Raw genomic sequence first — 144,179 nt, 5'->3', positions numbered from 1 at the left:
CGACCGAAAGATTTTGCGTGGTGTTCGATGCCAAGTCCTTTATTCACACAACGTGAATTGTACTGCAGTACCTTGAGGGTCATTATCATTATCGGTGATTCCTCTCGCGCCTGTTAACAGCTTACATCATTGGCTGGTAATCAGGGGATGTCTTTCCATGTTCGACTCCAAAACATCTCTCACATGGATCGACTTGTACTTAGAGTGAAGATCGAACGAGATTGAAGACCCCAGGTATAGTTTCATCCATCCGGGCTGCGATATATATTCATGGAAATAAAGACATCAAATGTACATCATTGCTGCACAAATAATCATCCAATCAAAGGGATGATGGCTCTATCAGGATCATCAGTCTACACTCAGACGATTGTCTGTCCTATGTACATGAAAATGAATTTATAAAACTGAGCATGTGAATGCGCGCCTCAGCTAGATCATGAAAATATTATGAAGATAATGTATTTTATTGTATCTTATTATAGGTCTCCTTCCATCTTGAAATAACTTCGGATCCTCATGATAAAGCATTTCACCCGACATCAAAAAGATTAACGACCTCATGCTTTAGGGGGCAACTGTTATAGACATTTTTGGGCACTGTAACCCCAAGCATAAAATGTCCATAAACCAAGGGCTCATAAGTCCCTAAAATTGTTGTTCTAACCCCTAAAGGAACAAGGTCAACTGATTACAGCTTCTCCCAGAAGTTCTCCATAAAAAATTGCTCAGAACTGGTCAAAACAGGATCATTTCACCTGCTCCATAGGCAAAGTGTGTTGCATCTCACCTAAGTACACTCTGTGGGTGCGTTGAATTTCAAAAAGCCCTTCTATGGGGTGCGATGGGATAGAAGTGATAAATGGCAATGTCAATCTGCGAGGTGGAGAGGCATGGAATCATCCAGAAACTTCTCCTGTGACACTTGCCTCTCTTAATTCAACCAAGGATGAGTAAGAGATCATCAATCTCCAAGTGGAAGCAAGAACTATTAGAGGGAAGACACTAATCAAATCACAAGCTGACTCATCTCCCTTATAGATATCTATATATGGATCCCTCATCCTAGAGATCCAGAGGCGGGAATTTTTCATCTTGTAAGGAATTGTTGTTGGTTTCTTGAGGCAACACCATAGTGTTGGGTGATCTAAGCTTTGCATGAGGTGAAGAAGGGCTTACTTGCTGAGAGGATGATGCTGGGTCAGAACAACTAGTTGTAACTCCCTTGGCTCTTTCTTTATTATCAATAAAAGCTATTCAAGTTTTCCTCCATACTCTTGTGTCATTTATGTTTCATGCATTTGTATGGTCAATTTACATCTGATCCTAGATTGTTTATGATTATAGATCCATGTTCTTGTATAGTGTTACGCTACTTTGATTCTACAGGTACTATGTGAAGCTGGGCGTACAAGGAAACAAGTAGCAAAGGACTATCAGAAGAGAGAAGAATCGAACTAGGAACCAAGCGCAAGACAAAGGTTGGTCTCCTTTATTCTTCTCTAATCTATATTTCATAAAGGAAAAATGAAAGTAGATTTACTTTGTTTTTTTCTAAGGTAGCTACCACACCTTAGTGGGATTAGCAGTTCTGCATAGACACTTTTCCCTGTAATAACCACCCGCAGGATCAGCAGGATTGACAGAGGATGAAATGACTTGACTTGAGGACGAGTCAAGAAATTGTGGTCAGGACCTATTGGGGCCTTCATTTAAATTTTGAAAAGGTTTTGATCAATTTTGGTTGACCAATGGATGATAAGTTAATGGGTGGCAGCAACGGTTGGTTGGTAGAACAAGCAGTTGCGCAATATTTGCGGCAAAGGTGGCAACGAAAGGCAAAGGCAGCCGAGGGGGTAGGAAGGTGCAGAAGTAGCCAAGGGGAAGAACTAGTAGCCCAAGTGACAGAGAAGGATATAAAATGAGAAGACCAGGAAAGGAACGGGATTAGATTTGGCAAGGTTGAGAGGAAGAGAAAGGATCCCTGTTGTGGTAGATGGAGGGAAGGTTGCAGGATCTAGGAAGTCATGGCCTGTGAAGCTAAACAAAACCCAAGGAATTGAGCCAGTTATTTCATGTAGTTGTTTGCGGTGGAAGCTGAGTGATATTGTAACGTTTGATTGTTATGATTAATATAAAGACATGCTAAGATCAGTTGTCACTTGTTATGTATCTGGGCCCTGTGTATGATGAATCTTTAAAAAAAAAATTGTCTTATCAATTGCATGTAATCAGTAGTCCGTATGATATCATGAGTATGTTGTTACCTCTGTGCTATATAAAATGTGTCCATATATGTGATTGAATGCAATTTGGCTAAGACTTTCATGGCTCCATTCTAAACCCTTCTCCCTTTTGGTCGTAGCACACCTCAGGTGAGACTCCTTACCCTTTGGGGTAAGTTCAAAATGTCAGCATTGTCCTAGACTACAGAAAACCATTGTTGGCTTGTGCCCAAACCCAGGGTCTTTCCCCTAATGACTCTCATGAGCCAACACCTATGTTGCCCCTACTATGCTTCTATTCTTCCTTTCAGCCTCCCCATTTTGCTATGGTATATGAGGTGTTGCTAACTCTCGTTGAATTCCTTCTACCACACATAATTTTTTAAATTCATTCGACACATACTCTCCATTGTTATCACTCCTGAGAGCTTTAACCTTCCTGCCAGTATCTTTCTCGACAATACTTTGCAAAATTATCATATTTCTTATACATAAATAAGATCCACCATTTATGAGAAAAATCATCAATAAATATAACATAATACATGTCCCTGGTCATGGATGTTGTCAAGAATGGTCGACACACATCTGAATGGACTTGATCTAGGATCACCTGTGCTCGATTGTCTTTGTGTTAGGTCCCTATAATACTAGTGTATTCCTTTATTATTATTGTCATTGAAGCCCTTTATTGTTATTTTTGTGCCCATGTTGTCCCCATATTGTTATTATTGTGCCCCATAGAAGCCCACTATTGTTATTGTTGTGCCCTTACATTATTATTGTTATGTCGACTTTGACTATATCGTGACCCCTTAGACTCCTATATATAGAAAGGAGGTCTTGTTAGTTGTATCATCCAAGAATTTTTCATTTGTGTAATGTAAAGGAGGTTTCCCCCTCGAAGGGGCTTATTTTTAAGTCTCTGTTCTATCTTCTCTTCTATTTTGTGAGCCGGTTTCATAACAATTGGTATCAAAGCTTTGGAATCTAGTGTTTCATTGCTTCAAACAGGTCATTGTGGAATGTTTTCTATAACATTTTTTCTACGATGTTTCGGAAGCTAAAATTGAAACCCACTTGAGCCAAAATCTTGATGAACCTCAAGTATGAATTTCAGATCTTTTATCGTTATATGGTCGGAGATATGATCTAAGTTATGGTTTTTTCAAGATCCTAAATTATATCTCAAATAGGTGACCTGAGGAAAACTGTCATACATTTCTCTCTAAGCATCAGATTGAAATTTCATAAAAATTCAAAGAAATAGGACTTACTGTAGTATTTTGTGTATCAGTTTCAAGTCTGAAGGTCAAAACCGTGACATGTGGAACTTCATACAAATTCGCTCTACTGAACTAGTCTATAATCAGGTCATCATGGGAGATTTGGAATAACTCTTTCTTGGAGAATCCAATATTGATTAGACTTGAGGAGTTGGAGCAAGGTCTTAGAGGTCTACCATAGGAAGAAATTTCAGACCTTGGAGATCTGAAATTATAGAGATACAATAGATTCAATATCGAACTCCTACAAAGCCTAAAAAGGTGTGTAGTCTTTTTAAAAATTTTCATAAGTTTGGTTTGAAAAGTTAGTTTGAATTAATTCAAAGGAAATAGTGAATCATATTTATTATTAAATGATGCCCCAAAGAAAGAAAATGGAAACACATAGTAAGAAACCTGAAACCTCTATCATGACTCATGAAGAAGAGGAAGAAATGCAACATGATATATCAAAATTATGAGACCAAGTGCACCAAATTTCACTCTCACAAAAAGTAACAGAAGCTAAAATGGATGGTTTAAAGAAAGGTGTGGAAGCTAAGATGGATGGTTTAAATAATGGCGTGGCAGCTAAGATGAATGGCATTGAAGCTAAGATGGATGGTTTAAAAGTAAACATTGAAGATTTGAAGAATGACATGGAAGGTTTGAAAGGAGGTTTGGAAAAGTTGCTACAAGAAATGCTTCCTAATGACGAAAAGGTAGTAGAGGAAATTCATGATGAGAACAAAATAAATGTTAGTCATGATTTCATAGATTCTAATGTTGGATTGAAGACCCACCATTTTATAAAGATCGATATGAGGAATTTTGATGGCAAGGATCCCGTAACATGGATACTATAGATGGAGCAATATTTCAATCTCCATAATGTGAAAAACACACAAAAGGTACACATTGCGACTTTATATTTGGAACCCAATCAATTTGGGTATCAATGGCCTTGCTCTCATAAACAAATTGTCAATTGGGAAATTTTTATTGAAGAAATGATAGCACATTATGAGGACACAAAATGAAACACCTTTTTTAGCCAATTGATAAATCTCAAACAAAAAGGTTCAATGGTGGAGCACATTGAGGACTTCCAAAAATTTAATATAAGGGTAAAAGATATTCCAGAGGAGCATAGGATTGATGTGTTCATAGGGACATTAAAGGATAACATCTAACATGAGGTTTGCCTTTGGGAACCTAATTCATTGGAGAAGGCATTCAGGTTGGAAAGAAACATTGAAAGAAAAATTATGGCAACAATGAAGCCTATCAATCACAAATATAAATATGGAAGTGATGTTGCCCCTAGCCTTCCACAACCTACAAGGTTGACACCACAATAATTGGAAGAAAAAAGAGCAAAAGGGCTTTGTTACAGTTGTGATAACAAATACACTAAACGTCATAAGTGTGCTGAGAAGAAATTATTTTACATAGATTGTGAAGAGGAAGAAGAAAAGGAACAAGAAACATCAAAAGAAGAGGATACACACCAAGAACAAAGCCTAGAGAAAAAATAAATGAATTCGACCATATCCTATAATGCATTGGCAGGAATAACCACTCCTAAAACTATCAAGATAGAAGGACATATCAAGAATAAAAAGGTAAGAATGTTGATTGATTCGGGTAGTACCCATAATTTTATTCATTTTAAGATAGCGAAGGAATTGAATTGGTTCCTATATCCAGAACTAGAGTGTCAAGTGATGTTTACAAATGGAAGAACCATAAATTTCTCTAGAAAGTACCATAATATCAAGCTATTCATGTGAGAATATGTGTTGAATAGTCCAATGCTTTATATTCCAATGGGTGGTGTTGATGTTGTACTAGGAGTCCAATGGCTACAATCTTTGGGTACGATAGCTTTTAATTTTCAAGAACGTTTCTTGAAATTTTTTTAAGAAGGAAACAAAGTTGAATTAAGGGGTATCACAGGGAAACTGGGAAATATAATCATCTCTAACGGCATGACAAAGATTCTACAAAAAAATAACAACGTGGCATAATTTCACAATTATGTTCGCTATAGGTCCCCATGTCAAAATCATCTATTTCTCCAAATCTCCAAAAAGTCTTGGATAATCATTCCAAGGTATTTGAAACTCCCAAAGGCCTCCCACCTATTCGTGATCATGATCATGCTATTAATTTGATTCCACGAAGTGTTCTTCCAAACATCATGCCTTGCAAATATCCCTATGCCCAAAAGAGTGAAATTGAATGTATGGTTGCAGAAATGCTAGACGCTGGTATAATTCAACCTAGTCAAAGTTATTTCTATACTCTAGTAGTATTGGTGCACAAGAAGGGTGGATCATCGGACATGTGTCCAGATTATAGGGAGCTCAAAAAGGTCACTATTAAATATACATTTCCCATTCCTATCATTGATGAATTATTGGATGAATTCCATGGATCAATTTACTTCACCAAGTTGGATCTTTTTTCAAGATTATCAAATCAGAATGCAGACTGAAGACATTCTAAAAACAACATTTAGAACTCATGAGGGTCATTATGAATTTTTGGTCATGCCTTTTGGCCTTACCAATGCACCTTCTACATTTCAAGGTTTGATGAATTCCATTTTCAAACCCTTAGAAAATTTGTGTTACTATTTTTTGATGATATAATAATCTATAGCAAGTCTTGGAAGGATCATGTTCAACATGTTGACAGGGTGATCAAACTATTGAAGGAGAAACAATTATATGCAAAAAGATCCAAATGTTTCTTTGGAGTACAAGAGGTGGAATATCTGGGTCAATTGTATCTCATAAAGGTGTTAAGGTAGACCCTAAAAAAATTAAATCCCTTAAGGAATGGAAAATCCCCACATCCATAAAGCATCTATGATGATTTCTCAGGTTGACAAGGTATTATCATAAGTTGGTTAAGAATTATGTGAAAATAGTAGTACCTCTAACAAAATTATTGAAGAAAGATGCATTTTCATGGACTCCAGAAGAAATGAAGGCCTTTTAATATATTAAAGAGGTAATTTTCAAGCACCGTCTTAGCTATGTCGGACTTCAAAAAAACCTTTATTGTGGAATGTGATGCCTCAGGAAATGGAATTGGTGTTGTTTTAATGCAAGAAGAAAGACCCATTTCTTTCAAAAGTCATCCAATCAAAGGAAAGTATTTACACAAAGCTATTTATGAGAAGGAAATGTTGGCAATACTACATGCACTTAATAAATGGTGACCTTACCTAATGGGAAGATACTTCAAGGTAAAAACATGATCTAGCTTTAAACAGGAATGCAAAAAATTACAGAGATAACCGTAAAAGTAGAGATGCAGTAGAAATAACACTTCATTTCATTAGTGTAAAATACTAAAATATGCTTACACATAGAAATGGAAATAAACCAGCTAGGGCAATGGTAGCTTATCTCTAAGAAGAGATGTGGCAGCTACATGCCTCTGAACTGCCTTACGATGAGGCTCAAGGCCCTTTTATTATTGAGAAATAAGAGAAAACCCTAAACAACCAAAACCGTAACCCGAGGAGATGTAACGCCAAGAGTTTATGGGCCCTGTTGGGGTGAGTTGGATAGTCAACTTCCCAGGGTCATGACTTGGTCATATTATCTCTATTTGATGTGCATGGTAACCCATTGGAAAGATCTCTCCAAGGATTACAATGGAAAAGACAATTTTAGATAATAAAAAATCATTGGTAGTAGATTTCCAAAAAAACATCGTTTAGGGCCTCAAAACGACCCCGGAAGTTTACGACCCAAAAAACTGATAAAATTAGTAAACTATGCTACAATTAAGGAAACTGAAAAACTGAAAGAAGCAATGGTGGGGGTCCAAGTGGAATTGGCAGGTGGCCACCAATATCCACCTGGATCATTCCTCCCACCTTAGGAAGCAATGGTCCCCATTGCATTGAGTTCCTCCATGAGATGAGGAAACTTCTGCTGAACTTGGTCCCTGGTGAGCCACTTGCCCTAGTGAAGGAGTTGGCGTGCTTTGACAACTCGATATAGTTGGACATTTTTTTGGTGAGTATGCTTGATCTGCGTGTCCATGATTCGATCAATTGCATCTTGTTCCATGCAATCTGGATTTAACTATGTGGGTGTGAGTTGTTCTGCAATGTCGGATGTGTCTAGTAATGATGGAAAGTATGGTTGAAGGCAGTCCACATTAAACATTGGGTGCAGGCCAAGGAATGGGGGAATGTTGAGCTCAAATGCATTATCTCTCACAGCCTTGGTAATGGTGTAAGGACCATATCGAAGTGGTCTGATATTCCGATAGGCTTCAGTAAGTCGTTCCTTTTGCAAATGCAACCAGACTTTGTCACCCACCTGAAACTTGTGTGGCCCCCAATGTTGATCATGTCACTACTTTTACTTGGCATTTGATTTCTCCAAAGTGTCATGGACCTACTGGAAAATATGTTGGATGTGCTCAATGAAACTATTTGCCTTATTTGTTTCGTACTAGACATGAGTCGAATCTGCGTGAGTACCTACAAATGGCATGGCCACGTCAATGGGACATAGTGGCTAGAATCCCAAGCTCACCTAAAAAGTGTTGTGGCTAGTCAAGTTGTGGAGAGCCTGGTTGTAGCTGTGCTAAACATAAGGGAGGCTCTCATACCATGTGCGTGGATGTTTTGATTTGTACGTGTGCAGAATGTGTACGATCATCATGTTGACAACCTCTATCTGGCCATCAGTTTGAGGATGGAAGGATGTGGACGTAGTGAGTTTGGTGTCCAGCATCCAGAGACTAGACCAAAATGTACTAAGGAACCTACTGTCCTAATCTGAGATGATAGACTATGGGATCCCAAAGTGTACCCACACTCATTCAAGAAGAGTTTAGCAATGGCTTCTGTTGTGATATTCTTCTTGCAGGCCACCATAATGGCCATCTTCGAGAACTTGTCGACGACCAAAAAAACATAGTCATTTACATGTTTAGTGGAAGGAATGCCTAAAATGTAATCCATGGAGATGGATTCCCAAGGTCGACTAGGGGTAGGAAGTGGAGTATAAAGGCCTTGCTTCTTGATGGTCGATTTGGCAATGGCGCAGGCAGTGCATGATCTGATGTACATCCAAACATCCTATCGAAGATTCAGCCAATAGAAATACTTCTGCAGTACTGCCACTATTTTCTCGACCCTGAAATTCCTAGCAGCCCAACTGTAATGTTCTTCCCAAATCATCTTGGCACGCTCACTTGAAGGAACACAAAGGTGACCCAGGTGGCGTAACAGGGCATCCTGGAGGTGAAAATATGGAACATGTTGACCCTCCAAGAGTGTCTGGTATGTGTGGCTGAATTATGGGTCGCTTTTGTAGAGAAGTGGCCAATCAAAATTCTTGTGCCCACAAGAGTTGAGCACGATGGTTAACGCCATGATTGGTGGTCGACTGAGGCAATCTGCAACATTATTGGTGCTACCCTTTATAATTGATATTCAAATGGAATTGTTGTAGGTATGTGGACCACTTCTGATGGCAACCATTCTGCAATTTCTTTTGGGTCTGTATGAACTGCAGGGGTCAGTGGTCTATGTGGATGACCATTTCCTTCCCCAAAATGTAATGCTTCCACTGTCAACAGGCCTGCACAAGGGAATACATCTCTTTGTCATAAGTGGGATACTTCCAAACTGTGTCTGAAAGTGTCTCACTATGATATGCCACTGGATGCCCATGTTGAATAAGGATTGCCCCAATAGCATAGACAGAGGCATCTATCTTGACCTCAAATGGTTGTTTCAAGTCTGGTAATGTGAGCACTGGTGCTGAGCAGATGCAATATTTCAACTCTATGAATACCTTCTGTTGAGATTCAGACCAAAAGAATTTTTCTTTTTCTTCTCCCTTGGTGACTTGACTCAAGGGCCAAGTGATATGAAAAAAATCCCAACACGAACCTGCGGTAGAAGTTGGCAAGACCTAGAAAACTGTGGAGCTCTATCAGAGTGGTTGGAGATGGAAAATCCCGAATGACTTGGATCTTGGCTAGATCCACATGCACCCCCTATTCATCAATAATGTATCCCAAATACTGAACTTGGGCCATGCCAAAAGTGCATTTCTCCAAATTTTCACATAACTTGAGTTGCTGGAGTGTTTGGAGAACCTGTCGGATGTGGTGTAGGTGCTCTTCCCAACTCTGGCTGAAGATCAAGATGTCATCCAAGTATACCACTACAAATGAGTTGGTGAACAACCGCAAGATGTCATCCATTAGCCTCATGAAGGTTGTAGGAGCATTCGTCAATCCGAAAGGCATAACCAACCATTCAAAATGGCCCTCATTGGCTTTGAAAGTAGTCTTCCACACATCAGAGGGTTCAATTGGTGCTTGGTGATATCCTAACTTCAAATCAATCTTGCTTAAATATTTTGCCCCTTTCAATTGGTCCAGGAGGTCATCAATCCATGGGATCGGGTACCTGTTATGAACAGTGATCTTGTTCAATTCCCGATAGTCAATAAAGAGTCTCCAAGTCCCATCCTTATTTTGTACCAACACGATCAGGCTCCCACAGGGTGATGAACTTGGATGGATGTGACCTTTCTGTAGCAGCTCCTAAATCTTCCTCTTGATTTCATGATTCTCCAGAATGGAGAGCTGTTAGATTGGTCCATTTGGGCAGCGGAACACCTAGGGTCAGATCGATAAAGTTCTTGACCTGATAGTGCAGAATAACCCCTGCAGGGGAGGTGAAGATGTCCTCGTACTCCTCCACGACCTTGTCCATATGTAGTTTTCATAAGGAGGGGCCCTGTCTAGAGGTCGTGGCCATTTTCTTCTTCTTTCCTTGAGGGCATATTATCAAGAAAACAAATTTCCCGATTTTGGAAATGAGCTTATTGCATTGTTTTGCAATAACCAAAGAGATGGCAGTAAGCGGTGATACCTTCGGTATCCTGTACAACTTATTTCCCAAAGTAACAATAACAACATGGGGCATCGATTCATACACAACATGTCACTTCTACAAGTATGGTTGTCCTAATAATTGTTATAGACATTTTTGTGCCTTACAGCATAGAGCATGAAATGTCAATAATCTGAGGGATCCAAAGTCCCTAAGCATGTTGTTCCTACCCCTAGAGGAACAAGGTCAGTAAACCACAGCACTTCAGATCAGTTCTCCACTGAAAAACACTCAAAAACAGGTCAATTTTGGATCAAAGCAGCTGCTCCACTAAGCATCTGCGCTGAATGTCAAAAGCTCTATGGTGTACCTGCGCTGCATAGAAAGTGCAACAAAGGCTACCTGCGCTAGGCGTACTTTGACATGTGGAGGAATCTTTTCTCAATGTGCCAGTGCCCAGGAAGCTTCCAAAATGACACTTGGATTAGAAGATTCGCCTAATGATGAGTAAAGAGGTTCTAAAACTCCAATTGGAAGGTAGAAACTCCGAGTGAAGGACTGAAGAACAACTGGAGTTGAAGAGGACAACAAGTCACACATCAAGCTGACTTATCTTCACTCCAAAACTCTATATAAGGATCTCATCCCATGGGATCTAGAGGGCGGAATTTAGTGCAAAGAAATGCTGTTGGTTTACAGTTGAGAGTATTGGGTGATTGCTTGAGGGAGGTGAAGAGGAGATTTCTTTCCGTCGGGAAGGTGATGCTGGATTGGACCTCTTACGGTTGTATCACCGCCTGAACCTTACTTCCTTATATTAATAAAGCATTTGAGGTTCTTCTATTCGCATGTGTTTCAATGGTGTATTGTCTTACTTGCGTATTTGATTTATGCTAATACTTGAATCGATTATGAATGCATGCTTCTTGTAGTTTCCTTTTCTTGTCTTGTTCGCAGGATCTCGTGTAGCTGGGCCCGTGAGAAGACTTGGAGCTGGGAGCAAGCGGCAAATAGAGGAGATTGGATCGACCATTTGCGCAAGACATCGGTAAGTGGACCTCTTCCTTTCATCTCTTGCATGTCATAAAGAAGTAACTTTAGATAGCTTTGCTTCAGCTGTTGCTAAGGAACTATCACCCTTAGAGTGGGATAGGGTCATTCCGTGTTGGATACTTTTCCCCACAACAGACTGGCAACTCCACTGGGGATCGTGTCTTGTTGGTAGCTTGTGTTTCTTGCTATTCATTTCTTAAACAAAGGGAGTACCGAATCGAACTGCATTCGAATCCTTCGAATGCAAAGTAGAGGGCAGCTACTCTAGCTCAGTGCTGGGCATGTTTATGATTTGAAGAGCTGATCCACAAGGACTCTTTTTAGCTCTTTGTCATAGTGTTCATCTTCCTTTAATCATCCTCTATAGTATACTTGATTGATAGCCTCTGATTTGGCCAAAAGTCATTGATTTTTGAGCAAACTCTGACCCGGAATCTGAGAGAGACGAGAGTTGTCTCTTCAGTGCAACTGCAACAAAGGCTACCTGCGCTGCAACGCAGGTCTCGAAGGGGCTACCTACGCTGCATGTCAGATTGACAGTGCAGTACCTGCGCTGATCCAGTTTTGCCTTGTGCAACTGGGGTTCCCTACTGTCTGTTGCCCAGTTTTCAATATTGTTTTTGCAGCCTGTTGTCAACCTGTATACCCAGCTCAAACCATCTTTCTTTGCCTTCATTTCACCTCAGTTGTATGAAGAAACCGTTATTGTTCTTATTGTATTTCTTGCTTTCATTCACAGTTTCCCGTAGCGAAAGTGAACTAGTCTTGCTGTGACCTCTTGGATCTAGACCTGTGAGAAAGTGTCGTTGTGATTCTAAGAGCTAGTTTATTGCTGTTCATAGCTGCTTGAGCATTTGCTTTCGTTATATGGTTCGAATTTCAGTATTTCTTGTGTTTGAAACGAGTGAATCTTAAGGTGTTCTTTTGATTATTGGACAAAAACTTGGTTGCTTTCGCTTGAAATTGAATTCGAAATCATACAACAGCTTTCTTTTTGTAATACATCAACATTAAGGAAGAAGAAAAGAAATACTTGCATTGTGCATGTGCATTTTGACAGTTTGCATGTCGATTCAGGAAAAGTGCATCAGTGTGTGCTCTATGATCTGTTTGAAAAGATGATGTCTTTCTTTTCCCTCAGTAGTTAAGATTTTCATAAAGTTGAAAGAATTGAAAAAGCTTGCTTATCATTCTTAGACTGCATTTAGGAGTTGTATCATACATCACGTGGTGATCCATAAAGGCAAACTGCTAAACAAGATCAACCTAAAAAGAACTGAATTTATCTAACAACGCTTTGAAACATAACGAAACACAGTAGAGGTCTAGGTAGAGACGTGAACCGGCGTCGTTAAACATAGTGACTGTCGATCTCTACGAAGGTGGGTGATTCCTCCTGAGGGACGATAGCACTAATACGGACTTGTGCCCCCGCGTACCGTCGCGTATATTGGGGGACCCCTATAGGAACAAAGCCTTTATCCATAGGAAGCCGTTTCGGCCGCCCTACTGATCGCGATACAGTGAACACAGCATTCACGAAGATCGACCACTCGTACAGTAAAACGTATTCTGTGGTTTCGCGAAAGGTTTGGCACACCCTCTACCTAGAACTCCAGAGTAGTTTCTTTTGGCCTTTTTCAAACTCTATAACTGAAAAAGTCCATCCGAGCATTTGTCACTTCGGGCTCGTTAATACATCGAAGGAGACTAGAGTCATCTTTAGATTTTTCTCGACTCTTAAAAATTGAAAAAGCAAGTTGTGTCTAAAGCGTCGTCATATAAAATTCATTCTAAACGGAACATAATTACCCCTAATTCCTACGTTGATCTTAAGGTTGAGAACATGGAACACACCAACCAATGGATTCCACATGATGGGAACCCTAGCCCTTTCTCCTCTTGGGGAGAAGTTGGTGCGCCCCACATGGCCACGTTGTCGCTTCCAGGACTGACAATTGGCCTGCCAGTTTGGCTATTCTCAACCACTGTAGTTCAGACCACCACGGTTCCTGAACAGTCGAATCAACAGTTAGATCAGTCTAGAGCTGCCCTCCAACCTTCCACTTCTTTTAAGTCTTCCTTCGATCCTTCCCCTTCGAAAGGTAGAGCCGCCGAAAGCAAAGCTCCCACGGAGAAGAAGGAGACCGATCTTCCCTCTTCGAAAGGTAGAGCCGCCAAAAGCAGAGCTCCCGCGGAGAAGAAGGAGACCAATCTTCCCTCTTCGAAAGGTCAAGCCGCCGAAAGCAGAGCTCCCATAGAGAAGAAGAAGGAAAAGAAGAAGAAAGAAAAGAAGCAGAAGGAGCCTAAGGCGGCTGGGGGCAAGCAAAAGACATCAAACCAAAATCCACACACAGCACAGACCGGGCCTAAGTCGCCATGTGTCATATGTGGAGGAGACCACTTCCACCGTGATTGTCCCAGTATTCCCCGGATACTAAGGGACTGGTCCCCTCGCTTGCACAGTTCGGAGGCGTCAACCTCTGACAGCTAGGTTGAATGCTTACCGTCGACCAACGAAAGTGAAGGTTCTAGACAACAAAGGGGAATGAGATTCCCCTGCGAACTGTGTGAAGGCAATCACACCCTCCACCGTTGTCCCTTTTTAGACGAAGCAAAGAGAGTTTTGGAAGATCAACCGGTTGCACCGTTGCTACTTCCTCCTGGATACCAAAAACTCGCGCCAAGTCCTTCGTTGGTCGAAAATACAGCTGCCCCGCTCATAGGGCCAGCTGAAGTGTCAGTCACTGAAATTGAACCTATTGAATCCAGACCGGACGAAAGTCCAAAGGTCGAAACGGCAGTTGACCCGGTTCTCCCTTCAGAAGTTTCATCTTCAAATACCACAGTCACTGAGGATTCATCTTCAGCTGACACCCCTACCGAAGAGAGTAAGGATGACACCGTCCAGATTCTTTTCATCAACACCGATTCTGATGAACATCATGGCAATGTGCCCACTCCTTTATCGCAGGAAGGAGCATCGTCAGGATCATACCCGGCCATATATTCGGTCCCACCACCAAGCAACCTGGTTGTGTCCTTTGATTGGAACCAACTAGGCAGACCCCGGTTACCAGCCAATATACCATTTAGAATTATAGTCCAAATATACAAAATGGTGATGGATGGGACTATCGTTGATGAAGGGGCATCTGTGAGTATCCTGTCCTCTATTGCTTGGAAAGCACTGGGTTGCCCAGCGCTTTTGCCTGAGATAAGGAATCTCTCGGGCTTTGACAAAGGAACCAGTCGACCATTAGGGATTCTACCTAATGTGCCTATTACCTTGAAAGGGGAGGTTGTCAAGATGAATTTGATGGTCGTCCAAGGACCCTTGGATTATAACCTACTCCTTGGACGAGACTACATATATTGCATGGAAGCAATAGTCTCCTCACTCTTTCGAATAATGTGTTTTCCATACGAAGGAAGAATGGTCAAGCTCGTAGACCAACTTTCATTTCCGGGATCACGCATCGCAAATAGTCACATACCTATCCTGAATGGTCTATTCGATCAAGAAAGGTCTCTGCCTCCGGTTCTTCTTCCTGATGAGTGCGAGTGATTCGGGAAAGTAGGGCCGGAACCCAGGGGGCATGCATCCTGGTCTGCTGGGGTCAGAAAAAACCTTGGGTGTAAAGTAGAATTTCCACGCGAGAATATGACTAGTCTGTACCCCGTCCCCTCCTTCATCTTCGTAAAACAGAAGAGCTAGCAAGAGCTCTCATGCAGAAGAAGTGGCAGTTAGGAATGGGGTTGTTCTAGAACAAGATTCTTTTGTCAAGGTTACTTGTTTGACAAAGGTCATTCAACTTTGTCTAAACAAGTAGGCTCTGCCAAAGAAGGGGATCCGTTTGCGGCAGCAAGTAGTAACCATCTTTGGGTAAAAGGCAAGCCTCACCCATTAAAACAAATGTTTTGATGGATAAGTAGGGGCAGCCTCCAAAGAAAGAGACTCTATTGCTGCAACAAATTGTAACCATCTTTGTGTAACCTAATGATAGACACCGCCGAAGAAAGAGTTTCATTTGCGGCAGCAAATAAAACCATTCTTTGGGTAACCAGAAAGAGGTAGGCCTCACCCGTTAAAAACAAAGGTTTTGACGGATAAGAAGGGGCGACCTTGAAATTAGACTTTATACCTGGGGGCATGCAAACCTCTTGGAATGCAAGCACGGGCGGCTATTTTGGTTTTTTAGTTTTTTAGGTCCTCCCTTTAAACCTGTAGGTCTAACCCGTTAAACTCGTAGGATTAGCCGATACCTAGCTTGCATAAAGAGAGGATATGGAGCAAAGCATAGCGAGATGAAGCTCCTTAAAAAATAGCGAGCAATCTACCAGGAGACCTTCCTACTTTATGACTGGTAAAAATGAGCAGTTTTGGCAAAGTTCATGCTCGTTAAAAAATAAACGCAAAAATAAGCAGTTTTGGCAAAGTTCATGCTCGTTAAAAAAAAAAATAAACGCAAAAACGAGCAGTTTTGGCAAAGTTCATGCTCGTTAAAAAATAAACGCAAGATCCGAGCAGTTTTAACGCGGAATTCATGCTCGTTAAAAAATAAACATAAGCAAGTGAGCAAGCTTCCCCCAGAGTTCAAGCTCATTAAGAAAAATGAACCGGTAAATAACCATTTGAGACCGTAAATTCATCAGCCATAAAAGCCTTGGTCGTGTTTGTGTACCGTCACCTCCACTTTTCATTTGGCCGATCATTCACATCCACTTGATTGTTTACCTATTTTGAGGAACAGCTGCGAAGAGTGATTTCACCTAGCCATCCTTATGACACTGTCGTGATTGGAAAATTCCAACCTGTACCTGGAATCTGCTGCTATCCCTGTTTATCACTCGTTCCTCAAAATACGAGTCTTCTTTGAGCTCTTTTCACTGACTCGTAAAAAATGAAAAGTTTGCCGAGTTTTGGCCTTCCAGCTCGTTAAAAGGACCGGAAGAGCTATCCCTCCTCTAGATTTTAATCTTTTTGGACCTGAGGGATTATTGCACAAAAAGATCGAGCGCTTGTCTAGTTCGGCTCGATAAAGATATCGAACATTCATCCCTTCTGTATTGTTTTATACTTTTTCGGACTTAAGGGATTATATGACGAAAAAGGACCCCTGGAGTCCACTTTATGTACCCTTTTCAGACTCTCTAAAAATGAAAAGGACCGAGTTGTCTTTGTCACTGGGCTTGTTAAAAATATTAGATAGCGACAAACTTGTCTTTAGACGAGAACGAGTTTCCCTATCGTTAAGCTCGTTAAAACATAGAGATGGGCTTGCCCGAAGGGAAGGTTATAGAACAAGCATATGTTATCCTCCTCAAGCTTGACAAAAATAAAGAGGTACTGGTCAGAAATGACTGGGGAAAAATTGGGAAGAACCTCAAAGCTTAATGGTAGCAAGTCGCTCTTGAACATGACACTTTTGCCTCCGTAAATATCGGGTTGGGTTATTATCATTCACCGGTCCCTTCACCATGGTCTCGCCATACCATCCATACATGGGGTAATGCTACCGATCCATCACATCAGTGTCATTATATGTTCAAGAGATGTCATTTAGAAAGTGTCAACCGGGTCCCATCCACTACCATACATCATCTTTCATCCTTCCATGACCGCCACCCTGAATCATATTTCACAGATCGTTTTCACCATCATCACTAGCTCCGTTCCGTGTCACTGATGTGGGATTCATTAAGGCCCTCCTTTGACGGATCACTTCTTGTCGACATCAGCTCATTATCCAAGAAGTTGATCTAGGAACACCCCCTCAGTACTTTGAAGCTTGCATGCCTCAATGGCAAGTTTCTCACATCCGGCGATAGGTATACATTAATGACCTTCGACCAGAAGACTTTGCGTGGTGTTCGACGTCAGATCCTATATTCACGCCACGTGAATTGTGCTGCAGTACCTTGAGGGTCATCATCATTATCGGTGATTCCTCTCGCGCTTGTTAACAGTTTACATTATTGACTGGTAATCAAGCGATGTCTTTCCATGTTCGACTTCAAGAAATTCTCACATGGATCGACTTGTACTAGAGTGAAGATCGGACAAGTTTGAAGACCCCGGATCTAGTTTCATCCATCCGGGCTGCGATATATATTCAGGAGATAAAAACATAGACATGTGCAGTAGATGATCATCCTACTAAAAGGATGATAATTAAAAGCAGAGAATTATCAGTCTATTATCAGACGATCGTCTGTTTATGTACATCAAATGTATTTATAAAGCTGAGCATGGGAAATGCCCGCATCAGCTAGATCATGAAAAGAAAGCATGAACAGATAATGTATCGTATTGTATTTTGTTACAGGTCACCTCCCGACGATTGAATGAACTTCGGATCCTCCTAATAAAGCATTTCACCCGATAAATGACCTCATACTTTAGGGGGCAACTGTTATAGACATTTTTGTGCCTTACAGCATAGAGCATGAAATTTCAATAATCTGAGGGATCTAAAGTCCCTAAACATGTTGTTCCTACCCCTAGAGGAACAAGGTCAGCAAACCACAGCACTTCAGATCAATTCTCCACTAAAAAACACTCAAAAACAGGTCAATTTTGGATCAAAGCAGCTGCTCCACTAAGCATCTGCGCTGAATGTCAAAAGCTCTATGGTGTACCTGCGCTGCATAGCAAGTGAAACAAAGGCTACCTGCGCTGGGCGTACTTTGACATGTGGAGGAATCTTTTCTCAATGTGCCAGTGCCCAGGAAGCTTCCAAAATGACACTTGGATCAGAAGATTCGCCTAATGATGAGTAAAGAGGTTCTAAAACTCCAATTGGAAGGTAGAAACTCCGAGTGAAGGACTGAAGAACAAATGGAGTTGAAGAGGACAACAAGTCACACATCAAGCTGACTTATCTTCACTCCAAAACTCTATATAAGGATCTCATCCCATGGGATCTAGAGGGCGGAATTTAGTGCAAAGAATTGTTGTTGGTTTACAGTTGAGAGTATTGGGTGATTGCTTGAGGGAGGTGAAGAGGAGATTTCTTTCCGTCGGGAAGGTGATGCTGGATTGGACCTCTTACGGTTGTATCACCGCCTGAACCTTACTTCCTTATATTAATAAATCATTTGAGGTTCTTCTATTCGCATGTGTTTCAATGGTGTATTGTCTTACTTGCGTATTTGATTTATGCTAATCCTTGAATCGATTATGAATGCATGCTTCTTGTAGTTTCCTTTTCTTGTCTTGTTCGCAGGATATCGTGTAGTTGGGCCCGTGAGAAGACTTGGAGCTGGGAGCAAGCGGCAAATAGAGGAGATTGGATCGACCATTTGCGCAAGACATCGGTAAGTGGACCTCTTCCTTTCATCTCTTGCATGTCATAAAGAAGTAACTTTAGATAGCTTTGCTTCAGCTGTTGCTAAGGAACTATCACCCTTAGAGTGGGATAGGGTCATTCCGTGTTGGATACTTTTCCCCACAACAATAATACATCACAAACTTCAAGGGGAGCAATGTCACACAATAGCTCATCCATGAAGGGCTTGATGTTGTATGGAAGGTGACACTTCTGGCTCATGTGAAGATATCATCCTTGGTGAAGCTACCCAATGGTGTATGGTTGTGGATGTGCTGTGGTCAGTAAGCCTAGCCACTTCATGACCTCTACCGAAATGAGGTTCTTTCAGCTCCCGCCTTCGACAATGAACTGTAGCGAGGAGCCCTTTACCCACATTTGGGATTGGAAGAGATGCTTCTCCTCCTCTGGATCTTCGGGTTCCTCCTTCTGGATCTTCATGGTGGCAACAGTGGCATTGGGATCCACATTGATAATCTGCTTCCCTTTGTCATTCCCCTTGTCAGGTTCTGACTCAGAGTTAGAACATGCATCTCATTTTGAAACATTTAGCTCAGCCACTAGTGTCTGCTTGGCCTGACACTCACTTGTGTTATGAGTGGAGCTATTATGGAACTCACACCACTTTCCCGTGTCCTTTCTAGACTTCGCGGCATTGTTCTTTGCTTGCATCTTTGGCAGGTTGTCTAGGGCCACCCTGCCTTGGCTTTGTCCTTTGTTTTGTGGTTTGGGGGCACCTTTCCCTTGCTTTGGATTCGCAAATCCAAAGTCTTTCTTCTTCTATTTAAACTTTTGCTCAACCTTGATGGCATATCGGTATGCCGTACCGAGCAAGGAGATGTTCAAGAATTCTATTTCTTCCTAGATTTACTTGTGCAAGCAGACACAGTATTTGAGTACCAAATGCTGCTCTAAATCCTTAATACCCAACATTGTGCAAAGGGTATGGAAAATATTGGTAAACTCCGGCACGTCTTGGTCGCTTCCTTGTTGTAGCATGGTCCACTTTATGTATTGATCCTCATAGCTTCCGACTTGGTAGTACTACTCCTTGATGGCATCCTTGAATGAATTACAAGTGGATGTGGCTGAAAATAGTGAGCCTATACTTCCATCATTCTGCTCGCAGTAGGTTTCCCACCAGTCCTTGACATGGGGGGCTTTTTTTTTAAGAGCGAAAATAATCTTTTCCCGACTGGAAAAATCACGAACAAAAAAATAACCCTCTAGCAGATTTAACCATTTATCGACGGAATCTATGTCTATCTAACCCTCAAATATGGGGATTTCAAAATTAACTTGTACCTTAAATGGTGTGGTGTTTCCAGAGCAGCTATTGGAAGCCGATGCATCACCCCTGGGTAGCCACTGAAGGATCTGAGCAAAGTTGTCCATCATTGTGTCCTTTTGTCGCTCGAGGGCTTCTTCAAAAAATATTTTGATAGGATCTCCTACCCCCTCGTCTTTCTTTTCATCCTCCATGGGAGGCCATCAAGATTTGCAAGGCTGGTCTTGCAAAAGTTCGACCAGTTCAAGCCCTAACTCCTTATATCCCAACCTCGTTGAGGACATGCAAAGAAAAAATAGAGAAAAAAAAGCAGACTGCTCTGATACCACTAATCTGGATTTAAACAGGAATGCAACAAATTACAGAGATAACCATAAACAGAGAGATGCAGTGGAAATAATACTTCATTTCATTAATGTAAAATACTAAAATATGCTTACAAACATAAATGGAAATAAACAAACTAGGGAAATGGTAGCTTATCTCTAAGAAGAGATGTGGCAGCTACATGCCTCTGAACTGCCTTACAATGAGGCTCAAGGGCCTTATTATTATTGAAAAATAGGAGCAAACCCTAAACAACCAAAACCCTAACCCGAAGAGATGTAATGCCAAGAGTTTATAGGCCCCGTAGAGGTGAGTTGGATAGCCAACTTCCCGGGGTCATGTCTTGGTCATATTATCTCTGTTTGAAGTGCATGATAACCCGTTGGAAAGATATCTCCGAGGACTACGATGGAAAATATGATCTTAGATAAAAAAAATTCGTTGGTAGTAGATTTCCAAAAGAACATCGTTTAGGGCCTCAAAATGGCTCCAGAAGTTTAGGACCCAAAAAACTGCCAAAAATAGTAAACTATGCTACAATTAAGGAACCTGAAAAACTGAAAGAAGCAATGGTGGGGGTCCAAGTGGAATTGGCAGTTGGCCACCAATATCCACCTGGATCAGAATAGATCATGGTAGTATTAAATACTTTTTAGAACAAATATTATCTTCAAAAGAGCATCAAAAATGGGTCACAAAGATGTTGGGCTATGACTTTGAAATCATCTACAAAAAAGGGGAGCAAAATGTTTTCGTCGATGCACTCTCAATAAAGGATGAGGATTTGGAAGCATTACTTTACGCCATTTCTATTATCCAACTAGATTGGATAAACTAAGCAAGGGATGAATGGAAGAATGATGAAGTGTGGGCGCTCATTCTAAACTTACAGCAAGACCATAGTACATCTGATACATTTAGATGGAAAATTCATTCGTTATGGTATAAAGATCGCTTATGCCTCTATAAGAATTCCCAACTCAAACAAAATATTCTTATGGAATTGCACGCCTCTCCCTTCGGAGGGCACTTAGGATTTTTAAAAACTTACCAGAGGGTTAAGAAGGAATTTTCTTGCGATAGCCTTAAATCTGATATTCAAAGGTTTGTGGTCGGATGTTTGGTTTTCCAACAAAATAAAGTTGAAAAAATTAAGACCCCAGATCTATTATAACCTTTATCCATTCCAGGTCAACGTTGGGAGGAGATTTTAATGGATTTTATCACAGGTTTATCCAAGTCTGAAGGAAAGAGTGTCATCATGGTGGTAGTTGATAGACATACCAAGTATGCACACTTTTGTGCATTATCTCATCCCTTTAAATCCAGTACGGTTGTTATTTCATTTATGGAAACAATTCAAAAGCTACATGGAAACCAAAAGATTATTGTAAGCGACAAACATCCCATTTTCATTGGAAATTTTTGGACAGAATTATTTTCTTGTATGGGTACTCAGTTAGATCATAGCTCATATTATCATCCTCAATCCGATGGGGAAACTAAGATAGTGAAAAAATGTTTGGAAGGATATCTTCATTTCTTTGTATCTGATAAACAGACACAATGGGTCAAATGGTTTCCTCTAGTTGAATGGTGGTATAACACTTCCTTCCATACTACAACAAAAATGACCCCATTTATGGCACTTTATGGATATCATCCACCGTCCATCACATCATATTTAAGATAAAATTCTAAGGTTCAAGTAGCAGAAGATCACATTGAGCATCAACAACAAGTTTTCTAGCTCTTAAAGGATAACCTCGCTTTGGCATAGAATAGAATAAAACAACAGGGAGATCAACATTGCAGCGAAAGAAGTTTTGATGTAGATGGCTGTGTATTTCTACGGCTACAACAATACAAACAAATGTACCTCAAGCAAGATAAGAATGATAATAAATTATCACCAAAGTATTATCGTCCATACAAGGTGTTGCAAAAGATTGGTACTATGGCATACAAATTGGAGCTTCCTATAGCTTCTCGGGTGCACCCAATTTTCCATGTGTTGAGAGATTAAATTGGTGAATTAATATCCTAATATTTAGATTTCAATCTGGGCTCGTAAGCACGAGTTGTCTTGTGCTTCCTTTATTCAGTTCTCGGTCATAGTTTTAAAGTTTCCTTTATAATGATCAGCTAGGTAATAGACACACCAGTGCTTGCAAAATCAAAATAAATCAAACATCTAGCTAGCACAGGCAGAATCAATAATCAAATTTAATTTAAAGACTTCCAAAATCTCTATGAACTTAACCTATTTGGAACTAGAATTGAAATCTGGACTTACAGGTGACTTGACTCTTTACCACAGATTCTAGGTGATGAGAATGAATACCTAGTTAAATAGGCTACATATAAAACTTAATCAATTGAAACACTCAAGTTCTAATTCTTACAATTGACACTCGAATGAATTGAAGATTCACTACTTGTAATGATAATCCAATTCTAGTTAAATAATCAAACTATACTCAATAAATAATTAACCCTACTAGTTGGTCAACAAACCAAAGATCTTGATGTTAAGCACTAATCTAGATACTATGTTTTACTCTCCACCAAGCTGCACATAAGTTCCTAATTGATCATGACCACAAGCACAAATTCAAAAACTAATTCTATTCAAACATGGCAATCGAAACAACTATGAGAAACTATACTCAAAGCTACCCTACAGTCGCATCAATCTCCAAAATGTAAAAAACCCTATTTGAAACCTTAACAAACCAATACTCTGCTTATGAAATCCAATCAGGCATATAAGCTATGGAAAATATAACCAAGCATTCAAACAAAATAGGGGAATCAAGCAGTCTAAACAAACTAAAGGAAATTGCTTTGAAAACTAACACTAGATCACTCTTTTTCACTCTGAAATCAATCCACATAGTCTACTTAACAACCAAGAAATCCATTTGACAAATTAAACTAACTAAAGCTATAATAAATCATTCAAATCAATCACTCTAAAAGCAATGCTTCTGTTGTATACACATTCATGCAAATAACCTAACATAAAACTAGGCAACTTAAACTAAATCAGGCTCATGCCAATCACATTATTCCAAATAATCAACCTGAAACAAATATTGCCTATGTCTCACACATATGCGGGAACAATCCAGAAGAGAGTCATTCAATTCAATTACTAGAAGAAATAAGAGAAACGATTTTGAAATTGGTTGATAACAATCCAAATTAAACTGAGATTCTATTCAACTCTGATCTCTAAATACGTTATCAAATTTAGGCATTTGAAAGTAGCTTATGCATTGTCAATGGATAAACTAGCTCATCATAAGCATTAGATGACCATGTAATTCAAAAAAATTCATATGCATCTATGACAATCACAGTCCAATACAATTTGTAGTTTCCACAAATAGAGTAGGTCTTTGCCTTGAAGAAAGAGCAATGGTCACACAAGAGGTTTATATTTGGATTGTTGAAGCAAAAGGGTTTAAAAGTATCATATCATCAGCATAATACAACCATTCAAACTAAGAAAAGTCTCCACACAACAGGTAAGCTAGTAATGAATCAAAGATAAATTAAGAGCGATTATATCTATCACATAGGTATACTCCTACACAATATTACAGAGCTGCACCCATATGGGTGGGCTCGGCCACACCTAGGGAGCTGATTAACTTACAGAAACCGAGAGACTTCGATCACAATTAACTTGTCATCCACAGTGAATCATCAAACAATTTAACTCGAACTTAATGCATAACCATTGTAAATGTCTTTGATTAAAAATAATAAGTTAGAAGGATACACAATGACTATTTAGCTTCTGTTCGCTAGCTTCTAAGTATTACAAAGCAGCCTTTTATAGGTGTTAACTAAGTTAAAACAAACTAAACCATGGATAGTAAATCCTAACAACCTAGCTAATTCATTCTTTCAAATCGGATGGCTCGAACAACTTGTTCAATTTAGCTTAACAACCTTCAAGCAATCCCAATCTTGGTGTCTGCTCCATTCATAGAGGATAATGAGGATATTTGTCATGGCTGGATTCGAACACATTCAAACATGGCTAGAGGCAGCTCACCCATCTAGAAGTATATGGCCTCTTATCCCCTGCATTGTTAGGTATTGAACCCAAAATGGCTATTGAGTATGAAAGTGGAGGAACCATGGTTCACTACCTGCATTCTCCTATTGCCACCCTACACATCTACTACAATGTCTACGCTTTGACCATAGTGATTAGTTAGTTCATGGATAGCTACTCATATTCACTTAAATTCACTAATAAATAGCAAAATGTTACCATGAAAGACTTTACCTCATAGTAAGATTAGGGCAGGCAATAATAATGGCAGGTGAGTAGGTTTAGGAGTGCCAAAAAGGTCAAAATAGAGATGGAAAATAGTAGTAGTGGGAACAAAATGGGGGACCAACACCATGTTTCATGCTTAAAGAAGGTTATAGGCGACAAGCTCCTAGTTCAAACAATATTGATAGAACTTGATGAGGAAGGATAAAATCATATTGGAACCTGAAGCAATCACATAAACAAGAACTCGGCAACTATGAAATCGATCAATTTCAGAGTATCTCATCAAGTGGAAGAACTTACCCTATGAAGACTCCATATGGGAGGATGAGAATTCTATACATAAGCATCCATAACTACTCAAGCATTGAGGACAACACTTTTCTGAAGGAGAGGGGCATGTTAGGTCCCTATAATATTAGTGTATTCCCTTATTATTATTGTTATTGTAGCCCCTTATTGTTATTGTTGTGCCCATGCTGTCCCCGGATTGCTATTATTGTGACCCATAGAAACCCACTATTGTTATTGTTATGCCCTTACATTATTATTTTTATGTTGTCTTTGATTGTATTGTGACCCCTTAGACTCCTATATATAGAAAGGAGGTCTTGTCAGTTTTATCATCGAAGAATTGTTCATTTGTGTAATGTAAAGGAGGTTTACCCCTTAAAAAGGCTTATTTTGAAGTCGTTGTTCTATCTTTTATTTTATTTTGTGAGTTGTTTGCATAAAACTTTGTCTTGAAAGGAAGCCTTGGTGTATTTTCCCAAAGTACACCCTTTTCATGTGTCAACTTTCTCTATGTACCTTTGGGAAGACCACTAGAAATTTGCTACATGATTTTCATAGCACCATGATGCAAGTGACCCAACTGCCTATGCCACAACTCACCGATGTCTCAGCTCTACACCCTCTCTTCTTTCATGCTTAAGGAAGCACAATCTTCTTCCTCCACCTTGTAGAGATTATTCACCTGAACCCTTATCCTCTTCACCTATCCCGTGCCTATGTGGCGAAGGAACACATTTCCCTTACTAAATATCACATCATAGCCTCTATCCTCCAACATGGAAACAGATACCAAGTTCTTCTTCAAACCAATAACATACATAACATCTCGCAAAGTGAGAGGAGCACCCGAATCCCTCTCAAAGGTAACTGTGCCAATCCTAGTAGCATTATACCTCTCGTCATCTCTCATCTCGATATGCATCTGGAGATCCTTCTCCTCCAAGTTACTGAAGAGATCTTTGTTACCAGTCATGTGGAAATAAACTCCATTATCCAGGTACCATACACTACCCATCATCGATGACACCATACGTGCAATGAGGGTAAAGTCAAATTTGAATTGTGAGGAAAATGCCTCACCTCCCTCCTCTCCTCCTGAGGGCTTCTTATCAGCCTTCTTGAGAAGACACTTTGTGGAAAAATGTCCCAACTCCTGACAATGAAAGCACTTGACTTTTGACATGTCCTTCTTGCCTCCATGAAAAGAGTTTGATTTAGAATGGGATGACTTCCCCTTCCCTTTATTTGCCTTACCCACTAAGGCACAAATTTCCTCATCATTATTCTTTGATGAGGATCCCTTTGGTATTCCTCTAAATCTCTTCCTGTACTAAATCCTACCAAAGCCATTCCCAACCTGGTAGCTTCTCCCTCCAATTGACAGAGTCCTGATAACTATGCCAACTCTTGGGAAGTCCTAGAAGAGATAGGCTCACCATATTGTCATCGAAAAAAGTGATCCCGACACTTCCAAGCTCATCTCGACAATGGGTGAACTTGGTCAAGTACTTTGGAATAAATTCACCCTTCTCCATTTTGATATTTTTGAGTTTGTCCTTCAGTGCCAATTTCGTATGGTCATTAATATTTTGAAACAGGTATGTCAATTCCTTCCACATTGAGTATGGAGTATCCTTGATATGGAGACTTGAGACAATGTGGTCTCAAACTCTGTTATCACCAAAAGATTGATCATCTAGCCTAGTTTACTAGATGGATCAAAGTACACCATGTAAAGCAATTTTACCATAGTAAAATTTCTTTCACTATGAGAAATTTCTAAATAAATCACCTTTGTTAAGTAATTTATAGTTAAACCCATGAAGAATAATTAAATAAATCGCTATTTATTTTATTTTATTTTATTTTAGGAATAATTAATTAAACCATTGTTCATTTATTATTCCTTTTCATATTTGACCCAATTATGAAAAATAAACAGATAAAGCATTAATTATCTTATTTTTCTCTAAGAATAATTAATTAATCACTAATTAATTATTATTCTTTGTTAAATTTGACTAGATCCCTTAGGAATAGTTAAATAAATCATTATTTGTTTATTATTCCTTGACTAATATCTTGAGATGATAAATAAATCATTTATTTATTTATTATTTCTAAATAAAAGTTTAAATGCTTCTTCCCTCCTAACCAAATATAATAAAATATATCAAGTGGTTATTCCAAGAATAAGGTTAATAATATTTTATTATTGCTCATTATTCAAGGATAACTCAATATTCTTTTATAAATAGAATGGTTTTCCATTCATTATTCACTTTTGATTATTTTCATTGTTGCACTCATTGTTGTAACTCTGATTATTTTCATTGTCGCACACCATATTTTTGTTGGGTTTATGCATTATAGAGGAGAGAGACTCTACACAAGCTAAAGACTTTTAAGGATATCCAAGAACCCATCCCATAGAGGGGGACTAGTAACATTTATTTGTTCCCTTCACAAGTGTTATAATAAAACTATTATTTGTATATCTGGTTTCCATTGGATGATTAGCGTTGTTACTATATCTTTTTTTTGTTAAACTATGATTGTGGCATAGATCAAAATTTTGGCAGGTTTTGTTTCTCTTAGTTGTTGCATATCTACAATGTTTAGCAGTCATTTGTATATTTGATATTGTTTGTCATCCACGATCTTAAGTGGGTTCTTTTCATACATCTTTGAGAAGAAAGCACTACAACAAAATTGGCAACTCCGCTGGGTTTTATACTTCAGATCCAGAAACCTAGGTGACCTTCAGTTTCTAGCTTAGAGTTTCTTCTTTTTTAAATCTCTTAATGTTTCCTAACTTTTTAACCCTATATCTGTTAAATTTCTTACTACTGCAAGCTTTCTAGTCTTTTCCGTAAGTCACAAGAACCAGCCACGACAAAGGTGACAATTTTTTCCAAGATTTACCAACCTGGATCCATGGAGCATAAATCACACTTTTTAGCCCAAAAAGTGTGATCTGGAGGCTAGAGCACACTTATAAGCACAAAAAGTGCGATCCTGTGTGAAAACAGGTCAGTACTTGTGATTTGTAGGTTTTAGGGTTTTTCTCAGATCCATTTCTAGGTTTTGCAGAGAGTTGCCTGTTGGGTTGTTTTACCTCTGTCACATCCTGCTTAGGCCTTGATTTACTCTGATTTACTCGTCGAAGTTGAATTTAGACCCCTTAGGGCTTCTAGTACACTTCCACCTTTATAGGAGGAGTTTAGCTGAATGAGTAGTCTGAGTTTCTACAGTGCTTTCAGCTATATATTCCATATCTATACCCTTCTATTTCAGATCTATAAAGATAGTTTTTCACCATCCATAGTTTCATATTACAACTTATTTGGTCCTTGGCCTTAGGATCCAATCGGTTTCCCTAGGTGTCTCACCCATCTCCCTATCTTTTTGTAGCGATCTTCCTCTCTGGTTTTTTGTTGTTGTTGTACCACCTTCTAGCAACTTAGTGTTATTTGATCCCCGTCACACTGACATTTAGATCTCTTGACCTTTTTAGTGTGTTTTCTTTATATTTATCCACCAACCAAAAAAATGTTTGCATACCCAGTTGGGTGGAGTTTAGTTAATTATTTTTTTGTTCATTTTTCGTTGTTAATTTCAGTTTATTTTCAGCAAGCTTTTTTCTTTTTTTTTTACAAACACAATATGGGCTTAATAAATAAATACACTTGCACACACAAGCACACCTTAAGTGAAGGGCACTTGGTTTACACTACCAAGCCAAGACTTAACATAATAATTTATCTCCCCTCAATGAGACAAAGGCATATTATTGATCTCCCTTCACCATTTACATGTCACGTGTGTCTTACCACCATCGTTCCACCAAGGCATTTGTTGCAGAGACTATTAGGCCTCCACCCCTAGTTTCCACTTGGGCATATTACCCCTCCCCGCCAGGTTCGAGTTCATAGCTCTCCGAGTCCCCATATTTACTCTTCTCCTAGTTCATCCAATTCCTCATCTGATTCTGAGCCTCCTTCACCACATATCGTCACCATGTCTGGACCCATAGCTAGTGCAAGAACTTTACTTGGTGTTGGCTCTTGTTCTATCCTGGTAGTCACATCAAACGGAACAGTCTTAGGAACCATTCCAGCAGCCCCAATGCTCCCTTTTATGGCTGGGTTAAGTCTTATGGATTTTAGTCAATTGATAAATGAACCCATACACCACAATGTTGGTTGGGTTTCTATGCCAACTAAGCTTCCCTTAGACATCCCAAAGTTTGAGGGTAATGCTGGAGAGGATCCTACCAACCATGTCTGATCCTTCCACATGTGATGTTCATCCAACTCCATTATCGATGACTCCATTCGTCATTGGTTATTCTAACACATGCTCACGGAGATGCTACAAAATGGTATTTAGACCAAACCGTTGCATCTCATTCCATTTTCGTGATGCTTGCTAAAGCATTCCTCTCATATTTCCAAATAGCTCTCCAATGTGAAGTTGGTACAGAGCTATTGACCTCATTCTATTATTCCTATGCCACTCACCTTTCCGACCATGTTCAATAGTGGTGTCGAAGGAGGAGCACATGTTGTGCCCCTCCCTTCAATGACTATGTCTATCTAGATTGGTTTCTTAGTTGCCTTTTATCTCCCATTAGAAAGGAGGTCACTCCCATTTTCCTCAGACCAAGGAAGAAGCTCTCGAAACCACTCTGAGATATGACCTAATTTATGTGCAATCTGGTTATGTCTATACCATCATTCTAGACCTCCCTCATCCTGGAAGTGCCAATGCACCAGGGGAATCTCACACTGCCGACGGTATCTTTGGAACCCTTTCACACCCTTCACCATATACTCAGAAAAGTTATGACTATCCGCAGGGGGGCACTAGTTCCTCCAATACTTATGCCCCTCCTACTAACAACATGCTTTCAAGGCCCCAACTTGTCTACCAAACTGTTGCTCCTCCTTATGCACAGCCTAGCGCTCCATCCCCTCAAGCATTAGCATCATAGCCTCCCATGCATCCTCAGCCACCGCCCCTTTAGGTTCAGGTGTTTGCACAGCAGAGTGTGACCAATCCCAAAAATTCAAAGAAAAAGAATAAGGGGAGGGTAACAAGGGTAACCAGTGTAATCAAGGTAATCAACCTAGTGAACCATAGTGGAACTAGCCTAACACCAACGATGAGCAATAGGGCAACCAGCCCATGAAGAACAAGTCTATTCATACAAACAAGAATTGTACATGTTATGGTGCACATGGATATTATACACATGATTTTCCTCTCTTACCCCAGATGCGCCAAATGTGGGAAGCTCAAGCAGCTTCTAGAGGTCAAAAATCACCTTAGAATCTTGTGCATTCTCAACTAGCAGTGCTCACAAATCCTTTCCCTAAATAAGGATTTTTTGTTGCTCAACCTCAGCCAGTTCAGACAATCCACCCCCCTCAACCTTCTGGTCCTAGTGACTACCAAATCCTTATGATGAATTATGATGAGGTTAATCCCTCTGATATCAACCTACAAACTTGGTCACATCAATATAGCAAGCCATCGACTTTGTCCATCATTGAGTCCAAAAACAAAGCATCTTCTAAGCCTCTTAGGACACCAAATGGTCCATTACAGATCCCTCAACCAAAATTTTAGGCCATTCCCAAGATCCCAAAGGGACCATTACATCGTAGCACAACTTCCAACCGAGTTTCCCATACATACAGTATATTAAATTACTTGGCCCAATCACCTACTTCCATGTCCACGCTAGATGTCCTCCAATCATGCCCATCTCAAAAGAAATCTCTACTAACTACCTTGGGCGTATTAGATCCTTCTGACAATTGCTTGATTGTCTTCCCTATTAATACATCAAAACATCCTCCATTGCCTTCATCTGTTGCTTTCCAGATACCAGTTCGATTTCGTAATGCCATCATCTTTTGATGCATTATTGACAAAGGTTCATCCACCTATGTGATGTTTGTTGCCATCTGGAAATAACTTAAATCACCAGAGTTGTCTCACTCCACTATCACTTTGCGTGCTTGGGACAGACATTCCTCCCAACCCCTGGGCATGTACTACAACTATCTAATGACTCTTGCAGACAAGATTGTTCATGTCAACATTGAGTTTATTGATGCCCCTTTGGACTACAACATTCTCTTAGGTCATAGTTACACATATGCCATGTCAACCGTCGTGTCTGTGGTGTTCTGCAATATGTGCTTCCCCCATGAAGGGAAGATCATTACCACCGATCAGTTGACTTACTACGAGCTGGCATCTATGACCTCTCCCGAGTTCGTTATCTCGTCAATATCGAATAAGCATTCCTCACCTCCTCTCACCAGTGTTTCACCTGGAGTCTATAAATATTCCTCATTTTTGGGTGCTCTCCTTGGTCCTCCCCCTCCCATATTAGAGCCTAACTCTATGAGTTTTTGCATGTTACAAGCATCACGAGCTGCTCTCAAGCAATCTGGTACATCCGATCAACAACTAGCTCCTTAGAAGCCTGTTGTTTCCATCCCAGCCGAACCCTCTAGATCCACCCCCCCAAGACCTGCTACATTTGTGGGTGCCTCTCCTATGTTTCCACCAGGAACTGTTCCTCTAGGTCTCAACCACCCAAGGGCTATTCCGCTAATACATTAACCTGTAGGTCAGATGACTTTCTTATTTCCCCCTCCGGGAGTATTTTTTGTCACTGTGATGGTTCGTTGGTCCTTCCTAACATGACTCTAGGGATCCCAGTATGCTACATCAATCCTCCTGCAAACATTCTACCTAGTCAGCTAAGACCTTATCATGCTTTGACCCCGGTTCAACTGGTCCCTACAACCCCTATCACTGCTTCAGTTCCATCACAACCCCAATAGGAACTGACTCCTATTGTGCAAGCATCTAGATATGGGGACAAAGCTAAGAGGAACGAACCTAAGGACAAGGCTCCCCAAGCTCCTCTAGCCCCTAAGGTCCGAAAGCCATCACCTTCCTGCGCTTTGTCTAAGGTTGTTGGGTATGCCACCAATAATTGTCCCAAGCTTCCTCATCTCAAACCTTTGGTTCATGAAACATTCCCTGAGTCAAATATCCCTAAATCCCATGTTAACTTACCAGTTCCCCCCAAAAAAATCAAAACGTTATGCACAAATCACCCATGTTCCTTGGGTGATCATCATGGTCACTATTCCCATTATTTCCCTTGTCTTGATGAATTTCCTGATTGCCTTGAGGCACTTCGTGAATATGAGGCCACTCGTAGTGGAACCCCTACTCCTCTACCCATGGATTCTGGTACCCCTAGTCAACCAAAATAGGGGGACTCTGGTCCCACCATTGTGATCCCTCCCCCCGATGTCAAGATGATGGAAACCACAGGCCATATCCTTTACTTGTCGTCATCCCTGAGTTCCTCATAGTCAAACCTTTTTGAGGTTTCTATACACACTTCTATCTAACCTCTTTCAATAGAATCCCATGTCTCAACATTCATATATCCTCCACCTACCAACTCATCATCTACCATTCAAGACAATGCGTATGTGAACATTATTTCTCAGGTTGATGCACCAGGTAACGTCGCCGCATCATGTAGTCAGTATTCCTCTCATCTACCCATCTTCCATTGTGATGAGGACATCATGGAAGCTATGTCTACCCCTGATTACCCTTGGGATGATATCCACCACCGTGCATACTTCCTGCCACATTAGTCCCATGACCAGTATGTTGCAGAATCAAAAGACTTCATCCATGGTGAATTCGATTGTTTTCGAAATCCCATACCTGCCCCAGATGCTTTTAAAGAATGGAATATGGCCAAAATATCTCCTACTATCAAAATCAACATTTCAGATAAACTAGGGGTTGAAGAAAACATTACCTTAGGAGCATAGTGCACCCCGGAATAAATTGAATTTTACCCCAAGCTCTTCAAATAATTTCATGATGCTTTTTCCTGGTCCTATTCTAAGATGCTCGGACTTGATCCCGCCATTGTTGAACACCATATCGACACATGGCCCGATGCCACTCGTGTCCGTCAGAAGTTGAGACTCATCCACCCTTCTCGATGTAAGGCCATAAAAGTTGAGATTGAAAAGATTAAGTAATTTTATTTCATCTATCCCATTGAGTATACCACAAGGGTATCCAACCCAGTCCCTGTTCTCAAGAAGCAAGGCACCATTCATGTCTGCATGGATTTTTGTGACTTGAAAAAAGCTTGTCGCAAAGACAACATTCCCACACCCTTTATTGACTAGATCATTGATGAGTGTGTGGGGCACAAGGTTCTATCCTTTATGATGGATTCTCTAGGTACAACCAAATCAGTATCCGTCATGTTGATTAGTGAAAGACAATGTTCATTAGTCCGTGGGGAACTTTTTCATATTGGAACATGCCATTCGGTTTAAAAAAAGTTGGTGCCACATTTCAGTGAGCCATGTCACACTGTTTCCATGGCTTGGCACACCTTATCCTTGCTTACCTTGACAATCACACCAATTTCTCTAGGTCTTGGGCGCAATATATTCATGATTTGGCACCATTTTTCTCCGATGTCACAAGTATAACATTCATCTTAATCCGTTGAAATGTGTATTTTTTGTTCATGTCGGCCATCTATTAGGCTTCATTATGTCAAAAGATAGTATCAATCTTTACCCCTTGAAAGTTCTATCCATTCTTGAGCTGCCATCTCCCCATACCTTGTGCTAGCTATAAAGCCTTCAAGGCAAAGCCAATTTCCTTTGGATGTTCATGCCTAACTATGTGACCACTGCGCATGGGTTTCTCAGACTCCTTCACTCAACCATTCCATTTGTTTGGGATGACCATGCTCAATAATCTTTTGATGCCCTGAAGCATGCTCTCACTTCCGCACCCTTGATCAGTCCCCCCGACTTCACCAAGGATTTCATCTTGTACATCTCAGCTTCCACCCATTCAGTCGTTGGGGTCCTTATTCAAGAAGATGATGATCGGAATGAACATGTTATCTACTATGTCAGTAAGAACCTAGTAGGTCCCCCTGTGAACTACTCTCATGAAGAGAAGTTGGTGTTGGCTGTCATGTTCTCCGTCCAAAATCTTTGTCACTATATCCTCACGCGTACCACCAAGGTCGTAACAAACTCCAAGCCCATGATCTTCCTATTGAGTCGATGGATCATCAATGGGAAGTATGCACGTTGGATCGTCATCCTCCAGGAATTTGATCTTGAGTTTGTTATGCCTAAGAGTAAGAAAGGTTTGGCCCTCACCGAACTCATTTCTGAATTACCCACTGGTGCATGTGATCTACTGGTTAACGACGAGCTCCCAGATGAACACTTGTTTGTCATCACTTCAGACGATCCTTGGTACGGAAATATTCTCACATATTTTTGAACCCAAAAGTTTGCCCCCCATATTTCCCGTGATGATCGACAACGGATTTGATACTAGGCCCCTCACTACCTCCTCATCGGTGATGACCTTTATCATCATGGTGTGGATTCTATCATTCGTCGTTATCTCACCCATCCTAAAGTAGAGCAAGTGCTAAATGCCTGTCACATTGGTGCTTGTAGTGTTCACCTCTCTGGTATGGCCACTGCCTACAAATTCATGTGCGTTGGTTACTTTTGGCCTTCTCTCTTCAATGATTGCATTGAGACAGTCAAACACTACCCCAATTTCCAACATTTTTCCCCAAAGGCAAGAGCCCCACCAGCTCCTCTCCACCTTGTCATCATTGTTGGTCCTTTCTATAAATGGTCCATTGACTTTATGGAGTGTCGACCATCATCTGTTAATTACCATAAGTATATTATCATGGCAATCGATTATTTTACCAAATGGGTTGAGTCCATGCCAAAATTCAATAACACAACGGCTACCATGGCCCTTTTATTTTTTTAACCATGTTATCGCTCGATTCGGGGTTCCAAAAAAATTGGTCTTTAACCATGGCCGACATTTTGAAGATGAGGTATGGTGTGAACTATCCTCACTACTAGGCTTCCAGCACTAGTACTCATCATCTTATTACCCCCAAGGTAAAGGACAAGTTGAAGCAGTCAACAAGATTCTCAAAATAATGCTTCAGTGTATGGTGAATAATCACAAGACCACTTGGCACCTTATGCTCTTCCTAGCTTTGTGGGCCTACAAAAATTATGTTAAAACCACCACTAGGTTTACTCCTTTCCACCTTTTTTTTGGTGAGGAGGCAGTCTTGCCAATCGAGTGTGAGATCCCTTCCCTCCACCTAGAAGTCGAAATTCTCCCTGACAGCCAACCATTAGAACAAATACTTGTCATGCTTGAATGCACCTTTGAAGACCATTGTGTTTCTTTGCAAACCATTGAAGTGGCAAAAAAGTGCACCAAATCTTAGTATGACTGAAAATTCAACCATCGTGCCTTCCACAAAGGTGATCTTGTTCTGGTGTATGACCAGGCCCATGATACCCTGGGACATGGGAAGTTCAAATCATTATGGCTAGGACCTTACATCATTCGTAAGGACTTAGGCAAGGGGGCATATCTCCTAGAGGATTTCGAAGGCCAACTCCTTCCTAATCCTCGTAATGCACTCTACCTTAAGAAATTTTACCCATAGCATCTCCCATTGATTTGCATGTATTTATTTATGTCATGCATTTAGGTAGGTTGCATCATTTCTTTTGATGATTTGACACTTCACCAGGAAACCATTTTTCCAAGAAGGGTCACTTCATCACCTCTCAAAATCAAATTTCTTCATAAAGATACACTTGTACTTTGAGTACCACCTCCTCTTAATACTTGTCTTACCATGTGTCAATTTTCATCATGAGTAACCATCATTTACTCATGATTTTATGGTCCCCATCGGGCCTATTCTATGAGGTAGCGTCATCGAGTCACCCTTGCATTCATGGAGTTTGTTTCACGTCTCATTATATCATGTCACAGTATTCCATCCATATTTGCATATCGTTCATCCTGTGTTGCTCATTTTGACCTCCAGTCATACTGTCCCCATCCCTTCCGGAGTTGAATTAGTCGCTTCCAGGTCAACCATACACTTTATACTCTAACAAGGGAAGTCGTCTATTTGTCCCTCAGTCTCACTTTTTCCATTATCCCTGGTGTCCGTCGATCAGTCACATTACTATTTTCCCTCATGCCTTAGTTTAAGATCCTCATTTCCTCATCTATTGCGGGCCCTATTTTGTCGACATCAACTCATTTATTCCAAAAGAATAGCCTAGAGGTCATTGTAAATTGTGTTGGCATTTTGGCACAGGTGTGGCGCTACGGTTCAGGTGTTGTCCTTGATGGCAACTCTCTTTGATGACAGATCTCAGTCTAGACTACAAGAATGAAGAGAAATTTCATATACGCAGGTTCATTAAGCCCAAGTTGCGTATACACGCTGGTACGCTATATACTAAGTCGCGGATACGCAGGCTCGCTATATACTAAGTCGCGTATACATGCAGTTTCATGAACAGAAAAGAGCGTACATATCGAGAAGCTTCCCTTTGGTCCGTGGTAGTTAGTCCTCGGTACTTGAGCCTATGTTTTTGACCAAGGTATCTCGACAAACATGTTCATCTCTAGTTTTGAAGTTGATGGTATTGTGTTACTATGGTTTTGGACCGTGGTATTGTGAAGGGCCTAAGGCTATATAAGGAGAAGAAGATCATTAGGAAAGTGCACTGAAAAAGTCTTGAATATCTGATAAAGAAAGAGATCTAGTATGCAAGTTCTGGGTTGCTTGATCTAAGCTAAGGAGAGATCACACCGGTTGATGGAAGACTAGATCTAAGGATAGATCGGGATCAAATGGTTTGAAATGAACTATCGGTATATGGTTGATTACGCATATTTTTAGATCTGCATACTGACGCAATGTTATGTTCTGAGTATGACTGATGTCTGGTACAGCTGCAAGTTATGAGAAATTATTTTTAGATCTGTACGTAGGTTGTCTTTGGTAAAAGCGTGTGTATACGCGGGTTGGTTTCATTGAAGTAGCATATATCTTTTGAAGCTTAATTTTTGGGTTGCAGTTGGGTCTGACTGTTATTGCAGAAGTTCTGTAGACTGCTCTATGTTCTGGTGACTAGGTGTTGACAGGGTTTTAGTGGTTCAGCGATTCAAAGATTGATGATGCTAGTATGATCTGTTATGAAAATTGATGAATTGTGGTCTTCAGATTGTAATGTTGTGCTTTAGGAATATCCAGTCTGAAAATGTATGAAAAGTGGTTCCTGAAAGAAAGAAGATTGTAGGCCAGCACCTATGTACTAGTATCTTAGCTAGTACAAGAGCAAAGGGGATTGGAGCTCCCTTCCAGGAGAGTCTGGAAAACGAGAGAAGGTTGAGCCTTCTGCAGGCTGTAGCCTGCGTACTGGTATAAGGCTGCACCAGTACAAAAGATTGTAAACTAGAGTTTCTTATTAAAGAAAGATAGAGACGACTTGCAGCAGGTGGTTTTCACCCACATTGGGTTTCCACCTTATATCATGGTGTTCATGTGTGTGGCTTTTGTTTGATGATCTATTCTATTACACTGCACCTGTTTACTTTTAATATGGTTAATAATGTTCTGATGCATTTACTGAAGATAAACTAACTGAATCATAAGATTTCTGGTTATACACTGGTTGCTTTAGACACAGTAGCGTGTACACGCTGGTTCACTTAACTGAAGTAGCGTATATGTTTCTGAGTATTGAAAACGTTTTATTGATCTGATAATACTGATTCACCCCCCCCCCCCCCTCTCAGTATTATTTCCATAAATTGGTATCAGAGCAGTTCCTTCAGAGAAGCTTGATCGCTTGAAGGCAGATCGTTCATCATGAGCAACTACGAGAGAGAAGCATCAATCAGGCCACCGGTTTTTGATGGGACAAACTTCAATTATTGGAAGGTAAGAGTTACTGCCTATCTTCAATCTCTTGGTACAGAAGTTTGGGACATCGTAGAGACAGGCTACACTTTTCCTTCAGCTACTCCTACAGATCCAGCCGAGAAAAAGAAGTATGAAACAAATGCAAAAGCAGTCATTACTCTATTAGGATGTATATCCCAATCGGAATTCATGAAGGTAATGCACTATAAATCCGCAAAAGAAATATGGGACAAAATTGTCACGAGCTATGAAGGAGACGAACAGGTAAAGCGTGCTAAACTTCAAACTCTCAGGATTAAGTATGAGACTCTCAGAATGTATAATGATGAAAGTGTGGCTAACTATTTCCTTAGGGTAGATGAGATTGTTAACTGCATGAAAAACTTGGGTGAAGAAATAAAAGAGGCTATTGTGGTTGAAAAGGTTCTAAGGTCATTGTCCCCCAAATTTGAATCTAAAGTGTCTGCAATAGAAGAAAAAGAAAATCTACGGATTCTTACTATGTCTCAGCTTCACGGAATTCTAACTGCTTATGAAATGAGAAAAGGAGGTCCATCAGACAGAAGAGAAGCTTCTTTCAAGGCTTCAGGAAAAGAAGATTATTATGAAGCAAGTCACGTGCCAGAAGATGAAGAAGAAGAATCAAATTTTGTCAGGAATCTTCAAAGGGGTTCTGGAAGGTTCAGAGGTAAGTTACCTTTTAAATGCTTTGCTTGTGGAAGAGTAGGTCATTATGCTGCCAAATGTCCTCACAAAGATAAGAATGACAAGGGAAAGGAACCTGTTAAATGGAACAAGAAACAGAATGAAAAGAAGAAAAGCTATTACACTCATGAAGATAGTGATGGTCTTTCAAATAGTGACGAAGATGAACAAGGTTATAGATATAAACTTTTAATGGCTTTTGAAGATGATGACTACATGGATGCTATAGATGTAGAAGGCTTTTGTGAAGAAATGAATAATCTCAAAGTTTGCTTAGAAGAGAAAAGTGCTATTATTGATTCTCTACAATGTCAACTGGCAGAAAAGGAAAAACATCTTGAAAAATTGGAATGCGAGATTGTTTGTCTTAGAAAGGAGATTGAGAAAACAAAAGCGATTAATCTTAAATTTGTTAAAGGATCTGAAACCTTGGATGAGATTATCAATGTGCAGCATTCTCCTCTGATCAAGACAGGTCTGGGATATAATGGAGAAACATCTCAAGCTTCTACCTCTAAAAGTTATCTTGATGCAGCAAGGAGGAGCGAGCAAAGACCAAATAAAAGTCATCAGGTGAATCAGGGACAGTTTACCTCAAGAACAAATAAAGACTATCAAGAAATTCGGGGACAAGCTACCTTAAGGACAAACAGAAGCTACAATCAGCCACAGGTAAAATCTTCCCAATTTGCCCCAAGAATGGATGTCAATAGAAGTTACAGTCGGTTGGATGATAGATCTGATTATCGGAGAAATTTCTTTAATGGCCAATGCTTTTCTTGCCATAACTTCGGTCACAAAGCAGCTCAATGTGTTTCCTACAAGACAATCATGACTAGAGAAGCTCAAAAGCAAAGAAGTATGACTGGAACCATGAAAAGGACTTATAACAACTTTTCGGTTCTTGAAAATGAAGTTGAATGCTCTATTTGTAATAACTTTGGTCATGAAGACTCTGAATGCAGGAGCAGGTTCTGGAAGACAACTCATAAGGAACAAACCTCAAATGTCAGAACATGGAGAATAAAGGAACCACAACCAGAAAGATGTGGGATAGCCTTTTATGCAGAAGGTCAAGAAAGTCTATGGTACATTGACAGCGGATGTTCGAAGCATATGACAAGGGACAAAGAAAAACTTGAATCATATACCGCATTAGAAAAGGGAAAGAAAGTTTCCTTTGGAAACGATATCTCTGCAGCCATAAAAGGAAAAGGCGTTGCTCCGTTGAAAGAGAAGGTCAAAGCTGGAAATGTTTTGTATGTTGATGGATTGAAGCATAATCTTCTGAGTGTCAGTCAGATGTGCGATCAAGGAACAGAGGTAATATTTAGATCAAATGGATGTTGTGTTCGTGATCTTGATACAGGTGAAACAGTGATCAAAGGAAGAAGGACTCCAAATAATCTATACATATTTGAAGAAAGACAACAACAATGCTATTTGAGCAAGAATGATGAACACTGGCTATGGCATCGGAGGTTGGGGCATCTAAGATTTCCACAAATAAGGAAAGCATGCAAATATCAGACAGTTCGTGATCTTCCAGATATCAAAATTCCAGACAACACCATATGCAAATCATGTCAGTTTGGAAAGCAAACCAGAACTAATTTTCCTGAGAAGGAAGGATCAGCTAGCATGCCTCTTGAGCTAGTACATACAGATACATGTGGTCCATTCAGAAAAAGAACACCTCGAGGAGAAGAATATTTGATATTATTCATTGACGATTTCTCCAGGTTTGTCTGGTTAGGACTTATGAAGCACAAAGATGAAGCATTCGAAAAATTCAAATCCTTCAAAGCCTTGGCTGAAAATGAATCAGGACACAAAATTAAGTGCCTCAGATCTGACAGAGGTGGGGAGTTTACCTCGAATGAATTTTTCGATTTCTGTGAAGAACATGGGATAAGAAGAGAATTCTCTACAGCTAGAACTCCTCAGAAAAATGGAGTTGTGGAAAGAATGAACAGAACATTCCAACAAATGGCTCGTGCTATGCTTGATGAATCAGGTACTCCCGCAACTTTCTGGGGTGAAGCTGCACATGCTGCGGTTATTATTCTCAACAAAACAAATGTTCGAGTAAACAGCACTCAAACTCCTCATGAGCTCTGGTGTGGTAAGACTCCTTCGGTGAAGCACTTCAAAATCTTTGGGAGCAAATTTTATATTAAGAATACTGATGAGCAACTTGGAAAAATTGAACCAAGAGCAGATGAAGGCATTCTTCTTGGTTATTCTCCACATAGAAAAGCATACAAGTGCTACAATAAAAGACTTGGCAGAATTGTTGACAGCATTGATGTTGTGGTTGATGAGAAGGGATACATTCCTAGGCAAGTTCATCATGAAGACATCGAAGAAGATGAAGGCTACCCTCAAAGATAGAATGATGAAGAAGAACCTCAAGAAGAACTAGAGGAGCAGACAAGAATAGAAGAAAAGACTCCATCCAGATATGTTCAGAAGAATCATCCAGAATCTCAGATTGTGGGGCAGAAAGAAGCAGGAGTACAAACAAGAAGAACAATTGCAGAAGCTTCAAGCTATTTGGCATTACTCTCTTCCACTGAACCACAAAATGTGAAATAGGCATGCAAAGATGAATGTTGGGTCAAAGCAATGGATGAAGAACTTGAGCAGATCGAAAAGAACAACACTTGGGAACTGGTTCCTAGACCAAAAGATAAGAATGTCATAGGGACAAAATGGGTCTTCAAAAATAAATTGAATGAAAATGGAGAAGTAATTAGAAACAAGGCCAGACTTGTTTGTAAAGGGTATGTGTAGCAAGAAGGAATAGATTTTGAAGAGACCTTTGCTCCTGTTGCAAGACTTGAGGCCATCCGAATGTTCCTTGCTCTCTCAAGCTTTCAAAACTTCAAGGTATTTCAAATGGACGTGAAATCAGCCTTTCTGAATGGAGACTTAGAAGAAGAAGTATATATTGAGCAGCCGAATGGTTTCATTCTTGGGAATGATCCAAACCTTGTATGCCGATTGAAAAAGGCTCTCTATGGTCTCAAACAAGCTCCAAGGGCTTGGTACTATCGTTTGGACAAATATCTTCACCAACAAGGTTTTTCAAAAGGATCAGTAGATAGCAATCTCTATATGAAAGTTGAAAATAACAAATTGCTAATACTTGTTGCGTATGTAGATGATATTATCTTTGGTAGCAATGAAGAGGCTATGAGTCAAAACTTTGCCTTGGTTATGCAAAAAGAATTTGAAATGTCATTACTTGGAGAATTGGCATACTTTCTTGGATTGAAAATCCAACAAAGTGAAGGAGGTATTTTCTTGTCTCAAACCAAGTACCTCAAGCAGATCTTGAAGAAGTATGGCATGGAAGATTCAAAGCTAGTATGTACCCCCATGGTTACAGGATGCAGCCTCAGTGCAAATGATGATTCAGCAGCAGTTCATCAACCAACTTATAGATCCATGATTGGGAGTGTTACACTAAAATTTGTCACCATGACTATTTGCAGTTAGTATGGCTCCATCAACTGTCATACTATCCTCCTTGGCAAGCCTCATACCTCTGCTCTCCATGTCAAACTCCAAGAAAGAGAGAAAGTCATTAAAAATCTATATATCTCTGGGTACGCAGTTTCTCTTAGCCTTACCTGCGTGTATGCACTCCAAGTTCACAATACCTGTGTACTTGTACGCTCTGTATGTAAAGCAATGGGTGCGTACTCCTGTAAAGGTCAAAAGGAGCAAGTTTCACTCCAAAAAAGTTACTTGTGGTCATTTCTAGAGCATTCTAGAAGCTTGTTTGACGTGTATGAAGCGCCTCCAGATGGTTCATGTATCCCTACCAAAGAGGAACTTATCCCATCAAGAGGGGAGCTATCCCATCCAAAGAGGGGCTTATCCCATTGATGGTGGACCTGAATAACTTCCTCTAGAGCACTATAAATACAGGCATTGGGCCAAAGGGAGAGAGGTTGAATGCTGAACATTCCTAAGGGTAGATGCTGCTGGAATTAGGACTCCCTTGTAAAGCTTGAGAGGAGAGATTCCCATCCTTTCCTAGCCTTATTTGAGAGTGGGTGAGCTGATCAAAGTAAAGGAAAACTCTTGCTGGACCCTAGGAGGGACTTGCACAACACCAAGGCTCAGGTTGTAATGGTTCCTTTCGTTACCTTTTAATGCAAATGAACTTATTTTTCTCAACAGATTGTTATTCATGGTTTGTTTCATATACTCCTTGGTCTATATGATAGATATGTATTGTTTTATGAGTTTATCAGGTGCTATTTAATCTTTTGGCTTGTTAGTGAATGCAGGTTTCGAAGAGAAGGAGGAGCTCATCCGAATCGGCGAGGCTAGACTACTACAAAGCATTGGACTAAAGGTATGTTAAAGATCCCCTGATTACTTGTATTTGCAATGCATGTTTAGAGAAAGGTAGCTTTATTTGTCTTGTTTGTCACTAGAAATCTTTTGCTTCTAGGGAGGTCAGTTGTGTCCGCACTAACGACTCTTTCCGCATGACAAAATGGCGACTCCGCTGGGGAATCCATTGATGTGAATGTTTTTTCCTTTGTATGAACTTTTGATCTGAGAAAAGTTATTTGTTTTCTGGTTTTTGGCTGTCTGACTGTGTATTTGGGTGGGCTAGCTTAGGGTTAAATTAGATTTTAGTTTTTCTTTGTTTTGCTAGAAGTACGCAGCCTCTGAGTGGAGCACAGTGCGTACCTGTACGCACTGTCGCTTTGTGCACAGAGCGTACCCGCACCTGTGCAAACAGGTCGCCTGCGTACCCTATCAAAACTAAGAAAATTTCAATTTTCTTCTTTTTTGCCTTTTAGATTTTGTTTTTAATTTGTTTTTCTGCCCAGATCCACTAGTTTTCTGCCATAAATCTTCACCTAAGCTTGTTTCGTCAGTGTCGAGGGTTTTAGTGAAATTCATAAGGATTTTGCCTTAGGGTTTGATTTTTAACTGGTCCTGTAGTGACTTTGGCGTTAGAGGTTGTCAAACTTTGGATCTCCTTGGTTTTGTTCAGTCCTCTTAGGAGTCGAGCCTGTCATAGAATTCACCCTTGTGAGAGACCTACCTTTGTGTCTTCTCTTTGTGAATCTCGAAAAAGTTTCTTGTTTGAACTTTGAATTTTATTCTTGAGAAAAGAACAAAAAGATTTCGATTTTTGTTTTTGACTAGTTTTTGGTTCTGCATTAACTAGTCCTTAGTTACATTTTGACTGAGTAAAACATCCAGGAATCATCTTTAGTAAGCTTTTGACTTGTTAGATTTACTTTTAGGTGCTTTTCTTTTAGATTTGCTTTTGAGTGAAATTGAGTTGATTTGATTGCCATAGCTTTTTTAACTTTGATTTTTGTTAAAATAAGTTTTACATGCTTTATTAATTAGGAAAAAATACAAAAATATCTTTTGAAGGAAAGTTTGCTTTGGTAGCATTTGTGTCTTTGAAAGAAAAAGGAATTTTCGTGAAGTGATTAGTGGTCATGTGTCGTATGCCTTGAAAAGATAAAGCGTTTGTTTCTTTGTTTTCATTGCCAAGAAAGTTGTTTTTATATCAAGTTTGCATTCTCCAACTCTCTTAGCTAGGGAATTCATTGAAAAAGGAAAAATTAGTATAAATCATCCTAAGTGCATCTTTTTAGTGGATTTCGGTCGAGTCTACACACCATCAGTTTCATCTCCACTACCTTTTGTCTTAAAGAAAAACCATAAAATTAACGCTTAAAGTAAAATCAACGTAGTAACTTTTATTTACTAGGGCTCTGAAACACCAATATAGATCAGGCTAGTGTCTTGGAGTAGGAGAGTAATTAACTCTCCAAGACAGCAAAACCAAACAAGTAGCTCATCTTGTGGTAGGATAAATCCAATTGTTTCATTTGTACTCTGGGAAAGCTCCTCTTAAAGGAGAAGCACGAGCTCGTGTCCAAACCAATGAGGGGATCAATCCTCCCTCGTTGGGAACGACGCCAGACACGCACATATTACAAATGGTAAACCTCGGATTAACCATTGTCGAGGAACCAGGGGTCACTTGTCAGTAAACCTTGGATTATTGTCAAGGAGCCGGCAAGGGGATTGAGCTTGATACTTTGCCCTTGCGTGCTGTCGGAGTGTAGACTATTCCCCCAGGTGCATTTGTTGCTGTTGGTAACCTTAGTGACCATTATCTTTAGGATTCTACCAAGATGACGGTGGAGGGAAGATCCCACTATACCTGGAGCAGACGTCGGCTAGACTCACTTGGATTTTCCGGGGGGTTCACTTCACTCGAGACGGTTAAAGTGGAGGAACTTGTGCCGGTCTATTCATTAAGAAGGTTGCCGGGGTAACTGTTCTGCCCACCACTTCTGTACTGAATTCGACGATGTTGGGTTTCATCTCCAACTAGTGTTTTCGGTCCGGAAGGCTACTGTTTGTGTATGGTTTGACGCCCTAGATTCTTTAGGCATGTGATTCAAATTTGTTTGGTTCTTTAGAGACTTTAGGTGGTTTGCTTTGAGATTTTACTTTGTTTGCGTGTGCAGTAGTTAAAAGTTTTTAGCTGTGGCTGAATTACCGAGACAGTCCCGTAGACTTCGGGGCAAGTCTCCTGAGATTGTTACCGTGGCCGATTTGTTGAGGAAGTCCCGTAGATTGCGGGGCGAACCTCCTGAAGAGGTCCCGAGTCATTACGAAGGTTTAAAGGTCCTTGTAACTCCTAGTGGCAGTAAAGTAGGTTCACCTAAAGAAGGAGAATCGTCGTTGGTAGTCCATCCAAATTACCAAGGTCTAGAAACAGGTTATAATCATGAAGCAGTTGTAGTTTCTGAGCTTGCTGGTAGTTTTTCATCTACTAGTGATATAGGCGAAGAACCTGAAGTATCTGAACTTGTTACTCCAACTTCTAGTGCACCTGATTCACCTAGGGTAGAAAGAGTCATCACCGAAAATCTTCCTGCTGGTTTGATAGCTATTGAAGAACTTGCTCCAGAGGAAGAATTAGGCGTATCTATCCTTGAAGATCAACCTACTATTGATCTAAGGGAGCGTGAATCTATCATTTACAGTCCTCCTAGAAGTACTACTAGGTACCTTTCATTAACCAATTATTTAGACAACTCAGGGATAAGTTTTTCTCCACCTCGAACTCCTTTTCCACCTGGAGGTATTTATACTCCTGTAAATATGTCTGGTCAGTCGTCCGTGTTCACTCAATCTCCTGAATATTTTTTGTACGGCGGTCCTTCTGTTCCTTCCATGTATCAGTCACTTTCTGGTACTTTTGCGGGAGCATCTCCTCAACCCATTGAACATGGGTTATTAGCTGGAAACATGGTAATAAACCATTGGGTGTAGGAGACATTTACATGATGTCAGGTTCAGTTCCCGGTTCTCAACCTCAAGGTGGTCAATTACCGCCTGGGGGGCAGCCTCAATTAACGCCTGGGGGGCAACCTCAAGGTACACAGATTGTGTCTGGGGGGCAACCTCAAGGACAGTATGTACCCATAGTATAATACATTCCTCAAGGTCAACCCCAGCCTCAATATGTACCCCAAGGTCAACCTCAGTATCAGTATTTACCTCAAGGGTATCAACCTCAAGGTCAAGCTCAACCCCAGTATCAGTATTTACCTCAAGGTTATCAACCTCAAGGTCAATACTTGAGTCAAGGTTATCAACCACCTTAAGGTCAATCATATGTTCAAGGTACGGGAACTGTGCCTTTCAGTTATCAATCCTATCCTCAATCTGGTTATGGATCTCAATATCCTCAACCTGTCATGGGTCAATACCCCGGAATGAACATAGTGTGGGATCCATCGCAAGTTCAACAGGTATTGCAGCCAAGTATACAGTTGTCATCTCAAGCTGGACAACCTTTAGTTGCTGGTCCATCCCAGCAACCGGTCCAGTCTAATGTTCAAACTTTTGTAACTTCGGTAGTTACTCAGCCGCCAATCGCACCTAGTACTCCATCTCAAACAACGGCTGCTGCAACTACCGCAACATCTGCTCCTTCCGCCACACTTGCTTCTGGAGTATCGACAGCTCTGGTTTCTACTGTCTCTGCAACTACTCCTCAGACATCTTTACCCTTGTCTGGATCTACGATTCAAACTACGGTTCAGATGCCTGTAGGACAACCTGGTTTAAGTACGGTTGTCACTAGTCAACCACAATTCGCTTATCAACCGTACCAAGGACAATACCAATACGGACCTGCTGTCCAACAGCTGGTTTACCAGTATCAACCGTATCCTGGGTACACTTATCAACAACCTCAGCAACCCCAGTACGGTCCGGTTAATTCTGGTTTTCCAGGAGGATATAATATCCCGAATGTGATTCCAATTCCAAGTTATCCTGGATATCCTCCTCCTGGGACTGGCCTTGTGACCCAAAGTTTCAGGGATCCTAATCGGCCATTACCGTTTATCGCAACTTTGGATTTACCAGACTTGTCGCGCCTAACGAACGATCCAATACAATATCTTCTGTTCTGGCTGCCAATGCCAAATAAGTTGCCCAGTGATATACCCAAGTTCGAAGGTAAGTCTGGAGAGGATCCGTCCAATCATGTGATGACTTACCACCTCTGGTGTGCTTCAAATTCCATCTCGGATGATTCGATCCGTTTACGTCTTTTCCAGCGTACGCTCATTGGTCTCGCGGCCAAGTGGTACATTGAGTTACCACGGGCCTCTTTTTACAATTTTAGTCAGTTAGCTACCTCGTTCCTAACTCATTTTCAGTTGCCAGTCAGATACGATAACAGCACGGAGCTACTAACTTCACTAAAACAGTCGACGTCCACTTATATTTCCGATCATATCCATAAATGGAGACGTCGACGGCGATTAGTGAAAGTTTTTATCCGGGACCAAATCTTAGCTGAATGGTTTGTTAAATCATTATTACCGAAGATTACTGAAGATGTAGCTAAGGCCGGAGTAGTTACTAAGGAGCAAGTAATTGCTCAAGCACAGTACCTTGACTTAGTTTACACTCAGTCAGGTACGTTACATGAAAAGATCCCAGATCTTCCAAAGTCAAATCAAATCGCTGCTGCTCCTTCGGGATCTCATGCTGCTGATGGCATGATTGGTTCGGTAAATACTAAAAGCAAGAAGAAATCTTCAAAGAATTCTTCACCTATTATAACCTTACCAGATTCCCCGATAGGAGAGTCTTCTCCTGAAATTTCCGCCGATATTCACGTTGTAGAGTCATCTACGGCTAAATCAAAAAACGGTGGGAAAAAGAAGGGTAAGAAGAAGGGTAAAGCAGACAAGACTCCAAAGGAGAAAACAGAAAAGTCGGAAACCAATGACGAAAAGCGCAAACCTCGATATCCTTGTCTTATTTGTGAAGAGGATCATTTTACAAGAGATTGCCCCCATCGGGCCGAAGTTGTGAAAATCGTCAAAGGTTCCTCAACTCCTGTTGTTTTGAAAGATCCATTTCCAAAGCAGGAGAGTAAAATGATAGGTTCTTCCTCGAGTGCCACTAAAGAACCCATATTGATGATGTCTCATGTAAGGATTGCGACTCGATCTCACGATTACGGTAGTAAAAGTCCTGTTGATGGATCGAAAGAAGCAGAATCTTCTCATACAAATCCATCAACCTCAGCTCCCGGTTCCAATCCACTACAGATCGAGAAACCTAACCCTGACTTAGTAATAAAACCGCCCGCCAAGGGTGTACTTCGAAGGTCTGCTTTCAATCCACATGCGAGAGCGGCCCAGAATTACAACATTGTTGAGGATTTAGCTGTTTCACCCTCAGCAATTTTGGCTTTAGAAATGTTGCAATCATGCCCAGCACAACGAAAATTACTTTTGTCGGCTATAGGAGTTGTTGATGTTCAGGACCCGAACCTGATAATCTTTGATCTAGAAAATAGTACACCGCGTCTCCCTCATCAGATGGCTTTCCAGATTCCATTGATAGTCAAAAACAGGCCTATTCATCGGACTGTAATTGATGAGGGAGCTTCCATGTGTATTATGTCGATTCATTGTTGGAGATCGCTTGGTTCTCCTTCGCTGAACCAATCCCCGACAATTCTTAAGGCCTTTGATGGCTGTGGGTTCCATCTGTTTGGAATTTTACAGGATTTGCCTATAGGGGTTGAAGGAAAAACCGTTAGTCTAGATGTGGAGGTGGTTGATGCCCCTCTAGACTACAACTTTCTTTTGGGTCGAAGTTGGTCTTACGCTATGACAGCGGTCGTTTCATCGGTCTTCAAAGTCATAAAGTTTCCACATAATGGCAAGATCGTGACAATAGACCAGCTGGCTTATTTTTCATCCGACCCAGCCTCTTCAGAGAGTATCCAGCATGTCGGTAAAACGACTATCCCTTATAAGGATTTTGGCATAGGATTAGTTAAAGATTCCAGTTTACTGGGAACTTTTCCTTTTCCTCCAATCAACGCAGACCCTTCATTAGCATTCATTCATATGATTACGTCAGACACTATTATTTACGATGATCCTTGGATTGTCCCATCTGAATCTGAGATAGACTCATTCGGTGATGCAATGCCTTTGAGTCCATATGAAATTGCTTATGAGGCCATGCAGTCTTTTTCCAACCCAAGTTCAACCCAAATCGACCAAATGAATGTGGTCCGTGAGGGATTCCTTTTCGCCTCAACCTCGGAGTTAATAACGTTTCCCGAAGTTGTCTCATCTGACGAACAACTTTGTGAAATCCTGTGCGTAGACGATTTACCATGGGAAGATCTCCATCATAGATCTTCATTTTTACCTGAGGATGATCGTTTTGAAAACGATTTCTCATCAATCTTTATAGCTGAATATGTCAAAGATGCTCAGAGTCCAATGAAACATCCTGATTCAGAGCTGAATTTGGGAAATGTTTCTCGCACTATTCCCATTGACATTTCAGTGAAGCCCGGAATTGTTGAACACATTCATATAGGTGCCTCGTGTTCAGATGACGAAGTTCAAACATACAAGGCCCTATTTTAGGAATTCCGCGACGTGTTTGCCTGGTCCTATGAGGAAATGCTAGGAATTGATCCCTCCATTATTGTTCATGAGATCAAGACTTACCCGGACGCTAAACCCGTTCGGCAACGTCTACGTCAGATCCACCCTCGGAAAGCGGCTGCAATTAAATCAGAAGTTGAGAAGCTGTTGAAAGCAAGTTTCATTTATCCGATCCCGTTAACGGATTGGGTATCGAATATTGTTTCGGTTAACAAAAAGCAAGGAACAATAAGAATATGTATCGACTATAGGGATATCAATCGTGCTTGTCCCAAGGACAACTATCCAACACCCTATATCGATCAAATAATTGATGATTGTGCCGGTAGTGAAATATTTTCCTTTATGGATGGTTTTTCCGGTTACAACCAAATCAATATTCTACCTACCGATCAACCAAAAACGGCTTTCATTTGTCCATGGGGGACATTTGCTTATTGCAAATTACCTTTTGGGCTTAAGAATGCTGGAGCCACTTTTCAAAGGGCAATGTCTTATGCGTTTCATGACATCAAGCACATTGTGCAACCGTATCTCGATGATTTGCCCGCTCACTCCTTACGCCGAGCTGATCACCTTGTCCATTTACGAGCAATTTTTATGAGGTGTAGGCATTATCGTATACGGTTGAACCCACACAAATGTGTCTTCTGCATCGAAGTGGGACGATTGCTGGGATTTGTAGTTTCAAAAGCCGGCATTCACGTCGATCCCTCGAAGGTCGAAGCTATCATCAAATTGCCTCCTCCTTCGAGTTTGCGCCAACTCCAAAGTTTGCAAGGGAAAGCAAACTTTTTACGCCGATTCATTCCTAACTACGCCGAGATTACCAAGGGTTTTACCTGGTTGTTGAAACAAAATGCTCAATTTTCTTGGGATGAGATAGCTCAGAAATCTTTTGATGCGCTAAAGCACGCGTTGACCCATGCACCGTTGCTGCATCCTCCCAACTACAACCAGGATTACTTTTTGTACCTCGCCACCGCTCATTGCACCATTGGAATGGTCTTAGTACAGGAAGATGAATTCGAAACGGAGCATGTGATATATTATCTTAGTAGGACGTTAAATCCCACCAAGCTAAAATATTCGCATGTGGAGAAATTGGCCCTGGCAGCTGTTAAGGTTGTCCAGCATTTTCGTCATTACATTCTTCTCCGTAAAACTACAGTCATTTCAGATTGCAACCCTATGATCTATATTTTGACTAAACAATTGCTAGGGGGCAAGTACTCTAAATGGATTGTTATCTTGCAAGAGTTCGACTTGGAATTTGAAAAATCTAAGTCTAAGAAATCTTTAGTTTTTGCGGAATTGATGTGTGACTTCCCGCGTGCTGACACGGAAACTGTGGCAGAGGAACCCATTGCGGACGAATCTCTGTTTCTCATCAGCACTTTAGATCCGTGGTATGGATATATAATTGTCTATCTCCAAACCCAATCCTTTCGGCCCGAAGCTTCAAAGTCAGAATGCCGAAAAATTCGATTCCAGTCCCAACAGTACAAAATTATTGGAGATACTCTTTATCGTCGTGGGGCAGATTTGGTTTTTCGTCGTTGCTTAACTCATGAAGAGGCAGAAAGGGTTATGAATGACTGTCATTCTGGAGCGTGTGGCGGTCATATGTCTGGGTATGCCACAACTCAGAAGGTGTTGCGTGCTGGCTACTTCTGGCCGTCCATGTTTAAAGATTGTATCATTTCGGTCCGAAATGCCACAACTGTCAAGTGTTTGATCGCAAGATGCGCGCACCACCTGCTCCTCTCCACCCTATAATTGCCGTTGGTCCTTTTGCTAAATGGGGTATCGACTTTATTACATGTAACCCTCACTCGGCCGGGGGGCATGCGTATATCATCCTTGCGGTTGATTATTTTACTAAGTGGGCCGAGGCGATGCCTACATTCGAGGCTGATGGCAAAACAGCTACGATTTTCGTATTCAATCATATTATTTCTAGGTTTGGTGTCCCACAAGCGATAATCACTGACCATGGGCGCCATTTTCGAAACATTATGATGACAGAACTTACAAGCAAGCTTGGTTTGCGTCATGATAGTTCTACTCCTTATTATCCCCAAGCAAATGGTTTGGTTGAGTCCATCAACAAAGTTCTAGTTATCATAATCCGATGAATCATTGGTATTCATCGGTCGAATTGGCACAACATGTTATTTTCAGCGCTTTGGGCGTACCGAACCTCAGTGAAAACATCAACAGGGTTCACTCCTTTCCAACTAGTTTATGGTTTGGAAGCAGTGTTGCCTATTGAATGTGAAATCCCATCACTTCAAATGGCTATCAAATTACTTCCAGCTACTTCCAAAGAGGAGAAGTGTTTATTATACTTAGCTAAATTAGATGAGACTCGACGTAACGCTGCATTGGCAATCGAGACTCACGCAAAAAGGATGAAAGCTCAGTATGATCGCAACGTGACCCCTCGTAATTTTTCGGAAGGAGACCTAGTGCTATTATATGATCAAGCTAACGATAAATTGGGTGCTGGTAAATTTGTTCCTATGTGGCATGGGCCCTACATTGTCAAGCGAAAGCTAGCAAAAGGGGCCTATGAGCTGGTAGATTTTGATGGGGACTCTTTGGGTAAGCCCAGAAATGGACTTTACCTAAAGAGGTATTATGCTTAAATGATGGGTATGGAGATTTAGTTAGGTTAGTTTTTCTTTCTAGCTGGTGTGTTTGTTAGTTTAGACAGTGTGCTTAGCTTAGAGAGTGTGTTTTCCGTCGTTATTCTGGCTTATCTTGGTTTTACTCTTGATATTGCAGATGTCGACGCCTCTCCAAACGTACATTGCATTTGCTGATGGTGCTTGTCGTAGTACACGGAATATCTCTTCCGCAGCTTGGGTTATCTATTCGCCCTTTGACGAGTTAGTTTCTATGCATGGGGTGAGCCTCGGTCAAACAACAAACAACATTGCAGAATACAGTGCAGTGATTGAGTTATTATCTGAATCTATTTCGTTTGGGATTCGGAGTTTGATAGTGAGGTTAGATTCTGAACTCGTTGTATTACAGCTTAATAGAGTATATGCCATTAGAAATCCAGTGTTATTAAGGTTATTTTTGAGAGTGCGCCTCTTGGAACGTGAATTTGATTACATTGAATATCAGCATATTCCAAGGTCATTAAATACATTAGCAGATGCAATTGCTTCTCGAATGTTAGACAGACATTTGCGATAATCATAAATGTAAATTTAAAAACATTTCATCATACATGTTTAACAAGATAAGCCGGTAATAATGATATATATATATAGATAGGAGTGTGTCAAAAATATACATCGTCTTCGATCATAGGTTGAAAAACACCTTATGATCGGCAAAAATGATAAGTACAAAAAACCAAAAATGTCATATGTGTCTACAAAAAGTGACTAGCCAATCACTGGTGGTGCTCTCTATACGAGACCACTGCCCGCGCTACCCTACACAGGAACCTCCTGAAAGGTCCTGGGACTGCGACCACATAGCGCTGAAGTCGGATAGGAATATCGTCTATAGTCGTCTCTGGTATGTCCGCCGTGAGACGCTCTAGGTCCTGTTCCAGCTCGGCTAAGGTCTCTGCAGCCGCATCCTGTGGGGCCGGTGCTGGTGCAACTGGTACTCTTCTCTCGAATGGCCGGAGATTGGCCGGACGCTGTGGACCTACATCTGCATTTTGAAAATTGTCACTGTCAGTTTTGAGACGATATAAAAACAAATAAAAAGTAAATAATTTAAAAACTTGTGAAAAATGAAGTACCTCTGTCGTCCCATTGTTCTCCCTGTGGAAGAACCATGTCCGGATCACCGCGAAAATCTACTCCGGCATAAGGAAAATCCTGGATCGCAAAGACCTGGTCCTCCAACCAGTGAAAGTAACCCGCAGGAAATCGAACAACTCCCACTCCCTCATCAGGATGCCGGGCCATCACCGCAACCCATCGCATCAACTTTGGCTCCCGAGGAGGCCCAACTGGAACAGTGAGATGCTGTGGGATCAACATCGGAACCCTCTCTAGGGCAAAGCTCACAACTAGAGGCCCATACCCAAAGGTTTTTAATTGCCCGTTCTTTGCCCTAGTCAGTTGGCCCTTCATATTGGCCAACACAGCGTCACACCAATTGAAAATGGTGCCTCGGTAGCAATCTATCGCCATCCGCATTTGGGACCCGGTGGCAATGTGCAAGGCGGCTGCGCCACAGAGTCTGGTAACTATAAAGGCAATTACCATAAGTTCGGGCAGGGATATGTATTTGATTTCTATCCCTTTCTCCTGGTTTTGATTGTTGCACCACTCTAGCCGGAGGCTAGCAAGGGATTGGCCACCCGGCCTAGTCCCGGACAGAGTCAGTTGCTCGCCCCTATTAGGCAAACCAGTGAGAAAATATATGTCTGAGGGCTCTATCTCGAGCTGGTGCCCTCCGATGTAGAAGCATTGATCCTGGACGTTCCACCTTTCAACCAGCCATTCTAAGAATCGCACCTGGGCCCTCATGCCAGGTATGGCCCAGTATTTGTAGAGACCGCATGCCTTCAAAGCATCAATGGAGGGTTGATGATCTATTGCGGCCAAATCGACATCTTCGTGTTCTCTTTCACGCTAATCAAGCATGGTGGGCAATCTACACACCAGAAAACATTCATTAGAATTCATTAAATCAAAAATTAATGGTTTAGTTTTGAGATTTGGGGTTTTGAAATTGCTTTGCACGGAGTACGCACCCCGTGTTCAGAAACAAAGCGTATGGACACAGCTGTTTTGAAGGTAGGTTGCATACTCCTGCCATTTTCCCATTAACGAAAATGTCGGGGTACGCAGGTCGCCCATGGGGCACCTGCGTACCCCGAAAAGCGGATCCTAAAACCCCAAAGCCCTCAAAAAATCAAAATAGGGCTTAAAATGAAATTCTAAACGGATGAAAACAAAGAGGAGGATGTTGTGAAATACCTGAAAGAGACGGCACTCGATTCCGACGGTCGGATTCTCCGCAAAGTCCATGGGAAGTTTCTTGCCAAAAGCCCTTTTCTCTCCCTCAATAGTAAAATGGTAAAAATGACATGGTAAAAGGTCTTTTTATAGGTTTTTTGGATAAATGAATGCTAAATTTGTTTATTTTTCACGATGGAACGATATTTCTCAATGCATTTTTGCTTACCTTAAATAGGTATGAGTAATGTGTCGTTTTTGTGCAGGACAATAGGACTTTCAAGGAAAATTATCATTTTTCACGAACCAAAACATCAGAGTCATCTTTTAAGCCCTTTTCTGACTCCTAAAACATGAAAATATTGCCGAGCGTTTCTTTTACACTCATTAAAATGGAATTAAAAGACGGTCCCCTTATAGCTCTTTTCTGACCGTAAAAACAGGAAAAGATTGCCGGGTTTTTGTCGTTTCAAACTCGATATGGAAATAAAATGACGTGTCCTTGATCGCTTTTTACTTTTCAGGTCAAGCGGCACTAATCATGAAATTACTCCTTGGTCGCAAGACTAAGCGGTTCTCTCAAGTATTATTTTATACTTTTTCGGGCTTGGGAGACACAACTTTACGAAAAAGTTCAACCTGGAGTCTTCTTAAGTTTTTTTAGACTCTTTAAAAATGAAAAACGCCGAGTTTCTCCTATACTGGACTCGTTAAAATTTCACAGTAAAGGACCTGTTCGATTACAAACAGGAACGGACCACTCCTTCTTAGGGTTCGAATCAAAACTAAGTTGGACTCATCCGAAGGATGAGCTTATAATCAAGCATATGTTATCCTCCTCAAGCTTGTAAATAATAAAGAGGTACTTGCCAGAAATGGTGGGGGAAAAGAGAGAAAAATGAGCCCATTTGTTATCCTTTGTCTCAGAAGAAGCCTTATTACCACTCTTGAACACGACACTTTTCATTCACCTGGGTTGGGAAATCCTTTGCCTCACAGTTGATCAAACACATTGAAAGTCTTTAGCCGGGTATTAACTTTGGGTCAAATGTCACCAAGCCATCTATCGTGTCGTTATGTGTTCAAGAGGTCTCTACAATAAACATTCATCTACAAAATACTCGTCATCCATTTTGACCATCCCTGAGTCAGTCCTTACAGCTACATTTCTTCAACTTGATCTATGATTTCGTGTTGTGGGCTTGCCTGCAACGGGTCGCTTTCTATCGACATCAGCACATTATCTAGAAAGATGACCTAGGAATCGTCAGTACCTTGAAGTCTGCATGCATCAATGGCAGGTTTCTCGCCTTTGACGACAGTTTACATCATTGACTTTTGATCGAAGGATTCCGTGAAATGTTCGACATCAACTCATTCATTCACATCTCATGGATTGTACTGGGTACTTTGAGAACCATTGACATCACTGGTGGTCTCTCTCACGCTTGTTAATAGTTTACATCATTGACTGGTAATCAAGTGGTTTCTACCATGTTCGACATCAACTCATTTATTCGCATGGATAGAATCGTACCTATTCGGGAAGTAGAAATGAAGACCCTGGATCTAGTTTCCACCATCAAGGCTGCAAGGAGTTTTGTATTCATTATACAGTAGACTAATCATAAACAGATGGCTGCATCCATACTGTGTCTACAAAAGTCTATGATTATGACGTACTGTAGAATCATTCCTGTATCAGAGCAGTAGATAGTCTATTAGTTAAAGTTTTCAATCTGAGTATGGGAATGTCTAATGGCAGAGGTTTCAGAACCAATTGAGGTCATCTTCACCTCGAAATTCTCCATGCAAGTGTAAAGGGCCACCAGGGCCAATTGGGGAAAGTACTGTATAAGGTACAAAATTCACTGTTTAGTGTTTGGGAAAGAGCATGTTTGGCTAATTCCTATCTTCTGATTCTGTATTTACAGTCAGATCTGTCCTTTGAGACACCCATATTCTTGTATTAGCCTTTGTAGCAATTTTAATACAAGAGGACAAGACTAGTTGGAGAGGCTTGGTCCAGCAGATGTAGCCCAGGAGGGGGTGAACTGCTTTATCATTTTGACGTCTTTATTTGCTGAAGATGATATGCTAAACAAAACTGATATAAAGTATTAAACAAAAAATAAATATAACTTGCATACACACATAATCACCTGTTCAGCTACAGAAAGTTACTTGTCTCATTCCGCAAGACCTTAAACTTCAAGTATGTGTATGTCAAAGACTTCTAAGTGTTTACTTGGTTATTTCTTTAGGCAGAGCCTGTAGAGGGCCAGGTAGCCTCTGGAACTCATCCTCTTTTTAGAGGTGACATGTCCGGTGAATGCCCCTACAGTCTATCTCTGTATAAGAAATAATAAGTTTATACATTTTTAGAGGTCATTTGGAGTGTCTAGCTCACAGTTGAAATTATTGGAAATGGATACCTTGCACCCTTAAACAAGTACATTCCATTTTCAGATCAATGACTATTTGCAGTTAGTATGGCTCCATCAACTATCATACTATCCTCCTTGGCAAGCTTCATACCTCTGCTCTCCATGTCAAACTCCAAGAAAGAGAGAAAGTCATTAAAAATCTATATATCTCTGGGTACGCAGTTTCTCTTAGCCTTACCTGCGTGTACACACTCCAAGTTCACAATACCTGCGTACTTGTACGCTTTGTATGTAAAGCAATGGGTGCGTACTCCTGTAAAGGTCAAAAGGCGCAAGTTTCACTCCAAAAAAGTTACTTGTGGTCATTTCTAGAGCATTCTAGAAGCTTGTTTGACGTGTATGAAGCGCTTCCAGATGGTTCATGTATCCCTACCAAAGAGGAACTTATCCCATCAAGAGGGGAGCTATCCCATCCAAAGAGGGGCTTATCCCATTGATGGTGGACCTGAATAACTTCCTCTAGAGCACTATAAATACAGGCATTGGGCCAAAGGGAGAGAGGTTGAAAGCTGAACATTCCTAAGGGTAGATGCTGCTGGAATTAGGACTCCCTTGTAAAGCTTGAGAGGAGAGATTCCCATCCTTTCCTAGCCTTATTTGAGAATGGGTGAGCTGATCAAAGTAAAGGAAAACTCTTGCTGGACCCTAGGAGGGACTTGCACAACACCAAGGCTCAGGTTGTAATGGTTCCTTTTGTTACCTTTTAATGCAAATGAACTTATTTTTCTCAACAGATTGTTATTCATGGTTTGTTTCATATACTCCTTGGTCTATATGATAGATATGTATTGTTTTATGAGTTTATCAGGTGCTATTTAATCTTTTGGTTTGTTAGTGAATGCAGGTTTCAAAGAGAAGGAGGAGCTCATCCGGATCGGCGAGGCTGGACTACTACAAAGCGTTGGACTAAAGGTATGTTAAAGATCCCCTGATTACTTGTATTTGCAATGCATGTTTAGAGAAAGGTAGCTTTATTTGTCTTGTTTGTCACTAGAAAGCTTTTGCTTCTAGGGAGGTCGGTTGTGTCCGCACTAAAGACTCTTTCCGCATGACAGGGAGTTTGCTTTATTTGACAGGTACCCGACCAGACATTATGCATGCAGTAGGAATTGTTGGAAGATTTCAAGCCAACCCAAAGGAAACTCATCTTCAGGCAGTCAAAAGAATCTTCAAGTACCTTCAAGGGACTCAAAACTATGGCTTATGGTATCCTAGAGATACAAATCTCACTCTTCATGCTTACACAGATGCAGATTGGGCCGGAAGTGTGGATGACAGGAAAAGCACAAGTGGTGGTGCATTCTTCATGGGTTCCAGATTAGTATCTTGGTTCAGCAAGAAACAAAGTTCGATTGCTTTATCTACAACTGAAGCAGAATATGTGGCTGCGGCATCTTGTTGCACACAACTTCTTTGGATGATGCAGACCTTGCAGGATTTTCAAATCATTTGCACTCCACCTGTCTCTATCTTATGTGATAATACAAGTGCAATCAGCATTTCAAAGAATCCAGTCATGCATTCAAAGACCAAGCACATACCAATCAAGTATCACTTCCTCCGGGAACAAGTGCTTGAACAAAAGGTCAAGTTGGAGTATGTTTCTTCTAAAGAACAAGTTGCTGATATTCTCACAAAACCACTGCCCAGGGAGACTTTTGAATATCTCAGACAAAAGCTGGGAGTAGTTGATGCTTCATCCTGCTGTTGAAGCTTGTCTGTTCTAAAGAAAAGTTGGTGTACGCGTGTTGGATAAGGGATATCTGCGTACATACGCTGATTTATGCAGGTGAAGTCGCGTATATGGAGTTATGAACAGCAAGGGCAGACTCTGGTTGGAGAAGGTCTGAGATGGGTATGCCAGAGTCCTTCAGGCACAGTTTCAGGGGGTGCAGCAGGCACAGTTTCAGGCGGAGCAGCTTAAAGTCTAATAAAGCATTGTTGGCATTTAGATGTTTTTGGTTCTAGTTCACAACTGTTGATTGGTTTCAGGAAAAGGAGCACAGAAGGAAATCTTGGTTACTGATCTAAAATATGATTATCAGATGCTACTGGTGACTTTCATAAGTCTTGGTCTAGATCTTTCGTCTCTATGTCATGTATCTCTTTTGTGATATCTCTTCTATGATGTCAAGGTCATGTAACGGCCTATGTTGGTTTCCCCACTATGCCTGGGATGAATGATGTAATGTAATTGGTTGTTATATGTAGATTTCTGATGTATCCCCTCTTGGTTGGGAGTATGGATGTATGTATTGAGTCTTTTGGTGATAGGAAGGTCCTTTATATAAGTCTTGGTTCTTTTTGAAGAACATATTTTGCAGATCTTGCCTACAGTCAGGGGGAGCATGTTCAGCACAGCAGAGAAGAGATATTAGCATGTTCTCAGGGGGAGCACAGCTCTTTGCCCTTGATGACAAAGGGGGAGAATGACTCTAAGGATCTTGGGGTTGCCATCAAGTCCAAAGGGGGAGATTGTTGGCATTTTGGCACAGGTGTGGCGCTACGGTTCAGGTGTTGTCCTTGATGGCAACTCTCTTTGATGACAGATCTCAGCCCAGACTACAAGAATGAAGAGAAATTTCATATACGCAAGTTCATTAAGCCCAAGTTGCGTATACACGCTGGTACGCTATATACTAAGTCGCGGATACGCAGGCTCGCTATATACTAAGTCGCATATACACGCAGTTTCATGAACAGAAAAGAGCGTACATATCAAGAAGCTTCCCTTTGGTCCGTGGTAGTTAGTCCTCGGTACTTGAGCCTATGTTTTTGACCAAGGTATCTCGACAGACGTGTTGATCTCTAGTTTTGAAGTTGATGGTATTGTGTTACTATGGTTTTGGACCGTGGTATTGTGAAGGGCCTAAGGCTATATAAGGAGAAGAAGATCATTAGGAAAGTGCACTGAAAAATTCTTGAATATCTGATAAAGAAAGAGATATAGTATGCAGGTTCTGGGTTGCTTGATCTAAGCTAAGGAGAGATCACACCGGTTGATGGAAGACTAGATCTAAGGATAGATCGGGATCAAATGGTTTGAAATGAACTATCGGTATATGGTTGATTACGCATATTTTTAGATCTGCATACTGACGCAATGTTATGTTATGAGTATGACTGATGTTTGGTACAGTTGCAAGTTATGAGAAATTATTTTTAGATCTGTACGCATGTTGTCTTTGGTAAAAGCGCGTGTATATGCAGGTTGGTTTCATTGAAGTAGCGTATATCTTTTGAAGCTTAATTTTTGGGTTGCAGTTGGGTCTGACTGTTATTGCAGAAGTTTTGTAGTCTGCTCTGTGTTCTGGTGACTGGGTGTTGACAGGGTTTCAGTGGTTTAGTGATTCAAAGATTGATGAATTGTGGTCTTCAGATTGTAATGTTGTGCTTCAGGAATATCCAGTCTGAAAATGTATGAAAAGTGGTTCCTGAAAGAAAGAAGATTGTAGGCCAGCACCTACGTACTAGTATCTTAGCTAGTACAAGAGCAAAGGGGGTTGGAGCTCCCTTCCAGGAGAGTCTGGAAAACGAGAGAAGGTTGAGCCTTCTGCAGGTTGTAGCCTGCATACTGGTATAAGGCTGCACCAGTACAAAAGATTGTAAACTGAAGTTTCTTATTAAAGAAAGATACAGACGACTTGCAGCAGGTGGTTTTCACCCACATTGGGTTTCCACCTTATATCATGGTGTTCATGTGTGTGGCTTTTGTGTGATGATCTGTTCTGTTATATTGCACCTGTTTACTTTTAATATGGTTAATAATGTTCTGATGCATTTACTGAAGATAAAATAATTGAATCATAAGATTTCTGGTTATACGCTGGTTGCTTTAGACACAGTAGCGTGTACACGCTGGTTCACTTAACTGAAGTAGCGTATATGTTTCTGAGTATTGAAAAAGTTTTATTGATCTGATAATACTGATTCACCCCCCCCCCCTCTCAGTATTATTTCCAACAAATTGGTTCCTTCTTCCATTCTTGTTCAGTGCCTCGAATCGAGCAGAGGGACTCATTATTTCCCTTTGACTTGGTTGTTTCATGTTCATGATTCATAAACTTGATGGTCCAGTGATGCAGCAGATTATACTAGTGATTCCCGGGTGTGTGTGAGATGTTTCAGACCTCATGAGAGCATGGCCCTTCAGGTAGCCACCCACATGCCCGAATGCATTCCTACTATTCTACAGCCTCAGGTGCAATTCCACAAATTCGATGGGTTTGGTTCCTACTGATCGCGGTGTTCATAGCATGCACATCTCCTTCAGATGATCCATTCAGTTTTGCAGAGCCCTTCCATGTTCAATAGGGCTTCTTCGGTTGTTCTACCCTCCCTCCCACCCATTTTTTAGGGAAGGGCCATTATATCTAATGTACTTATATATTGATTGTATTTAGTCCTGGCTCATATTTTTCCAGGTTCATTATGTATATGGGATACATTGTATTATTTTCTAGCTATGTTATGCCAGCATGTCATGTACCATTCAGCATGTACTTCATTGCTCAGTTTTATATTTCTGGACACACTATTATTTTTGTACTAAGTTATCTCAGCAAGTATGGGTATGCCTCCCCTGCCTCATTGAGGTTCAATACCACAACATAAAAGGAGACTTGCATTAGTCTCGCCCCATCTATCATTATTCTCTTTCACTTCAGCTTTATTGGTCTCTCTCTCTCTCTCTCTCTGACTCCCCTATGTTGTCTAGTGATTGTGTCTTTACAACGTACTTCGGTCATACGTTTTGCTCATAACACTCATACATTGGGGGGAAATCTGTTATCACCAAAAAAATTATCATCTAGCCTAATTTACTAGATGGATCGAAGTACACCATGTAAAGCCAATTTTACCATAGTAAAATTTCTTTCATTGTGAGAAATTATTTAATAAACCACTTTGTTAAGTAATTTATAGTTAAACCCAAGAAAAATAATTAAATAAATCACTATTTATTTGATTATCTTCTAGGAATAATTAATTAAACCATTGTTCCATTATTATTCCTTGTCATATTTTACCCTATGAAAAATAAACAGATAAATCATTAATTATCTTATTTTTCTCTAAGAATAATTAATTAATCACTAATTAAATATTATTCTTTGTCAAATTTGACTAAATACCTTAGGAATAGTTAAATAAATCATTATTTTTTTATTATTCCTTAACTAATTTCTTGAGATGAAAAATAAATCATTTACTTATTTATTATTTATAAATAAACATTTAAATACTTTTTCCCTCCTAACCAAATATAATAAAATATTTCAGGTGGTTATTCTAAGAATGGGGTTAATAATATTTTTTTATTGCTCATTATTCGAGGATAACTCAATATTTTGTTATAAAGAGAAGGGTTTTCCATTCATTATTCACTTTTGATTATTTTCATTGTTGCATTTGTTTTTGTAACTCTGATTATTTTCATTGTCGCACACCATATTTTTGTTGGGTTTATGCATTATAGAGGAGGGAGACTCTACACAAGCTGAAGATGTTTGAGGATAGCCAAGAAACCATCCCATAGACGGGGACTGGTAACATTTATGTGTTCCCTTCACAGGTGTTATAATAAAACTATTCTTTGTATATATGGTTTCCATTGGATGATTGGAGTTATCACTATTTATTTTTGTTTTTTAACTATGATTGTGGCATAGATCATAAATTTGGCAGGTTTTGTTTCTATCAGTTGCTACAAATCTATAATGTTTAGCATCCATTTATATTGTTGAGATTGCTTTTCATCCACAATCTTAAGTAGGTTCTTTTCGTACATCTTTGAGAAGAAAACACTACAACAAACTCCCTCTAGGATAATCCTTATCTCTTTTTCCACACACTTTCTCCATTCACCCAGATATTTAGCATCTGATGTTGGAGGATTAGGAATGTCATGATCTATGAATTCCTTGAGGTTATTGTCTTCCAGCACTCCCTCCATCTTATCCTTCCAAGCTATGTAATTTGAGCTTCCCTCCAAGGCATACTCAAGTCGCAACCCATAGAAATACAAATTGTTGCTCTGAGGTATGAACTTGCAAAATCGATTTTCACCTACATAACAAACTCGAAATCTCCTCTTCTATAGTTTCTTGAGCTCCAATACCATGTATATTTTTATATAGATTCAAAAGCTTATGTGATTTTCTAAAACACAAGGCAAGAATCTACTCTACTCTTTTCAGTGGAAACCAAAAATTGATCAATGAAAACAATAAGCAGAACAGGAATAATACCGATTGCACATAACACAATATTTATCTAGGGAAAGAAACTGCTAAAATCTCCAACTATATATATTTCCTTAACCAAAAGAACTGAGAATAAAATACAAAGCTTGTTCATGTTGAACAATTCTTGAACTAGTACAATCTATCTCTCTACTTCCTAGGCTGACTCTGGCCAACACTTAGCTAATTTAATAGTATTCCAAGCCCCTACTTCCTTGCGAAAGTCCTAGAGGAATAAACCCATATTTAATTGGGAAATCCACTCTCCATAACTGTGTAATCCAAACAAAGGTCCTCAAATGATTGTATGCACCATTTGTACAACTCGGAAAATTGTACAACTGATAATACATTGTCCCTGAACTCTAATCTCAATTGGGTCTTCATATAAACTCACATGCATGAATTATTTGTGAGTTAATCTTCAGTTAACCAGTGTGGTACTGGTGATGCACTGGTGCACTACTCCACCACTAGACCTCTACTAGTTCCTCCAATAGTTAGAACTAGTTTAAATCACTATAACTCAATTAGACTGAGTTTTCTAGTTAAAACTGAAAATAACTCAACATAGGCCCCTAAAATTTAGGGATCACTCTACATTATTCTAGATGGACTTCCAACTCAAATTTCCTAAGTCAATTAAGTCAATTTAACTTAATTAACTATTACAAGTTGCTATGAGAATAGAATTACAATTTAAATTCACAATTTAATTCAAGGACAAATTAAATTGGAATTTCTTGTTGCTATTTTTAACATCCTCCTCCTCTTGATCAGACCATGTCCTTCACACTTGCTCCACATCTTCCTTTTCTCTTGCTCTTCACTATTTTTCACACACACAACAAATTCTATTATTCTTCACAATGAACATGTTACTCTCAACTCTCACTTTCTCTTGCTAAAATGGATGATAAAGGAGGAGTTACAAAATGAATTCATGTCTTGAGCCAATAATAGGAGAATTGAATTCCATGAGGTAGGAGTTACTTAAGGAGAAGTGTAATTCATCCCAAGAATAAAGAGAGAGGTACACTTGTCTTGAAGATTTACAATTCGAATTAGGGGGAGAGAGAGATTTACACTTAGACATGAGAGAATATTTTGTGAGAGATACAAATTGAATTGAATGAGGGAGATACAAATGCATTTAATGAGGAGTAAAATTTTTTCCATACACTAAATTAGTGAGAGAGAGTTACATTCTCTTAACTGTGGAGTTACTATTTCATTCCAAGAGAGAGATTCTATTTTCCAAGTAAGAGATTCCCAGCTTAATTTACTTATTCCATGAAAGATTTTTTTTATTATTAATCCATTAAAGGTGAATGATTTTAGACTATTTTATAAATAATAGTATATAATAATAATAACAATACTAGTAAGGATAAAAATATTAATTCTCAACTTCTATAATCATGATTTATTTGATTTTAAAGTGGATTCTATATGTCAAGATTGTCCTTGATCATTTAGGCATGACTTTCTATTTTTGGAAAATCACTTCCAAATTGAGATGTGACTTACTATTTTTGGAAATTCATATTAGAATTGTCAGAAATGAAATTTTATTATACTATGGTTCAAACAAAACTGAAATATATGATTTCTTCTAGGAGAAATTCACCCCTAAACTATCAAATTTTAACATATTCATTAACTTCTTACTTGGGCTCCCATCATGGGATAACGAACCAACTAAGAAAAATACCCTTTAAGAATTAAAATAAAATAGAAAAATATTAATGTGCCTAATCAATGATTTTTCTTGACTGAAGTGCACATTTTTACTAGGGCATAGCAGAGTAGTTCAACAATTAGTGCAACCAACATCAAGGTACATAGAGGGCTTGGTGCTCTTGATTAAATGTCAGTTCCATAAGCTCATACATCACAAAATCCAATACAAACATTACAATCCTATGAATCCTAAAATATTGAAAACTATTAGGTCTGCTAAACTTTGAAAGGGATCTAAAATTCTACTTTCTCCATATGAAATCCAATGAAATTGGAACCTCTCAAAAAATTGAATGGTAATATTAAAAATTTAAGTAAAAGAATGAAAATAAAAGATAAAGGAGAATGTCACTTTTACTTTAAAAATTTAATTTTACCATTACCTACTAGGGTATATATCTCATGAGATAAATCATGGGGTAGATTTTCCCACGTTTACTTTAAGATTTTAATATAACCATTAACTACTAGGGTATGTATCTCATGAGATGAATCATGGGGTGGATTTCCCCTTGATTTCTTGATGTAAAATACTCACAGTGTCCTTACAATTCAATCCCCTAACTCAATTTTTAAAAACTAGGTTTAAAATAGAAAAAGAAATGGTTATATGGTGAAACTAACAAAGACAAAGTGATAATTACCTAAATTATTATGATAAATTAAAATTATCATGATAATTTCAAAATGGAAATTTATCACAATTATTATTGAGGATTATTTAGGTGATATTATCGCAATAAGTGAAACACTATTATAAATTAAAACTCTAGTGTCAACTTCATTATGATTATTGTCCACATGTCCATCCATAAATGGCTATTAAGAATTTTGGATGTGAAATTACTAGGGTTTTAATCTTCCTCTATGCACCCGATAATTCAAAGCATTCAAGTAAACCCTTTGATCAATGTTTGTCAACAATTTTGGGCTTCTATGTGCACAAGTTTTAACTTTTCTCTATAAGTCCAAAATTAAATTCAAAATAAATGCATCTGGGTGGAAATTCAATCCACAACTGACAGTGATTTTAGGCTTATACCTGCAACAGTTTGCTTTTATTTTTTTTATTTTTTTATAGTTATTTTTAAAATACATAACCATCGAATATGTATCATGAATTGGGCATATTTGGAAGCATTTAATATGGATTATAAAAAAAAAAAATCCAAGTTATGAAAAAATTGGATGAAATTATTGGTAGTTGAATTCAAGGAAAACTTTATGTTATTTTTCCTGCAAACCTAGCACCTAGCAATTCATTGACCTAGTAAATTATAGATCTACCTAGTCAAAGCATAGTTAAGGTCATAACTTAACTAATGGAAGCAAAAATAATATTAAACAATCTCAATCACAATGAAACAAACAAATTTTTCCTAATCAACTATTCTTCATTAACTGCATAACCTACTTGGAATCCCGCCATGGGATAATGGACCAACTTAGAAAATTACATATTACAATGATTTGGATCTGATCCAACAAATCAGGCCCTAGATTTGTCCTCAATCCCATTGGGTGAAGCTTAGGAGAGGTGAAATATTTACTTTAGTGATTATGTTTTATTCTCATCCCTTGATCTCAAGTGAGGTGAGATCTAACCTTGGTTGATCTAGATCTCTGAGCTCTCATTTTGAATTTCCTTGGACCCAACACACTTGATTATCGCACACCTCATTTAGATGTTTCTCAATCTTGTGTCGATGTATGGTGTGTGTTCTTCCTCTCCTTAGCCTTACTTTCCCTAACCAAATCTCCAAATTTATCAAAAATCGATGTTTGATCTTGCCTCACTTGATATCAAGGAATGAGATTAAAAAATAATCACTTAAGTAAATATCTTACCTCTAATTTTACTTTATCTCAAATAGCCAACATAATAATTATGTGTTTTCCTAAGTCAAAAATTAGGTCAAGTTACAAAAACAACTTTCTCGTGCTTGAGCAAGTGTCCTAAGGAGATTTGTCAGTGACTTCTACATGTCTAGACACTTAGGCCTGTGTAGAAGTACTTGCCTGATCTACAAACATAAACACTCCCTCTTAGCGGCAGAGATACTTCTACCCCCTGGAACTGAATTCAATCTCGAAACTACATTGTCTACCTTGGATGCTCCCTCTAAACTAGAAGCATTCCTTACCACCTAGTCTGAAAACATCATCAAGTCTTGCTCCCCTTGGTCTAGTTCCTAGAAGCCTCCTACTCTTGAACATCCTATAAAGGCATCTCACACCAAAAGACTTTCTTGAAAAACTTGGAGGAATCTACCAACTAATCCTCCTCACCTAAATGTGAAGGTTGACTCCCTCTGAGTTGTGTAACCTTTGAATCTTACTGCTCCTTATTCTCTATCGTTGTTTTTCTTCTTTCCATCACTCGAATAAGCTATACCTTTAGCCTATATAGGTTTCTTTCTCTAAATTTTATCACATGTCCCTCATCAGATCTAGATCCCCTAGGTCTAATCAATGATTTTCCATCCCAAAACACTATATATAACTCCTTCTCCACCATAGAGACTAAAATCAAACTCCACCCGAGTTTTGGCACTCATAGCACGTCTTGCATGTCTATACTACCCCTTGACTCAAGCTAGAATATCATTATTCCAACCCTCTTCATTGCATGTTTGCAATCAACTCGAAACTCTACATGTAATTCCAAGTCCCACTCGATCAATTTATGAAACAGCTCACTACCCCTTTCATATATCAAGTTGCTCCATTGTCTAGAAACCAAGAACCCATTAGTAATGTGCCTAAGGTAAGGTAGGAAATAAGTGAGAACTTGATTTCAAACTTCCTTACAAACACCTCCTAAGTTTCTATTGTGCAACTCCTGTTGATTGTGTGTCCTTCCCCTTTTCTTCTTCTCTGGACATTGTGAAGTATAGTGCCCCACCTTATGACAGGAAAAGTGTTTGAACTTAGCCAAGTCTTCCTTCTTCTTGGGTTGTGAGGTTGACTGCTCAGCCATGCTACTTGAACATTTACTCCTCGTTTCCTGACTGGAAAGAGAAATATTCTCATGATCCCTAAAAATTGTGGCAAGTGCAAACACCCGTTGGATGTGGAACTAAATTCCACTTCCAACGAGTACCCACTCAGTGTAATTCTAAGTATACATAATTGAAAATACATGAAAAATGTGTGTTTTCATGTATTTTCAGTTTTTTCGATGTGTCTACTCAAAAGTATGCTGAGTGGGTACTCATTAGATGTAGAATTTAATTTTTCATCCAACAAGTTTCTGCACTTGATTGAGTAAACCTATAAGGAGATAAATTGAAAATAATATTAATATATATATATATATATATATATATATATATATATATATATATATATATATATATATATATATATAGTTTCCTTCTTTTCCCTCCAAAATATTTTACCCTAGGGATGACATCATCATCTTGAATCCAATTGGTTCTTTTAAGGTTAATTTTGTTAGTACATTTTTTGTTTCAAGGCCCATTTTTTACTTCAAAAATCCTCTAATTCTCATCTTGGTATTCTTGAGCTTTTTCGTCAATACCATTTTTTTATTTTGATTATCACTCTAATATCCACATCTCATAAACAATTATTTTTCCTTTATATGTGAGGGATCCCATGATCCTTCACCTCATCCATGATGATACATCTATCTTTCACATATTTCAAATTGTGGGTTTCGAGAGGTGTAGCATCTGAAGGAGTTATAACCTAGGTTTTTACAAAATTCCATAGGTCGTTCTCCATGAGAATTAGTGTTATCTTCTCCTACCATGGACTGAAATTGTAAGCACCCTCCAACTTCTCCTCAAACCTCAAATTAGTTTCCATCATTTCCAAAATCAAAAATTTCACTAAAATAAAATTTAAAAAATAAATAAATAAATAAAAATAAATCGTCTCTGAGTTCAAGCTTTCATTATTCACATTGTTTTGAGAAATGTCTTCGGTAAAATCACATTGACACATATTTGGTTGATGAAGAAAATCCACAAAAATATGCTACTACTCCACTAGACAATATGAAAGCTAGTTTCTTTTCATTAGGATGCATATTTTCTTTACTTATTTACAACAGAATAGGAACAGAAATAACACAATCACTAAATATCAAAAACATAGTTTTTCTAAGGAACCCAACTAGGAAAACCCTCTGCTTTATAGAGAATTTTATTGATAGAAATTTAGAGTAATGGATCTCTTACAACATAGTCTTGTTTCAATAAAGAAAACAACTTATTCTCCTTTCTAGTCCTTAACTTGAAACACCTTGCAAGAATGTTTATCATGCTTCTTCATTTCCTTGCCTAGTTAAGCTCTTATTTCTTGGCATTGATTTCTCCTAAATCCTGGTGCACTAGAGGCTCCTATTATTTAGGAATTTCTCCTAAATTCTAGTGCATTCCTCAAGGAATCATCCTCTAAAAATTTTCCCTTCCCACCACAAGCTCCTACACAAACTCGTCTTCTCTATTGCATTGTCTCACAAACTCATGCTATCAAAACAATTGAATAATTATGTGCCCTGGTCCTCATAAGCTTTTCAAATAGGATAAATTTGGAAAGTTATTATTTATGGAAATCAATCTGGTGATTGATTGAGTTAACTAAATCTAAATAACTCATGTAACTCGTCCTGCCCAAATTTAGAACTTGAGACTCACTCGCTTGTCTTTTTCCAAAGATAACTCACACTAGGAGACAACAACTAAGCCTCCCACTCTAGCACATCAATCGAACTGCTTCATGAATTATCCTAACTTATAGGAATTCGTCTTAAATTTTAGGAACTCATCCAAAATTTTAGGAACTCGTGCATGCTAAGGAAAAGTGCTTGTTGTTCTCTTTTAATAAGGCACAAGTCAAAGAAGGGCCTTTCTCGCTACTATTTTCAACAATCGACATGTTTCAAACCAGCCAATGTGGTTCATCATCATAACTAATATGGAGAGGTTGATCTAACACTAAAGTTAAATAATGTAGAGGAAAAAAATCCAATGGTTGAAAAAATTAATGGTAAAATAATGTTATTGAAAAGAAGCAATTAATACAACATTCAATAATCAATTAGAAAATTAATTAGTTTTAATTAAGAAAAATATTAGAAGGAAAATAAAAACAAAGAAAAAGGAGAGAATAAAAATAAATTAAATAAGGAAATGAACAAAAATAAATTAAATAGTAAATAGTAAAAATAAAATAAATAAAAGCAAGGTCGCATAGCTAGTGTTCCTTGTTGCTTAGTTAAATTATTGAAATCAGCTTATGGAAATCGTTGACACTAGCATTCCCATATAATTAGTTAACTAAATGCATTAATTAACTAACTAGTTATATTAATTAAACAAATATTTCAAAGTCTATGTAATTTGAGGTATTTTATAATTTGTAATTTCGCATTTTGGGGGTGGAGAATCCAATCCTACTGAGCCCTTATATTCTGTGTTTAGTTCAAGAAACTTCATTAGATGTAAAGATTCAATAAAGTTTTACCCAATTTTTTAATATCATAATCAAGAAATTTGATTTGTTACTTAAAATTTGAACATATCACTTTTATATTTATTATTCTATATGAATTTTTATTTAATCCAAAAAATTTCACTGCCCCCTCAATAAAACTATGAGATTAATTGAGTGTCTAAATTAACAGTCCTCTGCACAGAGCATAGTCGAGGCTTACTTCACTAGAGAAGTATTTTTATAAATGGAAAGGTCGGCATAGCACCACCCTACTTTAGTGGTGATTTATTTTCATAAATGAGAATGTGAGCATAGTATGAATAGAGTTGGTTTATTTTCATAAATACAAATATCAACATAGTATCAATGTCATGATTTGTCAAAAACAAATAGTCTTAACTTTTAATATATTTTTATTTAAAAAAGAAAAAAATTAATAATAATATATCTCTATCTCCTTACAAAATTAAATTATAATTGTATTTATAAAATATAATTAAAAATAAATAAAATTATATATATATATATATATATATATAATTGTAAAATTGTTAGAATAAATAATAAAAATTAATAATTTGATTCCAAAGTAATGTCTGAGAGTTATAAATAAATCTCTAAAGGAAAAATTCCTCATTATAAATAAACTTCTTATTATATTCTTGTGAAAGCCTTCATACTTTGGAATTTAAACTTGAGTCTGAAGGATGTGAAAGCACTATCATACAAGGTTCCCAACTCACAAAAAAATTGGGACTTCACCTAAAGCTTCCAATTTAGGGATCAAGAATCATATTTAACTAGGTTGTCATATCAACTACCACACAAAGTCCACTTGTTCACTGATGTTGAATCTCTACCACACCCATTGGTGTTGAATATTTGCCATGCCCAACTTTCTACTTCAAAATTTAAAATAAAACAAAATATGATCTTCCCAATTCACAAATTCAAAATTCAAATTTGAATGCTTTTGTATCGATCCTAAGAACATTTACACAATTCGAAATCCAAGCTAGAATTATATTAATGTGCATAGTATAACATTATGTAATTAATCATTGTAGCCCAATTAATGAAATCCATATAACATCAAATACAAACATGTAGATGAAAATGGGGCAATTGCCATGGAAATGTGCTACATGATCTTATGTGGTGCCTCATCTGCCTTTCGATGTAAGTATGTACTTCAAAGTTAATCATGTAGAAGCCCGCTCACCAATTGCTTCCGCATTAAGAATAATACTCACCATGAAGACCAAAATCAATTAAATAATCTCATATTTTATTATTCTTTCATGACGGTTAAAGTGTACATAGAAACAATTATTTATATTACATACAACCTTTAGGTTACAACGTGTGTTTGCTAAATTACATTAATTATAATATATGTGTTAGTTGAATTACAATAATTGTAATATACCATTATTAAAAAAAAATGCTAGAATTTATAATTTCAACGCATCATTGTCCAATCTGTAACATAGAGACAACTCAAACAAAACCCAAATAAGTGTAATATGTATATTAGTACTTGCCTTTTATGAAAAAAATAAGTGATAGTTAAATTAAAGTAACAACATAAAGAACTAAAATTGAATATAGACAAATCTTTTCAACAATAATATAGTTACCGATCAAACCGATTACCTATTTTTTTGAAGTAGCAAAAAAAAACCTGATTTTGAAAAGTGTTTATTCAAAATAACATCTCTTTTTTTAGCATATTTTTGGCACTTTAAATTTTCTTATGAACATTTTTTTGTTAGATGTGAGTGATTTTCATGTTGATTTTGAAAAGTGTTGATGCAGTATGAACCCATTTTTTGACACTTTACATTTTCTAATGTCTTCCTCCATGAGATATTTATTTTTAAGTTTGTTTATGTATTTGTGTTTTTTCAATTTTTCTTTTCAAATTTTTTTGTAATAAATCTTTATTTTTTCACATAGTTAAAAAAATAAAATAAAAATGATCAATATTTTAAAGTTAGGATTTTCTATATGTTATAAATTATTAATTAATATTTCACTGCACATCAAATAATTGTCCCAAAAAACCAAAAAATTTAAACATATGACAAAAAAAAACACATTTTCAATATAAATACAATTAAAAAATATACATTTTGAGACTTTTCGTTAAAAATAATATTTTAAACAAACGATTTTTGTGGGAAAATCTTAACAAAAACACTTTTAAAAAATGTTATTTTTTATGAATTTTATGTCAAATAATAATAGTAATCACTGCTTTTTTGCAAAAAATAATGATTCACATAAAAATCAAAGTGAAAATTAGATAATACAAATATTAAAAATATGAAAACAATAATGAAATACTCATTCTTCTCATAAAATCTCAAAGTCTAAACATTACAAGTAAAACTGATGAATAACTCTCAAAATTGAGCTTTATTTACAAGCATAACTTAAACTTAATCAATAATATCAATTAATCCATGTTTAGCATCTTCTATACCTTTATTAATGTCTTCTTCCACAATTGTTTCTACTTCAATATGGTTAGTGTCCTCTTCTAATGGATCTTTCATGTCTGCAAATCTTCCAAAATGTAATATTCCAATAATTCCACATAATGGTGATTGAGGTTTATTTGCCTTTTTTGCCACACGTGATTCATTGAAATCCCATTTCCTCAAACCAACTTCTTGCATAGCATCTGGAAGAAATTTAAGAGCACTAATTCTTTGTTGAATAAAATTGCATTGCAGTGAGTTTTTTCAATGGCAATGCAATTTCTTCCTTTTTGTAGACAACATGTTAGTTTTGTACCTAATCATCAAGCGCAAAAAAAATAATTAAGTAAATTAGTATAAACACATAAAAAATAAAAAATAAAATATTAAAATTGAATTTTATATAATAAAACTTACCTGAGAATAAATCCAAAACCCAATCTCCTTCATTTGAACATAAATCTATAAGATAGTTAATCAATATTTGTGGTTTTTGATAAATGTTAACTATCTTTCCTTTTTCATATTTATCCTTATATGTTATTTTTTTACGATAGCATTATGAATCGGTGCTTGACTATGACTCTTTCCATCTACTCAATTCAGAAGAATAGGCTTATAGCTATCATCTTTTGTCCAACATTCAACATTGATGAACTCACAATCATTTATAATAGTCTGATCTTCAGAAAAAAAAAAACAAGATTTGACTTTTTCCTATAACATGACATACTAAAAGTTCAATTAAATTGTATATAAATAAAAAAAATTAACATTAATCAAACATACAACTTAATGTCTTACCATGTAAGTTTCATCCTTGAGTTTTCTTTTCCCTTGAAGCTTGTTAATAACATTACAAATTGTGTGTCTAAATGAAATGTCACAAATCTCCAAAGTGGTGATGTTGTGACTTCTTGAAAGCCTGTAACCACTTTACTAAAAGCTTGATAAGTATAAGGTTCACTATCATATCCAATGTCTGGGAAATTGAAACCATGAGGAATATCTATAATAACTAGGGAATATTCCCTTTTAGGTATGAGTTTTGCAATGTCTTCACAATCACCTTGTATTATTTGATATTGGATAATGTCAAGCCCATTCCAAATGAAATGAGTAAGAGTAGGATCAAGTTCAACATTCCTAAGATGTTGCTTTCTCAGCCTTTCCATCTTAATTTTTTCAATAAATCTTTTGAAAGTACTTGGTACTCCATTTGCATCCTTCTTCGACATATTTAATGAAATAAAAAATATATATATGTATAAGTAATAAAATAAAAATAGTTTACATATGAATAAAATGAATCTATAAATCAACATACCTTATTGAATGCAAGATACTTTAAGTGTTGGTATAGAACTTACTTCTTGGTAGTTGTGCACAACATCATCTCAACTCTCTTCATTCAACATTTTAACCATATGTTCTTGTATCTTCATATAAATCTTCTGACTAAATAAATAAAGTAAAAATTGTTAATATAGTGATATGTATAAAAAATACTACCAAGAAAAATATGTTATACTTAAAATAAAATTATAATCCAAGAAAAAGTAAAAATAATTCAACAAACTTACTTTTGAAATTTTGTGCACATTTCATCCATTGATAATTCACCTGACTCCACATAGCGTAGTATTGATTTGACTAGTTTCTCATCCTTCACTCCTTAAATTGTTCTCGAAGGTGTGATATTCATATCATCTAGAAGTTGCTTCATTTCAAGACTTGACTTAATGTTGGTACATATTATGGGCTTACACTTTTTAACCTTCTGATTTTTTATGGAAATATTCTCCCACTAGTCGAAAATCTCATCAATCAATTTTCATATCTCCCCAGTTCCAAATTTCAATTGAAAAATGTTATCCATGCCTCTGAATAAATGTGAAATTTCTTTTGCACCTTTTGAATTGATTTTATCCTCAATTTGATCACATGTTTCCATTAAAAATTCCTTCTGAAAGCTTAGACTTCCTTTTGTCTTATCCTCACCACATTTTTCTACAATTCATTATGAATAAATCTGACCCTTTGAAAGAAATTCATAGACAATATTCATTATTTGCATTATGATCCCATGCCAATAACTTTGCTTCTATTTTTGTTAAACTAGCGTAAATGATGCATCTCACTATTTCAAAAAGAGTGTTATTAGGATATTCCTCAATCAATTGTCTTTTTACCTCTGCTAAATGGTTCCCTCCAATTACATAATATTTATATTCAAAACATCACGTCCTATCAAAATCTTGTTTGTTGATAACTTGATTTGGATCAACAAGAACCACATAATCCACCACATGCACATATAGATTGAACTTGAACAATGTTTTCAGATTATGCATATGTAGGTGATGTCCCTTTCTAATTTGATATTGAGATTGTCCTTTATTTGTCCTACAGAATTGGCCGACATTAAGCTGTAATGTTTGGTCACAATTAATTAATTTATTCTTCCTTAAGTGATCTCGAATGGAATTTTTTTTTGTTTTAATGATACCATCATCTAACTCAACACCTGGTGTTATGATTTCTCTTCTTCCTTTGGAGTTTTCACTTTGTTCTTCACTGTTGCCCATGATTTTTACAAATTCACCAACATTTGATTTCTTCTTCTTACCAGTTAACATATCTTCTTCTTGATAAACAAATTCTTCATCATGAGCTGGAAGAGAGATATTTGTGGCCATTTTTATTTTTAGTGTTTTATTTCTTTTCTCTTTTGCAACAACATTTTTAATCTCCTCCTCACTAATGGTAACATATTTTTCAGCTCTAGCTTCCACATCTTCAAAACAAACATGTTTAGTTTTACTAGATTTACCACCTTAATGATTTGTTGTTGATCCCTTGTATGTACTATTGCAGTGTCACGATTTATTACTCTTTTCCTCCTTCTTCCTATTCTTTCTTCTTTCTTCTTATGTCTCTGTCTGGAAATTTTTTATCACAATCATAAATTTTGGCTCCATATAATAAATACCCTCCAACATGATTGAAAGTCTCTCAGCAAAATCCTGTGGAAAAAAATACAATATGTCAATGATCAATAATTTATAAAAAAATTAATGATCCTTACAATAATGCATAACACATAAATATAAATAAGCATATTTACAATATAATTTGCAATGTTGCTTTTGATTTCTTCACACAATTGTGTATATTCTTCATATGTGTCATATTGGACCTTTGAGAGACGATATCTAAAATTTTCATGTGTATTGGTCAATCTTGCAAGAACATAAACAATGTTTGTATTTGACACCACACATATGTCTCATACTCTACCCATCACCTGATATGATTCACCAAAGTTAATCATACCACAATACAGATAGATATGTACACCATCATCAGTTTCATTGTCTTTAAGATACCATGAAAAACTTATTTTAATTATTTCTCATGCATTATTCCTTGAAATAAGTTTGATTGTACCTGCTTGACTTCCATTATTTTTTTCAGTTCGGGACTATTCAGTGGTATCCATAGTGCATCTAGCTGTTTTAGATGATGCTAATGTTGCTTTTGGTCAAAAAAACATTCACAAAGATCTTCTTTAATGTCATCTTCCTATATATAGATATATATATATATATATATATATATATATATATATATATAAACACATTTTTTTGAATTTAACAACATAATTTTTTTTTAAATCAATATAAATTACAAATTAAAAAACAATGTTTTTTTTTAACTATTATTATCATCATCATTATTATTATTATTATAAAACAAAATAAAATTTAATTTTAAATAATTTTTTTATAATTTTTTAAAAAATAATTCTTTTTTTTAATTTTATATATATATATATAAACTTATTTTTTTAAATAGCGGTCAGAGGTCGGTAGGCGAGCTTGCTCGGGCCTGCCCACTAGCCTCCGGCCCTTGCTGTTTAAAAAAAAAAAACATAAAAACCACTTCTTTTCTAAAAAATAAAAAACGAAAAAAAAATTATAAAATAAAAGAAAAACATTTTTTTTAAAAAAAACATTTTTTTAATTTAATTTAATTTAATTTCTATTTCTATATATATATATATGAATTTAAAATTATATATATATATATATATATATATATATTAAAAATAAAAAATGTTATAAAATTTTTTTTTTTAATTGAAATTTAATATATATACATATACATATATATATATAACACATTGTTTTTGCATGTTTGAGACAAAAAATAAATAAATAAATATAACTGTTTTTTTATGGGAATGGTTTTTTTTGTTTTTTGTTTCGTGGAGGAACAAAGCAATATATATATAACCAAAAAATTCTACAAATTTGAGTTTTTTTCATCTTTTTCGTTATAAAAATATGAAATATAAGGCTTTTTATGTGGCTTTTCCCGTAACATATAATATTGCAAAATAAAACTTAAAAAAAAAAGGTTTGGAGCATAAAAACCATAAAAGAACATATTTTCCCCAAATTCATCTTTAAATGGTCAAAATAGAAGGAAAACTAACATTTCAAATGCGAAAAACTCTCGTTCAATGTGTTATCAATGCCAATGCAGTGCCTCCACAAAATTGCTCCAAACGTTTTAACAAAACCCAGAAGACTTGATGTGATGTGACGAATAGAAAAAATGATTCTGGATTTTAGACATCTGTGGTTCATTTCTGTTGAGTTAAGCTTAGGAGTATCCACAGTAATAACCATTATTCGTCAATGTTTCAAATCCCAATAGGGATCCATCATCAAGACTATTTTGAATGAAGATAATGGAAGAGCTTAATCATAAGATAAATAGTTATAAGATAATTTGTTTTAAGGAAGATGAAGGTCGGCCACTAAGAAATTAAAACCTAAATTTTTTATTATAATAGTAATTATTATAAATATTGTTCTTTCATAATTTATAACAATATTTAAATTTTTTTATTAGGATCCTTTAATATTTTTTATAATTCTCTAATGTTATTATAAACAAATGATTAAATTTTTAATTATTATAAAGAAATATATGTATGTTTTTTAATAATTATAGATTTTTTTATAGTAATATAAATATTATTATTATTATTATTATAAATAATGAGAGTTATTAGTAATAATATTATAACTAATTAGTTTATTAAGAACATTAATATTAATTAATAATATTAAATATTTAATGTTCTTATTTCTAAAAGAAAATAATTAATTAATTAATAGCTATTATAATAATTAAATACTAATCATTATTATATCTTATTTCTAAAATAAATAAATAATTAATTAATTAATAGATATTATAATAATTAAATATTAATTGTTATTATAAATAATTAATAATAATAATAATTATTATTATTATTATTATTATTATTATTATTATTATTAAGAATAATATAATTATTTCTTAATTTTATTTATAATATAAGATTAGATGTTTATTTTACAAGGATAGGAGAGTAGAACAATTACCTGAGTTGTTATACCTGAGACAAATTGGCGGTCTTGATCTGCCTGATTAAAGGTAGCCAACTTCCACTGATCTCAATACCATTGTCTCTGTTGAGATTCTGCGGATGCTTTATAATCTCAAGAGCCTCCCTAATCTTCCACCTATGATACTTCTCTTCCCTTGCAATAATTGAGGTGCTCTCCAAGCAAACATGGTGCTTAGTAAATTTGAGGAATGTTCTGCAAGGGTCGAAGTACGAGACCTTCCATTCTTAAAATCTGCTCCATGTTCTTTTAGTTTTTTAGGCAACAAACGACCTGTTTCACCAATGTAACTCTTGCCACAAGAACAATTAATTTTATAAACTCCCTTGAGTTGATGTCTATCAATATTATCCTTGACAAACCTCATACCTTGTTTAATTGTTCCAGGTGCTGAGAACTGTGTGACTATGTCTTTCCTTCTCAAGATTTTGGCAATCTTATCTATCACCCCTTGAATATATGGTAGGAATACTCTACCACACTGAGGTTGGTCTTGAGCCTGAGGCTCTTGTGATAACACCCTCCTTTCAACTCTCTTTATAGCTTTTTTAATTTCTTTTTCTTTATAGCCTATACCCTTAAATACCGAATATAAATGCTTCTTTTCTTCATCTAGACGCTCAGAGTCAAATATTTGAAGGGCTCTAATAGCAAGAGTGTTAAGAACACCAAACTTTTGGGAAGGGTGATGGTAGGATTCAACGTGGAGGTAGCTTTCTGTGTGAATTGACTTCCTGAATACTTTATTCCCTAAAGAGTTGTCCTCTTTTCCTTATCCAAAAATGGATCCTGGATAAACCTCTAAGTCTAAAAGACTTCATGCAAGCGGTAAAAGGTGCCAAATGGCACAAATCCTTTGTAAATTAAAGGAAAATGAAAATCGCAAGCTGCTCTTGGAAATAGTCTCATTACGTAGATCTCCTCATTCTGAATCCAACACAACTTGAATGGGTGAAAATGGACTCCGGATCAAGGAGTTATTGTAAAATGAAAATTGCCCAATATCCTTAGAAAAGGAGGCAATTTCATTAAATTTTGAACTATATTGAGAATTTTGATTTCAGTATAGGCTCACGGGCCAATCCACAGCTGACACGTGGCAGACTGGGATTGGGCCACGTGGCCTTGTTTGATTGGTCTAAGAGGAAATATCGCATCGCAATTATTTATAAGGGAAGAACCTTGGGCCATCAGCGATTGTGATAAGCAATTGTCGCTTTATTGCATTGCACAAATTCATGGGAGGACTTAACAAAGGCTAGGTCGATGCGACATGTGATTGCAATGACCAAGATTTACTGATCGTTGTCGACGATCCCAAAAGGGAAGGACCCTAGGCCGATGCGACTTGCGACCGCGATCGCCGATATCAGCAGATCGCTATTGGTGATCCCAAAAGGGAAGGACCCCGGGCCATGTGACTTGCGACTATGATCAGAACCGGACCCAAAAGGATTTCGAAATATAAATACATAATATTTTAGATCCTGACCAAATCCATTTACAAAATACAAAGGGGTAGGCCTTAGAGCCATTGCAACTTACGATAGCGACCTACGGGCGGACCCGATAGGAAAATAAAGCACAGTTATGGGAATTTCAAGCCCAGAATTGTGTTTTTATGTGGATTGTCCCTTGTTTTTACAGTGTTCTCTGTGTAAATAGAGAACAATTGTTTCAGAAGAATTTAAAGCACTGATTTCCCTTCCGTGCAAAACAAATGGCCACCATGCCTTAGGACGTTATCAATGACTGTTAAATGCTCCAGAAGCAAGGTGAAGGGATAGCGACTGGGAGCTAGAGAACCCGAGAGCTGAAATGCACAGACAAGCACTAATGGGCTTAAAATGTCGTTCCATAACATAAATAAAGCTAGTTGAGTCGGAGAGCACAATTGATTCATTCGCTTAGAGGTAGAGTGAAGCATTGATAACACAGAGAGTGGTGAATTCTCATCCATGGAGGCAGTATGACGCTTAAGAGGAGTTACGAGAAGCTCATTGAGGCCCATAATGCTCAGTGAATGTGTGGGCAGAGTTGGAGCATTGAGGAACCCATTGGGAGGCTCAGTGTGCCAGAGCGCTTAATAGAGCAAAGCCACCAGAGGTTGGAGGCAGCGCATAAATGCTTCAGTGAAGTATCAGACAACAAAGAGACCGATTGTTCGAGTTGTTGCTGGTGTTGTTTGAGTTGAGTAAACAATTCTAAGGGAGTTGGAGAAGATAGAAGCTCAAAGGAGTCTCTTAGAGCACTGACTAAAAGAATTATTCCAAAGAAGCCTAGAACTATTTGTAGCTAAGGGACAGCCAGGGGTAAGATGGTATTCTGAGCCCATTGGTTCATCTGTAAACCATATGGAGTTGATTCAAGGACTTGTAAAAAGAATTCAGCCATAATCCCAAAGAGTCTAATCGAGTTTATTAGAGCTCAGGGAGATGTAGCCCAAGATATCAGGGTGAACTCCAGATTACATTGTTGTCTTATGTGTTTGCTTCTTTGTTGCATTATTCACTGTTATATGCATTTATGTATATGTTCAAGCACATTTAAATATCAGCATACACAATAGATTTTAAAGCACATAAACAGCCAACAATAAATACAAGCATATACCTATACTTTCAAGCATCTCTTAATTCCGCATTGGTTAATCATTAAAGACTTTGGAATATTCAAGCTTTGGAAGTGGGAGAGGTTCTTGTAAGCTAGACAAGAAGCCTAAGAGCCCCATTTTCATATCAAGCGATATCAGAGCTTAAGATTGATTAACCACACCTTTAGGAATGTTATATCATAATGCTTGATTGACAAAGCAAAGACTGCTTGTTTGAAAGGTGTTTGAATAGCAAGAGGCTGATTGTATGCCTGTTTTACGAATTGACTATTTTCTGAGTTTGCAGAGGTGAAGGGAAAGTTATTGATAGCTCAGTCTAGGAAGGACAAGAAGGAGAAGGGTTGAAGGAACTCTTCTATCCCAAAGGACATCAAATCAATCCAAAGAAAAAGAGGTTTGTTGCAAGAGGTTGCTTAAATAAGCTATTTATTTATCTTGTTGAAGTTTTTTTGTTCATTGGCATAATGACAACTTCTACAAGTGGGTCCTTGAATTCTTCTCTCTTCACAAGACTCTTTGATGAAGACATGAAGCAAGAATTATCCACCATGATGGATATGGTGAGAGAAATGTATGAGGATGGAAGGAAGAGCAGCATACTTAGAAAGCAACTGAATTCCATGAAGGAAGTGGAGAAATTTCTTGCTGACAGACTGCAGGAAAGGGAGAGGCAACTTCATATTGCAAAGATGAACCTAAAAAGGATGCATAAGTTGGAGTCATAGCTATTTGTTGCCAAAGAATCGTTAGTCAAGTATCAGCTTGAAGAAGAGGTAAGCCATTCCAGTTTGTCTTCAAATTCTTCTAAGAATGCTCATATTGGTTCTTTTGAAAATCATACTAAAGGCATAGGTTCCAAGCTAATGTCCAACATGGGCTATGAAGGCAAGGGCTTGGGAAAGCATGCACAAGGTATTATTGAACCAATAATGGTTGAGGAAAGGCCTAAATATTTTGGTCTTGGCTATGGACAGTCTTATGGAGAGAGTTCCAAAGCTGCCATGAAAGCCATTGAAACCATTCGAAGAAGGAGTTTCATTGTAAGTCCTCTATCTCAAGAGTGTGAAGATTGTGTTTAGGAGGAATGCAATGGCTTGAAACATCATTTGCAAGGTGTAGGTGTTCAGAAGCACACCCTTGAACCAGAGAGTTGTGGAAACTCTGACAGCCTTGAAGAGATTGATGGTGTTCCAGAGTCACTTCCTCATTTGCTTCACCTCCTCATGAAGGCAATAAAGGTGAAAAAGAAGGTATAAATCTAGTTCTAACCATATTCCTTTTGATTTTGCAAATCATGGTAAATTTCCAGATAGATATCAAAAAAGAGTTGCTTGTTCATTTTTTGGTTTGGATAACCATCATTTTTCTAGATATTGGAAGAGAATGGCCACATACAGGAACCTTTTGAAGGAAAAGAAGCAAATAGCCAAAGGTCCATTGGACAAGGAAAATCATGTTGTCAAGAGGATGCACATGTGTTTCACTTACTGCCATAAGCAAGGGCATCTTGCTAAAAGGTGTTGGACTCTGAATCCAGCAATGCTTCCACTAAAGCTGAGGGAGAAGGTGGAAAAAGAAGATGACAGAAATGGAAAGGAAGATTTCATGACTAATGTGTCTGAAAATTATTCACGTATTGATGCTGATGTGCAGACAAAGGAAGGACCTTTGAAATGTATTGGTAAGAAATGGTTAGAGTTCTTATCCAATTAAATATTGCATGTCTATTGATGCATCTATTTGCATTTCTTTGTTGATGGAATGCAAGTTGTAGGAATTTCCCAAGAAGGTGAATGGAGAAGAAGCTCACTTTGTTGCTACAACATTATATTTTATTCCAGCATCAAAAGTACAATGTGCTTAAGAAAAAGTTGAAGTATGAAATGCATGCATGAGATGATGTGCATGAACACAGGGATATTGATTTTTTCCTTGTTTTCAGAACATGTGTGTGATTGACTTGAAGGGTTGATTTCTTTAAAGGCATGTTTTGTTGGCTTGTTATCTATTCCATCATTTGTATGCAGATGTAAGACATGGAGGTGTTCACAAGATGTGAAAAAACTGTTTCTTTTGTTGAAGCTGGAGTTTAGTCCATCCAGTTGTTGTCTGTATGCCTATTTTTGTTAACAGTTGTTGTTGGCAGCATGTCAAATAGGTACAAATGAAATTTTTGTGGAGCAGATGTACTTCACATTTTTTTGAGCCACCTTGGGTCAATGATCAAGGCAAAGAAGCTCAAACTACTTTCTATTACCATTTCAGTAGAGGTTCTATAGGAAAGCAAGGAGGAAGACAGTTCTTCTTAGGAAGACCAGCCCATCCAGAGAAGGGAAGAGGTTAGAAACTTTGGTTCAAAGGCACTATGCAAAGGCAAGTGTAGGGAGGCTAAAAGAAGAGGGTGAGTCACTCTCATTTACTTTTTAGATCAGTATATCATTCTTTTGGAGACCAAAAGTTCTTTTAGTGGGAAGGCGTGATCCAAAAATGGATCCTGGATAAATCTCTAAGTCTAAAAGACTTCATGAAAGAGGTAAAAGGTGCCAAATGGCACAAATCCTTTGTAAATCAGAGGAAAATGAAAATCATAAGCTACTCCTGGAAATAGTCTCATTGTGGACATCTCCTCATTCTGAATCCAACGCAACTTGAATGGGTGAAAACGGACTCCGGATGAAGGAGTTATTGTAAAATGAAAATTTCCCAATATCCTTAGAAAAGGAGGCAATTTCATTAAATTTTGAACTATATTGAAAATTTTTATTTTAGAATAGGCTCACGGGCCAATCCATAGCTGACACATGGCAGGTTGGGATTGGGCCACATGGCATTGTTTGATTGGTCTAAGAGGAAATATTGCATCACAATTATTTATAAGGGAAGGACCTTGGGCCATTAGCGATTGCAGCTTTATCGCATCTCACAGATTCATAGGAGGACTTAACAAAGTCCGGGTCGATGTGACATGCGACTTCGATCACTGATATCAGCGGATCACTGTCGGTGATCCCAAAAGGGAAGGACCTCGGGCCGATGTGACTTGCGACTGCGATCGCCGATATCGGTGGATCGTTGTCGGCGATCCCAAAAGGGAAGGACCCCGGGCCATGCGACTTGCGACTGTGATCGGAACCGGACTCGAAAGGGTTCCAAAATATAAATACATAATATTTCAGATCCAAACCAAAGCCATTTCCACAGGTTTTTGTGATATTTGCCATGTTTTAATATATTTACAAAATACAAAGGGGCGGGCCTTAGAGCCATTGCAACTTACGATAGCGACCTACAGGCGGACCCGATAGGAAAATAAAGCATATCTATGGGAATTTCAAGCCCGAAATTGTGTTTTTATGCGAATTGTCCCTTTTTTTTATAGCATTCTCTATCTAAACAAAGAACAACTATTTCAGAAGAATTTAAAGCGTCGACTACCCTTCCATGCAAAACAAATGGCCACCATGCCTTGGGACATTATCAATGACTATTAAACACTCTAGAAGGAAGGTGAAGGGATAGCGACCAGGAGCCAGAGAGCTCGACAGTTGAAATGAACAGACAAGTGTCGATGGGCTTAAAAAGTTGTTCCATAACAAAAACAAAGCTAGCAAAGTTGGAGAGCACAATTGATTCATTCGCTTGGAGGTAGAGCGAAGCACTGATAACACAGAGAGTGGTGAATTCTCATTTGTGGAGGTAGCATGATGCTCAGGAGGAGTTCCGAGAAGCTCATGGAGACCCATAATGCTCAATAAATGTGTGGGCATACTAGGAGTGTTGAGGAACCCATTGGGAGGCTCGGTGTGCTAGAGCGCTTAAGAGAGCGAAGCCACTAGAGGTTGGAGGTAGTGCATAAACACTTCAGTGAAGTATCAGACAGAAAAGAGACTGACTGCTCGAGTTGTTGGTAGTGTTGTTTGAGTTGAAGACAGAAGAAGGATTCCAAAGACAGTAAACAATTCTGAGGGAGTCAGAGAAGCCAAAAGCTCAAAGGAGTCTCAGAGCACTGACTGAAAGAATTAGTCCATAGAAGCCTAGAACTGTTTGCGGCTAAAGGAGAGACATGGTTAAGATGGTATTCTAAGCCCATTGGTTCATTTGTAAAACATATGGAGTTGATTCAAGGACTTGTAAAAATAATTCAGCCATAATCCCAAAGAGTCTAATCGGGTTGATTAGAGCTTAGGGAGACGTAGCCCAAGATATTAGGGTGAACTCCAGATTAAATTGTTGTCTTATGTGTTTTCTTCTTAGCTGCATTATTCATTGTTATATGTATTTATGTATATGTTCAAGAACATTTAAATATCAGCATACACAGCAGATTTTAAAGCACATAAACAACCAACAATAAACACAAGTATATACCTATACTTTCAAGCATTTCTTAATTCCACATTGGTTAATCATTAAAGACTTGGGAATATTCAAGCTTTGGAAGTGGGATAGGTTCTTGTAAGCTAAACAAGAAGCCTAAGAGCCCCATTTTCATATCATTTATGATGATAAGTACATCTAAAAATGGGATTCTCATGTTCTCCTCCAGCTACATAGTAAATTTTATTTCAGGAGAGATAGAGTTAAGGTGCACAAAAAACTTATCAAGCTTTGTCCTACCATGAGTCCATTTTATGTTGGTATCATCGAGGAATTGCTTCCACCAAGCTAGCTTCAAACGGTATGATTCAAAGGATTTATTTTCAAATTATTCCATGTATAAGTTGGCCACAATTGGCGAGAGGGGTGATCCCATTTCCACCCCAGATGCTTGCTCATAATATCCTCCTTGGAAAGTGAAAACAATTGACCACAAACAAATCTCAGCAAGTCTTGCAGTTTCTGGATCAGTAACCTCCTTTATAACCTGAATAGCCTCATCCAGGGGAATCTTGGTGAATAAGGATACCATGTCAAAACTTACCAGGATGTCATCCTGGTCCACCCTCTCATTTTTTATAAGATTCACAAAATCATGGGAGTCCTTGATAAAAGAATCAGTGTTTCCAACAAGAGGCCTTAGGATCTTAGCAACATACTTAGCCAGTTCATAGGTTGGGGAACCAATGGTATTAACTATTGGTCTAAGAGGAACCCCTTCTTTTTGGATCTTGGGAAACCCATAAATTCTTGGGATAGTTTCACAAGAAGGAGTTAATCTTTTCTTTAATTTTTCATCAAGGCTGGAATCTGAAATTGCCTTCTTGACCTCTCTCATGATTTTGGGAATGGGATTAGTTCTAAGCTTCTTATAACTGCCACAACTGAGGTGTTCATTCATTTTACAAATATAGTCTTCTTTATCCAAGATCATGGCTTCCCCTCCCTTATCTGCCTTAAGAACCACAATTTTATCATTATTCCGCAGAGACCTAAATGCAATTTGTTCTTCTCTACTTAAATTACTCTTGGGAGCTTTAGCCTTTCTCATTATGAGGGAAAATTCTTGCCTTAATGCCTCCTTATCTTCCAAAGAGAGGTTATTTATCCCATCCTCTATGCCACAAATGATACTCTCAACAGGGATGCTCCTAGGAGCAACTGCAAACCCTAAACCCTTGTTGAGAACATTAATAACTTCTGAACTTAATTCTTGAGAAGATAAATTAACCACCTTTCTTCTGGGTTTAACTTCTGATGATAAGCTGGAACCTAGGCTTTTGAATCCTAATGAGTTCACAGAATGGGAAATATTGCAGTCCTCACCCAAAGAACTGCTTCCACCGAACTCAAGTTCTTCTTTTTCTTTTTTATGAATCGAACCCTTAGAATTTTTTGAAGCAAATTTCCATCCTTCTAAATTACTGTCGTTACTACCCATTTCTTTGTTTTCTTTATACGTATTGCAGTTTTCTTTGTTTTCTTTATACGTATTATGGTTTTATTCATAAGTTTTATTGCAAACTCTTGGACTGGCACTGTCAATGGCCTTTCCTATGACCTTGTTCCTACCTGGCTCACTGCTATCCATATTGTCACAGTCGAAACCTAGCCTGGGGACGCTATTAGCGTTGTCCATAATTCCATTCCTTTCACCTTCCCCAATCCTACACTCACCTTCTCCAATTGATCAAATTCCTGCCTCCTTTTCTATTTCTATCACAACTGCAAGCGATTCCCTAATCCTCCTAGCAACAGATATGTTGCTGCTAGATACTTGAAATTATCTGAGGTTTTTAACTCCTCAGCGTTGCTAGAAAAAATTTTGCCATCACTGGGGACAAGCTTTTTATTCCATTTAGGATCCAATGCTTCAGAATATAATTTCTTGTTCGAGTTGTTGGGTGAAGATCATTTTAAACAATAGCTTGAAACCTTTGTTGTTAGACAGTTTCCCTTTCCTGCAATTTTACCGAAACCTAGCTCACTGCTGGAGTCGTATCTCATAATTACCTCCGAACTTAGTGCTATTGAGCATTCACCAGACCTCCATAAATCAGAACCTCTTGAATAATCTAATATTGTGTTGTCAAATGGGAGTGGTTTCCTTGATCCATCGCCTTCTTTCTTCCAATTAGAGATATGTGAGTCACCTGATTTTCCATTACTATTATACATTAGCGACCTGTTTAATAAATTGGAGAGCTTCTTACACTGTCTTGTTTGAGTGATTTTTAAGAAATTGGAGGTCTGCAACTCTTCTTGCTATCTTCATTCTAAATTTTTCGAGTAAAATGATCTCACTCCATGTATCCCCTCCGTACAAGGAAATAATTCTGGATTTTAGACATTTGTGGTTCATTTCTGTTGAGTTAAGCTTTGAAGTATCCACAATAATAACCATTATTCATCAACATTTCAAATCTCAATAAGGATCCATCATCAGGGCTATTTTGAATTAAGATAATAGAAGAGATTAATCATAAGATAAATAGTTATAAGATAATTTGTTTTAAGAAAGATGATGGTTGGCCACTAATAAATTAAAACCTAAATTTTTTATTATAATAATTATTATCAATAGTGTTCTTTCATAGTTTATAACAATATTTAAAGATTTTTATTATGATCCTTTAATAATTTTTATAATTATCTAATGTTATTATAAACAAATAATTAAATTTCAATTATTAATAAAAACAAATATATGGATTTTTTTAATAATTATAGATTTTTTATAGTAATATAAATACTATAATTAAAGAAAATATTAACTCCTTGTGAAACTATCCCAAGAATTTATGGGTTGCCCAAGATCCACAAGGAAGTGGTTCCTCTTAGACCAATAGTTAATACCATTGGTTCCCCAACCTATGAACTCGCTAAGTATGTTGCCAAGATCCTAAGGCCTCTTGTTGAAAATAATAATTCTTTTATCAAGGACTACCATGGTTTTTTGAATCTTATCAAAAATGAGAGGGTGGACCAAGATGAAATCCTGGTAAGTTTTGACGTGGTATCCTTATTCAACAAGATTCCCCTAGATGAGGCTATTCAGGTTATAAAGGAGGTTACAGATCCAGAAACTGCAAGGTTTGCGAAGATTTGTTTGCGATCAATTGTTTTCACTTTCCAATGAGGATATTATGAGCAGACTTCTGGGGTGGCAATGGGATCACCCCTGTTACAGTTCTATTTGGGCACAGCACACCCAAAATTTAGTTCAGTACGATTAGGTCCAATCAAACCCTAGTTCCATTGTTACATGCCCTAAACAAGTCAACTCATTGAATGCCTCCATTTCCTATAAATTGATGTGGCATAGAAAAATGAAGTACCGCCAGAAAGATGTGGCATAGTAGAGTATACAGACATGACAGACTCAGAGGAAGCTGAAAATGTGGAATTTTAGTGTTCTAAATCTCATACGCATGTTTCATGAAGACAAGTCACGTATATATGCAAGTTAGACACTACACAGTCATGTATATGATGTTTTGAAGAAAAGTAGCAGTACAAAAGTCTGATATGGTTCAGTCACTGTTTGATGATGGCATGGCACAGGTTCAGGGGGAGCATATACTTCAAATAATGCATTGTTGGCATTATGGTTAAAATTCCTTGGTGATGATGCTTATGATACATCTTGCTATGATACTTGAAGTCACATTAATGGTATTCAGATCAAATTCATGGAAGATTACTTAAGTGACATATTATTGTTGGTTGGCCAAGAGAATGGTATTGCAGGTTACAGGTTCTTGATGTTGCTGAGAGATGCTTATGGTGCAGATCATATATGGTGTATGATAGTTGTTGATGACTATCATGGTCTTGATTAGATTGCTGGTCTTTGATTTGTAACCCCACTACGCATGGGATGGAAGATGTAATGTTTCTTGTTTTTGAGTCATGTATAAACATTTGGTATATCCCCACTTGGTTGGGTGGATGAGTCAAAAATGGTGTATCCCCACTTGGTTGGGAGATTGATGTATGTATGAGTCTTTAGTGATAGGAAGGTAATTGGTGATGTATGTATAGAGTCATGTTATGCTTTTGTAGACATTGCATGTGCTCAGAGGGAGCATGGGTGGATTGGTATATCTTGGCATGTACAAAGGGGCAGCTCAATCAGAGATTTCAGCATATACTCAATGGGAGTATGGACAGTAGAATGTATGTTAAGGGAGAGAATATCTTGGTTCGCCCTTCTCCGTTGATGTGAAAGGGGGAGAGTGATTGGTATTGTTGTTTCCATCAAGTCTGAAGGGGGAGATTGTTGGCATTATGATACAAGTATGACACAAGTGTTGTCCTTGATGGCAACTCACTCAGATGACAGATCATAGTTCAGGCCACATAGAATGAAGAAAGAAAGATATATGCAAGTTCACCTTGACCAACCCGCATATACACGCAGGTTCATTGAACAAAAGAAGCGTGTACGTACACACGCACTTTCACAAAAGGAAAGGCGCGTACATGTTGAAAAACTGAGTTTTGGTCTGTGGTATTTGGTCCATGATATTTTGGTATTGGTCCATGGTATTTGGTCCAAGGTATTGACCCCAGGTATTGGGTCCAAGGTATTGGTCCTAAGTGGTTTTGGACCATGGTATTGAGAGAGGCCTAAACCTATATAAGGAGAAGAAGATCATTAGGCCAAAGTGCAAGTGTGCAAGTGATGAATATCTGATGAAGTGTGAGATCTAGTATGTTGGCTATGGGTTTGTGATTCTTTGCTTGATCTAAACCAAGGATGCACCTATGAGGTTGATGATGGATGATGGATCGGGATCATAAGGCTTGGAATGTATTATCGTTATGTGGTTTGATTCTGGATAGACTAGATCTGAATTATTGACGTATGTTTTATTATATAAATGTTATGATCTGGGTATGACTGATGTCTGGTATAGCTACAAAGTTCTAAGTTAATATTTGTAGATCTATGCGCAGGATAGATTTGGTAAAAGCGTGCATACACCCTGGTTCAGCTCATCATAGTTGCATATATAGTATAAAGTATGATATTTGAAGTTGCAGTTGGAGCTAGTTGTTGTTGCAGAATTTTGTGGTCTGCTCTCTGTTCTGGTGACTATGTTTTCTTGACAGGGTTTCAGTGTTTTAGCATTGGGTGATTCAAAGATTGATGATGCAGGTGTAATTGATGGGTGTATTGAAGTGGTGATTAATTTTGTGCTTCAATGTTGTTGATGGGTCCAGTATGAAAATTGGATGAAATGTGGCCTTCAAATTATGGTGTTGTGCTTCAGGAGTATCCAGTATGAAAATTTATGAAACGTGGTCCCTGGAGGAAGTGAAAAGGTCGTAGCCTTCTGTAAGCTAGTGCCTACGTACTAGTAAAAATATCGACCAGTACAAGAGCCAGGGGGTTGTAGCTCTGTTACAAGGAAAAGTGTCTATATAGAACTGCTCTATCCCACTAAGGTGTGACAGCTGCCTTAGAAACAAATAGAGAAAAGCTACTTTCATTTTTCCTTTATGAATTATAGATAGAGAGGAACAGAAAGACCAACCTCTGTCTTGCGCTAATCTCCTGATTTGATTCCTCTCTTCTTTGATAGTCTTTAGCTACCTGCTCCCTTGCACGCCCAGCTTCACCAAGTACCTGTAAGATCACAGTAGCATAGCACTATACAAAGACATGGATCTATAATCATAAACAATCTAGGATTAGATGTAAATTGACCATACAAATGTAACAAACATCAATGACACAAGAGCATGGAGGAAAACTTGAATAGCTTTTATTGATAAACAAGAAAGAGCCAAGAAGAGTTACAACCAGTAGTTCTGACCCAGCATCAACCTCTCAGCAAGGAAGCCCCTCTTCACCTCAAACAAAGCTTAGATCACCCAACAATCTGATGTTTGTCTCAAGAAACCAATAACAATTCCTTACAATATGCAAAATTCCAGCCTCTGGATCTCTGGGATGAGGGATCCATATATAGATATCTGTAATGGAGATGAGTTAGCTTATGATTTGATTAGTGTATTCCTTCTGATAGTTCTTGCTTCCACTTGGAGATTGATGATCTCTTACTCATCCTTGTCGAATTCAGAGAGGCAAGTGTCACAGGAGAAGATTCTGGAAGCTTCCATTGCCTCTCCACCTCGCGGAATGACACTGCCATTTGTCATTTCTCGCCCATCGCACCCCATAGAAGGGCTTTTTGAAATGCAATGCACCCACACAATGTATTTAGGTGAGATGAAATGCACTTGGCCAGTGGAGCAGCTGAAATGATCCTGTTTTGACCAATTCTGAGCAGTTTTTCATGGAGAACTTCTGGGAGAAGCTGTAATCTGTTGACCTTGTTCCTTTAGGGGTTAGAACAACACTTTTAGGGACTTAGGAGCCCTTGGTTTATGGACATTTCATGCTTGGGGTTGTAGTGCCCAAAAATGTCTATAACAGTTGCCCCCTAAAGCATGAGGTCATTAATCTTTTGATGTCGTGTGAAATGCTTTATTATGAGGATCTGAAGTTCTTTCAAGCTGGGAGGAGACCTGTAATAAGATACAATAAAATACATTATCTTCATAAGATTTTCATGATCTAGCTGAGGCGGGCATTCCCATGCTCAGCTCTATAAATTCATTTTCATGTACATAGGACAAATAATTGTCTGAGTGTAGACTGATGATTCTGATAGAGCCATCATCCTTTTGATTGGATGATTATCTGTGCAGCAATGATGTACATTTGATGTCTTTATTTCCCTAAATATATATTGCAGCCCGGATGGATGAAACTAGATCTGGGGTCTTCAATCTCGTTCGATCTTCACTCGAAGTACAAGTCGATCCATGTGAAAGTTGTTCTGGAGTCGAACATGGAAAGACATCGCCTGATTACCAGCCAATAATGTAAGATGTTAACAGGCGCGAGAGGAATCACCAATAATGATAATGACCCTCAAGGTACTGCAGTACAATTCACGTGGTGTGAATAAAGGACTTGGCGTCGAACACCACGCAAAATCTTTCGGTCGAAGGCCATTTATGTAAACCTGTCGCCAAAAGTGAGAAACTTGCCATTGAGGCATGCAAGTTTCAAAGTACTGAATGGGGTGTTCCTAGATCAACTTCTTGGATAATGAGCTGATGTCGACAAGAAGCAATCCATCACAGGAGGGCCTTAATGAATCCCACATCAATGACATGGAACGGAGCAAATGATTTTAATGGAGGTGAAAACGATCTGGTGATATAAGGTTCAGGGTGGCGGTCATGAAAGAATGGAGTATCAATGTATGGTAGTGGGTGAGACACAGGTGAATTCTCTGAATGACTTCTCTTGAACATATCAGTGACACTGATGTGATGGATTGGTAGCATTAACCCCAAATGTGGATGGTATGATGGGACCATGGTGATGTGACCCGTGAATGAAACAACCCAACCTGACTCGTACGCGGAGTGGAAGTGTCATGTTCAAGAGCAACTTGCTACCAACAAAGTTTCTTCAAGTTTTCTTCCCAATTTTCCCCAGTCATTGCCAACCAGTACCTCTTTATTTTTGTGAAGCTTGAGGAGGATAACATATGCTTGTTCTATAATTTTCCCTTCGGGCAAACCCATCGCTATGTTTTAACGAGCCTAGCGATAGTGAAACTCGTTCTCGTCCATAGACAAGTTTGTCGCTATTAAACATTTAACGAGTTTAACGACAAAGATAATTCGGTCCTTTTCAATTTTAGAGAGTCTGAAAAGGAACGTAAAGGTAACTCCAAAATTCCTTTTTCGTCATCTAATCCCTTAAGTCTGAAAAAGTATAAAATGATACAGAAGGGATGGATTTTCGATACTTTTAACAAGCCGAACAAAACAAGCGCTCGATCTTTTTGTGTAATAATCTCTCAGGTCCAAAAAGATTAAAATTTAAAGGAGAGATAGCACTTTCGGTCCCTTTAACGAGCTGGAGAGGCCAATGGCTCGGAAATCTTTTCATATTTTACGAGTCAATTGAAAAGAGCTTAAAGGAGACTCGTCTTTTGAGGAACAAGTGATAAAATGGGTAGCAACTGATTCCAGGTAAGGTTTGGAATTTTCCAATCACGGCAGTGTTACAAGGATGGCTAGTGAGATCACTCTTCGTAGCTGTTCCTCAAAATGGGTAAACAATCAAATGGAGGTGAATGATCGGCCAATGCAAAAGTGGAGGTGATGGTGCAAACACGACCAAGGCTTTAATGGCTGAAGTACTACATTCACGATGGTTATTTGCCGGGGAATAGTTCATTTTTTAATGAGCTTAAACGTGGGGGGAAACATTTGCTCATGTCTTATGTTTATTTTTTAACGAGCTTGAACTATGTGCTAAAACTGCTCGATGCGGGTTTATTTTTTAACGAGCTTGAACCCTGCAGTAACACTGCTCATGGCGAGTTTATTTTTTAACGAGCTTGAACCCTGCAGTAACACTGCTCGTGGTGGGTTTATTTTTTAACGAGCTTGAACCCTGCAGTAACACTACTCGTGATAAGTTTGAATGCCCCCAGCATAATAACGCAAATCGAGGTGCATGCCCCCCAAGCTTCATTGCATTCAACGAGGTGGTTGGAATGAAGGTTCACCTTTGAGATCTTCGAAACTCTCGATTTGGAAAGGGAGTTGTTTCATTTTTTAATGATTTTGACACAGTAAAAGAACTATCCTCATGACTCCTTGTTTCATTTTTTAACGAGGTCAACACGAGATAAGAACCATCCTCAGAGTCCACCGTATTTACAGTATTTGATAGAAAATCAAAAATTGATGGATGATTAAGGTTGTTGGAATAATCTTCGTGGTAATCCGGAAGATGGGAGCGATGGTGGTAATCTTACCATGGTGTCTCTCCTATCATCATTGATTGAATGATTCCTTTGTCTGTAGAATGTACATGCGACCAAGTATCTGAAGAGGCACCATTTTCCTTAAACCTATCTATCCAAACACTCGATGAGTGTTGATTTGGGTTTCCCCCCGATGCCAAGAAAATTGATTGCTACAATATTTCTAAAATGGCGATGATCCATGCTGACAAAATGTTTAGGAATCTTCTGAATCCATTAGATATAGGGGATTTCATATTGTAGGTTTCCAGTGTGGCCACTTCTGCCAGATTACTCGGAGGTGGTAGGTAGAAAGTACCCATTAAGGCAGGGTCTTTTAGGAAGCCCACTCCAATATTTTGAAGCGAATGATTGCTTCCATGAATCATTGGAATGCTTCCCGTAAATTGTGAACTGTTGGGGAGAAATGTTTGTTGGTCGATGATTATAATTCTTCCTTGGAAGGTAAATGCAATCTTCCTGAAGTAGGTCGACACAACTACGGCCATGGCATATATCCAGGCCTTCCCAGTAGGATGTTGTAATCAAGGTTTCCGTCGATTACCTCAACATCAATTTCTACTGTTTTACCCCCTAGTTCAACTTGCAAGTTACTTAAAATCCCGTATGGAGTGTATGATCATCCATCAAATGCTTTTAATGTCATTGACGATCTCGACAAGGGTGGTGAGCCTAAATTTTTCCAGTAACTCATCGACATAATACATGTAGATGCCCCCTCATCAATAATTGTTCGATGCACAGTTTTGTTGAGGGCTTTCACTTGAATAAGGAAAGCTAGTTGAGCTGGTAACTGAGGGTCATATCCTTTATGATCAAAGGCCACAATATTGGAATCCATTGGGTCAATCCCACCCATTGCTGATAATAAAGCTTGCTTTTGGGAGGGGCAATTTTGCGGTACCTCAAGTGTCGACATAGCGGATGGCGATTGAGCCAGGTCCTCTACTATATTATAATTTTGTGGTACTTTTGCACAAGGATTAAATGTCGATTTGTGTACTACTCCCTTTGGCGGCTTTATCATTGGTTCAGGAATGATGGGTGGTACAACATCGGTCAAAGTTGTTGTCGAGCTACTAGGTTGTTCATTAGCCTTGTTATTCAACAGCTGTGGATTCCCGTAATCTTTATTCCTTGTCAAAGCATCATTTTGCTGCTTTGAGATAGACAACATAAGCACTTGGGATTGGGAAGCATTTTGATTAGCAACCAGTTTGGTTCCCGGGTTTGGAAACGGATCAATCAATACTGCTGAGGTTTTTGAACTCTTAAAGAGTTTCTTAACTTCAGCTTTATGTGGACAATCTCTCGTCCAATGATCCTCATCGCATATATGACACCTCGCATGGGGTTTCCTTTGCCCAGAAGGGTTTGCAGAAGGTTTTTCAGGAGATGACTCGTCCTGCTTCTTTTTTATCCCTTTCTTTTTCTTCTTGCCCCCTGGTTGCTTTAGTTGTTTGCCCTTGTCAGTCGACATGGCATTTACTTCCGAGGCAAGAAGTTCCTCATTTGCATTTTGACTAGAAATCTTACGGGCCTTTTTAGATGTAGCCTTTTTTGATTTCGTGTTTGTAGTACCAATCACGCCATCGCCGGCATGAGAGTCATGGTTCAATTTAGGAGGAGGAGGAAGGGAAAATTCTGGTCTGGGAGCGTCAGGGATTTTATCGTAGAGCATGCCAAACTGAGTATAAATCAAGTCTAAATATTGTGCATGAGCAATAACTTGCTCTTCAGTGACGACTCCTCCCTTTGCCACATCTTTTGTAATGGAAGGTAATAATGACTTAATAAACCATTCAGCTAAAAGTTGATCAGGAATGTACGGTTTTACCATTCTACGACGACGTTGCCACTCATGAATATGATTAGATATGTGAGTGGCCGTTGTCTGTTTGAAATTGGTAAGAAGCTCTGTTCCTATTTCGTACCTTATTGGTAACCGAAAATGGGTTAAAAAGGTTGTGGCTAGGGTACTGAAGTTGCCAAACGAAGCTCTGGGTAACTCGATATACCATTTTGATGCCAGACCAATTAACGTCCTCTGGAAAAGGCGAAGCCTAATTGAATCATCATTTAGGGTGTTTAATGAACACCACAAATGAAATGTCATCACATGATTCGACAGGTCTTCACCCAGATTTCCATTAAATTTAGGAATATCTGATGGAAGTTTATGCAGAACCGCTGGCCACCAAGGGGCATAAGCAATTGGATCATTCGTCAGCTGGTTTAGATCTGGTAATTCTAGAGTTGCTACAAAGGGCAACTGTTGATTCAGGTTAGGCGAAGCATACCCAGGATAAGATGGAATCGCCTGAGTAGTGGGTCTTTTCATACCAGCATAATGTATTTGATGCTGGAAACTTTGACAAGGTTGATGGGCATAACCATCATAATATGGTTGTTGATAACCGCTTTCGAAATGCGGTTGCCCATTACTTACAAAGACTTGTTGCTCAGGTCCTTGATATGATTGTTGGAATGGCGGTTGTTGAGATTGAATCAGCCATGGTTGTTGGACCATTTGTTGTTGCCCAATACTAGATGATTGACCAAGATGAGGAGTTATGGTACTTGTTTGAGCCTGGGTCGCTCCAGATAAGGAGGCACTAACCTGAGGTTGTGATTGAGTCCTTGAGACAAGAGGTTGTTGTATTGCAACCTGATAAACTTGAGGTTGACATACAACAGGTAGCGCTTGTACTTGCGATGCAGTCACCATAGTAGGTATAGTGGTAATATCTGACACAGGGTGCACTGGTTGCATTGAATATACAACCCTTGGTTGTTGTGGCAGTATTGGTACCTAACCACTGGATGTAATTCCAGTTTGACCTGAACTTTGTTGTAAACTCCCATATGGTTGTTCTCTGGGAGGGAACAATGAAAAGGCATACTGCCCTCCATATGGTGGAAATCCAGTACTTAAATGGTAGATTGGCCTTTGAAGACACATTGGATCAATTTGTTGAGTTTCAACATAAGAAATACCAGATGATAATCCAGATGAAGAAATAGGAACTGACCATGTCGTCGAAACAATCCCTGATTGGACTCCGGCTTGTTTTTGATAACTTGTCGAGACAGATGGTATACCATTAAACATCGTTGGAGTAGCAGCAGGAGGCTCTGCCACTGCTGTGTCGGATGACACAGTCCTGGATGTCGATGGTTGTTCAGACATATCTAGTCTATCCAAAATATTTTCTAGCGATTCTACAAGAACTTTACGATGAAGGGAGACTAACTTCTAAGACCAACGAGGGAACAGTGATGTTATTCCGATTAAAATAAATTTTAGACACTTTGACACAACCTATTTTTTCAATTTTTAAGAGTCGAGAAAAAACAAAAGATGACTCTAGTCGCCTTCTATTTTTAATGAGCCTGAAGTGACAAGTGCTCAGATGGACCTTTTCCATTAAGGAGTCTGAAAAGGAATGAAAGGGACTGCTCTGGAAATCTAGTTAGAGGGATTACCAAACCAATCGCAAAACTACAGAATACTTTTTACGGTACGGCAATCAATCTTCCCGAATGTTGTGTTCAGTGCATTGCGATCGATAGGGCGGCAGACACGGCTTCCTATGGATAAAGGATTAAGCCTATTGGGGTCTCCCAAAATATACTCGACGGTACGTGGGAGCACAAGTCCGTACTGGCACTTATCACCTCAAAGTGGAGGAATCACCCAACCATTAGTGAGAACAACAGTTACCAGGATTTACGGCGCCAGAATACGTCTCTAGCCTAGACTTCTAAATGTTGTGCGTTAAGTTCCAAAGCGTTGTTAGATTCATTGAATTTATTTTATAGTTGATCTTGTTTATGAAGTTTTCCTTTCAGGTTCACCGCGAGATGTAGATGTAATTCCTAAAATGCAATCTAAGATGATAAACAAACTTTTTATCCTCTTTGTGCAATGAAAATCCTAGCTACTAAGGAAAGAAAGACAGAATCTTTTCACAAAGAGCAAAGAGCACACTCTAAATGAACTTTCCTAAATCAAACCAATCAGACTGTCTATATGCAAATGCACATGCATGTATTTCTTTTCGAATTTCTTAGTATATGAATGCTAAAAATAAAGTTGATGCACAAATCTGAATTTCTTTTCAAGCGACAAATATCAACAAGTTTCTTTTCGAAATCAAAAATGGAGACGATCACAACACCTTATGATTTTGAAATGAATACTTGTTCTTGACACTAGAAAATTACAAATTCAAACCAAAAACAACAGTAGCAGGATAATCGACCATAAACAGCAATCAAACTCTTTCCTATGATTGAAATCGACACTTGCAACAGTTTCAAATCAAAGGACGACAGTACGATTATGCTACTTTTGCAAAGGAGAACTGAAAATGACTCAACAAACACACAAAAACATCTACAGTTCTTTTATACAAAGGTGGCAGAATAACAGCAAGGAAAAGGGGTTTCAAACAGACATATACTGATCACAGGCAGCAAAATTCAGGAATAGAACTGGAAAGAATGAATCACAGAAACCAAAACTGCACAGAGCCTAGTCTAATCAGCGCACCTGTAACACAGAGAATTTGAAATGCAGCGTACCTTGTCCACTCGGGAAGTGCGCTGAAGTTTAGATTCTCTGAACAGTACTTGCGTTGGGCTAGAAACGAGACTCTGTTTGGGTTCCAGGTCATAGTTTGCAGTTCAGTGCTTGGGTTTTGGCCGAGCAAAAAGCAATCAGTAATGCAACAATCAGGGGTAGATCTAAGAAGGATCTAAGAGCTATCACAAGGGCAATCAGATAGTTTGTGAATCAGTTGTTTAAATCATAAACAGATCCAGTAGATGGATTGAAGTAGCATTTATCTACTTTGCATTTGTTATGGCAAATGCAGTTCGAATGCTACTTGTAAGTTTATGAAACAGACAACAAAGAATGATAAACAAACAAACTAATTAATCCCCAGCGGAGTCGCCATTTTGTTACAGGGAAAAGTGTCTATATAGAACTGCTCTATCCCACTAAGGTGTGACAGTTTCCTTAGAAACAAACAGAGAAAAGCTACTTTCGTTTTTCCTTTATGAATTATAGATAGAGAGGAATAGAAAGACCAACCTCTGTCTTGCGCTAATCTCCTGATTTGATTCCTCTCTTCTTTGATAGTCTTTAGCTACTTTCTCCCTTGCACGCCCAGCTTCACCAAGTACCTGTAAGATCACATTAGCATAGCACTATACAAATACATGGATCTATAATCATAAACAATCTAGGATCAGATGTAAATTGACCATACAAATGTCGCAAACATCAATGACACAAGAGCATGGAGGAAAACTTGAATAGCTTTTATTGATAAACAAGAAAGAGCCAAGAAGAGTTACAACCAGTAGTTCTGACTCAGGATCAACCTCTCAGCAAGGAAGCCCCTCTTCACCTCAAACAAAGTTTAGATCACCCAACAATCTGATGTTTGTCTCAAGAAACCAACAGTAATTCCTTACAATATGCAAAATTCCAGCCTCTGGAATCTCTGGGATGAGGGATCCATATATAGATATCTATAATGGAGATGAGTCAGCTTATGATTTGATTAGTGTCTTCCTTCTTATAGTTCTTGCTTCCACTTGGAGATTGATGATCTCTTACTCATCCTTGGTCGAATTCAGAGAGGCAAGTGTCACAAGAGAAGATTCTGGAAGCTTCCATTGCCTCTCCACCTCGCGGAATGACACTGCCATTTGTCATTTCTCACCCATTGCACCCCATAGAATGGATTTTTGAAATGAAACGCACCCACACAGTGTATTTAGGTGAGATGCAATGCACTTGGCCAGTGGAGCAGTTAAAATGATCCTATTTTGACCAATTCTGAGCAGTTTTTCATGGAGAACTTCTGGGAGAAGCTGTAATCTGTTGACCTTGTTCCTTTAGGGGTTAGAACAACACTTTTAGGGACTTAGGAGCCCTTCATTTATGGACATTTCATGGTTGGGGTTGTAGTGCCCAAAAATTTCTATAACAAGCTCCCTTCCAGTAGCAGCTGGAAAACGAGTGAAGGTTAGAACCTTCAATAGGCCGGCGCCTACGTACTAGTAAAGGGATCGGCTAGTACAAGAGCTAAGGGGTTGTAGCTCCCTTCCAGTAGTAGCTAGAGAATGAGAGAAGGTTGTAGCCTTCTATAAGTGGGTGCCTGCACACTGGTATGAGTTTGCGTCAGTACAAGATTGTAAACAGGATTTTCTAATATTAAAGGAAGACATTAGTAGGTGGTTTTTGTCCCGCATTGGGTTTCCACCTTATATCATGGTGTTCATTTGTATTTCTTATGTGTGATGATCTGTTCTATTTTAATGAACCTATTTACTGTTTATATGGTTAATGAAGTTCTGATGCACTGATTAAAGATCAAATTATAATGGATTAACTGAATCAGAAGTTTACTGGATATACGCTAGTTTCCTTAAACACAGTTGCGTATATATGTGGGTTCCCTTAACTGAAGTAGCATATATCAATTTGAATATGGAAATGAAAAATTACTAATACTAATTAACCCCCACCCCTCCTAGTATTATTTCCAACATTCTTGGCCTGAAGCCTTCCTGAAATGCCTCCCTGGGACACCAGTGAAGCCTTGGTCAAGGTTAAATGCACTGCAAAGCAGGCAGACCCATTGTGGCCTGCACTGTAGTGCGCTTAGGCCCTCTTTGACTTATGCTAGGCGAGATTGAGCAAAATTTCCATAGGGTTTTGGGAATATTCCTTGATTCTAGATGATTCTAGAAGGATCCTATCTCTTATCTTCTCCTATAAGCTCAAAATTGGATAGGCTAAGGATCCATTAACCTCCTATCCTCTCATCCCTTTCTCCATGGAAACTAACTCCAAGTTTGGAAGGCCATTCAATACACTCATTTATGACAAAACCACCTTTGTTTCCTATCAATTGAGCACTCATCATAGTGATCAGGGGACTACAATATAAATATTGTAGATAAATTCTGTTGGTTTGAAATTTGAGTTCATGTCAAGAAATGTTATGCTACTTGATTGGTGTGCTTTTGATGTGGTGAGGGTTGGACTGAAGCTGGAGGAGTGGCATAGGATCGAACTATAATTGGGTGATAATCTTCCTTCTACATTAATAAAGAGTCTATTCCTTTTCTCATAGTATTGTTCATATCTATGATGATTATGTGTTTCAATGTCTTCAATTCCATTATTTTATAGTAGATATATCATGTATGCTTTGATCATTTCTTGTTTTTGTTTCTATTGATACAAGTACCTTTTGAGCAGATTTAGTTAAAGTAGGAGTAATGGGAGAGATTCAAAAGAGATCAAGGAAGCAAAATACTACAAGCAAGTTCCTCCATCTCATCTATCTTCTATAAGAAAAGGTTAAACACTTTCTTTCTGTTGTTTTAGGTGTTGTCACCCACCTAGGGAAAATGTGTTTATTCGTAAATGAAAATTCCATATAACAAATTGGCGACTCCACTGGGGAATGAATGTCATTCTTGGTGGATTACCCTCATCATATTACACCCTAGTAGATTTTTCTTGGTTTTATTGATCTTATTTCAGTCTCTTTGAAGTGTTTTTAGTCAAAAATTGTGCTTGAATGTCTTTGGCACCAGCGCAGTGTTGGTCTTGACACAATGCACTATAGTGCACCCTTGGCTTATAGATAGTGCATTGCAGCGCACTGTATCCCACTCTAGCCTACGTTGATCCCTCTTAGGCTAAAAAACTCACCTTTGGTTTGATTTTTCCAAAGTTGCTTCTGATTTTGTTTGCTGAAATATCAATGTTTTCCATGGTTTTGGAATCAATTTGTATTTCTCCTCCTAGCCCTACTTTCGCCTTGATTGTTTAGTGTTTCTTAAATGATTTCTTAATCATTATCAATTCATTGTCAAAGTTAGCATACAGTCAATTAATCTTTTCTGGAAAGGAAGTGTAGTAAAGTCTTCATTTCTTTCAAAAAGGAATTGTCATAAAGTCTTCATTTCTTGCGAAAAGTATTGATTGATTGTATGTGAATTTAATTTCCTTTGTTCATCTAAACATTAAGGGAAATGAAAAGAAAAACTTGCATTATGCATTTAGAGGTTTTTGTGTGCTTGTAGGAATAATATAGGGAAAGTTTCATTATATGTTCTCTATGCTCTTTGATTAAAGATTATGATTGCTCTATCCCTTGTAGTTAAGGTTTTCATTGTTCAAAATCAAATGAAAAGGATGTTTCTCATCATAGTTACATTCTAGGAATTTCAAAGACATCACACGGTGAACCTGAAAGACAAACTCCTAAAGAAGATCAACTTAAAAGTTATCTCAGTTAACCTAATGGAGCATTGTAACTTAACGCATAACATTTAGAGGTATAAGCTAGATACATATTCTGGCGTCGTTAAACATAGCAGCTGCCACTAATGATCTATGATACATTCTGATTTTTATACCTCATTCCACATACGTAAGTATATCGTAGCTCATCCACGTACTTTCAAGTATATCGGGCAGTGTTATAGTACGAAAAGTATAAAGGAATGATCTCACTGTGCGTTTCGCATTAGACAGCGCTAACACAGATTGGGCCTCCACGTACTTTTGGGTATATTGGGAGGACTACATTAGGTTTCTATCCATCCATAGGTAACTAATTCGATCGCCTTATATACTGTGATACACTGAAAACAACATTCAGGGAGATTGCCTACACGTATGTTATGTCCTTGGTTTACTAAGGCAGTATATTGTAGTTCACAGTTACTTGGTAATCCTTTTGTCTAGATTATCCCTCTTTTGTTTTTTTATGTTATTTTGATTAAAATAAAATTAATTGACCACAGATAACATCCTCCATGTCACTCCTTAGTTGATCTTAGCTTGAGACACATGGAAACAACTCTGGAGTCCACCGATCAAGGAATTCCTTTTGATGGGAACCCTAGTCCTTTTCCTCCTTTCAGAAATATCGGTGCTCCATATATGTCTAATTTATCCCTTTTGGGATTTACCATTTGCTTGCCAATATGCTTGTTTTCAACCTCCTTGGTTCAAAATGTCCTGATTTCTCCTCAATCGAGTACTCCTCCACCTGGACAAAATCAACCTCCAATTGATCCTAAATTTGACCCTTTACCTTCTTCATCAAATGTTTCTTCCTCCCCTTCTTCCTCTTCACCTGGTGAAAGTATTGACACTAGTAACCAGGTGGATAAGAAGAAGAAGAAAATTTGGCAAGGGGGCAACCAAGCAACCATTGCTTCGAATGCAACTTCTAATGAGAAACCATCCGATAAGCCTCACAAACTTCGATATGCTTGCAAACTTTGTATAGGAGAACATATTCTTCGAAATTGTTCTAGTATTCCTTAGATCTTAGAAGAATGGTCTTCTTGTTAACATCATCTTGTGTCATCAACGTCTGGAGATCATGCTAGTGACACACCATCAACTAGTGGTAGTAAAGCTCATGGAAAGAAGGGTAAAGTTAAGTTTCCCTATAGGTTATGCAAATGGAATCACCCCATTCACCTTTGTCCATATCTGGATGAAACCTAAAAAGTGTTGGATAACCGTCCTACTTCTCCGCAGCGACTTCCATATGGTTACAGGAGACTCTCCCTTAATCCTTCACTAGTTGCTGAAGGGACTGACCCAAATCAACCATCAATCAAACCCACTCTCTCTGAATGTGAAGCCCATGAGTCTATACTTGACCAATCACAGGTCGAGGAAATAGCTGACCCGATTTCACCTTCAGTTAATCATACCTTTCCCGTAGAGAGTGAGTATGATACCACTCAGGTTCTTTTTGTTTCTTCATATTCCAATGAGATTGGAGGCAACCCTCCTGTTCCATCAAGATAGGAGGAAAATCCTCCTGTTCTCATAACTCAGGGGGGTAATTCTCTCATTCTTACAGTAACTCCTCCAAGTAGTCTGGTCACTTCCTTTGATTGGAATCGACTGGCAAGATGTCGTCTTCCTTCATATGTGCCTTTCCAAATCATAGTATAAATTTATAATTTGATTGTATCTTGCACTATTATAGACGAAGGTGTGTTATAGCTCCAAATCTCACTCTTATGGTTTGTGATGTTGTACTCATGGCCTAGGGCAACCCCTCCTTCTAGACCTAGTCCTAAAATTTAAAAAACAGTGTTTTATCCCTTATACGCAACATTGCCCTGAGTTAAACGCATGTATACGCGGGTATGTGTATAGCCAACCCGCGTGTATGTATTAAAACACTTAAAAAAATATAACACTCCTTATTTTAGGGCGGAGATCGCAGGTTTTACCTGCTGATCACCTGTTAGTGCCCGTGGCCCAACTGTTCCCAACCAACTCCTAACTAAAAAACTACTTTGGAGATGGTATAAAAAGACCTCAAAGGGAAGGCCTAAGGAAGGAGAGAAGAGAGAGAAAGGTTATGCTGAGATTTTTCCCTTAACCAGGTCTGAAGTCCCTTGTGCCTTCTGCACTTCCCCCATTTTGTACAGGAAACCTTTGTTTCCTTATGTGTTGATGTTCATCCACCATTTATGACATCATGGAGAGAGTCATGGAAGGAGTTTGTTAGAGGCTTGAGGCTGGAACAGATCCGGAAGGAAGCTTTGCTTGGAGCCTGCTGAAGGTGACTCAGGTGAAAATATTCTTTTCTATGTACTTTATTTGTCTATAATAAAAGAAACACATGTCTTGGTTCCCGAAATGAATCTTCTTTATGTTAATGATATTCATGTTTAGAATTCATATATAAAAGGTTGTTTGGATTTCATAACTAACTACCTTTCTTTGTAACATGAAGATGATTTATTTATAAGTTTTTGTCCATATACTACTGTGTTCTTTGAATTGGTTGTTTTGCAGGACAAAAGAGAAGAAGGGAACTCCAAGAAGGGTTTGGACCCTAAAGGCCTTCTCAAACGTAGGACCAAAGGTACGTACCCTTATCATAGAATTTGCTTATAATAGCATAATGGCTGTATGAATGCATGTTTCTTTGAATAGATAACTTTCAGTCTGCTAGGGTTTCAACCCAAAAAGCCCTAGGGGAGTAATTCCCTCTATCAGAATTGGCGACTCCACTGGGGACAACACTCTTGTTGTTCCTAGTTTGGGTGTTTTTCAAGCCAATCAGGGCTCAGCTGCCTTGTCTGCTTGCTGTTACTGTCTGGTCTGTTCTTGAACTTTAAGCTTTGCCAGTTTCTTCAGTTTGTTTTTTATTTTTCTTGAAGCTTTTCATACACGTTGTTTTTCTTAGATACAGAAGCATATATACGCTTGTTTCTTTGAGTGAACCCACGTATACGCAGGTTTCCTCAAACACAGTCACGTATACATGCAATCTGTACTTAAGTACAGTCGCGTATATATTGCAATTTTCAAGATTTATAAATCTTTTAGTCTCTAAAGGTTTGTCTGGTGGTTTGAGTCAGTCTGAAACAGTCATTTTCTAGTATCAGTTATTTGTTTTACAGCGAGCATCTCGTTCTAAATTCTCTCTGATTATAAGGAGTATTGGTCTTGTTTTTTGTTGATTGCAAGCGTCATCGTTTTTTGCTAAAGCACGGAAGATTTCTTGCTACGAATCTTGGCTACTCTGATTCATCGGAGTAGGGAGATTGATCACAATCTTTGTGTTAATCTTGATTTTGGTGAATTTTTGTTTGCTTGACAAGATCGCTTTTTGTGACCATCCACTTCTTTGTTTCATGAAAGTTGTTGTTTGACACTTTCTTGGAATTTGTCTTTTTGATCTTTTTGGTTTTCATTGCCAAGGCTTTCATTGCTGCTTTTGATTGTTAAGAGCGATTTCAAACACATTTATTTTTGTTGGGTTTTCATCCATTGAGTGGTGTTGATTCGCAAAAGTGTTTAATTGCCTATTCTTCAATCACAAGTTTCAGTGTTGTTGAGAGCATTTTTTGAAAATACTTTTTTGTTTGTTGCTTTGAAGAAAATCTTTTGAAAATCTTAGTTTTGCTTTCTTGAACTTGCTTTTCATTTGGTTTCCTTTTAGTGAAGTGAAAGTGCTTTATGTTTGTCTTAGAACTTGTTTTTAGTGTTTAGACGAAATGAATGGTAACATCTCATATTCCATCTAGGCATTGTAAGTGGCAAGATAAAGATTGATAAGCAAGCAACTTTCATTTTTGTTTTCAGAGTAGTTTTAGATCTTGCATCCACATATAGTTGTTGCATTAGGATAGATTTGCATCCCCTTTTTAGGCATATATAGCTTTGTTAGCTTTTGTGAGTGTGAAGTGTGCATTAACAAAAAGAAAAGGAAAATTTGTTTTATTAGAAGTACCTCTGAACCCTATAGAAATTGCTCTTCATCGAAAAACAAAAAAGTGCATGTGCATGTAGTTAAGTTTTTATTAATTTCTTTTGCGTCAAAAAACACCACTAGTTTCACTTCCGTTACCTTGTGACTTAAAGAACAGCCTAATAAAATCAAGCGCTAACTAAAATTCACTAGAACTTTTTGTTTTAGTCAAGTTACACCAACAAGATTAGGATTTTTAGGGCCTTGGATTAGGCGAGTGGAGAGTTAACTCTCCAAGGCCATATAAACGTCAAACGTAGGAGTCTGAATAACGAGAGAAAATCCAATAGCGTTAGGAAGATGAGGAAAGCTCTGAATCTGGGAGTTAAGCACGAGGGTCTATGAAGACAGGGAAGAGAGATACCCCCTCTCCTACTTGTCCAAACTTACCTCACGACTGTTCTGCCTGGCTTCTGCGATGAGTTGGTATCCATAGTTGCTGCTCCTAGGGAACTACACAGGTGGCTGCGGAGGGGAATCCCGTGGCACCTGAGGTTGACGTTGCATCACTCTCGACAGTACTACTAGAGGGCACCTTTGCGAAGCTTGGGGGCTTGCACCAGCACAGGCTGTTGTTAGGAGGTCAGCGTAACTTCCTCTGATACCTTTGTTGATAGGACTGGGCCCTCATCATCCCAGACTATCTTCGAAAGGCCCCTTATTTCACTTTCTCGTATTTTGGTGTCCGGTCTTAATCACCCGGAGCGGAAATACTTGGAAGATTGTTTGACTGGCTGTATCTTTAGGGACTTTATAGTGTGTGCTATGTGCTCTTAGTTGGCCTAGCTTTCAATTTTTTGAGTCTTTAGTTAGATCATAACAAAAAATTCAAAGTGGCTGACCGATCTCCAAGACGGTCTCGAAGACTTCGTGGTCTCTCGCCACCAAGTTTAGAGCCTTCTCCTAGAAGGTGCAGAGGCAATACTACCGGTGGGTTCCGTCCCACGCCGGTTGACGCATCGGGGATTGATCCTCCTCTCGGGGGCATTAGCGGCCAAGCAAGGCCTGGCACTTCTAAACAAGAGAGGGACACTCCAGTCCTTTCTCGAGTTCTCTTTCAAGCAGAGAATAACATAGAGGTAGAAGAACTTTCAGAGTCGTTAGCGGCTCCAAATTCTCCTCTACCATCTAGTCATCCAGACGTACTACAATACGTTCGGACTCCGACGCATAGACCGTCAAGTCCAGGTTACACTATGCGCTTACCATCGATGACCACTACTGGAAGCATGGCTTCTATGAGTGCTACGACTATGCAAACCCCAACATCAGTGCAAGGGGGAGGAACCATTTCCATCTCCTCTTCTTCCTTGTTTGGATCTTTTGCTAGCACATCTTTAGTTGGGTCTACCTCCATTCCGTCCACGAGTGGAAATGCCCAAACCAATGCTTTTGGTACTGGATTCTTCCCATTTGGCACCCACTCACAGGGTATTCCATCGGTTCCGTTTAGCGCCGCTACGTCCATGATGGGCGGATCAGCTTCATTCCAGGGTTTTCCTTTTGGAAGTGGTCATATACCACATTCCAACCCGACGGTAGGATCCATGCATTTTTCTTCTATAGGACAAAGCAGTAATCCTTTCCAAGGTTGGAATAACCCTGGGGTTAGTAGCGCGGGAACTGGGAATCCGTTTATCGGCCAACAAGGGAATAGGCCGTACTCCATCGTTAGCTCGTTTCAAACTATTCCTCCTCTAGCTTCGGCTTGGAATCCGTATCAGGGGTTATCAACTCCTTACAATCCTTTAGGAGGAAACTTTGCTGGTTATGGAGGTTATGCGGCCGGAGTTGGTCAAACTCCAAATTTTGCTAGACCACAAGGCTTGCCTTTTGGTTCAGCCAGTTCTACTAGTTACTTCGGGCAACCTGGTGCCTCTCAAATTCCAGGACAATCTTTTCAGAGCTTTGGAAGTTCTGCCCAGTCTAGGTGGAACCCCCAAGGTCCACCTAGGCTTCCGTTTCTGGCAACGTTGAACTTGCCAGATCTCACTAAGTTAACAAATGACCCAATCAAGTATAATCCAGCCTGGCCTCCGGTCCCAACCAAAGTCCCTTCGGACATTCCAAAATTCGAAGGGAAGAGTGGTGAAGACCCAGGCGACCATGTAACCACATTCCATTTGTGTTGCTCATCTAACTCCCTTATTGATGACTCGATTAGGTTGAGACTCTTTCAGCGCACCTTGACTGGTAATGCAGCCAAATGGCATATAGAGTTGCCAGGGGGCAGCTTTACATCGTTCGCTGACTAGCCAATATCTTCTTAAATCATTTTCAGTTGCCTGTCCGCTATGATGTTGGAACTGAACTTCTGGCCACCTTTTGTCAAGATAAGGCAACCCACATTTCTGACCATATTCAGGAATGGAGACGGAGAAAGAGGCTCATTAAATCCGAAATCCCTCCGGAGTACTGTCTCGAGTGGTTTTTGAAGTCTTTACAACCCGAGATCTCCAAAGATGTCTCCATGTCTGGAGTCTATTCTAAGGAGCAAGCCATTTTTAGGCCCCAGCAATTAGAATTGATCTACTCTCAGTCTGGGATCCTACAAAAGTACTTGCCAGATGCTCCTAGATCTAAGGTTGATGTAGCTAAGTCGAAGCCAGGTCCACACGCAGATGGTATCGTTGGGTCAGTAGACACAACTACCGTGAACTTGTTGAATCAATTGCAGTAGTTGTCCTTGCAAACTGCTTCTAACAACCAAGTCACATCGTCTAATCCCCCCACTTCCCAAAATTCTTCAATAAATGTCGTCCAATCCGATAACCCCAAAGGAAATCAAAATTCCAATGGGAAAAAGAAAGGATGAGGTAAGAAAAAGAACCAGGATGGGAAGCCTGATGCAAATAAATCCGGCAACAACGCTGGTGGTGGTAGAAATGAGTCAAGAAAGAAAGTTAAGTTTCCATGCAAATTGTGCAGTGGAGACCATCTAACTCATCTCTGCCCTAAGATTGAAGATGCTCAGCGCTTGTTAGGATAGCAAGGGACTTCTAGTTCTTAAGCTATGTTAACCAACCCGTTTCCCCAAGGGTAGCAACTTCTTGCTGGCGCGAGTTCAAACCCTGGAACCTCCGGTGGGGGCAACCAGGAAGGGGAAAAATCGTCAAATGTTTTCATGATGGGTTCTAATGTTCATGTGGCTACTCGGTCACGTGATTATGGTGAAGCCGAAACTTCCAAGGACAAGACTGTTCCCGGAAGTATTAACCTTCATATTGAGCGACCCCCTGTCGAGACTATACCACAGATACCGAAAGGTTCTGCTAAACGCGCGACAATTAATCCTAATGCTAGGACCGCCCAGAATTACTCCATTGTGGAGGATCTGGCTCAAAGTCCGTGCGCTATGTCCACTTTAGAGGTTCTCCAGTCGTGTTCGGCTCAGAGAAGTGCTTTACTCTCCGCAATTGGAGCAGTCGATCCAGCTAACTCTTTAGTGCTCACTTTTGACATGTTAAATGTCAAAAAGCAGCTCCCTCATCATATGGCTTTCCAAATAAAGTCTACATACCAAAAAATCAATATTTTTCGTACCGTGATAGATGAAGGAGCTTCCACATGCATTATGTCGATGTCATGCTGGAAGGCTATTGGATCACGCTCAGTTGTTCCTTCACCCACCATCTTGACTGCATTTGATGGTCATTCTCATAAGCCGCATGGGATTATCCCGGCCTTTCCTATATGTGTTGGGGGAAAGGTCGTCAATATTGAATTAGAGGTCGTAGACGCTAACCTAGACTATAATCTCCTATTAGGAAGGAACTGGGTATACGAGATGGATGCCGTTGTTTCGACTCTGTTTCGTGTCATTTGCTTTCCTCATGAGGGGAAATCGTTAAGGTTGATCAATTGGACTATTGTCCAGTCGATCCTCAAGCAAGCTCTGACTCTACTGTCCCTTTACTAGATAACCCTCGCCTGCCAACTGAGAACTTAGGAGTAGGGATGTATTCCTCATTGATGGGTACATTTGATCTTCCCTCTCCTTTCGCTAAAATCAATGCTATTTCATCATCTAAGGAGTCTCCTCGAGAAGAGTTCTTTCGAACTCGTTATTTTTCAGACCCTTGGACCTTGCCTTCACCTACGACCACATTAGTTGAAGGACAAGTAAATGGAATGGCATTCCCTATATCTGCAGCTGAGCTTAGATATCTGTCTATCGTAGACTCTGCAGACAACCATTCTACTCCTTTTTCTGAAGAGGAGTTAGATGGTCATGTGGCCCCGGCTTGGAGCCTTGATTCTACCTCTGCCTTGGGCTGCTTAGATTCGGTTTTACCTTCTGAAGAAGCCATCCTCGAAGTAATGATGGGTATAGATCGACCTTGGGAAGACTTACACCATCGTTCATACTTTCTTCCTCCATTGCAAGAAGTCGAATCTAGATTCTCCGAGCTCCTCACTAGTGATGTTTGTACGGTGTCAAACCCTTTGGCTCCAGCACACAGTCGTGCCGAAGGTAATATGTCTGTAATTTCAAAAATGATACCTATAAACATCTCTAGGGACCCTAGCGTCATTAAGAATATCTTCATCGGAATTGAGTGTTCCCCTGAAGAAATTCAAATCTACACCGACCTGTTCAAGGAATATCGTGATGTATTTGCTTGGTCTTATGAAGAAATTCCTTGCATTGATCCTTCTATAGTTCAACATGAGATCAAGACATATGAAAACGTGAAACCAGTTCATCAGAGGCTTCGGCCGGTTAACCCTAGGAAAGTTGCTGCTATCAAAGCTGAGGTTGAGAAGCTGCTAAAGGCAGGTTTTATATACCCTGTTCCTCTTACTGATTGGGTTTCTAATCCAGTCCCTATGGACAAAAAGCAAGGAACAATCTGAGTATGCATCGATTTTAGGGACCTAAACAAGGCTTGTCCAAAAGATAATTACCCCACGCCATTCATTGATCAGATTATCGATGAGTGTGCGGGTAATGAAATTTTTTCCTTCATGGATGATTTTTCAGGTTATAATCAAATCTCTATCCATCTTGAAGATCAACATAAGACAGCTTTTATATGTCCCTGGGGTACCTTTGCATATAGAAACGTGCCTTTTGGTCTTAAAAATGCTGGAGCCACTTTTCAACAGGCCATGTCATATGCTTTCCACGACATCAAACATGTCATCGAGGCATACTTGGATGATCTCGCTGCTCGTTCTCGAAATAGAACCGATCATCCTAGTCATCTTCGATTGGTTTTTGAACGATGTCGTTTTTATAAAATCCGGTTGAATCCAAACAAGTGCATTTTCACGGTTACATCCGGTCGGTTGTTAGGGTTCATAGTGTCCAATGAAGGGATTCGGGTTGATCCCTTCAAGGTTGAGGCAATAGTTCAGTTGCCTCCCCCGTCCTCAATTCGACAACTTCAAAGTCTTCAAGGGAAGGCTAATTTCTTAAGATGGTTTATAGCAAACTATGCTGAGATCACTAAAGGGTTCATGCGTTTCCTACGAAAAGGAGTTCCATTTGTGTGGGACGACTTTGCGCAGTGGTCATTTGATGCTTTGAAAAAGGCATTAGTCTCTACCCCGCTTTTGAGTCCGCCGGATTATGGTAGAGACTTCCTTTTATATCTCGCGTAGCAGAATCAACCATTGGTATGGTTCTAGTTCAAGAGGACGATGCTCTCACCGAGCACGTGATTTATTATTTGAGTTGAGGCTTAATAGGTCCTGAACTTTGCTATTCTCTGGTTGAGAAGTTGGCCTTGGCAGTTGTCCATGCTGTCCAAAGGCTCCGTCGTTATATCTTGCTACGCAAAACTTTTGTCTTAGCGGCGGTCAATCCATTTCAATTTGTCCTTAGTAGGCGAGTGATTGGGGGCAAATATAATAGATGGATGGTAATTTTGCAAGAATTCGATCTCGAGTTCTTGCCTGCCAAGTCTAAGAAATCCATGGTTTTCGCGGAGCTAATTTCTGAGCTTCCTTGTGGAGAGGATACTGTTTATGAGGAAAGTTTTCCCGACGAACATTTATTCATCATCTCTTCACTCAACCCTTGGTATGGAGATATCATTGTCTATCTCCAGACTTTGAAGTTTTCCTCTACTTTCTCCAAGGATGAACGTCGAAAATTACGTCACCTGGCTAAAAACTATGTTACCATTGGTGACACATTATACTGTCGAGGGGTTAATTCAATCCTTCGGCGCTGTTTAACCTTAGAGGAAGTAGAGTTTGTGCTCAATTATTGCCACAGTGGAGCTTGTGGCTGTCATCTATCAAGGCTTGCTATAGCCCAGCGCATCTTACGTGCCGGCTACTTTTGGCCTTCACTCTTTAAAGACTATGTGGAAGCGGTCAAATGCTGTCACCCGTGTCAAATTTTTACTCAGAAGATGCGCGCGCACCCAGCTCCCCTTTTTCCCGTTGACACCGTCGGTCCCTTTACTAAGTGGGGTATTGATTTTACAACTTGTCATCCACCTTCAGCGGCAAATCACAAGCACATTATCGTGGCTGTAAACTACTTTACGAAGTGGGATGAGGCCATGCCTACTTATAAGAATGATAGTGACACGGCAGCTTTGTTTCTTTTCAATCAGGTTATCTCAAGATTCGGTATCCCAAGAGAGATTGTCACTGACCACAGTAGTCATTTCTAGAATCAACTGATGTCCGAATTGGCTCTTAAATTAGGTTTCCGCCAAGAGCATTCGTCCCCTTATTATCCTCAGGCCAATGGACAGGTCGAGGTAGTCAATAAAACTCTTAAGACGATACTCCAATGGACAATCGATAAAAATCGGTCCAATTGGCACATTATGTTGTATTCGGCTCTTTGGGCATACCGAACCTCCGTCAAAACGACTACTGGTTTTACTCCTTTTCTGTTGGTTTATGGGATGGAATCTATCTTTCCGGTTGAATGTGAAATTCCATCTCTTAAGTTGGCTGTTGAGCTTCTTCCTGAGACTTCGAGTCTCGAAGAGCGCCTAGTTCACTTGGAACATCTCGATGAGCAGCGTCGAGATGCCACCACGATGAATGAGGCCCATAAGAAAAGGGTTAAAATGCAGTATGATAAGTCTGTCCGTCCTCGAGTCTTTTCTGAAGGTGACCTTGTCCTGGTCTATGACCAAGATAAGGACGCCTTGGGGGCAGGCAAATTTAAGCCTATGTGGTACGGTCCTTTCATTATTAAACGAGTTTTAGAAAAAGGATCATATGAGTTAATTGATTTCGAGGGAAACAAGCTGGCGGAGCCCAGAAACAGGCTCTACCTAAAGAAGTACTTTGCTTAGTTTTGACCAGGAAATGGCTTCTTTGTATTTTATGTATATTTGTACATATATCATCGAGAGTTTTCTGATATCAGCACTTTTTGGTCTATTGTGGCAGGTGTTGATGGATGATTTGGTCTATTTTGGGTTCGCCAATGGTGCTAGTCGGCACACTCGGAATCTTGCTTCTGCAACTTGGGTACTCTATTATCCAACTGGTCAATTGATGGCATCAGGAGGCGTGTGCATCAGTCCTGCTTCAAACAATATGGCCAAGTATACTGCTGTTATTAATTTATTATCCGAGGCAATCTCTCATGGGATCGACTCGTTGGTAGTATATCTTGATTCTCAATTGATAGTGTCTCAATTAAATAACATTTATCGGGTACGGGATCCATCTTTATATCGTCAGTATTTAAGGGTGAGGTTGTTGCAAAGATCATTTACTTATATTAATTATTTGCATATTCCAAGATCTCATAATTGGTTAGTTGATTCTATCGCTAATCAAGCATTAGACTAGCATATCAATCATTCATCACAATAAAATCAAGCATCAAAAAGTCAAACTGTATATATATATATATATATATATATCTATATATATCGTAAAACGTCTCGAGTGTACATATGTGTGTCCAAAAAATATACAAAATTGGGACTCAAATGCCCATAATCATGACCGGCATATCTAATGCCTCGGCTCAGGATGAGCGTCTAAGTATGTCACTATAGCATTGGCCACACGCCGAAAAATGCGAACCCAGTCACGTGGCATGCCAACCACATGACGCTGCATATCCTCAGGAAGGTCCTCTATGACGGCCATCGGTACTCGGCAGCTCAGTCTCGCCAAGTGTCGCTGGACGTTGTTCAGAGTCCATTCTATATCAGCAGCCGCCTCTTCGGCTCCTCGGTCGCGCCGTCCATGCCGCGGGAATCCATCTGGTCGTACCAACCCGATGTCTGGAACATGATCATCATATCAGTCATTTGAATCTCATCAAAAATATTTTTCAAAATTCATCATATTTGAAAAATCCAAAAAATCATAAAATCAAAAAATCTTACCAATCTCGCCCCATGCTGCATTCGGTGGTAACGCTAGATCAGGATCTCCTCGGAAATCCAGCCCAACATAGGGGTAGTCATCCACGGCGATGATCTGCTGATCCCACCAGGTGAAGAAGTCATCATCAAAGGCAGTCCTTGGGACCTCCCCACCCCCCATACATCTCATCAAATCAGCCCACCGGCCCATGCGTGGATCGCGTGGGGTGCTGATGGAAACTGCTACCCTGGGGCGGAGTGCGGGAACCTTCTCGAAAAAGAAAGTACACAAGATGCTCCGATATCGAAAGTTTTTAGTCTGACCCCTCCTAATAGAAGTGAGCTGGCTCTTCATGATGGCCAGAAGAGGAGTACACCAGTCGAACACAGTAGTGAGACAGTCAACTACCACGCTCATGTTTTTTCGTGATGCCTGATGTAGAGAGGATGATTCATTCACTCGAGCCATGGTAAACAGGATTATCCTAAGTGATAAACTCACCACACGTGTGATGGAAATCTATCTCCCAACCTTCTTGGGATGTCCCGGGCAGTATATCTGTACATAGTCCTCTATTGAAAGGGAATTTCGTGTCCTGCCCCGGGACTGTACTACCTCTCCCCTTCGGGAAAGGCCCGTGATAAAATAGATATCCTCCACTTCTACCCTGAGCGGCATCTGATCGATCATAAAAGCTTCCTCATCGACATCCCAATAATCAATGAGCATCTCCAGCAAACGCGTGTTCGCTTTCATATTTGGAAATTTGAAAAATTTAAGCAAACTGCATCCCCGGAGTGCATCTAATGCTTCTGGACTATTCATAACTTCATTGTCTACCACTGCATGTTCTCTTTCACGCCACGTGACAGGCATCCTGAGAAAAAATCGAGTTTAAACCGTTAGTTTTTGTTTAAAATGATTCGCGGCGTATACGCAGGTCCCTGTGCACACAGTCGCGTATAGGGCCCGCGTGTACGCAGGTTCAATATTACCAACCCACGTATACGTCGCGAGCAAATTTTTGACAAAAGTTCAACGGTGAAACATCAATCAAAAATCTTAAAACCAATCACAATCAATTGCAAGTTAAGTATAAGGGTTACTTGGAGGTATTCAACGAATTTGAACGGTTGAATCTGGCTGTGGGAAGTTTGCTCCTTTTGCTCCAAATCTTTTGCTCTCAAACTCAAATGGTAAAAATGGTGAGTCCAAAATGCTTTTTATAAGTTTTGAAAATGCAAAATTTTTTCAAAATTTTATTTTGTGTGGCCTCATGTGACTTTTAACTTAGGAGCTTGTAATGTCGAGATTGGTTTATTTTTTCAAGACATTTTGGACGTTTTTCGACAGTTCGAGACGGTTCCATGACTGCTAACCCGTCATGTCAGGTATTGTGTTCTCACTGGCATATAGGTTAAGAACACCCTTTTTCTGTTGCATTATGCATACTAGCCTCCATTTGACCGATACATTTTCCATAGGATCGATCCCATCGTGTTATGGTTCGTAAGCCATCTTCACTCGCCGATTCTTTAAATCATGACACGATGGTAGAGCCATCCTTTACATGGGCATCCTAGTTAGCACCTCACTGACATTTTTTGCCCATGCTACTCCATTTTGAGTAGGCTCGGGAGTCCTCTATAGTCCCGCCATGACTTATGCGTTGAAGACTCATTCCTCTTAGCTTCTCCACTTTGTTCTGGCCATATACCCTAGAGGCTCCTTTGTGTTGAGTTGTACTACTGCATTGCATGTTGACCACTTGCACCTTTTGGCCTAGAGCCGGCTTCACTTGGACTCGTGTTTAAGCCAACTTTTGACCATGACATCTGCAAAATCAACCTTGCATACCTTTGACTTCTGCAGCTTGACACACCTTGACCCATGGAAGGAACATACCTTTGAGTGTCACTGACCAGTTTTCACCTCCCTGCATTGAGCATAGGAATGTTCCTTTCCCAGGAACTAGATCATCTGTTTCATCGACACTCGTTCTTTCCACTGTACCATAGCATTCTTTTATTCTTTTTCCGACTTAACAGAAAAAGACAAAAAAATTAAATATTCCAAAAAGAGCGGGAACGGGACATTATTTCCATTTATTGTTGGCAGCTAGAGTCAGTCGTGTCGCCCTTGAACAAAGCACTCAAAACAAAGTCTCCTCCGTATGGGTGGGATTTAGTTTGACTTAGGTACGCCATAACCTTGTTATTGAGTCAGTTCTCCACCAATTGGTTATCTCTTCCAATCATATGGAGGGTTCGTTCGTGCCTCCTACATAGCGAACTTATACAGAATCATCATATGTTGCCACATAGTCACATTGAGTCGTGCTTTTGTTCAAGGGAAGTAAGCATGAGTCGGCCTCTCTGCGGTGTCTCTTGACTCATTTTTCAGTCGGCCATCAATGTTTGTCAGTGTCATGTCTATCATCACATCAGTTATATTGGTCCTTTACTCGTGCCGGTTTGAGAAGGTCCCCATTGACTTCTTTCTGGCGGGTCTTGTCCTTATCGACGATGACATCTTGCTCTGAGGACAGGCCTAGAGCCGCACCCTGGCCCTATTTTCATTATTGATAGGTTACCTTATGCTCAACATCGATCAATATCATGGGTCTTTGACTTAGTGGTTTCCCTTGTGTTCGAAATCAGCTTACATTATCACACATTGGGATTCATGCAGTACCTTGGTTTCCATTTGACCCTATTGGTGGATACCTCGCCTCTGTGTCAGCTTTCATTATTGGTTGGTTCAGAGGGTTTCTGTCGTGCGCTAGCCACATCTTGTGTATGCCGGAAACGTACTTCGATTGGGTTACTACATCTTTTTCGTCTGATTCCTTCCACATTATTGGCCTACGGGTTACATTCACGCTAGATTGATGAAGGATTCCTTAATGCCTTCCTTCTAGCGGATCTTTCCCTATCGACTCCGACTCATTGCTCTGGGGTGAAGATCTAGAGTCCATTTGGCAGTACCTTGGGGTTTGCAGTCATTAGTGGCAGATCCTTCGCTATCGACAGTGGGAAACCATCGTTGTCTCTTGATCGATAAATTCTTACAGGTGTTCGACTCCAGCTCATCTATTCACACGTGTTAGATTGTACTGGGTACCTTGACGCTCATTATCATTATCAATGAGTAGTCTCACATTTGTTAACGGTATACATCAATGGTCGGTAATCAAACGATTTCTCACACGGTCGACTTCAGATCATTTATTCCCATGGTGTAGAAATGTACCACGGCGGTCAGTGAAGACCTCAGGTTGTATCAGCATTCATTGGTTCACTTGACAGTTACTCCTGTTGCTGCTAGTTGATACCACTCCACTTTATATGTTGCAGTCAGTCATGGCGACATTCTATATGCTGGCACCTGAGTTTGCAGTGTAGTACCATCCTATTCCATCATGTTCAGTTGGTACCTTTTAGGGATCAATCTTTGATATCAGTGATCCGTTGCATCTTTCAGCATCATTGACAGTCTTATATGTGATATTTAGACATGTACTTTTTCATTATGATCAGATGATCCATTATGTATCTTTCAGTCATTTATACTTCTATACTTAGTGGATCTGCTTGTACTTGATATGCGGACATGCTTTACTTTTTCTGAGCATGGGTATGCCCGCCTCAGACAGTGTTTCTTTCTGATCTCCTTTGGTGGCTTGGCAGGCTGAATTCTGGTGAAGTCCTCCTCGGTTTTTTACAGACTTCCTTTCCATATACTCGCATAATATATTTCGGCCATCATGTACCCCTTCTGACCTCATATATTAGGGGGCATCTGTTATAGCTCCAAATCTCACTCTTATGGTTTGTGATGCTGTACTCATGGCCTAGGGCAACCCCTCCTTCCAGACCTGGTCCTAAAATTTAAAAAACAGTGTTTTATCCCTTATACGCGACATTTCCCTGAGTTAAACGCGTGTATACGCGGGTATGTGTATAGCCAACCCACGTGTATGTATTAAAACACTTAAAAAAATATAACACTCCTTATTTTCGGGCGGAGATCGTGGGTTTTACCTGCTGATCACCTGTTAGTGCCAGTGGCCCAACTGTTCCCAACCAACTCCTAACTAAAAAACTACTTTGGAGATGGTACAAAAAGACCTCAAAGGGAAGGCCTAAGGAAGGAGAGAAGAGAGAGAAAGGTTATGCTGAGATTTTTCCCTTGACCAGGTCTGAAGTCCCTTGTACCTTCTGCACTTCCCCCATTTTGTACAGGAAACCTTTGTTTCCTTGTGTGTTGATGTTCATCCACCATTTATGACGTCATGGAGAGAGTCATGGAAGGAGTTTGTTAGAGGTTTGAGGCTGGAATGGATCCGGAAGGAAGCTTTGCTTGGAGCCTGCTGAAGGTGACTCAGGTGAAAATATTCCTTTCTATGTACTTTGTTTGTCTATAATAAAAGAAACACATGTCTTGGTTCCCGAAATGAATCTTCTTTATGTTAATGATATTCATGTTTAGAATTCATATATAAAAGGTTGTTTGGATTTCATAACTAACTACCTTTCTTTGTAACATGAAGATGATTTCTTTATAAGTTTTTGTCCATATACTACTGTGTTCTTTGAATTGGTTGTTTTGCAGGACAAAAGAGAAGAAGGGAACTCCAAGAAGGGTTTGGACCCTAAAGGCCTTCTCAAACGTAGGACCAAAGGTACGTACCCTTATCATAGAATTTGCTTATAATAGCATAATGGCTGTATGAATGCATGTTTCTTTGAATAGACAACTTTCAGTCTGCTATGGTTTCAACCCAAAAAGCCCTAGGGGAGTAATTCCCTCTATCAAGGTGCATCTGTGAGTATCCTTTCCTTCACTACTTGGAAAGCGCTCGATTCACCGCCACTTGTGCTTGTTACCCAGTATCTGTTAGCTTTTAACAGAGGAACCATTCAATCATTAGGGATCCTTCCTCGGTTTCCTATTACTTTGGGAGGAAAAGAAATTTATCTCAATGTGATGGTAGTCCCAGGCCCTTTAGATTACAATTTACTTCTTGGGCATGACTATGTTTATGACATGGGAGCTATTGTTTCAACACTCTTTCGAGTGATGTGTTTCTCGCATGAAGGCATAATTGTCACCATTGACCAGCTTTCATTTCCCAGTCCAAAAATAGCTTCCATTCAACCATCTTCCCTAAATGGTCCTTTTGTCCTAATGGTATCTTCCCCGCAATGGGTCAATTATGTGGCAACCCGTTCCATGCGTACATGAACTGACGATCAATTCCATGATGTTATGCATTATGTACTGGGGGCATTGGAACCAGATCTCTCTAATGGATTCCTTGCTATGTATCCCTTCCAGAGAATTGTTCTCCCATCTAATGAGAACCTCTTGGAAGTCATAACCTCTTATGGGTCGTGATCAAGTAAATCGTGAGGATAGTTCCTGGTCTTGTGTCAACCTCATTAAAAAATGAAACAAATGGTATGAGCATAGTTCCTTGTCCTGTGTAAAGCTCGTTAAAAATGAAACAAGGAATATGAGGATAGTTCTTTTATTGTGTCAACCTCATTAAAAAAAAATGAAATAGGTCCATGAGCATAGTTCCTTGTCTTGTGTCAAGCTTGTTAAAAAAAATGAAACAAGGAATCTGACCATAGTTCCTTATCTTATGTCAAGCTCGTTAAAAAATGAAACAAGGAATATGAGCATAATTCCTTGTCTTGTGTCAAGCTCATTAAAAAATGAAACAAGGTCCCCTGGAGCAAAGCTCCAATTCGAGCCTTTGATTAGATCTCGTAAAATCCCACTCGAGTCTTTCACTTGATCTCGTAAATGAACCTTCATTCCATCCAGCTGATAGCCACGAGTAGTCTACTTAGGTGAATATAACGAAGCTTGGGGGCATGCACCTAGAATCGAGTCATCATGTTGGGGCCATGTAAACAAATCTCAAGCATAGTTTTTCGTTTCAAGCTTGTGTAAAAATGAAACTGAATCCAAGCATAGTTTTTCATTTCAAGCTTGTGTAAACATGAAACTGAATCCAAGCATAGTTCCCTATGGTTCAAGCTTGTGTAAAAATGAACCCATCTCCAGTTTAACCCTAATGATTTCCTTTCTATTAGCCTCTTTCGTCAGATGAGCCTTGGTGTTTCTCCTTCCATCATCACTATCTGCTTGGCTGATCATATGCTTTCACTTAGTTGTTTTACCCTTTTTGGGGAACAGTTGCAATGAGTGGTCTTATTAGCTAGCCTCTTCACATAAATAAACATGTTTTGAGAAGTTCCAACATCACCAGAACTAGTTGATATCCTAGACACCACTCGTTCCTCTAAGTGGAGTCCTCTTTAAGCTCTTTTCAGACTCTTGAAACATGAAAAGATTGTTGAGCGCTTTTCCTTTTCAGCTCGTAAACGGATTGGAAACGACATCTACTCAGTATAAGTTTAACCTTTTTCCAGACTGAGATAGATTACTTATAAAAATGAATACATTGATCGAACATGATCAATAGGTTCTCTCTTGTATTATTTTACGCTTTTTCGGACTTGAGAGACAAATTTACGAAAAAGAACTTGTGGAGGTTTCTTTTTGTCCCTTTTCAAACTCTCTAAACATGAAAAGGACTGAGTCCTCATTATCGTTAAACTCGTTAAAACATCAAATAGCGACAAACTTGTCCAACGTGACAAGACTGAGTTTCACCTTCTCTAAGCTCATTAAAACATCACATAGAAATGGATTCACCCAAAGGGTGGAACTATACCACAAGAATATGTTATCCTCCTCAAGCTTGTTAAAAATTAAAGAGGTATTGGTCAGAAATGACTGGGGAAATGGGAAAAGAGATAAATCACTTTATGGTAGCAAGTCGCTCTTGAATACGACACTTTCACTTCATCTTTGTGACTATTTGGGTTGGGTTATATGCTCGATGGTTATCATACCTATGGTCTATCACACCATCCATCACTTTGGTTTTGGGTCAATGTTTCCAATTCATTCAGTGTCGCTGACATTTTCAAGAGACGTCACTCAGTAAAACTTCATCCTTTGCAATACTCATAAACCTTCATTTTCATGACCACCATTCCTGAACCTTGTGTCATCAGTCACATTCTGTATCCAAAAATAATTACACTCGTTTCGTGTCGTTGGTGTGGGATACATCAAGGCCCTCCTATGATGAGTCGCTTCTTGTCGACATCAGCACATTATCCAAGAAGTTGACTTAGAAACGCCCTTTCGGTACCTTGAGGCTTGCATACATCAATGGTAAGTTTCTCGCTTCCAGCGACAGGTTGAAATCACTGGCCTTTGGCCGAAAGACTTTGTATGGTGTTCGACATCAAAACATTTATTCACACCATTTAGAATGTACTGTAGTACCTTGAGAATCATTATCATTATCTGTGATCTCTCTTGCATCTGTTAACGGCTTACATCATTGGTTGGTAATCAGATGGTGTCTTCCCATGTTCGACTTCAGCTCACATATTCACATGGTTAAACTCGTACTTGAGCGAATGATTGGATGAGATAGAAGACCCCAATTCTAGTTTCGTCCATCTGGGCTACAATTTTAGGAGAGTATTAAATCATCTGTATGACAACTTTACACAGATGGTCATCCTATCATGGGTCTATATCTGTAAACGACTATGTACATACATGTAATGAAAAGATTATATGCTAAGTATGGATATGCCTTCCCTCATTGATTCATGAAAAATCCAAAATATCATGATGTTATGTATTGTAATCGATGCAAGTCACCATCGCTTCAGTTCCTCTCTGTCACACCGTAAATCATATCACTCGACATTATCATTTTCAGCTTCATTCTTTAGAGGGAAAATCTTACAAGTCGATTTGGGCAGATCACTCTCGACATTCAGATCAATACTATTAGGGCTCATCAAACCCTAATTCAGTTGTTACATGCCCTAGACAAGTCAACTCATTGAATGCCTCCTTCTTTGAAAGTTTCCTGGCCTAAATCCTATGCCTCCTTGGGACACCAGTGCAGCCTTGGTCAAGGGTAAATGTGCTGCAAACCAGGTAGGCCCACTGTGACCTGCACTGTAATGCACTTAAGCCCTCTTTGACCTGCACTAGGCGAGATTGAGCGAAATTTTCATAGGCTTCTGGGAATATTCCTTAAGTCTAGATGATTCTAAAAGGATCCCATCTCTTATATCCTCCTATGAGCTTGAAATTGGATAGGCTAAGGATCCATTAACCTCTTATCCTCTCATCCCTTGCTCCATGGAAACTAACTCCAATTTTGGAAGGCCGTTCAATACCTTCATTTATGACAAAACCACCTCCATTTCCTATAAATTGAGCACTCATCATAGTGATCAAGGGGCTAGAATCTGAATATTGTAGAGAAATTCTATTGGTTTGAGATTTGAGTTCATGTCAAGCAATGTTATGCTACTGGATTGGTGTGCTTTTGATGTAGTGAGGGTTGGACTGAAGCTGGAGGAGTGGAAAAGGATCGAACTGTATTTGGTGATACTCTTCCTTCTACATTAATAAAGAGTTTTTTCCTTTTCTCATATTATTGTTCATATATGTGATGATTATGTGTTTCAATGTCTTCAATTCCATTGTTTTATATTTGATAGATCATGTATGCTTTTATCATTTCTTGTTTTTGTTTCTCTTGATACAGGTACCTTTTGAGCGGATTTAGTTCAAGTGGGAGCGAAGGGAGAGATTCAAAAGAGATCAAAGATGTGAAATACTACAAGTAAGTTCCTCCATCTCATCTATATTCTATAAGAAAAGGTTAAACTACTTTCTTTCTGTTGTTCTAGGTGTAGTCACCCACCTAGGGAAAATGTGTTTATCTGTAGATGCAAATTCCATATAACAACCCATCTCGCCAATTGTGGCCAACTTATACATGGAATACTTCAAAAAGAAAGCCCTTGAATCATAACCTTTGAAGCCAACTCGGTGGAAGCAATTTGTCAATGATACCAACGTAAAATGGACTCATGATAAGACAAAGCTTGATAAGTTTTTTGTGCACCTTAACTCTATCTCTCCTGAAATTAAATTTACTATGGAGCTAGAGGAGAACAGTAGCATCCCATTTTTAGACGTACTTATCATGAGTAAAGAGGATGGCTCTTTAGGGCATAAAGTATTCAGGAATTCAACTCACATAGAAAGATACCTCCATGTTGAATCTTACCATCACCCTTCCCAGAAGTTTGGTGTTCTTAACACTCTTTCTATTAGAGCCCTTATAATATCTGACTTTGAGCATCTAGAAGAATAAAGGAAGCATTTATATTCGGTATTTAAGGTATAGGCTATAAAGAAAAATAAATTAAAAAAGCTATAGAGAGAGATGAAAGGTGGGTGTTATCACAAGAGCCTCAGGCTCAAGACCAACCTCAGTGTGGTAGAGTATTCCTACCATATATTCAAGGGATGACAAATAAGATTGCCAAAATCCTGAGAAAGAAAGACATAATCACATGGTTCTTAGCACCTAGAACAATTGAGATTTGTCAATGATAATATTTATAGACATCAACTCAAGGGAGTTTATAAAATTAGTTGTTCTTGTGGCAAGAGTTACATTGGTGAAACAGGTCCTTCATTGCAAAAAAGACTAAAAGAACATGGAGCAGATATTAAGAACGATAGGTCTTGTACTTCGACCCTTGCAGAACATTCCTCAAAAACTAAGCACCATGCTTGCTTGGAGAGTGCCTCAATTATCGCAAGGGAAGAGCAGTATCATAGGTGGAAGATTAGGGAGGCTCTTGAGATTATAAAGCATCCGCAGAATCTCAACAGAGACAATGGTATCGAGATCAGTGGAAGTTGGCTACCTTTAATTAGGCAAATCATGACTACCAATTTGTCTCAAGTATAACAACTTAGGTAATTGTTCTCCTATCCTATCCTTGTAAAATAACCATCTAATCTTGTATTATAAATAAAATTAAAAAATATATATTATTATTCTTAATAATCATTATTATTATTATTATTATTATTATTATTATTATTATTATTATTATTATTATTATTATTATTATTATTATTATTATTATTATTATTATTATTATTATTATTATATTATTATTATTATTATTATTATTAATTATTTATAATAATCATTAGTATTTAATTATTACAATATCTATTAATTAATTAATTAATTAATTAATTAATTAATTTTAGAAATAAGAACATTAATTATTTTATTAATATTGAATAGTATTAATCAATATTAATGTTATTAATAAACTAATTAGTTATAATACTATTACTAATAACTCTCATTATTCATAATAGTATTTATATTATTATAAAAAATATATAATTATTAAAAAACATCTATATATTTGTTTTTAATAATAATTAACAAATTAATCATTTGTTTATAATAACATTAGAGCATTACATTAAAAAATTAATCATTTGTTTGTAATAACACTAGAGCATTATAAAAATTATTAAAGGATTATAATAAAAACCTTTAAATATTGTTATAAATTATGAAAGAACACTATTGATAATAATTATTATATAATAAAAAATCTAGGCTTTAATTTATTAGTGGCCAACCTTCATCTTAAAACAAATTATCTTATAATTATTTATCCTATGATTAAGCTCTTCTATTATCTTCATTCAAAATAGTCTTGATGATGGATCCCTGTTGGGATTTGAAACGTTGATGAATAATGGTTATTATTGTGGATACTCTGAAGCTTAACTCAAGAGAAACAATTATTGTTATGATATAGGGAAGATTATGGGATTTCTTTAGCGTTTCTTGAATGTGGAATTAAAATTAAAATTAAGAAAATTAATGTGTAGTTAATATTATAAGTTTAGATTAACTTTTATTCAATGTCAGCTAAAAAATAAAATATAAATTATAAAAATTAATTTAGTTACATAGTCAATGTTAAATAATTTAAATAAAAAATTTATTTTAATTTCGAAGGAATGCATTAAAGGAATAGTTTTGTGGATATTTTGAATAGAAAGTAGGGTGAAATTTTTCAAGACCAAAAGTTTAGTAAAATGTTTTCAAATACATTTTAGACGAAAATTTTGGAGGGAAATATTTCAAATGAAATTTTTGGAGGGAAAAAGTTTAGTGAAAATTTTGGGGGGAAACTTTGGAGGGAAAATTTTTAGCAAAACTGTTTGGGGAAAACTTTAGAGGGAAATTTTCAATATTTAAGCTATATATTGTCATTGGGAGAGAGTGCATTTGTATCATTCAACATATTTTGTTTGAAAGTCATGGATTCTTCTGATAGTGAATTTTTTCTTTCTACAGCATCAACATCTTCATCACGCAACAACTCTATTCATATTGATGAACATAACAGGAATTTGTTCACTATGAATAGAGAGTCAAATTTTCCACTTGGTCCTAATCCTAAGGATGATGAGAGCAACATTGATGAAGGGCAGCAAAAAGAAATTTTTGTAAATCGAGAGTCAATTATTCCACTTAGTCCTAATCCTAAGGATTATGAGAGCACCAGTGATGAAGGGCATGATGAAGAATTTCCAGAGTCAAAATTTCCACTTAGTCCTAATCCTAAGGATTATGAGAGCACCACTGATGAAGGAGGGGATGAAGAATTTCCAGAGTCAAATTTTCCACTTCGTGTTAATCCTAAGGATTATGAGATCACCACTAATGAGGGGGGGGATAAAGAATTTCCAAAGTCAAATTTCCACTTCATCTTAATCTTAAGGATTATAATAGCACCATTGATGAAGAGGGGGGTGAAGAATTTCTAATAAAAATAGATTCAAAGCTTCCACTTAGTCATAATTCTAAGGAATATGAGAGCACCAGTGAGGAAAGGTAGGGGGAGAATGAATAATTTCCAATGAATAGAGATTCAAAGCTTCCACTTAGTCCTAAACCTAAGGGTTATGAGAGTAGCACTGACGAAGGGGAGGATGAAGAATTTCCATTAAATAGAGATTCAGTGTTTCCACTTAGTCATAATCCTAAGGATTATGAGACCACCATTGATGAAGGGGAGGATGAAGATTTTCCTACAAATGACAATTTTACTAAAAATAGAGTCATATTTTCCAATTAGTCATAATCTTAAGGATTATGAGAGCACCAGTCATGAAGGGGAGGATGAAGAGTTTCTTGCAAATGATAATTTTAGACGCACATATATGAATAATGCATTTTCTCTAAGTGAGTGTTTCAAAGGCACTCATGGTGATGATGAATTGAATCCTCCAAGGGGAGATTTCAAAAGCATCGTTAAAGATGGAAAATAATTTTTTATGAGTCAAGATTTGAAAAGCACAAATGATGGTAGTGAACAATTTTCTTCAACTGAGGATGGTAATGAATATTTTCCAAGAAATGATGGTGATGAATTTCCTAACTATGTTCAGAATGATCATAGTGAAGATAATGTTCCTCCTAATGGTGATGAAAATGCTTCTACAGAGGATAATGAAATGATGAAGATGTCGCAAAAAAATATTGTATCTAAGAGTAAGAGTAGAGCTTTTCATATCAATCCAAAATATTCCAGTCATAAAAGGCTTAGGATAGAATATCTCACAAGAAGAAATTCTATTGGTGATTTGATTTCAAGTGAATGTTGTCGAAAGGATTGCTTGAAACATATGGATTTCAAGTTTTCTATGGAGAAAAGGAAAATATATTTGTCAATGAATAAAAGCATGCAAAATTCATATTTAGTGGGTTGCATGCAATCTACACTAGCAGGTTATGATTATCATATTGGGAATGTATTGCTCTGCAGAAAGGCTTTCAAAATGTTGCATTCAATTGGTAATTTTCATTTGTCAAGAATCCAAGAAAGACTGGAAAAGGATCTCGCATATTATTCAAAAGTACGTTATAAATGAGAGGTTGGGCACTAGCAAATACTGCAATGTCATGGTTGAAAGACTTCTTTTCAAAGGAAGAGAGTGTATACCAAATAAAGACACAATACACATTCCAAATAATTTCTCGAGACGAGAAATCTACAGCTTATACAAAGAATATGCAGAAGGTGCTAAAGGAGTTGGTAATTTTATTACATATTCATATTTTACAAGGATATGGAAGAACGAATTCAATAATGTTTGTATTCCTAAGAAGACAAGGATGGGGGTTTGTAGTACATGTGCTTCTCTTAAAGCAAAAAGGGAAAAATGTCAAGGGGCAGAAAGAGGTATGCATCCATAACATTAATTTTAAAAATTAGATAGTTATCAACTATGAAAATATATTTGTTAATAGGTTTTTTTTATCTTATGTGCAGATTTCATTGTCAAAGCACTTCAAGAGCATCGCAATCAGCAAACAAGTGAAAGAAAAAAATTGTATAAACATCAAAAGAAGTGTTATGATAATCCAAATAAATATTTGGGTTTGATAATTGATGGTATGGACCAAAATAAAACACTTCTGCCACATTTTTTCTGCACACCAAAAAAATTACAGGAGGAAAATTTTATTCAGTTTCACTTGGTTGGTTTATGGGAAAATGTTTTCAAGGGTTTACTTCACAACTCCAAATATTCATAATGATGAAAATCTACTCATAACTGTAATCCATGATGTGGTTTCTCATTGGTCTGGTATTTTTCCTGAAGCTTTGTATCTGCAATTAGACAACATAAGCCGTGAAAAAAAAATCAAGTTCTTTTTGGGTATATAAACATGCTCGTTGAATTTGGAATTTTTAAAAAGGTGAAGGTTGTTTTCTTTCTTGTTGGGAATACTCATACCATATTGATCAGATGTCCAGTCATTTTTCAATAACATTAAGAAGAAAAGATGTTGGGAGTCTGCCATCATTAATTGAATGTATTAAGAAATCATACATTCCGGAGTTTTTTTTTCACGTGTTGGAAGAAACTATTGACATGCAAAGGTTTATTTTGGGATTGCATGGTGAGAAGAAATGCATTGAAAAACTTAATGACATTAGCTTCCATCATTAATTTCATATCAAAAAAATTGATGTAAAAACACTTATATGGGGCAAGAAGTATTCAACTATTGCAGAATGGGGGGCATCATCAGGTTTAGCATTTTTGAAGTTCATTCCAATGCATGAAATATTTGCATCAAAGATATAGTTATTGCAATCAGTCGTTGAACTCCATAATGCACAGAGGCATAAGAGAGATATCAATTATTTTGAATGTCTAGAAGAAATTAAAAGATGTATTAGAGATACATATGAGTACTTTGATGTTGCTGATTCAGTTTGGTGGGAGTATTTTTTCAATAATCAAAGTGATATGATTTCAAGATCAATAAATGAAGATACACTTTTGAAGACTCCATTTATTTGGCCACAAAATATGCCAAATGAACATGAGGAAAGACACATTGTTGAACAACAACAATCTCAAGGTATTATTAATTCTCCACGGGTAGAGGAAAGAGAAATCTATATTGGTTCTAGAAGATCGCGTGCACAATGTGAAGCCATGGAAGACCTTTATAGGGGTTCTGTGTAGGATGTTAAGGAGGGTTGCATGATAGTAGTGTTAGCAGATGGAGATCCACTTGGCTATCCATTCTGGGTTGCCAAGGTTATAAAGGTCATTAAAGAAAATGAAGATATTACAGTTGTTGAAGTACATTGGTATGCCACAAATACCCACCCATTCAATGGTGTGTACAAGCCAGAGATGATAGTTGATAAACAAATTTTCAGAAAGATAAAAAGAAAGAGTACAAATATAAATCGTCGTTGTACAGACCTCTTAAAATTAGAGGGTGTTGACATACTTGTGTATGACTTCAATCTAACAAAGAGAGGAACTCTTCACTTAAAGACCATAGAGATTTTGAAAAAATTTCTACCAAAAGAAATGATGTTGAGATAGGAATCTGCTGAACCTAGACGTAGATCTAAAAGACTTTTGAAACTTGAAATGGTGGGCATGCATGTTGACTCAGATGGGGCACTAGTTGATGAAAGAGAAGAATATGGATCATCTTCATCTGCATCCAGTCATTCATCTGAAGATGTAGATTGTAATGGTGTGCCAAAACCTATGAGTGATTTTGAATAAATGTGTAATACATTTTATGTAAATGATGTTTGCATAGTAACTTGAAATAAATATTTTGACTTTCATTTAATCTTACATGAAGTTATGAGTCATTTCTATGTTTGTTGGATTATATATTTAATTATGAAGAATTCATCTCTTTAGAATATCCACAATGCAGCAATGAATTACAAAAATGATTTATGTTATATTCAATCTATCAAAGTTGATATTTTGATTAAAAGTAAAAAAATATTAGAAATTAATGTTGAATTTTTAAATTATGCAGTGATATTTCCATGATATTATTTATTGTTATCATTTGTTCATATTTTGATTAAAAGTAAAAAAATATAAGAAATTAATGTTCAATTTTTAAATTATACAGTGATATTGCCATGATATTATTTATTGTTATCATTTGTTCATATTTTGATTAAAAGTAAAAAAATATTAGAAATTAATGTTCAATTTTTAAATTATACAGTGATATTGCCATGATATTATTTATTGTTATCATTTGGTATAAGATACTTTTAAAAATGTTGAAAATTTAATGCCTCATTGAAAGGGGACACTTCATTTTGATGGTTGATTTTTAGGTTTTTGTTGCAATAAGATAAGTTGTCTTAGGCTAATATTTGAAAAGAGCTATACTTTTAGCCTTTAAAATAAAAATTACTCTTGGAATAATGAATCTTTCATTTACTTGTTCATTTTTAAAAATTGTTTTAGTCATATAATTTGTCCATAATTTCATGGTTCAAATATGTTAAAAACTTAAGGTTTTTAATTCTATGGTTGAAAACTTGTCAAAATATTAAAGTTTCCCTAAGTTATGATATTTTAATTTTAATGCTATGGTTGAAAACAATTACAATTTTAGGGTTTTTTAGAGTCAAGATATTTTATTTTTAACAAGATGGATGAAAATTGTTGGAATTATAAGGCTTTGAGACATGATATTTTATCTTTAACATCATGTCTGAAAATTGTTGGAATTTTATGGTTTTTTCAAAGTCCTAATATTTTATCTTTAATTCCACTGCTAGAAAGTGTTAAAATTGTAACCAGTTTGGTTTTTGTCATTCTAGCATCAACACTTTTTGTTTCAAGGGCATTTTTTCAATCTTTTTTGCAAAAAATAAATAAATAAATAATAATAATAATATAGTTTTTAATAAAACGTTGAAAATTTATCCTAAAAAAAAACATCTTTCTAGAATACACACTTTTCATTTTTTGGTTGTTTTTTCATGTTTTTTTGGCATTTTTGAGTTAGAGTTCTCATTTTGAGGTAATATTTCTCATTTGATCGGTAACTTTGTTCAATGAACAAGTTGGTTCAAGCGATTTTATTAAGCATAATCACATTATATAAAATATGTCACGCAGGTGTTAGAATGCGAAACTTAGAAATTAAAGTAAGTAACGATTTAGAAATCAATGCAATAAACTTTGGTAATAGGCTTAATTTTATATTTCATATTTCTAACTTCTTAATAAATTTACAATTTTTTTATAATTATATTAATTATTATAGTTTACTTTTAATTATTAAAGTGATAATAATAAAATGATTATTATTTGTATCTACTTAAACTATTTTATTAATTTATTATTTTTGTTTAAAATTAGCCAACCTAACAAACCTATAAAGCTAAGATTGACATAAGTTGACATGCACATAATAAGCGTTAAAAAAATTATTTAGGGTATCTCATCTTCTAATTTTTTACATAAGTTGACATGCACATAACAAGCATTAAAAAAAGTACTTAGGGTATCTCATCTTCTAATTTTTTAAATTATAATGTATAAATATCCTTATTATATATCATGATGGTTGGAATTAAAAAATTTGTTTAGAAGCGAAGAGGTCAGAAATAGAAAATTTATTCGAAATGGAATATTATTTTATTAGCTTTATATGATAGGTTTTTTATATTTTTCTAAGCAACAAATATCATAAACAGACTTAAACATAGTTATGCACTATTACCAAATACTCACACAAAATTAATGTAACAGTTGTTTGCAAATGAAGCTAATTTGAAAATAATGACCTTACATGCCATGTTGCCAAAACAGTGCCCATTGTAAACCATGTGTCATGTGATTATTACCAAAATGTATTGGTTGGGACTCCCATATTGAATGGCCAATATAAGTTCTAGGAGAAGAACATATAGCCAATGCATTTTCTTTCAATGCTTAAGCCCAGATATATTAATATATTTTCTTCTCAAAAGTGCTGAGAAAATGTGTGTGTGTGTATGAAATTATTGAAACCCATAGGTTCTTCATGTAACTAGTCAATTTGTTATAAACTAGCATTTGCACCAGATGTTGCAAAGGAAACGTCGTAAGGCATAAAGTGCGGAAATCCGTTATCCATGTAGTGTGTGCATTATTCATGAGGGATATGTGTGACAATCCAGATGCATTGTATCCTATGGCTCTAGTCTCCAAACTCAGCTCCAAAGAATCCATCACATGACTAACAACCTCTGCAAGGCTTATGTTGTTCTCCATTCCCCAGACCATTGCCATAACCTCCTCATATTCAGTCAACATAAACTTGAGATAATTCACAACGTAGTTTGTAAGCTTTGGTGGACTCCCATCAACAAACAATCTTAAATCCTCCTCTACATGTTTCCTAAAGTCCCACAGAACTTGACAAGCACTGTGCAACAAGTGCTTCTCCATTTCGCTCAATCGAAGCCTGATCTCCAGGCATCTGGGCCCTTCAAAAATCACCCTGAAGTCCTCCTTCAATCTCTCCAATCCTTCAACCATGTACAACAACTTGAACAGCTTCTGAGGCTCTCTCTGGCTTAGGGAAACAACCTCTCCAAACTCTATCAGTGCTTTCATACCGCTTCCTAAAACCAATTTCTGAAAGAAATCTGTCCACAATTCAATATCAAATGTCTGAAAAATCCTGTTGCGGAGCTTCCTCTCAGAAGAAACCAAAACCTTCACTGTCTTCCTTAACACCTCCAACCATTCTGCCACATGGTCTTCTAGAGCAGTCCACTCAAGCTTATCAATAGATGATGAAGAATTATATCTCAGGTAATCACTTTCCATGCTCTTGAAGCCCGCTCTCATGCTCTCAATCCTAATCGAACCATAAATCTTCAAGCACTTTTTAGCTCTGACAAAGCTCCCCAAAATCTCTGCAATCATTAACCGAAACAATTGGTTCAACATTTAGTCATGCTATGTTTCTTCAATAACATAAACATGGGAGCATGGCAGATGACTCACAATGCTCACACCTTTTTAGAACATTGATGGAAGGGGATTTGGCTTACTTATTTGTTTTATATTTCATTGTATATTTAGAAAATTAGAACATAAATTATGGACTAAACAGAAAAATGCCCAGGGACAGACAATTCTTAGAAAATGGTTGTCCGCATTCTAATCCAAAGAATTGGAAAGAATGCCACTCTTAGACTATCAAAAACAATTTGAGATCAATATCACAAAGGTTGTTTCAATCTAAATAGTATAAGCAAAAAAGCTTGTATCATATACTGTTATTGCCAATGCCATAACAATAAAGTCATATGCTTTCAAATAAACTCTAACCTTAATCACATACATTAACAAAATACTACCACTTATTGCAATTTTACTACACCTAAATTTAGCAAACCATATACTGATCATTCCCAAATTAAACATAAATTGTAGGCAACACATAGGATACTTGTCCTGAGACTTAGGAGACAATTTTCTACTTACCAGTTCCTTTTCCAATCTAAATCTACGTTATACCCAAATTAAACATAAATTGTCGACAACACATAGGATACTTGTCATGAGACTTGGGAGACCATTTTCTACTTACCAGTGCCTTTTCCAATCTAAATCTACGCTATACCGAGTTTTTCCAAACCATATGATGATCTATTCCCAAATTAAACACAAAATTTATAAACAACGAAGGTAAATGGAATTGCAACTTCTGGTTCTTTAAAAAATTTCTTAGTAGATTATATAGGGGATTTCAAATCAATGTAGATACTTTCAGAGAAAACATTGGAACATAATCCATTACGGAAGGGATAGAGGAGATTTTATGCTTGTAACAACAAGATAAAATATCTTACTCTAGGCCACAAGATACACAATAAATAAGTCATATCAAACAGGTTACAATATAATTTTGACATCTTTTACACCAAGTGAGATGCCTTTTAATGCAACCACCCTATACAATGATAATGCTGAGAACATATAACTAATTTGAATAGTCATTATTGTCCTGTGCAATGCAAGGCCAAGTTTTTAGTTGGATTCATCCCCACTGGTGATATGGCCTTTTAAAGGTATTTATGAATCAAGGCTCGTTGGCCTTGAGAGTTGGTACCATTTTGTGTAATGAAAATTAATCAGTGCTAATCCTTCCACAGTCAATGAAAGAATATCAGAAATCCCCTCTTAAGAAAAAGAGAGTGCAGTGACTTCTCATGTTACATAAATGTATTTACAATTGTGTGGCCCTCGACCTCTCAAGCCATAGTGAGAATATGGCAAGGAGTTACTTTTGAGCCACTTCAAAATAAAGATTTAGGTACTCATTTTGCCTATGAAAGAAATAGAGAGGATAATATCTTACATTTATGCCACTGCTACCCAAAATACAAATCCTTTCTCTAAACAAAATGGAGTGTTTTCAGGCATTTGATATTGAACCATGTCCGACAACTTGAACAGCTTCTGAGGCTCTCTCTGGCTCAGGGAAATGGCCTCTCCAAACTCTATCAGTGCTTTCATACCGCCTCCTAAAACCAATTTCTGAAAGAAATCTGTCCACAATTCAATATCAAATGTCTGAAAAATCCTATTGCAGAGCTTCCTCTCAGAAGAAACCAAGACCTTCACTGTCTTCCTTAACACCTCCAACCGTTCTGCCACATGGTCTTCTAGAGTAATCCACTCAAGCTTATCAATAGATGATGAAGAATTATATCTCAGGTAATCAGTTTCCATGCTCTTGAATCTCACTCTCATGCTCTCAATCCTAATCGAACCATAAATCTTCAAGCACTTTTTAGCTCTACCAAATCTCTCCAAAATCTCTGCAATCATTAACCGAAATAATTGGTTCAACATTTAGTCATTCTATGTTTCTTCAATAACATAAACATGGGAGCATGGCAGATGACTCACAATGCTCACACCTTTTTAGAACATTGATGGAAGGGGATTTGGCTTACTTATTTATTTTATATTTCATTGTATATTTAGCAAATTAGAACATAAGTTATGGACTAAACAGGAAAGTTCCCAGGGACAGACAATTCTTAGAAAATGGTTGTCCGCATTCTAATCCAAAGAATTGGAAAGAATGCCACTCTTAGACTATCAAAACCAGTTTGAGATCAATATCAAAAAGGTTGTTTCAATCTAAATAGTATAAGCAAAAAATCTTGTATCATATACTGTTATTGCCAATGCCACAACAATAAAGTCATATGCTTTCAAATAAACTCTAACCTTAATCACATACATTAACCAAATACTACCCCTTATTGCAATTTTACTACACCTAAATTTAGCAAACCATATACTGATCATTCCCAAATTAAACATAAATTGTAGACAACACATAGGATACTTGTCCTGAGACTTGGGAGACCATTTTCTACTTACCAGTTCCTTTTCCAATCTAAATCTACGCTATACCGAGTTTTTCCAAACCATATGACGATCTATTCCCAAATTAAACACAAAATTTATAAACAACGAAGGTAAATGGAATTGCAACTTCTGGTGCTTTAAAAAAATTCTTAGTAGATTATGTAGGGGATTTCAAATCAATGTAGATACATTTCCAAGAAAACATGAACATAATCCATTACCGAAGGGATAGAGGAGATTTTATGCTTGTAACAACGAGACAAAACATCTTACTCTAGGCCACAAGATACATAATAAATAAGTCATATCAAACAGGTTACAATCTAATTTTGACATATTTTACACCAAGTGAGATGCCTTTTAATGCAACCACCCTATACAATGATAATGCTGAGAACATATAACTAATTTGAATAGTCATTACTGTCCTGTGCAATACAAGGCCAAGTTTTTAGTTGGATTCATCCCCACTGGTGATATGGCCTTTTAAAGGTATTTCTGAATGAAGGCTCGTTGGCCTTGAGAGTTGGTACCATTTTGTGTAATGACAATTAATCAGTGCTGATCCTTCCACGGTCAATAAAAGAATATCACAAATCCTCTCTTAAGAAAAAGAAAGTGCAGTGACTTCTCATGTTACACAAATGTATTTACAATTGCGTGGCCCTCGACCTCTCAAGCCATAGTGATAATATGGCAAGGAGTTACTTTTGAGCCACTTCAAAATAAAGATTCAGGTACTCATTTTGCCTATGAAAGAAATAGAGAGGATAATATCTTACATTTATGCCACTACTATCCAAAATACAAATCCTTTCTCTAAACAAAATGGGGTGCAGTGATTTCTCATGTTACAAATAAGTATTCAACCCATAAGTTATGCTGCATGGCCCTGGACCCCTCAAAGCATGGTGAGAATTGTAAGTGTTCAGCCCACAGGTTATGCTGCATGAACCTGGACCTCTCAAGCCATGGTTTCTCATGTTACAAATAAGTATTCATCCCATAAGTTATGTTGCATGCCCCTGGACCTCTCAAACCATGGTGAGAATTATAAGTATTCAACCCACAGGTTATGCTGCATGACCCTGGGCCTCTCAAGCCATGGTGAGAATGTGGCATGGAGTTACATTTGAGCCACTTCAAAATAAAAGATTAAGTTCTCTGTTTTTGCCTATGAGAGCAATAGAGAGGACATTATCTTACATTTATGCCACTGCTACCCAAAATGTAAAAGGAACATAATTTCCTCATTAGAATAGTGGTACAGCATTGATATTGGAATCCGGAAGCCCTCTCTCATAAGTTCTCCATGTATCCAGTTATCCCATTTAAAAGTATTCCATGTACTCAATTATCCCCTTTTTTTGTCAAAATAACTTACAGTACATTGTAGCATTGCATCCACTCTTAGCAGATTGGATAATTTGCAATACTTTTAGCTTGATCTATTCCCAAATTAAACATAAAATTTATAAACAACAAAGGTAAATGGAATTGCCACTTCTGGTGCTTTAAAAAAATTCTTAGTAGATTATGTAGGGGATTTCAAATCAATGTAGATACATTTCCAAGAAAACATGAACATAATCCATTACCGAAGGGATAGAGGAGATTTTATGCTTGTAACAACAAGATAAAACATCTTACTCTAGGCCACAAGATAAGTCATATAAAATAGGTTATAATCTAATTTTGACATCTTTTACACCAAGTGAGATGCCTTTTAATGCAACCACCCTATACAATGATAATGCTGAGAACATATAACTAATTTGAATAGTCATTACTGTCCTGTGCAATACAAGGCCAAGTTTTTAGTTGGATTCATCCTCACTAGTGATATGGCCTTTTAAAGGTATTTCTGAATGAAGGCTCGTTGGCCTTGATAGTTGGTACCATTTTTTGTAATGACAATTAATCAGTGCTGATCCTTCCACGGTCAATAAAAGAATATCACAAATCCTCTCTTAAGAAAAAGAAAGTGTAGTGACTTCTCATGTTACACAAATGTATTTACGATTGCGTGGCCCTCGACCTCTCAAGCCATAGTGATAATATGGCAAGGAGTTACTTTTGAGCCACTTCAAAATAAAGATTCAGGTACTCATTTTGCCTATGAAAGAAATAGAGATGATAATATCTTACATTTATGCCACTACTATCCAAAATACAAATCCTTTCTCTAAACAAAATGGGGTGCAGTGATTTCTCATGTTACAAATAAGTATTCAACCCATAAGTTATGTTGCATGGCCCTGGACCCCTCAAAGCATGGTGAGAATTGTAAGTATTCAGCCCACAGGTTATGCTGCATGAACCTGGACCTCTCAAGCCATGGTTTCTCATGTTACAAATAAGTATTCATCCCATAAGTTATGTTGCATGCCCCTGGACCTCTCAAACCATGGTGAGAATTATAAGTATTCAACCCACAGGTTATGCTGCATGACCCTGGACCTCTCAAGCCATGGTGAGAATGTGGCATGGAGTTACATTTGAGCCACTTCAAAATAAAAGATTAAGTTCTCTGTTTTTGCCTATGAGAGAAATAGAGAGGACATTATCTTACATTTATGCCACTGCTACCCAAAATGTAAAAGGAACATAATTTCCTCATTAGAATAGTGGTACAGCATTGATATTGGAATCCGGAAGCCCTCTCTCATATGTTCTCCATGTATCCAGTTATCCCATTTAAAAGTATTCCATATACTCAATTATCCCCTTTTTTTGTCAAAATAACTTACAATACATTGTAGCATTGCAGCCACTCTTAGCAGATTGGATAATTTGCAATACTTTTAGCTTGATCTATTCCCAAATTAAACATAAAATTTATAAACAACGAAGGTAAATGGAATTGCAACTTCTGGTGCTTTAAAAAAATTCTTAGTAGATTATGTAGGGGATTTCAAATCAATGTAGATACATTTCCAAGAAAACATGAACATAATCCATTACGGAAGGGATAGAGGAGATTTTATGCTTGTAACAACAAGATAAAACATCTTACTCTAGGCCACAAGATAAGTCATATAAAACAGGTTATAATCTAATTTTGACATCTTTTACACCAAGTGAGATGCCTTTTAATGCAACCACCCTATACAATGATAACGCTCAGAACATATAACTAATTTGAATAGTCATTACCATCCTGTGCAATGCAAGGCCAAGTTTTTAGTTGGATTCATCCCCACTAGTGATATGGCCTTTTAAAGGTATTTATGAATCAAGGTTCGTTGGCCTTGAGAATTGGTACCATTTTGTGTAATGACAATTAATCAGTGTTGATCCTTCCACAGTCAATAAAAGAATATCACAAATCCACTCTTAAGAAAAAGAGAGTGCAGTGACTTCTCATGTTACACAAATGTATTTACAATTGCGTGGCCCTCTACCTCTCAAGCCATAGTGAGAATATGGCAAGGAGTTAATTTCGAGCCACTTCAAAATAAAGATTTAGGTACTCATTTTGCCTATGAAAGAAATAGAGAGGATAATATCTTACATTTATGCCACTGTTACCCAAAATACAAATCCTTTCTCTAAACAAAATGGAGTGCAGTGATTTCTCATGTTACAAATAAGTATTCAGCCTGTTAGCACTCAGGTTGTTCCCTTTGACTCCTAAGGGAATACGGCCGAGGTAACCACAAACCAATCTTTGGATCACAGGTTCTAGCCTACCTGAAATCAGAGAGGGCTCTCTCTTTAGAATTTAGCTTTGTTTAGTAATGTTTTAGGCTAGTTATGATGCACTGAATTTTGTTTTAAAGTTTTGGTTGAATGATGTCTTCTAATAGCTGAAATGCAATTTTCAGGGGTTTTAGTCCATTGGGCATTGGAGTCTGTGATTATGTGTTGTTTGAAGTATTTGGTGAGAATGGTGATACTGCAGGGCCAGATGGGCACTCATGAAACAATCTTCATGTTTGGGAATATGGATTGTTACCAGCCAATGAGAGGAAACTAAGAATCTTTCACTACGCTGGTGATATGGAGAAATAAAATATTACTCAGGAGCAGATCAGAATTCCTGAACAGTATTTACTATGAAAGACTCAGTGTAAATGTGAGCAATTAAGAATTTCACATTCATAACTAATTCTGAAGAAGACATACATAACAGCAGAGATTGAGTTTAGGGTGTTCAATGAACAAATCCTGAACTATTCTTTTTCTCTAATGCTAAGCCTATGAAACATACAACATAAGTGGATTATGAAAGAGAGGAAAACATAATAACACGGTTCAGAAAACTTATTGTGACACGAAATAACGCAGGAATCCTGTAGCAGCAAGCAAGCTCATCACAACACTTCAAACAACTCAGAACTTTAGAAATTCCATCAGCTTCTTGTATTAAAAGTCTGAGATTACAGTATAGCTCTTCAGAAGAAAAAATCAACAACCCCAACAAGTTTATGCGTGGGGATATATATACAATCGTTTTACAAAAATATCTTAACGATGAGTCATTTGCTCAATAACTGTCTTTACCAACTTTCAAAAATAGCAGATGCAATAGTTATTGCTACTTTAAATGAACAATGAATGACTGTTCACTTCTGTCAGAAATCTTTTGACTTTTGGAGGCAACCGGGTCGGTCGAGTGCTTTGCATTGATTTTGAGAAATCTGCCCTTTACTGCCTTGTCATGGTGCGGCTACCTCAGCCCCATCATCTGCATCTGTAGGTCCTGCTTTGGTTGCCAGATTTGATTGTTGAGTTGGCCTTTTCCACTCCTTTCCCAGTCAGAGCAAATATATCAATTTTCTGAAAATGCCGACTTGTGATCGATACACAAAAATTTGGTGATAAAACCTGTTTCTTCACAACAACGTTTGTATCATGCCCATCCACCATTCCTGTGTAGGCAATTGGTGTCTTAGGATTTTGCCTAAAGTCTCATCTACCTCAGTGTATTTGTAATAGTTTGGAGGCACTTCAAAAAGATGCCTAATCTCATTCATAATAAAGAATAAATTCTCCAGTTTGTCATAGAGACTCTGCCCAGATGGAGGCCTTGTTTCCTCTGGGGCACTTGCTGATGCAGTGATCTGGTTTGTGGCATATGTATTGACTCTTTTGGCATAGTTTTCATGAGATAGTAACCTTCCTGCACTGGTTACCTAGCTGGGAAGACCTCTGTTATGTAATGTTGTAATTTTTTCAATAAATTTGTTCACATCTACCTGCATTTCTTGTTTGTACATGATTTCTCAAGGTAAGCACCCTCTTTACTAGTAAAATGGTATCAGTTCTGCTAGTGATACCCATTGCTGCCAGCTGGGGGCCAGTGCGATTGTTAAGGACATTGATCATCCTGTTGGCTATTTCAGGCATATTGCCTAGAGATGCCCTTGCTCTCTGATTTTCTAATTGGGCCCTGCCTATGAGATCCATATGCTCATGGATAGTTTCAATATATTGCCACTGGTCTGTAATAGATTGACCAATGTTGGCCCATAGGATTTTCTTGATTTCAACCACAACCTTATCAAGAGAAAGCTCTTTTTCCAGTTCCTTTATTCTTTTCTCAAGAGCCCTTACCTCTCTTGTTTTTTCAGCTATGCTCTGCTTTGATTTATCATACTTTTCTTCAATGGCAGCCAATTTATCCTTGGTCTCTTTTAGTTCAGCCATCTGTGCTTCTAAAGCTTCAAGCTCCTTCATCATATTTTGCATGCTAAGGCTGGGTCCCTGTTCTGATGTTGTTGGTGGTGCTGATACTCCTGTAGCTGGTGCTGAGCCTGAAGGGCCTGCCTCTGATGTTTTTCCGGTGGGAGGACCTGCTGCAGATGTCTGTGCTGGCAGCACTGGTACTTCAGCTTGCCTTGTTTTCAATGCTACCTCCAATGCACTCTCTGTTTCCATCAATCTCTTGTATAAACTGAGGAGTAAGGCAACCACATCCTAATCCTTCTTTTTCTCTGTCACCTATCCAGTCTGAGGGTGAAGCGTAGCTAGCAGCTTCATATGCTTTTTCATAGCTGCTATGTCTTCATCTCTTTTCTTTAATAGTGCCTGCACACCCCTAGGGTCCTTTGGATCATGACCCAACTCTATAATGATCTCTTCCAAGGACTTGATTCTGTTGTCCTTGGCTTGAGATGATGCCTTTTCTAATTCTAGTTGAGCAGCAGTATTGTGTAAAGAATTTTGCAATTGGTGTGCCAGTAGGGTTTTATCAGCTAATGTGGAATAGAGCATCTCCCCTGTTTGCCTGTGTAGCTCGATCTGGTCCATGGGGTGGATGTCTTTGGCAAAAATTTCCAAATTAGTTCTGATATAATCAACAGCTATTTGAGATTGCTGCATAGTAGGCCTAAAATGACTAAGAGTCATTTTTTGTTCTTGAATATCATAAGCAAACATTAGTCTCTGTTGATTAGTTGGTGCCATTTTCAAGAGTTGGTTGTAGATTTGGTACTTGAGAGGCTCATTTATTTTCTTGATATCTATGAACTGCTGCTTGATGCTAGAGTCCGCCTTAGATCGTTGCCTTGAAGAACTCACCTCTGCCCCATGTGGCATGTCCTGTCCTTGCTGTAAGGAACTGGCTGATGTTTCAATGCTAGGAGGGGGCATAGTATCGGTTGGTCTCTCTGGTAATTCCTCCTCTGAAAATGGATTTAGCCTCTGTCTTTTTTCTCCTTGCTAGTCTGCTGAAGTAGTAGGAGTGTCCTCTTGCCTATCCCTTTTCCTCATTCTTTCTTCATTAGTAGGTGTTTGTAAAACTGAGGATTCAAGTGTTTCCTCCTGCCTAGGAGGGATTTTTTCTTGTGTTTGCTGTTCTGTGGAGGCAGGTGCCTTAGTTATGTCTTGTTGCTGTTCTACTTGCTGTTCCACATTGGGAGGTGACTCCCCTTATTGCATTGTTTTTCCTTTAGCCATGTTTGTTGCTTGATCAGTTGCTTTGGCAGACTGTTGGGGAACAGTGGACAAAGAGGCAGCTTCTCCAAGATGTCGAGGGGCTAAAGACCAAACCTGTCCAAAATATTCCAATTCAACTACCTTTTCTAAAGTTTTAATGGCTCTTTATGCTAATTCTTCTTCAGAATAATCCTCCACTAAGGTGCCTTCCCTCCACTCTAGTTGGTTAGCATGTTTTTCAATTTCTGGAATGCTAAAGTGATCATAGGTGGCAAGCCTATACTTGATTCTTCTGAGGCTTATGAAATGGTTAGGGTCATAGGGTGCCCAATAGAAGCTGGTCTTGAGGAGGAGGCCTTTTAGCATTTTGTCTGCCTCTTCCCAAGCTTCTTCCCTCTTGTTAAATAGGAGATGATATATGTAGGAAGTGTATTTGAATACTCTCTCTCTCTCCAAGTTCATGAACTGTTCATGAATCTTATCAGCTATAAATGTAGCATAGTCATACTGGACAGCAGGGGGCTGTCCTGGGGTGAACATGGATAGCATTACCAAGGTTGTCTCATCCACAAACTCACTGGTTTTGAACCGTAAGATGGAGGATATCATGTCCACTAGCAGTCTCCCTATCTCATTGAACCAGACATGTAGATAAGGGGGAGGCTGCCTGGGCTGGAATTTGTTGGAAATAATACTGAGAGGGGGGGTGAATCAGTATTATCAGATCAATAAAACTTTTTCAATACTCAGAAACATATACGCTACTTCAGTTAGGTGAACCAGCGTGTACACGCTACTGTGTCTAAAGCAACCAGTGTATAACCAGAAATCTTATGATTCAGTTAGTTTATATTCAGTAAATGCATCAGGACATTATTAACCATATTAAAAGTAAACAGGTGCAGTATAACAGAACAGATCATCACACAAAAACCACACACATGAACACCATGATATAAGGTGGAAACCCAATGTGGGTGAAAACCACCTGCTGCAAGTCGTCTCTATCTTTCTTTAATAAGAAACTTCAGTTTACAATCTTTTGTACTGGTGTAACCTTATACCAGTACGCAGGCTACAACCTGCAGAAGGCTCAACCTTCTCTCGTTTTCCAGACTCTCCTGGAAGGGAGCTCCAACCCCCTTTGCTCTTGTACTAGCTAAGATACTAGTACGTAGGTGCTGGCCTACAATCTTCTTTCTTTCAGGAACCACTTTTCATCAATTTTCAGACTGGATATTCCTGAAGCACAACATTACAATCTGAAGACCACAATTCATCAATTTTCATAACAGATCATACTAGCATCATCAATCTTTGAATCACTGAACCACTGAAACCCTGTCAACACCCAGTCACCAGAACACAGAGCAGACTACAGAACTTCTGCAATAACAGTCAGACCCAACTGCAACCCAAAAATTAAGCTTCAAAAGATATACGCTACTTCAATGAAACCAACCCGCGTATACACGCGCTTTTACCAAAGAAAACCTGCGTACAGATCTAAAAATAATTTCTCATAACTTGCAGCTGTACCAGACATCAGTCATACCCAGAACATAACATTGCGTCAGTATGCAGATCTAAAAATATGCGTAATCAACCATATACCGATAGTTCATTTCAAACCATTTGATCCCGATCTATCCTTAGATCTAGTCTTCCATCAACCGGTGTGATCTCTCCTTAGCTTAGATCAAGCAACCCAGAACCTGCATACTAGATCT

The 144,179-nt window shown here is 38.3% G+C and overlaps 1 protein-coding gene across 1 annotated transcript; it reads right to left on the bottom strand.

Annotated features, from left to right (window-relative positions):
- Positions 1-72,854: 72,854 nt before the first annotated feature.
- Positions 72,855-133,101, bottom strand: LOC149196843 (exocyst complex component EXO70I-like). Its single transcript, XM_089408455.1, has 2 exons — positions 132,381-133,101; positions 72,855-73,099 (listed from the first exon to the last, which is right to left on the bottom strand). Exons 1-2 carry the CDS (start codon positions 133,099-133,101, stop codon positions 72,855-72,857), a joined length of 966 nt encoding a protein of 321 aa, XP_089264581.1.
- Positions 133,102-144,179: the final 11,078 nt, after the last annotated feature.

This window comes from Pinus tabuliformis, chromosome 2_2 (assembly GCF_031772625.1).
Source record: "Pinus tabuliformis cultivar Carrire ecotype Pingquan chromosome 2_2, CPIR1, whole genome shotgun sequence".
NCBI lineage: Eukaryota > Viridiplantae > Streptophyta > Pinopsida > Pinales > Pinaceae > Pinus > Pinus tabuliformis.
The sequence above is the reverse complement of the archived record's forward strand: the minus strand, read 5'-3'. Positions and strand labels throughout refer to the sequence as shown.

Bases quoted from the DNA above. Each gene is read 5' to 3' on its own strand.
- LOC149196843 (XM_089408455.1), bottom strand. From the start codon at position 133,101: ATGATTGCAGAGATTTTGGGGAGCTTTGTCAGAGCTAAAAAGTGCTTG. The intron at 73,100-132,380 runs GTTTGGAGACTA...AATTTCTTCCAG, and splicing joins GATGGATTCTTTGGAGCTGA to ATGCTATGCAAGAAGTTGGT.